The 106,467-nt window shown below is 35.4% G+C and overlaps 8 protein-coding genes across 18 annotated transcripts; 5 read left to right on the forward strand and 3 right to left on the reverse strand.

The window, feature by feature from the left end:
• Positions 1–4,619: 4,619 nt before the first annotated feature.
• On the reverse strand, positions 4,620–20,093 carry LOC129236921 (BTB/POZ domain-containing protein KCTD5). Of its 2 annotated transcripts, XM_054871224.1 has the most exons (6): positions 19,584–20,092; positions 19,223–19,505; positions 16,484–16,669; positions 16,348–16,413; positions 16,064–16,254; positions 4,620–5,429 (listed from the first exon to the last, which is right to left on the reverse strand). In XM_054871224.1, exons 2-6 carry the CDS (start codon positions 19,403–19,405, stop codon positions 5,417–5,419), a joined length of 639 nt encoding a protein of 212 aa, XP_054727199.1. In that variant the 5' UTR covers positions 19,406–19,505; positions 19,584–20,092; the 3' UTR covers positions 4,620–5,416. The 2 variants fall into 2 exon arrangements, with proteins under 2 accessions (XP_054727199.1, XP_054727200.1); XM_054871225.1 differs by lacking the exon at positions 4,620–5,429 and having other exon boundaries at positions 16,060–16,254; positions 19,584–20,093.
• Positions 20,094–20,665: 572 nt separating this feature from the next.
• On the forward strand, positions 20,666–21,748 carry LOC129236923 (acyl-CoA-binding protein). The gene is made up of 3 exons (XM_054871227.1): positions 20,666–20,798; positions 20,903–21,017; positions 21,332–21,748. The coding sequence occupies exons 1-3, from the start codon at positions 20,784–20,786 to the stop codon at positions 21,472–21,474; spliced, it is 273 nt and encodes a 90-aa protein (XP_054727202.1). The 5' UTR covers positions 20,666–20,783; the 3' UTR covers positions 21,475–21,748.
• Positions 21,749–21,812: 64 nt separating this feature from the next.
• On the reverse strand, positions 21,813–25,423 carry LOC129236922 (rabenosyn-5). Its single transcript, XM_054871226.1, has 4 exons — positions 24,704–25,423; positions 24,491–24,638; positions 23,792–24,429; positions 21,813–23,728 (listed from the first exon to the last, which is right to left on the reverse strand). The coding sequence occupies exons 1-4, from the start codon at positions 25,238–25,240 to the stop codon at positions 23,480–23,482; spliced, it is 1,572 nt and encodes a 523-aa protein (XP_054727201.1). The 5' UTR covers positions 25,241–25,423; the 3' UTR covers positions 21,813–23,479.
• A 2,986-nt stretch (positions 25,424–28,409) lies between these two features.
• On the forward strand, positions 28,410–38,876 carry LOC129239442 (FHIP family protein GJ17503). 3 transcript variants are annotated; one of them, XM_054874927.1, is made up of 7 exons: positions 28,410–28,810; positions 28,974–29,922; positions 29,981–30,377; positions 31,081–32,182; positions 32,241–32,756; positions 33,428–33,466; positions 37,808–38,876. In XM_054874927.1, the coding sequence occupies exons 2-7, from the start codon at positions 29,162–29,164 to the stop codon at positions 38,293–38,295; spliced, it is 3,303 nt and encodes a 1,100-aa protein (XP_054730902.1). In that variant the 5' UTR covers positions 28,410–28,810; positions 28,974–29,161; the 3' UTR covers positions 38,296–38,876. The 3 variants fall into 3 exon arrangements, with proteins under 3 accessions (XP_054730902.1, XP_054730903.1, XP_054730905.1); XM_054874928.1 differs by having other exon boundaries at positions 31,105–32,182; XM_054874930.1 differs by lacking the exon at positions 33,428–33,466.
• Positions 38,877–38,980: 104 nt separating this feature from the next.
• On the reverse strand, positions 38,981–44,022 carry LOC129239443 (tether containing UBX domain for GLUT4). 2 transcript variants are annotated; one of them, XR_008581845.1, is made up of 7 exons: positions 43,721–43,879; positions 43,245–43,663; positions 42,819–43,185; positions 42,390–42,744; positions 41,057–41,267; positions 39,291–39,509; positions 38,981–39,202 (listed from the first exon to the last, which is right to left on the reverse strand). XR_008581845.1 is itself a non-coding variant. In XM_054874931.1 (7 exons), exons 2-7 carry the CDS (start codon positions 43,799–43,801, stop codon positions 39,362–39,364), a joined length of 1,581 nt encoding a protein of 526 aa, XP_054730906.1. In that variant the 5' UTR covers positions 43,802–43,879; positions 43,939–44,022; the 3' UTR covers positions 39,232–39,361. The 2 variants fall into 2 exon arrangements, 1 of the variants encoding a protein (XP_054730906.1); XM_054874931.1 differs by lacking the exon at positions 38,981–39,202 and adding an exon at positions 43,939–44,022 and having other exon boundaries at positions 39,232–39,509.
• Positions 44,023–46,196: 2,174 nt separating this feature from the next.
• LOC129239444 (protein-L-isoaspartate(D-aspartate) O-methyltransferase) lies at positions 46,197–47,652 on the forward strand. 2 transcript variants are annotated; one of them, XM_054874932.1, is made up of 4 exons: positions 46,197–46,386; positions 46,467–46,603; positions 46,668–46,908; positions 46,977–47,652. In XM_054874932.1, the coding sequence occupies exons 1-4, from the start codon at positions 46,332–46,334 to the stop codon at positions 47,225–47,227; spliced, it is 684 nt and encodes a 227-aa protein (XP_054730907.1). In that variant the 5' UTR covers positions 46,197–46,331; the 3' UTR covers positions 47,228–47,652. The 2 variants fall into 2 exon arrangements, with proteins under 2 accessions (XP_054730907.1, XP_054730908.1); XM_054874933.1 differs by having other exon boundaries at positions 46,320–46,386; positions 46,439–46,603.
• Positions 47,653–49,399: 1,747 nt separating this feature from the next.
• LOC129239445 (uncharacterized) lies at positions 49,400–50,510 on the forward strand. Of its 3 annotated transcripts, XM_054874935.1 has the most exons (5): positions 49,400–49,521; positions 49,581–49,607; positions 49,675–49,839; positions 49,899–50,111; positions 50,180–50,510. In XM_054874935.1, exons 3-5 carry the CDS (start codon positions 49,701–49,703, stop codon positions 50,275–50,277), a joined length of 450 nt encoding a protein of 149 aa, XP_054730910.1. In that variant the 5' UTR covers positions 49,400–49,521; positions 49,581–49,607; positions 49,675–49,700; the 3' UTR covers positions 50,278–50,510. The 3 variants fall into 3 exon arrangements, with proteins under 3 accessions (XP_054730910.1, XP_054730909.1, XP_054730911.1); XM_054874934.1 differs by having other exon boundaries at positions 49,401–49,607; XM_054874936.1 differs by lacking the exons at positions 49,400–49,521; positions 49,581–49,607 and having other exon boundaries at positions 49,615–49,839.
• A 2,217-nt stretch (positions 50,511–52,727) lies between these two features.
• On the forward strand, positions 52,728–102,690 carry LOC129237045 (armadillo segment polarity protein). Of its 4 annotated transcripts, none has more exons than XM_054871432.1 (7): positions 52,728–52,854; positions 67,968–68,027; positions 85,421–87,060; positions 87,130–87,330; positions 87,398–87,670; positions 91,163–91,256; positions 101,390–102,690. In XM_054871432.1, the coding sequence occupies exons 2-7, from the start codon at positions 67,997–67,999 to the stop codon at positions 101,623–101,625; spliced, it is 2,475 nt and encodes an 824-aa protein (XP_054727407.1). In that variant the 5' UTR covers positions 52,728–52,854; positions 67,968–67,996; the 3' UTR covers positions 101,626–102,690. The 4 variants fall into 4 exon arrangements, with proteins under 4 accessions (XP_054727407.1, XP_054727408.1, XP_054727410.1 ...); XM_054871433.1 differs by lacking the exon at positions 101,390–102,690 and adding an exon at positions 98,146–98,311; XM_054871435.1 differs by lacking the exon at positions 91,163–91,256 and having other exon boundaries at positions 101,390–101,536.
• Positions 102,691–106,467: the final 3,777 nt, after the last annotated feature.

Genomic DNA, 106,467 nt, shown 5'->3' on the forward strand with positions numbered 1-106,467 from the left:
AATAAAATAAAATCACGCGTCTGTAAAGCCCAACTTAATGGGAAAAACCAAATCCACGCTATTAATTCATTTGTGGTCGTTCGAATGATGCTACCTGGAAAAGCGGGCGGCAAGAGACAGATTGATGTTGGAGCACTGCATGACAAACTTATTTTAAACATAAGAGCATACTTCTAACATAAGTGCTCCCAATCCGATCTGCACAAGGCTGCACTTGCTGCGGATGATAATTACACCCCCCTTCGGATGAATCAATCTTACGAAATCAGGAACGCAACAACAATAGATGAAAATATCCAAAGATGGTCTGAAATGGCTGTCCACGGCGTATATCGAAAAGACTTGCTGAGCCCACATGTCGACCAAAAATTGTCGCACTTATGGTCTACCCACAGGTCGATATTTGCCGAAACGGAGGGTACCATTTTCGCCATACAAGATGGTGTGATTCCAACTAGAAATTATATTAAATATGTAATGCGAGATCCAAATGCCGCTACAGACAGATGTCGAGTATGCCAAAGTCGGAGTGAGACATTAGACCACGTGCTAGCGGGATGCACCACACTGGCAAACTCTATGTACCTGAAGAGACACAATGGCATCGCGAAAATAATCCATCTAAAACTGACGCAGATGTACAACTTCAATCCAAGCAAAATACCGTACTTCAGATACACCCCAGAACCTGTTCAAGAAGACTCCAACTACCTTCTATATTACCGAACAATTTTAACAAAAATACCACAAGAGACCACAATAGGCCAGATATTTTCCTGATTGATAAGTCTCAAACGACTGGTTATATAGTTGATATTGCTGTTGCTCTAAATAAAAACATGCAAAAACCATATGCGGAAAAAATATCCAAATATTCTGATTTCATCAAATTTAGCGAATTCTCTGTCCACGGATAATAAACAACGCGGAGTTGTTGGCGCAAACTAACCAGGTTGATGTTGCATCAGGAGTCAAAAAAAAGGAAATGGCAATGGATTGATCTCTTGGATTATCGTAGAACGAACTAAGATCCCTAGCACAAAACCGTATCCGTTGGCGAATAGGAGTAGTTGACGCCATATGATGCCCAAATAGGAGTTAAAGGATCATATATATATATATATATATTACAACAACAGCAACACTTATTTTACTCATAGCCTCCTTAACTTACTTTCCCATTGGCATTTCTAATCATAGTACTACTGATGGATTTCGCCTTAAGGAATATTCCCTAACCCACATTTCTGTCTTTTGCTAATTTAACCGTTAACAATGTTGGACTCGCTTGAGCAGCAATTCTAAATTTACCTCAAAATCTACTAATATTTACTTCACTAATCAATCAAGGATGATAGATATCAAGGTTTGCTATTTAGCCGCGGTGAAAAGGAAAATTGTGAGAGGATCTTCGGCTGCCACGTCACTTGTGGATTCGGCAGCCGAATTCTACACGATCATTTCACATGCATTCACACACTCGTCCAATCAAACGTTGCTCAGACAGTAACGAAGTGTCATTGGTTGATTTTTTTCGTATGTCACCAACACAATCTCAAATTGCTTCTAAGCACACCTCAAATGGCGTCAGCCCATCAGCTGACTCTGTCACATTCGCTCAGAGCCGAATAACGGTCTATTAAAGAGCTCCCCTTTTGAAATCTTTTCACCATGGTAGTCAGTCAATACTGCTACAACAATAACAAAGTACCTATGTTCTTTGCTTTACCAATAACTCTAAAGGAATTCAAAGCTCATTTGCTTGACAAGCTTGCCAATTTAATATATTATTATTTAATTTTTTTTTAGGATTAAAAAAATTTAAAAGCGCATGAAATAGGAAATAGGGGACCTTCTGATGTAGTACCTTAGTTTTTCTAAAACATAATAAAATGAAATAAAAATTTCAATCTATGGCAGTCGTTCGCTCCTATAACCAACTCTTTTTATGACTGTCTACGTTTTGCCTCTCCGGCAACAATCACTAACGGCTTGAAAATGCTATTAAATAAAAAATAATAATTAAAATGAACAAAGTGAAAAATAGTGGAAATAAGTTCATAATATGGTTTTTCGCTTAAAAATCTTAAATGACAAGTTTATAGTTTTTAAACACTGAGCAGCAATGGTTGTGTACTAACGTTTTTTTACCAAGTAAATATCGCTCATTTACTTCAATAGTGCCGTAGTTAGAAAAAAAAACTAAAAAAATAGATGAGTATGCAGAAATGAGCACAAGTTCTTTTTTTAAGGGGGCAACTCCTCCAGCACTTTCAAATTTTCTATTTTTTTCGCTTTAAAAATTCAATTACATTCTAAAGCATATATTTTCCATGTTTTAAGCTTAATAGAAAGTCTAAAAAGTCCCTATAAAGTCGGTGAAGTGATGAGCGTCGAACGAAAGATGAGTAAGAACGAAAACTTTAATCCTTTTTCTCCGCGCTGCCACATATAACTCAAAAAGTAATCAAGATTTCAAGCAAAGATTTCACAGGGATATTCTTTAACATATTAGCCTTTGCATGCACCTCAAATCATGTAATAATTATCACTAAAAATATTGTTATTATTTCAATAAAAGTGTATATATCCATTTAAGCATGAATAATAATATATTTTAAGATAATAAATACTCTCAGTTTTTCGCAAAAAATTACTGAAAAACTCGTTGTCTGGAGGAGCTGCGCCCCTTCAGGGGTTATATACAGTTAGAAGGCCGAAAAAAGCGGGGTTTCCAAGTTTTTTCTAAGAAAACTTTAAACTTTACTTTGCTGTGTAAAAAAAAATCATGGCGATATTATTAACAGCATCCCATTTGCTGAAAATATCTCTTTACTTTCACTTAAAGAGGCATAGTAAATTGCAAATTTTGAGGCTCTTTTTCTCAACATTTTGGTTTTTTCGATTATGACGCTATTGAAGTAAATGAACACTATGTCCATATATATGTATATGCTGTTATACAAGGTGGCGCAAAATTATTCACTCTATCGGTAGATTTATAATTTTTGCAAATGGCGTTGTACGTCAATCAAATTGACGGTTGCGAACTAGGCAGCTGTCGGTAAACAAACAGACAAGCAATGGAAGCAGGCATAAAGGTCAAAATAAAGATTTTCAACACTAAAAATAAAGATTTTCAACACTAAAAATAAAGAATTTCAACACGGAAAATTAAGATTTTCAACACTCAAATTATTATTTTTTATTTAGTAAACTCAGAATAAAGATTTTCAGCACTCAAAATTACTATTTTTTATTTAGTAAACTCAAAATAAAGATTTTCAACACTCAAAATTATTATTTTTTATTTAGTAAACTCAGAATAAAGATTTTCAACACTCAAAATTATTATTTTTTATTTAGTAAGCTCAAAATAAAGAATTTCAACACTCAAAATTATAATTTTTTATTTAGTTAACTCAAAATAAAGATTTTCAACACTCAAAATTATTATTTTTTATTTAGTAAACTCAAAATAGAGATTCCCATTGCTCAAATTATTATTTTTTATTTAGTAAACTCAAAGAATTTCAAACCTCAAAATTATAATTTTTTATTTAGTAAACTCAAAATAAAGATTTTCAACACTCAAAATTATTATTTTTTATTTAGTAAACTCAAAATAAAGATTTTCAACACTTAAATAATTATTTTTTATTTAGTAAACTCAAAATAAAAACTTTCAACACTCAAAATAAAGTTTTTCAACACTTTAATAATTATTTTTTATTTAGTAAACTCAAAATAAAGAATTTCAAAACTCAAAATTATTATTTTTTATTTAGTAAACGCAAAATAAAGAATTTCAACACTCAAAATTCTTATTTTTTATTTAGTAAACTCAAAATAAAAAATTTCAACACTCAAAATAAAGAATTTCAACACTCAAAATAAAGATTTGCAACACTCAAATAGAGATTTCCATTAAATAAATAAAATAAAGAATTTCAACACTCAAAATTATTATTTTTTATTTAGTAAACGCAAAATAAAGAATTTCAACACTCAAAATAAAGATTTGCAACACTCAAATAGAGATTTCCATTAAATAAATAAAATAAAGAATTTCAACACTCGAAATAAAGATTTTCAATACTCAAAGTACAAATTTCCATCACTCAAAATTATTTTTTATTTAGTAAAAAGTTATTAAAAAAATGGATGATTAATTTTGCGCCATCTGGTATCAGTTTATATGTGGCGCGTGAATGTGGGTTTATAACTTAAATATCTTTTCGCATGCATTTTTTTATTGTTGTATATATTATTAATATTGATGTCATCACAATTAAACTCCATTTGCATTGCTTGCAAACCAAAAGAACTCATAGACTTGGTTATTAAACTTAAAATACCTATATACCAAAAACTTCAAAAACTTTTAATATCGTTTCGTTAGCAAATTTATATGAATAAAACAGTTTGTTGTTGCTTTTAGTTTCAGTTTTCTCTTCTTTGTTACGCCTAAATACAGATGTATGAATATCCTAATTGTGATTTGCATCTGCAACCAAGCCGTTGACCGTTTTTTAAAACCAACGTGAAGCTTTCTGCGACTTTTCTATTTCTAGTATCTGTAAGTATTTTCAGTATTCTTTCATTATTTTATTTCATGCTTTATGTTTTTTTTTTGTTTCACATTAATGAAACAAATCAAATTGCAATCTTAAACGCGTGACAACAACATTACATTTAATGCTTTTGAACTTTGCAGACAAACTGTTAATTTTAATTTTTATTGTTTTGCTTCCTTTTTTTTTTGCTTTTGTTTTTGTTTTTTTTTTCATTCTACATTTCCTAAGCTTTTTCTATTTATATTGTTGCAGATTCGCCTTCGACGCATTTTTTCTTTTCTTCGTTTTGTGAATTGATGTCAATTACAAATAAATGTTATTATATACGGCTATGTATAGTATCTATGTATGTATGTATTTACGCAAGTAGAAATATGAAGCAGAGTATATATTGTTATATAAAATTAATATTTTTGCAATTATTTATATGTATTCATATGTATGTAAATGTCATTGTGAGCGATTACTGAGCACGTGGTTGAGAGCGCATTGCTTTTTTTTTTTGCTTTGTTGTGGTTGTATTCGTCTGATCAAAAAAAGGACAATCGATAATGACGTTTCGTGGCGATGGTAGCAGTGATTGCTGTGATTGCTGTTGTTATGTCGAAAGTATTTGATAAGCATAAGGTTATAGTGGTGAATTGTGAATTGGTAAATTGAGCTGGGGACTTGGTGGTAGAAATTGTGTTTGGTGATGGTTAAGGTAGTGGTGGTGCTGTTGATGGTTGTAAGCGTTGTGGTAGGAGCACTAGTACGCAAATTCGTTCATTATAGATTCAGGGGTGTAGGGAGATGGTGGTGGTGGTGGTGGTGGTGTGACATTTCGCTTTCTTTCTACTTTAAATTCCGAGACTGCAATTAAAGAAAAAACAAGTAAAAAACAAGAAAATGCATTAAATTTCAATTATACAATTTAGTGTTGCTAAAAAAATTTTGTTTATTTTTTAATTTGTACTAAAAACTACATACACTAATATATGTTTGCATATACATAAAGGGTCTTTCAAAGTGGGCACTCGAAATTTTGTTCAGTTATATGTTCGATCATATGATTAAAGCAACATTCAAGAAATTTGTTGTGATTGAGCTACGAAAAAACACTAGTTTTTTCATGCGATCTAAACCAGGTTTTTTATGCACGACAGAGCAAGAAAGTTAGATTTTACACACGCAATTTCAGGCATCGAAAAATACGGTTTGACTTGGGGCATAGGCGCTTACAATAAAAATCTCCTTACGTTTTGTTACTACTAACACGACTAAGTACAGTTTATATATACGTGTGCCGAGCCCGTTTCAGACATCCTGAAAATACTAGCATCTTTTCGCGCTAACGGCCTTTTCTTTGGACCGCTTGAAATAAAAATGTATGTTTTTCCAGCAGGTGCTACTTTCGACTAAGTAGGCAATTGAGTAGTAAAGTCCTCTCTCAGCTAACAAAACTAACACTTTATAAGGCTCTCCTCCTTCCCGTCCTATCAAATGGCGCAAAAGCTTGGACGATGACAATATCCGATGAAGCGTCCCTTGGAATGTTTGAGAAAAAGATTATGCGGAAGATTTTTAGACGTTGGCCATGACACAATGAGTTGTATGAGCTATATGAGCTTAGCGGCGACATAGACATAGTGCAGCGAATAAAGATCCAGCGGCTACGTTGGTTAGCTCATGTTGTCCGAATCGATACAAATGCTCGGCTCTGAAAGCATTCGATGCGGTAACAGCTGGTGCTAGCAGAGGAAGGGGAAGGCGTCCTCTGCGTTGGAAAGATCAGCTAGAGGACTTGGCTTCACTTGATGTGTCCAAATGGCACCGGTTAGCACGAAAAAGTAACGACTTGCGCGCTTTGTTAAACTCGGCTAAAATCGCGTAAGCGCTTATCGCGCTAATCAAGAAGAAGAAGAAGTATAGCATATATGAAATGTTAGAGCATTGAGCAAAGAGTACAAATAAACAAAAATTATTTTCAAATTCACTGTTTCATTCGCGCAAGTTCATTTAACACTTTTACGCTTTTATAGCATCTTTAGCTGCGAGACCCATTTTTCAATGAACGGCTAAGTGTATAAAGAATATTGTAAAAACTGTTTGCGGTGAGACTTTGTCAAGCGAATTCAACAGTCTAAACGGAATTCATTCAGTTCTTTTTAAACGGAGGTGGCGTAGCCTGAAACATTAACGGTAAAACGCTACAGACCGATAATACGCAATTTTTGGTGGCCTAAATGGGATGATATGAGTGCCGACGTTTAGTTTCAAAATAACGATGCTATGTACCACACAACATATGCCACTTGGTCGTCTCGTATGCGTCACCGAAGAGATGCCACCAAGCAAAACAAAGCCACATTGCAACCAAGGGCTATTTGACCGATGCTATATTCCATTCCTGATGCCACAAATTGTTCAATTCAATGAATATCTCAAACACTCTCTTATTTTACTTACATTTACAACACGAGTGCCCATATTGAAAGACCCTGTACGTATAAGCTGAGTTTAGAAAAAGCACAAGCACACTGAAAAAGTTAAAAACTCAAAGGAAGGTCCAGTTGATTATGCGGCATAAATGCATTTTTTATGTTTTTGTGAAAAATTTTCATAACTAACATTCGATCTATGGTAAAATCTAAAGCGATATTCCTTTTTTAAAATTGAAAAAATGCAGATTTTTATGTCTTTTGAACTTTCGGTAATCGTAGCGAATGTTAAAAATAATTGATTATATTTGAATACTATGTATATTATTTAAAGAAATTTTTTATAATAAAATTTTTTTTAGATATTTCAGTGAGATCCTTCGTGAAAGCTTTAAATGCATTTGAAGAAATAAAGTTGAGATTTCTTTATTGAACACTAATAATTTTTGGTGAAATGTAAAACTTGAATTAAAATGAATAACCGCTAAATTTTCATCGCCAAAAGCTGCTAAGTAAATAAATAATAAAAAAATGGAAAGTTTCAGAGCGTTTGTCGACATCCAAGCTTTTCATGGCAGAAATACAATCGGAGGTTTGTCATTGTATGTCGATGGGCGGCCGGTTTAAGCCACGACAGTCGGTTCTACGTTACCGGAACTACCCAGATTTATATCCGGTCAAGAACTGTTACTCCAGCAGCATTCCCCGCACATGTATGGGGATTGTTTATGCTGCTAGAACAACAAAAAGAACAATCCTTTTCTATAAAGGATGGTAGATGGCAGGTTTGCTCGTTAGGTATGGTGAAAAAAAAAAAATTTAAGGGGAACTCTGGATTCTACGTCATTCGTTTTGTGTTTCACAAAATTTAGCTTTAATTTAGTGAAACACAAAACGAATGACGACGGCATATCTGTCAAATTCACTCAGAGCCGAATAACGGTCTACTAGGTAGTACACCTCTAAAAATCTTTTCACCATACTTTTCTATCACTTGAGGAGCATTTAAAATCGAATGCCGTAACGTATGGTAGTCACGCACAATTTCATTCGGCTACCCTCAATAATTGTATTTAAACGTGCAAACCGGGACGCGTTACCCCGACATCACTCGTTCTCCAAACAGTCCAAACTTTACAGGAACGACTCGGATTTATGTTTGGTTTAGAACTTCAGCAACTTTCCCCATGCATGTGGGGAATGTTTATGCTGTTACTTTGTAATGTAAGGTTAGAAAGTTGATTGCGATAATAGATTCGATTTACGATTCAATTCCGATGACAATAACAAGCAAACTAAGCAAAGCCTGAGAAAAGTGGCAAAAAAAATGAACGATACCGGTTTTTTTATAAGGGCGTAATGCATGTCACACAACTGCTGCTGTTGAAAAGGTTATGAATCCCAAGAACTATACCGATAGTTTGTTGGAATATTCGTCAAGAAATAGTTTTAAATGTCATACGAGTAAATTTGAATACTTTATCCTATATAGCCTCAATTTCGATATGAACATTTGAGGAAAGAGATTGAAAATCTCACAGTTGAATATATGTTGAATGTTCTTTACCTGTTGTTGTAACATAAAATATTTCCCATACATTTTTGCGGAATGCTTAAAGTAGTAGTTCTTGGCCAGCTCGTCATCCCGATAACGTAGACACAGCATGCTTCCTGGGCATACCGTTAGATGAGATAGACGATGGCAATCGGTGACTACACCGTACTGGCAGGTCTTGATGAACTGCTACAACAACAACAACGACTTGGAATGAAATTTAGCTTCGACTTTTCTTAGCAATTAATGACTCGAAAATATTTAAAGATAAATGAACTGGATCTGTTTAAACATTTTTAAATCAGCGTTCAAAGGTTAGGTTAGGTTAGGTTAGCCAGATTGCTTGTCTAAGACAAGACACTCGGCGGCCCTAAGGCCCATTGTGTTAACTGCTTTTGATTTCCATCCCCTAACTAAGATGCTTAGCCACTTAGATCTTTTTAAGAAGGTAACTAGTCCCTCCAGTGAAACCATTTGCAATTTCCCAGGTTTTCAAAGAAATAATCGCCAAGATATTTGGCACGGCTTCTTTGAAGTGCAGGATATTCACAGAGGAGGTGTTTTATCGTCTTTATTACTTCTTCACCTTCGAAACTCCTGCAGAAGTCATTCTGAGGTACCCCCCATTCTACTGACTAGGGTGCCAATAGTGCAGTGACCCGTTATAACACCTAATGAGGACGCTGGTAGTTAATCTGTTGAATGCAAGCAGACATTTTGATCTTTTAAGATTCAATTTTGACCAAAGCACTTGGGAGACCCTGCAGTTAGTAGTTATAGACCATCTTCTATTGGTTTTCGCGATTACGCTGAAGTCAATCGCAGTGTACAGTTGGTTTAGAGGAAAGCTTATGTCCTCTTTAGTTTCCTTGTTCACTCCTCTCGGGAGCATAGGACCTCGACAAAAAAACTCAGTCTTGCGTTGGTTTCGTTAATCTGTTTTGATTTCTGACAGGGCAGGTGATTATCCTGCCGCTACCAATTATAAGTAGTGGGAATGCCCACCTGTCGTTGCTTAAGTATGCCCACTGTCCCTCCTTAAAAATCAAGCTCAGAGCCTTTCCTTGCACACTCATCTGCTCTTTCATTTCCCTCCCCTCTCCAGAGTAATCAGGGACCCAACAAAGTGTGGTGTTGTGTTGTTGGATAAGCGAGAACGACCTCCTGCATTCCTGCAATCATCGTTAGAAAATGTTGCTCAATTTCGCATATCGTCATCACTGATATGTTGTGCAATGACAAAAAAAATGGAAGAAAATGTATTTTTATCTTTAAGTAACACAAAAGTGTAAAGAAATAACTCTTTATACTCGCAAAATGGTTGACCAGAGAAATATGAAATTAATCAATAAATTATAGATCAATAATGATATATTGACCGAAAAAAAATATGTTCTAGATGTCTAGCATTGTTAAGCACACAATAATGAATTTGGGCGTTTTTCTATTTCGTGCTCAACTCTTCATATACATTTGCCTACTGGACATATCCTTTCAGTGCTGAAAGCTAACGGCTGAGGCTAAAAAGCTGCAAGTGCTACAAACGCATATATATGCACGCACACACACACACAAAAGCGATTAGGCGAACTCACACTATCATACTAAAATGCTTCACAACAAATATTACACAATACAAATTCAAATACATTATACAATAAATCTATGCCTACGTACATATGTATGTGTGTAGTTAGTCTAAAAGCTTATTGCTTTTTTTTAATTGAAATTTTAATACATTAAGGGGGTAGTATGGTATTTTTTTTTTTTTCATTTTTTTTTTTTTAAATTAAGATCTTAAGATTATTGTGTGAAAGTTTGAAGTGCATTAGAGTAAAATTGACAAAGACACAAAGGATTAAGTATCTACCTCTCCAACCGGATTTCACGCTGCCGAAAATCTTTAAACGCGTTTTTCTCACACTTGCCTTTTTTACGGTCGGTGTCCACTGTAGATTCATATCTACTGCACCGATTCTTTTCAAATTTGGTTTTTTTGTTTCTTTACTTTATTCACGAGGTAATGACGTCGAGTTTTTTTTTTTTAATTTTGTCATATTTTAAAACAACAAAGTTTTCAAGTTTTTTTTATGAAAAATCGGTGTTTTGACTTCAAAGCGCTTTAAAAAATTAAAAAAAAAAAAAAATTCGACGTTGTTACCTGCGAAACTTTATTAGCTGATGAAATCAATTTGGTTTTTTGATTTTAGTTGATCCAGTAATGAGTTCTGAGGGACACCGCAATAAAACTTTTTTATGAGACGTCCGCGAAGATTCGCTGCCACCAACTCATTTCTTCATAAAAATCAATGAAAATTTCACACAATATTCTTTAAATATGACTTTATAATGAAGTAATTTTAAAATTTTGAATAAATCAACTGTGTCGACAAAAAAAATTTCGAAAAATATGCTTGTTTTACACCGAATTAACCATACTACCCCCTTAAGAGGTTAGGGGTAGGCAGAATTTAAAAAAAAATAAAATAAATAAAATAAAATAAAAATAAAATGGATTTTTTTTGTTTTGCATTTTCTTAAAGTATAGTATTTTAAAAACATTGTGTGAAAATTTGAGGTGAATCCGACAAATTCTTCTCGAGTTATTCAACAATTAACAAAGGGCGCTCGGATGCTCCGGAGCGTTCAAGAGTAAGTAGCAAAACTTTAAATGCGTTTTTCTCAAAACTATATTTTTTGAACTGGTGATCACTGTAACTTAAAAACCGCTTGGTAGATTTCAATAAAATTTATACTGCTGTTGAAAAACATAAAAAATTCGTGCCTGATCGAAGGTTTTTTTTTTCAAAAATATCGATTTTTTTTAACAATTAACTGTCGGCTTTTTCTCGAAAATCTGAAAAGTATTTCCTGTTGTTGTACTGTAAACTTTGAAAAAACAAAATGAAAAACTTCGATCAGGCACAAGATTATCTATTAATAAAACTAACTTGTCCGTTTGATTTTAGATGATTCTCTAACGAGTTGTGATGATCACCGCAAGGGACTTCTGGAGAAACGAGCTCCACACAAACAGTGATAACTTTTACAATTAATTTCTTTTTTATTTGGCTAAAGTCAAGTCGAAACATGATGTATTTATGTCATGTTTTGATTTTTGTAAAATAAAGCAATTGACTAGCAAAAAAAAAAAGATTGAAATTTATCGGGCCTCTGACCACCCCTAACCCCTTAATTCATTACACAATTTGATAGCAAAAAACTTTCAACGCAGCCTATATGAGAAAAAAAAATTTAGTCGTTTTGAAAACTAAAGTTAATTTACATTTCAACACAGAATTCACGATTGCGAAAATGAAGTTGATATCAAATTTCGGATTTTAAATCGTAAATGCATGTATGTATGTAGTAATATATAAAAAGTTCCATATGAATGCAAACTATTTACAACTGCTATTACACCAACACAACACACTCGCGTTGCACGATTGCATGATTGCTCAAAGTACTCGCGTATTAGCCCAGAGGACTCGTTTATCCTAAATCTGTATATTGCTATTTTTGCGCAGTAATTGTTGTTGTTAAGAAGCATACATACCTAGGCACGTATTTATACAACTCTATATTATATATACTTAGGTGTTAGAACTTGTTATTATAAAATACTTTGATGCCTCCATACATTTGTATGTGCATGCTTAGACACATAATATTACATATATGTATGTATGTATGTATGTACAAACCTATTTTTTTAGTACTTAGTAATTCGTTTTAGCAAAAAAAAAATATTCATATTGTGACGTATATTTTGTATAATTACAGAAATACAAATTTGCATGCCACAAATTGGGCATCCGTCTGTGTTTAATTGTGCGTACTACGTTCACTATTTCGCGACCTGCGATAATATCTTTATTATTTACGGTTATTCATTCTATTACTAGTGCAACAACATGTGATTGAAGAGTAAAAGTGGCGAAGAGATTTGTATATTTTAATTAAACTTTAGCAACCAGTTCACACAAAGCTCATAGAGGCTGACTTTTTCGACGTTTCTTAAGTATTTGATGCAACATCATCGAATACTCTCCTGTAACATACACTTTTTTTAAGAAATGCATCTAATATTCTACCAATCTAGTAGCTCGTCTTCACACTCGAATAGCCAGAGTAAGACATTTCGTAAGCGAACGTTCGTTTAAGGGGAGCAGCTCCTCCAGCACTTTCATATTTCTCATTTTTCTTTGTTGCTTTAAAAAATCATTTACAATGTAAAGAATATCTTTTCAATGTTTTAAGCTTAAGGGGGAAAGTACATGTAAAATTTTCAAAAAATTCGATATTTTAAGATTATACTATGAAATTTTCATGCGGAAATTCCTAATATTATAGCTTCTATAGCCCATTAACTATATAGAGAGCGGTCCGCGTGCTCCTGTATCGCAAACTTCAAGCTCATTTATCTCGAAACTGTATTTTTAAAAACTGCTCGTGTTGTAACTCAAAAAGTTATCGACCGATTTATTTGAAGTTTGGTGCGGCCTTTCTGTACATTACTATCGGAAGGATAAACCTAAAATTTCAGATATTTCGCGTTGATAAATTACTTTCTGGGGGTTAAAAATGTCAATAAAATAGCCCTAAATTCTGACTTTTTTTCAAAGGCTTATTTTATAATTAATTTTATACTTGTTTTTTAATTTTATAGGTTCATCCTTTCCGTTAATATGTTAGAAAAAAAAAAACAATTTCATTTTTTTGTTTCAGATCGATAGATTAAGAGTAATAAATAGAGCAGGTTAGGGACCTCAAACAAAAATTAATGATCCTGAGCCGCCATTTTGTACTCTCGAAAGGTTAAATAAAGTTGTTTTAAAGCTTCAAAATAATATTATTATTTTATCCCCTTTAAAAATATGTTTAAAAAATGACCAATTTTGAGGCTTCTACATGGAATTCCCCCCTTAATAGAAAGCCAAAAAAGTACCTATAAAGTCAGTGAAGTAATGAGCGTCGAATGAAAGATAAGTAAGAACGAAAGCCCTTAATAGAAAGCCAAAAAAGTACCTATAAAGTCAGTGAAGTAATGAGCGTCGAATGAAAGATAAGTAAGAACAAAAACTTTAATCGCGTTTTTCTCGAAATACATTTTTTTCCGCGTTGTCGAATATAACTCAAAAAGTAATCAAAATTTCAAGTGAAAATTTTACAGGAATATTCTTTAACGTATTGGCCTTTGCATGCACCTCAAATTGTATTTTAATTATCACTAAAAATACTGTTTTGATTAATTTGTTTATAAAAAAGTTCAATTTTTTTCTTTTTCATTTCAAATTTTCATTTTTTTTCGTTAAAAATAGGTAAGTGCAAAGCGGAATAACTTATTTTAGAGGGTTAGGGGTAGTCAAAATAAAAAAAAAAATGGATTTTTTTTGTTTTGCATTTTCTTAAAGTATAATATCTTAAAAATATTGCGTGAAAATTTGAAGTGAATCCGACAAATACTTTTCGAATTATTTAACAATTAACAAAGGGCGGTCGGGCGGTCCGAAATCGATAGTAAAACTTTAAATGCGTTTTTCTCAAAACTATGTTTTTGAACTGGTGATCACTGTAACTTAAAAACCGCTTGGTAGATTTCAATAAAATTTATACTGCTTTTGAAAAACATAAAAAACTCGTGCGTGATCGATTCGATTTTTTAAAACAATTAATTGTCGGTTTTTTTGTCGAAAATCTGAAAAATATTTCCTGAGGCCGCCATATTGTTAATTTGGAAAGAAAAGGCACAAGATTATCTATCAATAAAACTAATTTCTCCCGTCCGATTGATTTTAGATGAATCTCCAAGGACTTGTGATGATCACGGATGATGTGATGTCGTTCCCACGACAGTCGGTTCTACGTAACCGGAACGACTCGGATTTATATCCGGCCAAGGATTGTCACTTTAGCAGCATTCCTCCTATATGCACGAGGAATGTTTATGCTCCTACAACAATCACCGCAAGGGACTTCTGGAGAAACGGGCTCCACACAAACAGCGATAGCTTTTGCAATTATTATTATTTTTTTTTTTGAAATTTTGCTAAAATCAAGTCGAAACATGATGCATTAATGCTATATTTTTATTTTTGTAAAATAAATCAATTGAGTAGCAAAAAAAATTATTGAAAATCATCATTTTTTCGGGGCTCTGACACCCCTAACCGCTTAATGAAAAATTTTTGTCTAGTTGATTTCAGTTGATTACAAGAGCCTGTACATTCCACGGCGCAAATTGAAGGAGCCACGTTATAACAGCTGTAGCGCCGCAATTGGCTTTTATTTTATTTTATTTTATTTTTTTTTGTTTTAATTATTGATTTCTTTTTTAATTTTTGTTTTTTTGTTTTAATTTTTGTCTTGTTTTAAGTTTTTTTTTTAAGTTTTTTTTTTAAGTTTTTTTTAATTTTTTTTTAATTTTTTTTTTAATTTTTGTATATCCATTTAAGCATAGAATTTATTTTAACATAAAAAATACTCTCAGTTTTTCGCAAAAAGTTATTGAAAAACTCGTTGTCTGGAGGAGCTGCCCGCCTTAAGCATTTTCCCTCTGAAGTGCGACTCCATTCGTCGTCATCAGCCAGCCACTTTTACTCATTTTATTATATTCAAATATTCAAATGTAATTTACTGTTAAGGATAGTGACACTATGTTGCAATTTCTATGTATTTTATAATTTGATTGATTCAAATTGTGACAAAATTTCACGTCTCATTTTCCTACTTATTAAATATGAAAATCCCACCGTCGCGTCAAATGAGAAAAAACGCTGTAGAATGATCTTCTTTTCTAGTTGCATTCTCACCTACAGTCGGTGGGGAACTAATTTTGGTGGCATTACTCGTATTCTCACGTTATTTAATTTATTTATGTATTTAATTTTATTCACTTTTATATATTTTTTTATATTGGGCTAAATGGTTTCAGTCCACTTATTTAGAACATCAAAAGCAATGATTGCAACGGACTGCTAAGGCTACATTTTGTGTGGTATCTGCACGAATATAATTAATTTTTTTTTGTTTTTGTTTTTTGTTAAGGTTAAGCGTTTTTCTTGTTGGTTTGTATATGTTTGACTATTTCAATACAATTACAAAACGGGAAATTTTAAAATCTCGTATGTTTGTATTTAATTGCGCAAACTTTAATTATCGATTACTGTCACAACAAAAGTTTCAATCGAGTGATGATGGGTGAAATGCATTTTCATGAAATGCACGATTTATGTACGCTTAAACGCAGTAATAATTAGAAAGTTTATGTACTATAAATACAAATTCGCACTTTTTTTAGTTTACGACTGTATATGCTTTTATCTACGTAGATCAGATTACTACATACACTTCGTATTTGAAAATTCAAAAAAAAAAAAAAACAAAAAAAAAAGTTCCTCAACTATCAAATATCACGCAAATAATATGCATATAAAATTTTTAATTTATACATATAAATATATACGTCTGCAGTGTTGAGTTATTAGTTAGAACGCACGAATTCTTACATTCTAGAGCCTTTCTGCTGAAGCACCTTGGCGCGATCGTTCAGCTCCAGTTCGCGACCCGTTGACGATCCGCACTCCTTTGAGACTACACACAAAAACTCATTATTTTCGAATGGGCCATAGTTTGTGTACTGCATGCCAACGCTAATTAGTTGTTCAAATCGCCAACCATCCGATAAAGTTGAGATCATCTATAGATGTTGAAGTAAATACATGAAATAAAAAATACATAATTATTTTTACATAGTCGCGCACTTCATTTATATTTCCAACATTGAAACTACCTGAGTTAATTCTTGTTCGCGACATTGCAGCACACGATAAACACGTTTCTTATCGGCATGTGGTCGCTGGAAAGAGGAAAAAATATATACCTTTACATGTCTGCTTTGTTACAACAGTTAAATATGCAAAGCTCACCTGATCCCTATGGTTTATACACTCCTTCAACAGCGTTATCAGCTGTGTCACATTGTAGAATTCAGCTTCCTCTAGAACTCCTTCCTCGGAGACGCCATCTAAAACTAATTTGCCGTGTCGCAAATAGTTCAGTACTGGCGCAAAATACTTTGGGTCTCTATCAATAAGATAAGCGCCTGTCTCATCCTGCAAGCAATTGCAATATAAATTACATGGTAAAGATATGAACAAAAATAAATGAAGACTGCAAAAACTTCTACAATTATCGTAAAATGTACGTTGAATCATAGTGGGTTGTCTAGAAAGTGCGGAAAACACATTTTTTATTGCTCTTTATGTAAATTTTGTTTTCTAACAGAGTTCGGGCAATGGCAAATCTGATATTGTATTTTTGCCAATGAAACAGCTCCACATAAAAAAATATCTGCCATTCGGAGTCTTCTCAAAACTGTAGTTACCTGCATTTGTGAAACAACATCAACACGCACACCACAAATAGGAGAAGGTGCTCGGCCAAATACCTAACAGAAGTGTACGCGCCAATTATTTATTTTATTTTATGTACACTTTTGATCGATGACTGTTCGCTATATTTCGGATAGAGCCAATATTTCATAGGGTGCAAAACTCAATACCATTCGATCAATATATCAATGATTCCCAGTTGTTGTTGTAGCAGTTTAATATACCCTTCACCCTTCTCATGCTGCACATAGATTGGGTATGTCGAGCTCTGTTCTGAATAAGTAGGAGTTTAACCTGCTACAGTATTCAGAACGTAATTGAGCCAAAGTTACGCGGGTCTCGCGAGGCAGCCGAAGCCCTTCGTCTGCAATAGGTGGTGGTTGGACTCCGGTAACGGCATTCGGGGGTCGGGGGTCGAGAGTTAAGGAAGGTGGTAAGGGTCTTCTAATGAATATCCTTTAATGTCTGTCTGTATACTGTCCGGTCCAGTAGTTCTAATTGTGTTTTGTCCTAGATCTCGTCAGTGTAGTTGAAGAGTTATCTCCTGACGTGCCTTGTGCCTTGTAGAATATCATCTAATACCGTGAAGTGGCTGTATGTGTCGAAAGCCTTCTTCAGGTCCAGTGCTACTAGGACCATCCTCTCGGAGCGTCGGTTTTGATAGAGCCCACGGTTTACCCGGGTTTTTATAGCAGTAGGTGCATGGTGATACTGTGCACTTTGCGGAATCCATGCTGATGTGTGGCTGGGGTCAGGTGTTTCGTGTAGAGAGCAAGTAGCTGTTCTTGAAGAGTCTAATAGTCATTCCCATGGCAGCCGATCCTACATTACCGGAATGGCTAGGGGTTCTTCCGACTAAGGGCTGCTGTCCGAGTAAACTAACCCTGTTTAGTGCACCGTACCTCAAAATTTTCCAATCAAACTCTCTGCTTATGCCGGATCAGCACAGGTGGATATTGTCAAGGTTGTTGTTGTTGTTGTAGCAGTTTACAAAACCCTACATAACGCTAGACCAGGAAGCAGGCTGTTTCGGCAGTGTCACGCCAACAGGGGAGCGGAGTCCTCGAAGCGTACTCAGTTAATTTTGTCGAAGTTAATGTAGGTACGGGGGTTCGCGGAAATCAAAAGTTGGCAGGTTTATCGATCGAAATGATAATGAGTAAATGGGCTGAAGAACGCCATCTCTGCGTTTGTCCAGCATTATTAAATACGCGTTTAAAATGCCTGGGAGCCCCACTGTTTGAAGGTGTGGAAATCGTCTCAAAAGCGGATCTCCCAGCTCTGCTTAGATTCGCCAAATTCGTTGACATCCTACATGATGTCTACTTTCAGTATTCATAGAGGTTGGACTCCATCTGGTATCACTAGAGACCAAAAGGTCTATGCGTGGCTTAATGCCAAACAGGGTAACCTAACCTAAATGGGCTAAAGCTTGAGATGTTATGTTACTTATCAGACCAGCGCTAGCAACCGTTAGGTTGTTGTTGTCGTTGTTCATGTAGCAACTTTTTCCAGGACATATATAGAGATTATGCAAATTTTAGCTAAATATTTAAATGATGATTGATAGGCACAGATATTTACAAATATCAGCAAAATGTTCACACCGAAAAGGAGCGAACTCGTGCACTACTCTTTTTCTAGTCGCCTTTATTTTTGTAAATATCTATGTTTTTACATGTGAGTTAATCCTTTTTTACAAAAAAAAAAAATTAAAATGCTAGGTCAGGTTAGGTTGACCTGGCTGGCAGAAAGCCATCACAAAATGCTATGAAAATATAAATTTTTTAAATCATACTTCAATGCAAATAAATTTTCACTAATTACACCGAAAACATTTTTTTTTAATTTCGATCTATAAAATACTACTATTAAACTCAATATCTAAGTTAACAGCCATTCATCGACAATTTGTTACTGAACTTTTTATGCAACCCAATACTACGGCAAAGAACCAATACAAAGTGCAATCAAATATTTATTTGAGCTCAGTTGGACTGACTTTGAACTAAATAGCAAATTGGGGCGTACTATTGTTTATGTATGCAACTAATTTGTCTCCCTCATTTTTGTTGTACCTCAAAACAATAACCTACATTTTCTGCATTTTCAAACGCAAGTTCACCAGCGACTTTGCTACACTTCAACGAGGTTTTGTCTATATCTATTTTGTTTTTTTTTTTTTTTTTTCTTTTTGACTATTACTAACCATTTACTACGAATTTTATTGTTACTGCCTCTTTTGTATACGCATGTAGATAGTTTAATTCTTACCCGATCTGATATTAAGTCACAATCCTCTTGTATTAGACGAGATAGAAACGAATTTGGGTCACGGGAGAGTGTCGTCTTTGTTGTTAGGAAATATGTGCCACCCACATTCAGCTTCACCCACTGGTCGGTGCCCTGCTTTTTCAGCATTGGACTTTTGCGTGAATTTATATTTATTGTTGTCATAATTGTATCACTTCGTAGATACTAAAGCAGAACTTAATTCTAGTTTTAAGCCTATAGCTTTGCTCTAATTTTCAAGGATACTTTCTTAAACGAATTCAAGCTGAAAAAAATTAACAGTTGTTTAGCAAATAAATAAGCTTCAGAAAATAAAAACAATTGCACGTGGATGTTTATGCACCTGGAGTATGTCTATTTTTGCTGTGTGAGACTACGCTCTTCCTTTGCAGGATTTGTTAATTCCCGCACAATTAGTTGTTGTAGAGCAGGATAAACTCAGCTACGGCAATCACAATAGACAACTTTTCACCTTCAGCATATATGGAATGTTTCCTAACTTCTTGCAATCGCGCTCTTTACCCGGACAATGGTGCAATTTATGATGATGCACTTAGCTGCAATTTTATTTTCCTTTTAATTGATCAATCACGGGCCACCAAATCTGCCTGGTAATTTCATTTATTGCTAGTCTTTTTGCTTAAATTTTTTATAAAATAAGTATATCTTTTATCTTAGAAAATGAGAGTATGCAGTTTTGAGAATCAATTCCGCCTCCAATTATTTAATTCCGCTTTTTTAATTTATTAATAACACAGTTTACATTCCTTTTCACCAGCTCTGCCAGTTTCATTCAATACTCGCTCGATTACCTCTTTTACCTCTTTTTTCCTTAAATTGTTTTCAGAGAAGGTAGATATTCGGTCGCCTTGATGTCATATATTTCGCCTGCTCTGACAGAGTTGTATAGCAGGGTTGTACACCACGCACTGATTGCTGTCAACCCTACTTCGATAAGTTGCCAATAATGTATTTTATCGATTGTTTGCCTTGAATAATGCCTATACGCAATGGAAAATCAGACTTTTTTCAATTACATGAGTATGAAATACACAAATTGTAATTTATTTAAAAAATTTGAAACGCTTTTTAAGTGTTTAAAATTATTTTCGCACTGTTGTCCCAGTATCATTAATAAAACTTCAGCCTTTATTTGATTATGTGTCATTTATTTAATTTATTAATAATCTTTTGATAATTTTTTTAATTTTTATTTCTGTTGTTAATATTAGAAGTTGATTAAATTGCATTTTTAATTTGATTTTATTGATATGTTAAGAATAAATATATTTTGTTATAATTTTCTTGTAATCTGGCAGCGCTTTGTAACAACGACTGGTGAGAAGACACTCACCCGGCGAATTTCACTTATCAATTATTAATCGAACGGTAAGCACTAAGCACGTAGAAGGTTAAAAGCTTTTGTATTTTATTTGAATCATTCAAGAAATAAGATATAGAGTGCATTAAATAATCTGAAATAAAAATATATTTAAACCTTTTTCCAGTTTCGTATATACCCAGCGATAAAAGATCAATAAAAATGGTCAGCCAAGAGGTAATTATGAAAATTTTCACTTGCTAACAGGGTGCGGCCGCAAGTGACCCTTTAGTATCCAGCCTCTAGACTTACTTAGGAAACATTTTTCTCTTGTTCCACAGGATTTTGATAAAGCCGCCGAGAATGTTAAAAATTTAACTTCCACCCCATCCGATAATGATTTATTGGAATTGTACAGTTTATTTAAACAGGCGACAGTGGGGGATTGCAACACCGGTAAGACTACCCATAAATATTTCCTCTACTTATCACACGATTTTTATGACTATAATGCGATTATGATTAATACAACTATATATAAGGAGCTATCATTTTAGCAGATAAGAATTTTATGGTGTTACCATCAATAAGGTGGCGAAAATATTATATATAAATATTACATTTGAAAACTTAGTTAAAACTAATTACGTGTCCCTAGTTGTTACTTTGACCTGCGTAACCTCGAACTATGCCCTTATCTATATACATACATACGTACATACTATACTACTGTAACTTAAAATATTATATGCTTATATGATGCATTACAGATAAGCCCGGTTTCTTGGACTTCAAAGGCAAAGCAAAATGGGAAGCCTGGAACAATCGCAAGGGGACGTCGAAAGATGATGCTATGAATTCTTATGTCGAGAAAGTAAAAGCCTTGGTTCAAGCTCATGGGCTGAAAGCTTAAAAACAAAAATATAATTAAAAAATTATAAATATGAATTTGTGATTCAAAAAATGCTATTGAATGGCAGATTAATCAACTACCATTTAAATATTCCCTTTGCTATGACTTGGTAATGAATTTTGCAAGAATTATAAAAAATAAGAATACACCTTATATTTCAAAACGCACGTTTTAATGCACAATTTTCTACAGTTTATTAACACGAAAGTCGTAATCTTTACAAATTTTTGTATTTATGAGTGTTATAAAAATATAGAAATAACTTAAAAACGCACTTGTGTCGATAATACTATATCAGAGTATTCTGAGGAATTTGTTATAAAGGGAAATGTAAATTTTAGCACATTATTTGCGTGCTAAAGAGAAATATCATCTATCGCGTCGTTTAAAAATATATGCGATTTAAGCATCTCATAAATCCCTCTAAGGGCAAACTGAGTATACTGACTGGCATTCTCACAGGTCACAGCAGATTGCGCAGCCTGTCCAGGCTCGGTACTTGGTCCACCGACTCTTGTCGTTTTTGCGAGCAATCCCCGAAAACTGCAATACAACTTCTTCTCGAATGCCATGCCATAGGGAGAAGATGTAGACATCTCGACATACTCGGCTCAATTTTAGGTTTACTGAGGGAACAGCGTTTGAATGAGGTAATGTGATGAGTAAAGAGCACAAAAGGCCTTTAGGTCGAAGTGCAAACGTTCCGTTAATCGAATTTTAATATTCTATGCCTTTATGCAAAAAAAGTATTCAATGTTGTTGTTGTTGTAGCAGTGTTTTATGTTATTAGTAGTTGCTTATTAAAAGGAAGTGTTCTCGCGACGTTCGTGTGCACGCTATCAGAACTACCCGGACTTATACACAGGCAACGGCTGTCACTACAACCGGATAATGCGAAAATTGCTACGAAGTATTTTACATCCTTCCAACAGCAGTTAAGGGGGAAAACCGGTGAACGTGTGAAAATTAAGTGATTTTCATGAATTTTTTTATAAGTAGGGATGATCATTTGAGGATCGGACAAATTATAATTTATTTAATATATATTCAACTATACTGGCAGAAATTTTTATAAAAAAATATTAAAAATTACAATTGTTATTAATATTAATGCAATGACGTCATAAAAAACTGATGCACCCCGGTGGCCACGATACAGCGGTGAAAAATCATCTGATAGCAAAAAACCGAAAAAATTCTTAATCTGTACATCAATGGCTATCGTCGTACGTGGCGTTTTTTTTTTTTTTGGAGAAAATGGTGCAGGTTTGAAAACTGAGTTTGTGTTTTTACCCTTTTTTTTTGTTTTCGAAAGGTTTGAAAAAATATTAATTTTGGAATTTTTAAAAACGGCTATGTACGACTGTAGCCAATGCATGCCTAAAGATTAAAAAAAAAAATTAAAATCGGTTCATAAGTCTTCAAGAAATCGAGGCCACCGTGTTCAGAAAAGTCGTTTTGAGAAAAACGCGTTTAAATTTTTCATTGGACGTTGTAACTCACTACCTGCACTTATTGTATTGGGTATAACTTCGTAAATTTTCAAAATTTTAAGTTAAAATTCTTTTTACATATTTTCGAATATATCTACTTTAAGAAAATGCAAAAACAAAATCGATTTTTTTTAAATCACATTGATGTTCCCCCTTAAATAACAAGTAGTAGCAAAATATTGTACCCACTGTTTTTGGAATAATAAATTAACTACTTTATTACTTAAATTAGTAAATTTATTATAGATGTGCGAAAACATCTATTCTCAGGTAAATACTCTTTTCCTGGGTGATCCTTTTATTTAATCACCCTCTGATTTTATTTATAGGAGTTCTTCGTCTGCAAGCAGTAACGAAATATAAATACGCAACTTATCAGCACAAGCTCACTGATAATGCGGTTTTTGGAATTCTATTTTATTACAAATTTTATAATTACTTACACTACTGAAGAATTTAGATGTACGCAAACTAAAATTCTTCAATAATTATAAGTTGTCTGAATGATGCTTTTATTGAGTCAGCTGTTGGTTTCTTTCCGCCTCCGGGTGAAAATCTCTAGATGCTCTCTGTCTCTCGTAGAACTCTCGCTGTAGCTCGCGTAAATTCAGTTCTAAAGTTTCCACCACTTCGAAATTCATTTCTTGACGCGCTTGCTTTATATACGCTTTTATAATATTTATTTGTTCTATAAGTGGATCTTCACTTTGCGATATATTGACAGGCTGCGCCGACCAATTATCCAATGAGCGCAAATCGGACTATAAAATAAAAACAAAAAATTATTATAGTGCTCAATATTTGTGTTATAAATACAAGTATACCCCATATGCATAATTGGTGCCATTGTTCGTCCTATTTTGAATGCCACTGACGTTACTTGCCAAAGCCTGTCGTTCGTATGCTTCCATTGCTTGTCTACGTTCAGTTTCGATCCGTTGTTCTGCTTCCATGCGTTTACGATCTTGAATTTTTCGTATGTCTTCCTCGGCAGGCAGTGGCGGTATCGAAAGCATTTTATCTTTGATTAGTTGAATGCACGATAGACGTATTGATTTTTTCAAAGCTTCCTCACGACTACCCTGTTGACAAGGCAGCGCTAATATACGTTTACTTCGCAAATCGATTGCTTCAGCCACTTGGCCAATTTTTCCACGCAATGCGCTTGCATCTGCCAGAGTGAAAATTGACTCTCCCTCGTAGAGACTGCCAACAATTTTCAAGTACATTTCAATGTCCGGTAGCACATCTTTGCGTAATTGTTGTATGTCAGCATAAATTTGTGATACAAGCGGACGGTATGTTCGACTTTCGTGCATCTCTTGTCGAGCCTCTAAAAGCCAGAGACAATGATCACAGGAACGTATGCTATTGCGATGTGGATTTGATGCATTTGCTTCGGCGGCACCTTGCGTTTGTTTTATCGTTTCGCTTTGTGACATAGCCAAACTGGCGAGTTGCACTTCGTTTTAAAGAGTTAAATATTTTAGGTATTTGAAGTGCAAAAAATCTAGAAAACTTACGTGCCGTATCTATTGATAGAAACTTGGAGCAGTCATTACACATAATACTCCCGCAGAGACGACAGTGATGCTGACGGCGAGCAATGTGGAAATTTTTTGCGCAACTAGGACATAATTTTACAGAACTGCCATCCAACCATGTAACAATCTGTGAATAAATAAAACCAATTTTAATATTCAATATGGAATCGTTGCCTAAATTTAGTAGCTTACATTCCGTTCGTGTTGCTTGCGCAACACTGGATCCGTTGGCAAATTTGTTAGTAATTTATGTAAGCGTATGATCAATTTATTTGTTTCACTGGCATATCGCTCCAGCCGTGGATTTCTTACTGACTGAAAATACTCTAGATGATTACGTTCTGCACCAACCTCTTGGTGATCCATAAAATTGAAGACATTCGTTCTTGTACGTGCATTACTCAAGTTTAATGCTTTATTATTGGTACCATATGTGGCGCCTGCCACAACATTACCACCGCCTCCGGCAGCGCCGCTAATGGATGCATTCCTTTCCAAGCTTCTTGAGAGGTCAAAAGTCTCGTCAATATTGAGAATCTTATTTTTAGCTTTTGAAATAATATCTTTAAAAACAGACTTAAGCGCATCTTGTTGCTCTGCGTGCGACCTTTCGAAGTGCACAGTTAGAAATTCGGCCGACTTGAGGTCTTCTCGGCATATTGGACAAAGGAAGCCTTCCAAGATTTCGTCTGATTCATCATCGTCAGGTTCTCCGAATGGGTTGGACATGCTTGCAAATACTGTTATTCTCTCTTTAACAAACACTGAATTTATTCTATGAAATTCCAATTGCTTTTAAGTTGTTATTTTAATGAATTCAAGTTCATGCCCTAAAAAATAAATTCGAAATAAAAGCGATATGTGGGCGTTTGATTTGCAAATCCCTAAACACTCAGCTGTTTTGTTTATTAATTAAAGAGTTATCGATATATACCCATCGGGTGTATTTTTAGCTGTATCAGAAAAATCGATATCTACGATTTGACAACTGAGAAAGGCTGCTGTGCTCACATTTATGTTCAGTAATAGCCTGGAGAGATGGCGGCGTTCAGCGGGATTACCAGCGCAGTTAATTCTGATTAAAATTGACAGCCAGTTGTTACGCGGATTAGTGAACAGTTGATTTGCTTATTGCATAGTTTTGTCAGTAAAAGATGGACTGCAGAAAACAAATATGGATGTTAGATGCCCTGGTACTGAAAAATAATAATTTATTTAAAATAATCTTAAATTGCAATTTCCCAAACTTCAAATCAATTATTTTATTTCGAATGTGTTATTTGCAAACTAGCAATGCACCCAGTTGTTTTTAAAAGTTGTAAAAGTTTCATTATTTTTCATTCACAATAGATATTAACTGCCATTTTGCGGATATGTTACTATCGAAAAGTCCCCTAATCCGCCTAAATTATGAGAATTAAGTCGAGTTGTCAATCTGCACGGGCTGCACTTAATTCCTGAGATAATTCCGAAAATTTATCACCTAACATCGCTGACATAAGACTCCGACAAGACGGCGCAATTTGGAATACAATTTGGAATGTACCATGTAACAGCTAATTTAAACAATGACTTTTCTCTCTGGGTGAATGGTCATACTTGTCGAGCTGGGTGGCAAAATGTGTAGAGGAGCCAAGGGGATAGGCGAAATCGAGTTATATTATGTCAATTCGCAAAAAACCCAGGGTGGAAAGTCACCGTATAAATTGGCTCCAACTCATAGCCACGACGGACATATGTCAGATATCATATTCCAAAAATAAATTTTATGAAATTATCTACCAGGTTATCATAAAAAAAGTGCGTGTAGCGTAGTATACATAACAGAAGTGAAACTTTCAAGGCAGACAATGAAAGAGGGAGAGACCCGAGAGACAATGAGAGAGAAAGAGAGAAAGAATATATAACTAAATAAATTCACAACATTTGCAGAGAATACAAATAGACGAAATTTACAAAAACCGGAGAAGGGTCGACCGGTGTAGGTAAACGCCGGACACAAACCGTGGCAACAACGCGCCCTACTCCGAGCGTTTATCACCCGCACAAGCGTAGCAATTCCAGACCCGCAACAACGCCACAAATTACTGCAAGGCAATACCAATAAATCCGACAACGAAATAGATAGCACTTTATAGTACGCACAAGAACTAGCCGGGAAACGGAAATAGGCGCCAAAAAGTAGGCATAAAAAAATGCAAAAAAAATTCGGCCAAAAAAACGCCCCAAACAGTAGGCACCAAAGAAATATAACGCCAAAAAGTAGGAACGAAAAATATATTTCCTACAAGTTTGCACCAACAACCAAGCGCCGAAAAGTAGGCAGTGTTATATCTCACTATTAGCAACCACAAGGAAAAACTCAGGAAAAATAGCCTAAAGTGTATCTAAGATATACATAAGGTATAGGCTCTCTCTCTCTCCTCTTTCTCTACGTCATATCTTTTTCTCTCTCGCGGAATGAAAATGCCCAAAACGTTGCATGGCCTTGAAATTTTACTCTCCGTTCTCGCTCGTCCATGGACGCCTAAGAAATTTCACTTTAAAAAGCACCAGATATATTAGATATATATTATAGAGCCGTTGAGTCTCACTTTCAGCATTTTTGACGCTTGCAAATAATTCTCTTTTTTAGAAGTATGAAATTTAGAAATTAAAGATTTTTACTGTAAGGAACTTAAGCAGTTTCAGACAGCGTTCCTTGTGCTTATATTCGATTTTCGTCAAATTCTTTGGTCACATCCAAGGCGAATTCATTACAAGTGACAGCAAACACATATAAGTAAAACCCTACATGTATTTGTTGTTGCGTTTGGTCCAACCATCACGTCAAAATCAGCAAGCAAATGTAAACATACGAATGTAAACATACCAATACATACAAATAAAGCATATCATTTTGACGTAAGCCATACCTACGGTGAAAAATTCAGCTGGGTGAATGCTGTCACCTTAATAAATCCACCTTGGTCACATCTTAACTCCTGTCCACTTGTTTTAAAATTTATTTTTTATGTACATACGAAATTTGCATGTCCTTCGGGAAAATGACTTGAACATTTTAAAACCCATTAACCTCATTAAAAACTTTGAAATTGTTTTTTATATCTGTTTAAACTTTTTATGACATTTGTACGCTCTCTGGTGAAAGACCTTGTAATGCTGGCAAACTTGCCAAAAACAAAATCATTGCTGACCAATTGAGAGAACCGTTCGACCTTACTGTAATTTCATCATGCAAACGCGAACACAAAATTTGTAAAAATTTATAAATCCGATAAAAGCTCAATGTTGTACTAACGTACTCCCTGAATTTCTTGTTTTTTAATTAGTACATATTTTAAAACCAGTTTGTCGCTGTGTTTGATTGCTTAAATTGCAACTGTCTTTAATCAGCTGTTTTCTTGCTAGTACATTGTAAAATTTTCAACAGGAATGGGTAACTTTAAGTCAACTGGTATGTTGTACTCTCAATCTTTGCTTATAGGAACGGCAAAATCTGATAATATGTGATAATTTTCAATAAATATCAGGTTGCCGAACAGACAAATAAGTGTATATATATATGTATAATTGTCGGTGTACAGCTTTATAAATTTGTACAATGATCTACATATAAATGTACGCTGTCGATTTAATCAACGGACAAGTACTCATTACAAAGTAAAGATATTTTTTTAAGAAAAATTACATTTTTTCTTACTTATTCGTTCCTTATTCTGTATTGCCTATTAAGCACAAATTTTTATTTGCTTTTTCTGTAGTTTTTTTTTTAATTTAAAAATTTATTTAATTTTTTACACTAAGTATTTGAATAAGTAAATTTTGTTCATCACTAACGAGAATTTGTCAATATCGCCTACTGTGAACGATTCATTTTAGTCACGGACTTTCTTTTTCTTCTATTCGGATGGTTGATTAAAATCTTGTCCGTAATAAAAGTGGTTTTAAAAAGTATTTTTATAAAGTTTATCTCATTTTTTATAGTTTGCTAAAAAAGGGAGTCCCTTATCAAAAATGCATGATCGGTGATTTGTTTAGTTAGAAACTAAAACTGAAATTTATTATGCTGTTTGGAAAGACAAACATACATAATATTGTACGAATACGAGAGGTGGGGTATTTGAAACACGAAAAGGGGTTGGAGAGGCAAAGTGTAATAATTATGTTCAGTGCTTTGTGGAGCAGTTCTTGAATATATTTGCGATTTTGAAGCACAAATGTCTGTAATGTCATTGTAAATAGATACCAAAATTAGGTTCAATATCCATTTTGGGTCTTGGCCACATCGACATCGAGGTAAATTACTAATTTGATAGCTAATAGTACAAATTTATGTATACCCATATATGTATATATGCATTTGTGAATGTTTAGCTAGTTTTACGTAGTACATACATAGCTGTAGTGTATTTGCACTTTAAAATATATATTTATTGTTTGTTATTAAATTTTCTTCTAGAAAAACAAAACTTATTCGCAAATGTTCAGAACGACGTCTACGCAAAAACAAAAAACAGCAACTAATCACACTCATTGGTGACCACTATAAAATTGATAAGAATTACATTTCAGAAGCTAAGTTGATATCTTAAGCCAAACAAGGCAGGCAGAACCACTGCCTATCAATAAACATTTTTTATATACTAAATGAGTTGGCTTCGCTCTAGTCCGCTGCGGCAGAGCCTAACACGCAGCAGCGGAAATAGCGCACCATTTTTCGCCTCTTTAAATAGAGACAATAATACAGGCAGTTCTAGCACAGCAAATGCCTTAAGACAAAGGCCGATCGATGCCGCCATGGACTGTGATCCTCGAGCCTGTTATGATAGCTTTTGCAAGCATTGGCAACAGGCCTACGATATCATACAACGGTCTGAGCCACCGCAACGACCACCATCACACGATGATGTCTTAGGCGTGGTGTCCCATCTAGATTTTATGGTGACACTACTGTTAGTAGAACTACATCACTGCAACAAAGTGTCAATACCTACCGCAGATGCCGCACCACCACCTGCGCCATGCTTAGAATATATGCTCAGTGAAAACCTGCTTGATAAGCTATACGAATGGGGATGTACAACGGGACGGTACGCCAATGCCGTGCGACTTGAACAATTGAAGTTATATGAACTACTTGTTAGCCACTCTCGACACCAACTACTCTGTCACGAGCCATTCCTGCGGCCGCTTTTGAAGATACTCGCATCTAGCCAGGGGGAAATCTTTCCGCCAGATTTGGAGAAGCGCTTAGTTATATTATTGAATCAACTGTGCGTGGTTTTAATGCAAAATGTGCATCTGCTCGATTTGTTTTTCTTTTCGGCGGCACAGGAACAACACAAACAAACGTCCAGTGGTTACGGCGAAGAGCTGCAACGTAGTAGCAGTAGCAGTTCCAGCACTAAGTAATTAAATATTTTATCCTTTTTTTTTGAACATATTTCAATTACTTATTTCTTTCAGTTTCATTATTTTTTCGCTACTTATACCGTATGTGCATCGAGAAGGTAGCGTCGGCCACCAAGCCAGAGATGCTCTGCTGCTCTGTATGGCGTTGTCGCAAAAAAATTCAAATGTCGGCACATATATTGCACAATATTCATCAATGTGCCCGCTATTGGTAACCGGCTTAGGCGGTTTATATTCGCGCCTGCCCAACTCCATTGAAATAACATCGGTTGACTGGCATCGCATAACACCGGACGACGTAACAGAAATTCCCGAACTAACTTTGTTCATGAATGCGTTGGAGTTCTGCAATGCCGTGGTGCAGGTGGCTCACGAAATGATCAAAAGTCAGTTGTTAGATTTTCTTTACCAGGGCTTTATTGTGCCGGTGTTGGGGCCGGCAGTATTACAGGTAAGAATATCCGACCACTCCGTTTGGTCTGTACATTTGTGGAATTGTCTTCGATTTGTCTGTGGTGTTGGTTCATCAATAATATAATTATCTTTAATGTATGCTAGGTAAACGATTTTAATTTTTATCTATGGTTTGTGGCTATTTTATTCTGGCAATGAGCTAATATCTGTGAAGCGTTCTGCGCACGTAGGTATAAGCATGAAAGTTGCAGAAATACATATGCAAAGATATGGACACATTTACAATACAGACTACAATTTAACTCGTGAAGGCTCGAAGCTAAAATTTTCAGCACCGTTTCTGGTGAATTTTTTGTATGACTCACAGAGATAAATAAATTTATAGAGTAATAAATAATAATAAAACTGTTAAGTTAGGGTTACATTTTATTATCTGCCCTACGAATAATAATAAAACTGTCTATATGTGTATCACCGCCTGAATCCGTTTGTTACATGTGAAAATGAATAGGCGAACCATGATTTGATATTTTTATTTTTTCGAATATGGCTTCTTTGTAGAGCGAATTTTCAATTTTATTATTTATTTTATACATTCCAATTTCATTGCTTGCATTTAATTTGTATATTGACTTTATTTTGCTAACTCTTCTCCGTGTTTAATTTGTATTTAATTTACCCACCTTATTTCAATCAACACCGAGCGAAAAATCGAAACAATTCATTAATAATTTTTACAGACATTGAAAGGCAAACATTTCCAGACAAACGTTGAATCACAAATATCAGCAATGTCCTATTTGGATTTAATTTTGCGATCCATAACTGAGCCTGGTTTGTTGCGCGCATTTGTCAAATTCCTTTTGGACACCGAAAAGTTCGACGGCGAACGTATATTGGACACATTAATCGACCGTCTGGGCTCCACGGACGCAAATCTATGTATGGTAACAATGGCATTGTTCGACACATTACTTTCGCTACACTGCGAAGATCTGATGCTGGAGCTGTTGCTGAAGTACATACTGCCGGGGAAACATGTGCCTATTTCACATCGACACAAAATCAACCGAATAGACCCGTACATAAACACGGCCGAATTCTTTTTAGATCTTACGCCAGACGCCATGAAACGCGCAAGAGAATTAACCAAGCACAAATCACTCGGTGACACAGTGACGACACAGCCATCCCACCCAGCCCTACCCTCACCAACGTCGACCATGAGTAAAACCATTGGCGCCAATTGGAATTACTATGGTTTGCATACTGGCAATAGCCTCTACGCCAACTTCCATGCGTATCTATTTGAGGCGCATTGCCGCATCACACAATGTAAGAACGCCTGTTCCAAATGGGCCAACACATACAAATACCAAAAGTGGCCGACAAGAAATGCACGCGCACAGCACGCACAACTACTGGAGATGGTAAAACAGTTTTTCAACGAATTTAGTGTAAATGCATTGTCTGATGCAACGCACGCATTTGAAAGTTCTAATGGCGTTACAAACGCCAGAGTTATAATGGAAAAAACACAACCTGACAGTCTGCAGTCCATTGGCGAATCAAGTGGTTATGAGTCGTTCAAGTGGCGGCCAGTCGACGAGGATGGCGGTGAGTGTAATGACTCTGCCGCCAATACCGCAATGCATTTGGCAATATCAAGTGCTGCCGAGGCTAGTGAGCTGGACAATAGTGGAAGCAGCAGCAATAGCAATAGTTTGACTGGAAAGCAATACAGAAAAGAAGTATGGCGCGTCTCAAGCAACACGAATGATATAGTACTCACGGATTTGGATTTTTCGGAAGATCTATTCGCGCAAGGGACAGTAAGTTTGGGTAAGTGCACAAAATGATCGCTAAATGCTCGCATCGTCTAAACATTTGAACTTTTTAGGTCCCTTCTTGAATGCTATATGGGGTAAACTGCAAACGTTCACCAGCAACAGCCTATACGTAAATTTGCATCTTACCGGCTTGATTACGCGCCTCGCCTGCTACCCGCTTCCACTTGTGCACTCGATTCTATTGCGACCGGACATAGTAATCACTTCGGACACACCGTCTTTCCATCAAATGTTACGCATACTTAAGCAACAAATCGATGCGGAATTGCCCATGTGTGAGGATTCGCTTGAAATTGTCGATGTGGCGCGCTCTTATCTCATTGACCGCGAATTCCGTTTGATAAATGCACGCAAGGCGACAGATAACTCGCCAGTGCATATTGCCAAAAACGCGCTGCCGCAGCAACAGAAACATTTCAGCCAACAAACGACATTCGGCAACATATCGTCAGCAACGCCAATACAAGCGACACCCTCCTCGTCGTACGATCCCTTCAAACGGAACGACAATAAGCGCAAAAGCATCAGCAAGTCCATAACTAGTATGTTTAGTCGCAAAGCTAGCGGTAAGTTGTAAACGCCCACATAATCAGAAGCCATTTACACACATAACTAAAACACATCGCAAAGTTGTCCACGTCTCAATTGAATTAATTAGCAGCGCAATTACTTTTCGTTGGTGGGCATTTTAAAGTTTTTTTTTATTATTTACTTTGTTGGGTTGTGGATCATAACTTGTTGGGTTTTTTTTCATCATTTTCATTTAAATATTTATTATTATTGTTTAATCCCGATCCATTTGACACCTAAAAATTAAACGAAAATTTCGAATGCTTCACTGCGGCTTTGTAACTCATTTGATAGTTAATTTTAATGTGCATTTTTTACACATACATACATATCTCACTTTCAAATACTACAAACGGGTCTTGACGAAATTCTCAGTAAAGGCGTTAAGGGGTGTGTGAGTACTAAATATAATTTAAAAATGCTTATTAACGCTCTAATCTAACTGCGGTTGATTTTAGTTGAGAGCTGAATTGTTTTTCAAGTAATTTATTCTTAAATATTTGTTTTGCTTTTTACTCACTACTCATCCACACTTCTACTGCGGATCTGGTAGAGACCCTAACTATGTACTATGTATATGTGTGGCATTTTATATATAAGAAAATACAAAAATAATGGTATACTAGTTACTTACTTTTATTATTTCTTGTATTTTCTGAATTCCTAGCTTCATCTGGCTTATCACAAATTTACGCATTCTTCACCGGTAAATATTTCACAAAAAAGATAGTGATTTATCTATAATGCATACTATGTATTCGTTCGAAATATTGCTCTTTTCATTTTTGCTTACTTTTATGTATATATATGTATATATAATATGTATGTGTGCTGCGTAGAATTTGTACAGTTCTGTTTGTAGTATGTGTGTATGAGTTGTATTGGGCACTTGCTTATTGATTGTTTGTAAAAATGTATATATAAAAAAAATGCATTGATGAGGCCAAAATTAAAAAGAAATTTAGTCGATAGCCCTGGTAGCTAGTGCTGTAAATATGTTACTTATAATTTTAATTATAATTTAATAAATAAATAATAATAATAAAAAGAAATTTAAATAAAAAAATTCTAATGAAATATGTTAGGAGGCTGAGCACCCCAAAAAAGTACAGAGCACATTAAACTTTATTCATTACTGTCTAATAAATATTTAAATATCCGAAGCTATTGAGGTTAATCATAGCTTTTTTTCAACATTTTGGCAAAAATTGTCCAATTAAGGGGTAGTCAGTTGCCTTATTTTACAAAAATAAAAACATAACATTAAGGGGGGAAGCTGGTCTAGAGCGCAAAAAATGGGCATATTTTATGAATTTATTTTGACTCAACAAAGGAATCAATCGAAAATCTGTGAAATAGGTTTAATAATATAGCTTTCATGGTACAAATACAAAATTTTTCGTCTGAATTAATTTCAAAATGGCCGCTGTTCAGCAGTTCTCCTAAGGCGCCTTTTTTTCTAGTGGGTCCATTGCCGAAGACGTAAACTCCTTAATTTTTGTCCTAGATCAAAAAATAAAATTTTTTTAGTTTCTATATAACAACAGAAAGAGACGTACGTGGGATTTTTTCGATATTTTGTTTTTTCGCGAAATGGTGCACGTTTGAACAAAAAGTTACAATTTTCACTATAAAGAACGGCATAAAATTGTTGATTAAAAAAAAAAACTATGTAATATAAATAAAAAATCCTACGTACGTCTCAGGAAAAAGGTATTTCGAATGTATTGTCAAAATTTCGTAAGAATCGGTAAAGATTTGTTCGAGTTATGTCTTCGGCCAGTTTAAAAAAAGTGATTTCGAGAAAAACGCGTTTAAAGTTGTAAATAGCGTTCGGGGCATACCTGCGAGGCACTGCCGTCGAATGAAAAATTTGGGCATTTAGACATTTTTGCTGGCATCCCTCATTTGGTATATTATTTCTAAGACCCTAAAGCACCTTTTAAGACAAAAAAAATTTTTCGATTTTTTCAAAATTCTAGACCAGCTTCCCCCCTTAATACATCGTGTTTCGAGTTAACTTTAGTAACATTTCAAAAAAAAAATTATAATTGTAAAAGTTATCGCTGTTTTGTGGAGCCCGTGTCTCCAGAAGTCCCTTGCGGTGCTCATCACAAGTCCTTGGTGATTCATCTAAAATCAGTCGGACAAGAGAAATTAGTTTTATTAATATATAATATTGTGCCTGATCGAAGCCTTTCCAAATTTGACAATATAGCGGGCACAGGAAATATTTTTCAGATTTTCGAGGTAAAAAACCGACAGTTAATTGTTAAAAAAAATCGAAATTTAAAAAAAAAATCGTTTTTCAAAAGCAGTATAAATTTTATTGAAATCTACCAAGCGGTTTTTAAGTTACAGAGATCGCCAATTCAAAAATCATAAATACATAGTTTTGAGGAAAACGCTTTTAAAGTTTTGCTACTTACTTTCGAGCGCTCCGGAGCGCCGAATTGTTAATTGTTGAATAACTCGAAAATTATTTGTCGGATTCACTTCAAATTTTCATACAATATTTTTAAGATATTATACTTCTTAAGGCAAACAAATTTTTTTTTTTTTGAAAATTTTGACTAGCCCTAACGTCTAAATCAAATTCATGTAAAAAGAAAATTAGGCGTAATAGCCTAGTCATAAGATTATGTGCCAGTTTTTAGTGTATATTTAACTGTGGCGAATTTTCAAACTAATTTCCCATGAAATATTGATCATCTAAATTTAGTTTAGTTGGCGCATGACTACCATTCGGAGAACGTTGGATCGAATGTCCGTGAAACACCTAAATTAATAAAACGTGTTTTTTTTTTAAATAGCGGCAGGCAATGGTAAAAAAATCTGCCCTTCGGAGTCGGCTTAAAACTGTAGGTACCTCCATTTGTGAAACAACATCAAGACGCACACCACAAATAGGAGGAAGAGCTCGGCCAAACACTCAGAAAGGGTGTTCGCGCCAATTATATACATATATATATACCATATACAGTTGTGTTCAAAAATATAGTAGTTGGACATGTTAAACAGTGTTAAATTAGCACGTGCTCATTTGTGTTCTAAGAATAGGATGCAAAGAAGAGAATAGCTATTAAATCCCGTTAGTTTTGCATTGGTGTGTGTAAGCTTTTGATGACTTTTGCGAAATGCACCGCAAAGTGGTTGTATTCTAGTGGGCAGGGGAAAGAATTGCACGGCTGAGAAAAGAGATTTGATAGTTAGCCTAAGAGCAAAAGGCAAAACGTACAAGGAAATTGAAAAAACACCTACAATGATATTTAATACGATTCATTGTAAAAAAGCCAGAAAATCGGGGTAGAAAACGCCAAACAACCGCTGTCGAAGATAGACGTATTGTGCGCTTTAGCAAGATAAGGCCGTCAGCATCATCTAAAGTTATCAAAAATGAATGGAATCTCTCGGTCAGTGACATTACAGCCCGTCGTCGTCTGATTGATCAAAATCTAAATGCCAGAAGTCCTAGAAAAGTACTCCTTTTGACTAGGAAGCATGTGGAAGGACGACTCAGATTTCCAAATGCTTATCTGGTCTGGCCCGCAGAAAAGGGGCGAAACATATTGAGGACAGACGAAAGAAAAATTGTTTTATTTGGTGGAACAGGCTCTAGGCAGTATGTGCGACGTCCACCAAACACCGAATATAATCCTAGGTACACAAAGAAGACAATTAAGTATGGTGGCCTAAGTATAATGATATGGGCTTGCTTTTCTTACAATGACGTTGGCGCTATCCATATGACAAATGGCATTATGGATAGACACATTACAAAATACAATGCTACAATATGCCAGTTGACAAATGCCTATAAAATGTACATTTCAACAGAACAACGCTCCGAAACATACGAATAAGCTTGCAAAAGTTTGGTTTGCATCCGAAAATATCGATCTTATGCTATGGCCACCTCAGTCCCCAGATCTTAATCCGATCGAAAACTTATGGAGAGATGTTAAGCGGGTTGTGGTAACTGCAAATGATTCAAACAAAGCTGAGCTTTGTCCAGTGGTTCAGGAAGCATGGTCTCAAATCCCCTTAAAGCGTTGTCAGAACCTTATCAATTCCATGCCCCGCTGATGCGAAGCCGTTATTAAAAATAAAAGCTGTACAACTAAATATTATACTATAATGGGTATGAAGAACTTAAAAAATCATTTTTGAATGAAGTTATTTTTTTTTCCTTTAATATAACCATTACTATAATTATGAACAGCCACTTTTCGGTGCAGTTCGCAAAAGTCATCAAAAAATTACACAATTGTATGCTATTCTTAGAAATACAGGGTTGGCCATATTAAACTGACCCATTGAGTAACCCTATAACTTTTTACTGTAATTTGAAATCTAAGGTTTACGTCAACAAGCCAAAGACATTAGGCGCACTTAAGGCCAATATCCGACGGGAAATAGCCGCCATATCGGCCGAGACGCTGGCCAAAACTATGGAAAACGCCGAAAAACGGGCACATTACGCTATACGAGCTAAGGGCGACCACTTGCGCGATATCATATTCAAAAAGTGATGTAAACGAATCTCCTTGAACTAAATTAAATGTTTTTCACAATGAAACACAAAAAAATGTTTCTTTTTCCATATTTTTTTAATAATCACATGGGTCAGTTTAATATGGCCAACCCTGTATATGAAAACCAGTTGAATTTGTAATGTTTAACATATAGAAAAATTAATAGGAATGTTGTGAGGTGCTGCACTACTATATTTTTGAACACAACTGTATATAAATTTAGTTTAAAATTAAAATTGCAACTAAATTTCTGTTCTCTACTCTTGTTGGCATGGCACCATTTTTGTTAATGTTTGTATGTATGTGTGCTTACAAACCTTTTCTTTTCTAAAAGCTATACTTTCTACTATTATAAAATATCCTTCTAACCTCTACACGCACTGTACTTTGTAGTCTATTCACCCTAACGCTTATGTATGTAGCACAATTCTTCCGCTTCCCAAATATAATCGCCTACTTTATGCACGTCATGCACAGATTTGACTTTATACAACTTTCACGCCTCCTTTTAGGTGGTTCTCTAGGCTCCTCCTTCTCCAGTAATGGCAATGGATCTATATCACAACAACAAGGCGCTACAAATCCACATAGCACACGTGAAACTAGCTTAACGACAATGGCCCTCCCAACTGCGAACTCGTTTGAGCAACCAACTGCGGCCACGCAGGCAACGCACAGTAGCCAAACTTTAGGTGGCGCAACAACATCAGCTTCCGGTATGGCAAACAACAATATCACGCACAACACGCAGCATACACATACATACACACACCACAACAATGCGATTGGATCGAGTACGATGCTTGTAACGAGCACTGGTGCCGGTTCGGAACCCGTCTCATTGGACTCGCTCTCATCCATGGGCGCTATAGCCAGCACAAGCGGCACAGAACGCACAAGAGATCTGGCACTATGTGCTGTTCTACTTGACGAATGGCTAAAGGAGTTGGCAGCGATTGCACAGGAGCAGAGTGTGGTTTTGATTAACGATAACCTTTGATGGTGGGGTAAACAGGGTCGCAAGCGAAAGCTGTGTTGTTGACCGGAAGTGGTTGTTTTGCTGTGGAGCACACACACACATATAAATAAATATACATATTCGTGTGAGAAAAGCTTTATCCTTAAGGTAAACACATATGGTTGCACAGAACAATGCCAATTGAGAAAATATTATATACAAATTGTACCGTTCATTTCGTCGAAGAGCAATTTCCAGTTACATTGTACCTACATTACATAATTATTAATTGTCTTTCCCTATTTTTACAAAAAAAAAATTTAATTGTAAGTTTTAGCTACACAAGAAATCTGTACACAAAGTGAATGATGCTTTCATGAAGAAATTTTGAGATTCCCTGCTTGCAACGCTGCAAAGTATTTTATATTTGTTTGTCTATATTATAATTTGTCATAATTTAAATTAAACATAAATTTGTATGTATTGCATAACGGATTGCTATCAAGAAGATCAAAAAGAGAAAATTATTAACTGCTTATAATTTTGTATTTTGATATAGAATATTAAATTAAGATTAGGCCGAAAAAATGTAAGACAAAAGCGAACAAAGCAGAAAGTGCCTCATGAATTCATGTGTACTTTTTACTACTCATACAAACAAAATATATACATAAATACGGTTATAAGCTTTGCTACGGGCGAGGTGTTCAATATAAAGAAGTTGTGGTATTTTTTGAAAACATTTGCTTATACAAAGTGAAAACATTTATAACATTAACATTTACATGTACAATATAGTATAAATATATTTGTGTATGTAGTAGAAATGCACTTTATTGTAAATTCAAGTAAAAGCGTATCCTTACAATCCCATATTTAAGCCAGATGAATGTAATCAGCTATCATGATTTTGCATACATTGTATATTATTGTGTGAAAATTAGATATTCTTGATTATTTTGAAAATGCATGTAAAAAAATGAACAAAGTGATTACATCGATTTATTAATAAATTACAAAATAAGCAAATATTATACCTTTATCCAATATACAAAATTCCACTTGTTTTTTTTTTTATTATTATTATTGTTTTTTTTTTTTGTATTTATCAAATCATACTGTTAAGATTACTATTTTTCTGTTTTTTCGGTATGGCACCCATCGATGTGTCGGCACTTCTTTGCTCGTTTTGCTCACGCAGTAAGGAATCACTACCGTCATTTGCACTTGATTTTGAGACTCTAGCATTCGAGATACTAAAAATAAAGCATAAAAACAATTCAATCAAGTTAAGGGGTTAGGGGTAGTCAGAATTTTCAAAAAAAAAAAAATTTTCTTTTTGCAATTTCTTAAAGTATAATAAAGGGTGTTACAATAACAGATGTTACGCATGAATGGATTGCGCTATCGAGAGATTATTAACGATTTTTTATGGCCGATATTGGATGGTATTGATCTGGACAACGTTTATTTTCAACAAGACGGCGCTACGTGCCACACAAGCAACGAAAGTTTATTTGACTCCCTAAATACTTTTTAAATTTTTATTTTGCAGAGAAAATTTTTTCCATAACCTTTAGTACCAGTGTTGCCAGACTTTTTCGAAACCATTGATCTTTTACGGGAAAAGTTTCCGGACCGTGGTATCTCTCGAAGCGGTGATCACAATTGGCCGCCGACGTTTTGTGATTTATGGTAACACCTTGTGACTTTTTTCTTTGGGGCCACATGAAAGAGAAGGTGGTCGATTCCAGGGTCCATGGTCGATTCAAGACCTCAAAGATGGAATTCGTGAGGCTATCGAGGGCATAGGGCAGCCACTTTGCAATTCGGTTATGGAAAATTTCATTAAAGGAATATTATCCTGTAAGCGTGGTCGTCGTGGTCATTTGCCTGATGTTATTTTCCACTATTAACGGCATACCTTCCTCTTTATAATGAAATAAACATCCGATCATTTATATTAAAAAATAGCATTTTTTTGAATATCAAAATAACACCTCTTATTAGACAACCCTATATCTTAAAAATATTGTGCGAAAATTTGAAGTGCATCCGACAAATACTTTTCGAGTTATTCAACAATTAACAAAGGGCGTTTGGGCGCTCCGGAGCGTTCGAGAATAAGTAGCAAAACTTTAAATGCGTTTTTCTCAAAACTATGTTTTTTGAACTGGTGATCATTGTAACTTAAAAACCGCTTGGTACATTTCAATAAAATTTATACTGCTTTTGAAAAATATAAAAAAACTCGTACCTGATCGAAGACATCTCGTTTTTCAAAAATTTCTATTTTTTTAAACAATTAATTGTCGGTTTTTTGCTCGCAAATCTGAAATATATTTCCTGAGGCTGCCATATGGTTAATATTGATCAGGCACAAGATTATCTATTAATAAAACTAATTTCTCTCGCCCGATTGACTTTAGTTGAATCTCCAAGGACTTTTGATGATCACCGCAAGGGACTTTGGAGAAACGAGCTGCACACAAACAGCGATAACTCTTACAATTATTTTTTTTTTTTTGAAATTTTGCTAAAGTCAAGTCGAAACACGATTTATTAATGTTATGTTTTTATTTTTTTTAAATAAAGCAATTGACTAGCAAAGAAAAAATATTGAAAATCATAATTTTTTCGGGCCTCTGACTACCCCTAACCCCTAAAAACGTGAAACTTTCAACATTTTGTGAAACATCAGCTATGAGTATTTCCCATCAACTAAGAGTGGTTGCACTACTAGCCCCGTCTAGTGTACCGTACCTCAGTATTTCCCAAATTTATTTAGCTTAATAACACTCACCGCATTTTATTTGCTGCATAAAATGCGCCTTCTACAGTTGTGAGCTTATCCTTCAGCTCTGACTTCAAATAGATCGGTTCAACTGATTTATTCGCCATATTAGCATTTTCCTCCTTATCTTGGAAGACGAAGTGCAGCACTGCAGTAGGCACGAAATTTAATTCCAACAGCGATTGATCCAAAGGCAAAATGTATTTCGGAGGTATGGTAACTGAGAAAAAAAAAATATTTATTATGCGTTCTATAACTGAAAAAAATACGCACTTTGGCGGACCTTTATGAACTACATAAGAAAATATTTTACAAAAGAAAAGAAACTAGTAGAGAAATTAGGTACTTTTTGCTATAGAAGTATTTAAAATAAAGCGATTATTGTAGATATATAAGGGTAAGTCCAAAATAAACAAGACTGAGCTGAACTAGAAACGACAGAAGCATTGTGCTGATAATTCGAATTTAATTATTCAAAATAGTTCCCTCTGGCCTCGATGCACTGCTTTGCGCGATCTAAAAGCTTTTCGAGTGTTTCAGATCATTGACCGAAATGTCCCTCAGAATGTCGGTACAAGCCTTTTAGTTGGCCTCTACGGACGCAAAACGTTTTCATTTGATGGTCAAATGAAATTTTCCGAATAGGTAGAAGTCACAAGGAGTCATATCAGGCGAATACGGTGAGTGATTGACGGTTAAAATGCGATTTCTAGTCATAAATCAGTCACAAGAGTGGATCGATGAGATGGTGCATTATCATGCAATAAGCGCCAGCTTCCTCCTTCGGTGAAACGTGCACAGACCTTCCGTGAGCCCAAATGATCGACGCTTTGGAGATATTCAACTCCGATTCCATGAATTTCAACGATGATCTCGGTTCATTTTTGATAAATTTACGATGGAGTTTTCGGTGATTACTGATTTTGGGCGCCCCGTATGTTCTTTGTCATTTATGTCCTCACAACCATCTCTGAAACGTATAAACCACTCATGAACTCTGGCCCGATATAGACAATCATCGCCATAAACTTTTTTCATTAATTTAAATGTTTCGGTAAACATTTTACCGATTTTAAAACAAAATTTGATATTAGCTCTTTGTTCGAAACTCATTTTTGTACTGATGGCACAAAAATACTGACGCTTTAGACGCAATAACTTCGCTTCCACTACACCGAATGTCACCAAGCTTTCACTGGATAATCAGCTGGGGATTTAACTTCCAACACACTAACTCATTAAAAAGATGGCACCATCAAAAACATTTTTATGACGCCAGTCTTGTTTATTCTGGACTTCATCTTGCATAAATCATATGAATATAAAAAGTTGCAACACTTACACAAATAGAAATTTGCTTTTTCATCGTGCAAGAACTTCCGCACAAAATCCACAACATCGGATATTTTATCGATGGGCTTGAAAATACCTTGAAGTACAAATCGATCTGGAAATTGGATTCGTAACACGCAATTCTTATATTGCCCAATTTTGTTCAACATAGTTTTTTGCTCTTCCAGTTTACGCAATCGTTCAGTGAGTAGCGGTGAGTTTTCATCACCTTTTGACACCTTTTTTAAATCGCGTAATACCAATCTAAGGTCTTCAACTGTTAAATCGAAGAATGAATCAGGTAACTCTTCAGCCTGAGTTTGTGTATCATCCAGAGAATAAAGCACAGCGTTTCGTTCGCCAATCTAAAATTATTATTCGAATAAATCATTTTTCTTATTCATCCAATGAGAACACACTTTGAAGTGGTCTCACTTACAATATGCACTTCCGGCTCTATATCCATTTCGTCTTGTTCTTGGTCTGCTACATCACTGAGATTTTTGGCAGTATTCTGTGCATGGAACGAATCTTGTATAGAATAACCGGTGCCCGAACCCCAATCGTACTTGGGTTTTTGAGTTTCATTGTCCATGGAAGACGCATCGACGGGTGTGATCTCCTCCTTAATATCACTTTTCTCATTAATCTCGCTATTCGATTTTTTAAGTGACTGTACTAAATCTTTCGTTATTGCAAATCCCCCACCTCCGCTTTGTTTGACTGTACTATTTTGTGGAGCCACCGTTGTTGCTGCTATATTTTCATCAACTTTGACTGTTGGTGGTATGTAAACATTGGCTTGCCTTAAAATTTGATAATGTCCATAATTAAACATAAAAATTAAATGGATTTTTACACTTACGACTTCAAATCTTCCGCCGTTTTATTTATGACTCGAATCATCGCCCGGCCTTCGATAATACCTAATGACTTAAGCGTCGTCTCCTGCATACGCTCTTTACCGATAATATCTTGCCGCATATAAATCGCTACGGGGCTTGTATAACTCTTTATTGCTTCAGCACCGAGCTGTTCTATCACTTGCCAAAGGCTATTGTTGGGCTTAAACTGGCCTTGAGCACGCGATCCATCTTCCAGTTGCACACAAATGTTTACGTTTGACTCGGTCCGTCTGCGTTCGGTGTGTGACATTTCCAATAAGCAATTGTTAGGAAGCCCGCTAAAGCGAAACATTTGAGTGAGGCCGACTTCTTTGTTGTGATGCTTTAGACAGTATTCATTACTGTCTAAATCGTGTTTCTGGCAAACCTCTTCTAAAATCTAGCAACATTGCAGGTTGAAGGACAAAGTCTATTATTGGTAGAGCAAGCAAATTACCTGTAGTATAGTCGTATTAGGTGTAACCTTAACATTTTGCCTTCTATTATTCGGTGTAAGGACGGTAACTTTTCCTTCCATATTTTTCTCTTGAAATATGTATGTATGTCTCTGAAAATTTTCAACCACGTCAAATTTCGCCTGCCGGCTTTATAGAAACTGAAACAAGACAAAAATTAGAAAAATAAAAAACTTAGATGTTAAAAGAAAAGACACACTCGTAAAAATAAAATTCGTATAGAAATGCTGCTATTCTTTTGATAAGAATACCTCGAAAGAGATCAAAAAAAAAAATATTGTGCAGAACGAAAAGAACAAAAAGAAAAGGCTGAACTACAGTTGATTATAGTGATTGGCAATTGATTTTGGGTAGTTGTTAAATACCTTATTACGTGTACCGAAAATATATATCACGGTATCGATACCGATTTTAGTTAAAATTTATGAATGTCAATTAACCATGGTAAATTTATGAACCAGTATTATCCCGTTATATTAGAAGTTAATTTCAAGGAGGAATCTACGCTGAAAACCTGGTTGAACCTATAAACAAAAATTATATTCTATTCAGAAAAATGTGCAATCAAGCTTCTGATGATAGAGTTGCAGGTGTACTCAAGAAAAATTTCTCCAGAAACTATATTGGACAGTAGTTCGCACTAGCACATAGGAGTTGTTATCCATACTTCACCTTATATGCTTCTATAGCACAACAACCGGGTACGATTTATGCACTCGGGAACCAATGAAGATTGCATAAACTTTAAAGCGATGTATATGTTGTACAGCGATTCAAAATAAAACTAATCCACTGGGCAGTTCATGTCGTTTGAGTAAATTTAAACGCTACTATTCTGAAAGCAGTTTTTCAAAGAAAAGGTGGATCACATTAGATTTTGTTAAGAAAAACTCACTGGACACCCTTGAGGGTGAAATGGGCCTCAAAACGAAAATAGGACTCTTCTCTCAATCAAAATCCAGCTTCTCCGCTGACTATTTCGTGTCGTGTGAATGGATTCAAATTTTTAGGTTCTGAAAGTATAAATGAAGATGAGATCGGGAAATTTATGTATTATTCGCACAGCGAACAATTGTTTCTTCTTGCAATTTGGTGGTTTGAATGGTTTTATGGTCTGTTTTTTGTTGTTTTCTGTATTTGTTTACAATGTGATTGAAATTTTCACATCCAAAACAAAAAAATGGCAAAAAAAATTGCCTATAAATTTTGCTTTTGTTCTACTGCCAACATCTTGTATGTATTCTCCTTGAATATACGTTTATGTACGTTTCCATGGTGGGTATTCTTTGGGAGGAGAGAGTTGGCTAATCGAAAGCTGTTAATAAGACTTATATACATATATTAAATTATAGTCTTATTTAAGTGGTGAAATTTCTCTATTAACTCAATTAATTTTACCGTATCATGTGCGCACTCGAAGTTTGGGCTTGTTTAAACCACGTAATAACACCGGCAGTAATACAGCACTTATAAAATTTGTAACCCTTTAGCCTACGCTAAGCTGATACTTTTCTCACGGTGGAGCGAATTCAGGTGATGAGGCCATCATCAGACCCACAGCGATTTTAAAGGAATCAGCTGATTTCCTGATGTAGCAGAGGATATGACAGCGGTTTGTTTACGACGAAACTGAAATTGTGTTAGTGATATAAGAAAAATTCAATGCAGCCATCTGAACAACGATTGATTGGAAGCGTACGAAGAAGAAGGGCTGGAATTTAGAACAATGTATATTTTGGAATTTCTGGCAAACTATAATGTTTTTTTTAATGAAACTTGGTGGAGATGTTAGTGAGGTGTTAAGGAACACTCTTTATAACTTTAAATTATTCGGGAAATAATAATTTTTTAATTATTTACATTCAAAATGCCCTCGGGAACTTCACTATAATTTGCCACATTACACTCTATATTTTTTAACATTTCCTTCTACCTTCTACTTTTCTGATGTTCGGCACTAATTTTTTTTAAATGGGTCAAGGTGAATATGTAAATAAAAATAATGGAGTTTTGTACAAATATTTTTATTGATAATTTCTATGCTGATAAAAATTTGCCATTAAAATGATAAGGAAAAGAATGAGGCAATCGTGCCAACAAAATTTGTATGATGCCAACTTAAAAGATCCAAAAAAACGACCGAGTTTTGACGCTATAATTTTCTCAAAGTTGCCAGAATTTTACATCAAACGTTATACTTTAAAAAACGTGCAACACAGAGGTTGTGATTGCAACTCGAACGATTTATAGAGAATTTCATTATTTTTATTTATATCACCTCCATACGCAAAATAAGTGCAGCACAATAGAAACATTTATTCATATGAATTTACGTTCTCTGAAACATTAGTAACAGGGTTACTAACATTTATATGTGCTGCAAAATTGCCGCTTTATTACGCGCCTCGAACAAGCCCAAAAGTATCGAGTATTTACTCGCAAGTATTGGTATCGAGAAATCGCTATTTCCATCTTAAGGTTTCTTGTAAATAAGCAGGAAAATTTTCGTACTTTTTCTTTTTCTTTTGAAACTTACAAAATTTTAAAGTGTTTAAAAAACTTATTGAAAAACACCGCCATACAATTCGCAGAATGGCGTGGCGCTCAGTTGGTGCTGACAATGCGGACCTAATTAGGAAGATGAGAGGTAGTTGATCGAATTTATTTTCTGATTCGAAGGAATGTGATTGTGAAAACAGTTACAGAATATATTTGTGCTTGTTGCAGATTACGGAATTATAGCTTCTGATAGTGTGGCTCAAGCAATGACCAAAACGGATCGAAGGCATTATTCTCCTCGAAATCCTTATATGGACGCACCACAGACAATCGGTTATGGCGTCACAATATCCGCTCCACATATGGTGAGTGTTACTATTCCATTTCATGATTTATGAGTTTTTTAATTGTGCATATGCATCTTGGCAGCATGCTTTCGCACTGGAATATCTGCGCGATCAATTACGTCCTGGTGCTCATGTCCTTGATGTTGGTAGTGGCTCTGGTTATTTAACAGCTTGCTTTTTGCGATATATTGAAGAAAAAGGAGACGACGTTAATACACGAGTTATTGGTATTGAGCATCAGCCAGAACTTGTCGCGCAAAGTTTTCAAAATCTTAATGCAGATGACCCAAAGATGCTAGATTCGGGGAAGCTAATTATTGTTGGTGCGATTAAGAAACATGGTACTAATTTCTTCTATTCATTAACTTCCTTTTTTCATTTTAACACGCAGAGGGCGATGGGCGAAAGGGTGTCCCAGAGCATGCTCCGTATGATGCTATTCATGTGGGCGCTGCTGCAGCTATAACACCCAAAGCTCTTTTAGAGCAGTTGGCAAATGGAGGACGGTTAATTGTTCCTGTTGGTCCGGAAGGGGGCGAGCAATACATGACACAGTATGACAAAGATAGTGAAGGGAAAGTAAAGGAAACTAGACTGATGGGTGTCATGTACGTGCCGCTTACTGACTTGCATCGGTCTTGACTTGCTTTGGCGTTGAAAGTAGCCATCGTGATGCTCCTATTAGGATATATATTTTACCGTATTTGGGTTGGGCTACGATCTACAAACAAAATATAAAAATTTAGAATGTGTATGGGAAGTAGTCGATTTTAATGACAGTATATGTAAATGGCTTTATTTATTGCATGCATCCATATTTGAAGGAAATATTTACTTTATAAATAATTGTTAATTCAGCTTGAAAACTTGAAGTGTTTTTATTATGGCAGGTGAATACGCTTAAATACTAAGGCGCATTCATTAAAGGTGGTAGCACTATACCAACAACAATATTTTGTACATTTGATTGTCGCAGCAAAGTATTGGAAAAGTAGAAAACAAAAAATGATTTCACCTCGATTTATTCTGGGTTGACAGCCACATGGACACGGCGAAAGAAAAAAACAGCAGATTTGCCGATACCACCTTTAATAAATACGCTTTGCTTAAATTCTTACACTTTATAATTAAGAATTTAAGGTTAGCTTCTCATTTTGGGCACAAAAGTTTTCTAGGTGCGTAGACGTAATATTTAAAATTATTACTCAAAAAGTAGTCATTACATCAGCCTTTTAATCTATGGTATTGTTTATAAATTATTATGAATTATATGAAAATTTTTCTTAAAAACTGTTTATTTTTGCATAGGTTTCAAAAAATGCCCTTTTACAAAGGCTTTGTAGTTTATTGAAATTCGATTATTAAAAATGTCTTCTAAACGTTTGTAATACCTTACAAAATCTGTAATGATAGGCTACAAGAATATATATGATTGGAGCGTACACCCTTTTTTGGATGTTTGGCCGAGCTCTTATTCGTGGCGTGCGTCTTGACCACAGTTTCAAGCCGACTCCGAACGGGAAAAATACACTTGAGGTTTGCCATTTCCTGTCGAGGGACGACCGCTATTAGAAAAATGTTTTCCTTTATTTTGGTGTTTTACCGAGATTCGAACCTACGTTTTCTCTGAATTCCGAGTGGCAATCACGCACCAACTGATTCGGCTACGGCGGCCAAAGAATACAAGATTGCGCCCTCCGAATTCGCCGTGCCGTCAGAGCCCATCAATAAACAAACCAACGGAAGTGGAATTACTTGTTTGTGAAGAAGAAGAGTAGACGAAAGCAATGGAAACAACCAAAGACAAGACATTCTCACGGGAGCCGGTTCTACGTTACCGGGATGACTCGGGGTTTTCCCGGCCAAGGGCTGCCGCACCAGTAAACTAGTCCTGTCTAGTGTACCATGCCCCCCCAATAAACACAAGAAACTATACGCCAACACAAACGTATAGTTGCCACGGCGTCTTCCCCATGAAAACGCAAACAAACTGCTTTTGGAGGCTTAATATTACTTCGGTTTCATTAGATTCATTACTTTAAATCTCATAAATCAAAATACTACCAAGTTATTCACTGAATTTTTACAAATTTTTTTCTCCTACTTTCGTTTGTTTTGTATTGCGAAGGGATCTGACGTCAGACTTGTCAAAGTCGCGAAAAATAAAGTAACTGCTTTTTAATGGCGTCACCTTTGATACTCAATTCACCTTGCGGTTAATGTACATAAGCGGTTTCCATTTCGCCCGTACATTTATTTTGTCCGGAATTCGGAACTCTTGAAAAACTATATTAAGTCGACTTTCAGATGAAATACGTTGTTCTTGAAAATGTTATTTATTTAATATTACTTGCCGCCTTAGCCGAATAAGACGGTGCGTGACTACCAAGCGGTTGTGGGTAGGTTTGAATCTTCGTTGCAGGAAACAGCAAAATGATAGTAAAAGTTTTTTCTAATAGCGGTCGCCCCTCGGCAAGCGATGGTAATCCTCAGAGTGTATTTCTGCCATGAAAAAGCTCCTCAAAAAAGAAATGTATTCCGTTCGGGGTCGGCTTAAAACTGTAGATTCCTCCATTTGTGGAACAACATCAAGACGCTCGCCGCAAATAGGAGGAGGAGCTCGACCAAACACCTAACAGAAGTGTGCGCGCCAATTATTTATTTTACTTGTAACACAACAAAGTTTTCTTGTAAAACCTCCAAAAAATTTGTTTTCTTCGGATGACAGCTGCACGATAATAAACGATTGCCTATGTGTTCGTGGGGTAAGGGACATTTTTAACAACCTGCTTCTGCATTTGAGCAGCCCTGTTGAATTTGTTTTGTTATTGATTTGCGCAAAGTAGCTCTTGCATTTGTTTTTTAACTATGCTAAATATTTTAAACGATATCGTCCATAAAATTGTTCAAAAGCAAACAAACAAAATTTATAAACGGTAAATATTGGAAATAAATTATGCTCTTCTGTTTGTTTAATATTTCCTAACCTTTGAAGAACATCCATGCACATATGTATACACTCGTAAGTTGAAACAATAACTTTAAATAAACGGATGCCTTTACTTCATTGATTTGATATTTTTCCCAAGTTACATAAAATAAAATAAAAATCAACATGAAATTTCATCAGAATGAAGCTAAGAGTGAAGTGCAAATGCTGACGCCTCCTCCTCAAGGCGCTGGTGAAGGGGAGAATGTGGAAGATACTCCTGAATTATTGCTCAAAATGCTTGTGGATGCTGTTTGGAAACTATGTATGTTCGGCTTTTGAATTTTTTTATTCATATTTTGTACATAATACATAAAATTTCAGGGATACAATTTAAGATTGCAGCTTCATTTGTAATGGTTGATCTGGGAGGCTACCAGCTGTTGGATAAGATGGTACAATGGTGTGTCAGAAATCCGCATAAAGCTATTTGTATTACAGCTGCACTTTTAGTTTTCCTACTTCCATTCTTGATTATGTTAGGTATTGGGCTTTCAACTCTACTCATGACCCTTACCGGGTTTCTTGTTTTGGAAGGTAAATATGTGGACTTAGTTATATGTCTATATTATGGTGTTTTTTAATATGTGAATAATCATTTTCAGGCATACTTTTGAGTATAGTTGCAGCGCTATTGATGGGTTGTGTGGGCTTCTTAGTTTTAGCAGTACTATTTGTGAAACAACTAAATCGAACAGCGTAAACTCGAGAGACTACACCAGGAATCATAATCGGGCAGGTTCCATCATTCACTTCCGAGTGAATTTTATTGAAATTTTCTGCCAATTGCGTTGGATTTCACTCGGAGGTGAATTACAGAACCTACCCGTATATGATTTTCTGCGAGAATCGCGTAGTAGAGCATAATTATGACAGAATTGTTTTAATAGAATTAATAAAATTATTTCTCGAATAAGTATTTAATGAGAGATGAAATTATAGTATTACTCCTGAAAGGTTTTAACGGCTGCAATTTACTTTTCAAAGCTAGTATAAACCTATGGAAGTCTTAGTTGATCCTGATACTATTTGAACTCTGTAAAAATAGGAGTAACCACTTTGATAAAAATGAGCGCCTTATTATCAAAGTTGAGTAACATTTCGACAGTTTAATACTAATGTATAGTAGATACAATAATTGTTGTAATCTCACTCAGTAGAAAATCAACATTTTATTTTGCAAAGTATCAAACTTTTTGTTGCGTATTCACGTGTGTTTTTTATTTGGCGCCCTTACTTCGGTACGAAATTACTTGGCTCCTATATGCTTGTGCAACAATATCAAGACCAAGGCGAACCCTACATGTATTTGTTGTTGCGTTTGGTCCAAGCATCACGTCAAAATCAGTAATCAAATGTAAACATACGAATGTAAACATGCCAATACATACAAACAAGGCATATCATTTTGACGTAGGGTGAATGCTATCACCTTAATAAATCCACCTTGATCAAGACGCACACAACAAATTTTAGGAAGAGCTTGGTCAATTATCTAACCAAGCTTATTTCGCTGAAGCAACAGTTTTTGCATGTAATTTGTCTTAGCAAAAATATAAAACAACAACAAATAAGCAAGTCCCTTTGACATTCCAATCGGGAAACCGTAACAAAAAAAGCAAATCAGCTGCTATACCGAATTTCCCTTATGCGGATTCGCCGTGTACCTAATGCTATGTTTGCATGCCACGTAATTCGCTATGCCATTCGCAACTCCCTTCCCAATAATTCTTCGAATTACAAAATTCGTCATTCAAAAAAACATACGATCACACAAGCAGTGATTAGTAATAAATTCACAAAAATAATCTACCAGTTCATATATGACAGATTATCTACTAAATTGGTAATCAGCTGCCAATACAAGAAAGTGGCTTAGTAGAATATTTTAGTGTGTTTGTTTAATTATTAACAAAGTGAATAAAAGTCAAAGAGAAGCAATAGTTAATTTAATTGCGCGAAATGCTGCTAGTAATCGACAGTTAGGGGGCCCCGTTGGAAAATTGTATGACAACAATAAGCATGTGAAATTTGATACTACATTTTTTTAACAAGCAATATCATGCTAAAGCGTCTATGGCCACACGATTTTTGCAAATTTGTTGTAATAATGTCTACAAACCTCTTTTATTTGCCGGCGCTCATTTTATTTAGTCCTTACTTTGATGTTGCTTTTTACACTCGTAATAATAATTACCGTTATCAGAGAAAACACAGGGTATAGAAAAAAGAATCCTTATAATCTAAGTTTTTTTTTTTTTAATCCCGAATTTCTCAGTAATTACCTTGCGAACTATGAAGAAATCGTTGTCTTCAATAATTTTCATCGGCAATTTATTGAAATAAGTCGTTGCATGAGAATTATCAGAGAAATTTCTAAGTTAATATTAAGTCAATTCTGAAAAGTTTTTAGCGGTTCATAAAATCGAAAACGGCTGTGGCTAATATCCCCACGTACGGCATTTATAATGAATAAAAAGCTAATTCAATTTTAATGGGAAACATTTTTTTTGCTAAATTCCTTTCATCAAATTTCGCGATAGAAGATAAAAGACTTTTTTATAAGAGCAATGAAATGAATTTTGATTTTGGTCCCTAGAATGTCAAAATCTGGAAACAAAGATTGATAGTTCGGCGCCACTTAAAATTTGACAATTTGGAAACCAGATAAAAAAAAACCTTAAATTGCAACCCCACTGATGCTACCTGTTTAATGTGCCTTGAGATTGTGTTTGATTGGCGCCAGCTTACGCCATTTTTTATTTATGCATTTTCTTTTTCTTGTGAAATGGAAGAAATAAATTAAACCAATCTTTGCTATTAAAATCTTAGTTTTAACTTACTTTTTTTCTTCATCACCGATGTTCAGACCAAATAAATCGTAATAATAAAAACAAAGAACGAGAAGGAGTAATTCACGAAATTCTTAGAGAGCGAAGTACGTGCCGTGTGAACATACCATAACAAAGGATGTACGCATCAATAATAACAAAAATTATATTCTTTGCTCGGTATTTAATTGAAAAATTATATTTCTCGATAAGTTGTCGATAAGTCGATTAACCTCTTTTTTTATTAATTTACGCAAATACAACTCTGCATATTCAGCGCATTTACGAAAGATGTCGAACATTTCAGCAAAGCGTTCGTGTCGTTTGATTGTGAACTCATCTTGTGCTCAAAAATTTTCTCCTCTTAAAAAATTTATTTTTTTGTGAGAAAAAAGTGCGTTAAAGTAATTAAAAAGAGTGAAAAGGAGTGTTTAAATATTGACTGAGTGGTAAGTTAATAAGATTGATACGAAATGAAGTAGAATTCATTTGAATTTTGTTGACGAAAAGTGATGCGATTTGGGTGTTTCTGAATAAGAAATGTGAGGGAGGTGTGGTGCATAAAAGAGATGTAATGAAATATCGCACTTGTTGTTGTTACTGTGTGGTGCAGTGCATTGTGTGTATATACATGTGTACCCAAATGTTTGTTTTCCCTTGTAGAGCGTTTCAATCTATGCATATTTCTTTAAATTTTCAACGCACGCTTGTCTGGAAGAATGTGCAACAGCATAGTCATTTTTTTTTATTATTTACTCGGGGTGATTGTGTTTGCCATACTTTCATTTAATTTTTTTAATTCAGTCTAGAATTAACAATATTAAATACTCGATTACATAGTAAACAGTAAATTTAAATTAAACTATGAGTATAACGATTTAATATTAAATTTCAATTTAAGTCTGTTTACAATTGATTTGTCAGTGTTGGCTTAATTTTTCGCCTTTAAATATGCCAGTATCATTAAAAAAAGTATAATTTCACTGGGTAAAAATATCCAATAGCAAGCGGTCTAATTCAGAATGCAATCGGTGTAACACAAGAAATTATACCTGTGCTACCTAAACCGAGTTGCCACCCAGCTCGTTTACTAAAACAAAAAAGATGGGAAAATACCCATGTGTTCTCCCGACTTTTTTAAAAAAAGGGGTATAAGGGGGGGTAGAGGGGGTATTCTACTATCCAAAAGTGAAAACTTCACTTGCCGGAGCCTTATAGTTTTTAAGTTATTTGAGTTTAAAAATTGTAAAATTGACCAAGAATCCTCCTATTTTAGTTACTACAACCAGCCGAAGTGCTGCCAGACATCGTATAAATAAACAATTTTAGAAGATAATAAATGACTAGAAATACAAAATTTTACAAATTATTTCTATATTATATACGTCTATTCATATATATATATATATATCTATATATATAGGTATATTTATGGATATATGTATATATTTATATACATATATATATTAATGCTTGATTTTCAGTAAAGTATGTTTGATTGTATGCATTTTGAATATATGATATATATATATGATATATATATTTTTAATTCCAAATTTTCACTATATTATGAATATATGATATATATATATACATATATATATTTAAAAAAAAAAGAAAAAAAAAGCGCCGCAGGCGAAAATTTGGAATAAAAAATCGCGCGATTTTTAATTCCAAATTTTCACTATATTATACATATATATATTTAAAAAAAAAAGAAAGAAAAGCGCCGCAGCCGAAAATTTGGAATAAAAAATCGCGTGATTTTTAATTCCAAATTTTCCCTATATTATGAATATATGATATATATATATATGTACATATATATATTAAAAAAAAAAGAAAAAAAAGCGCCGCAGGCGAAAATTTGGAATAAAAAATCGCGCGATTTTTAATTCCAAATTTTCACTATATTATACATATATATATTTAAAAAAAAAGAAAAAAAAGCGCCGCAGGCGAAAATTTGGAATAAAAAATCGCGCGATTTTTAATTCCAAATTTTCCCTATATTATGAATATATGATATATATATATATGTACATATATATATTAAAAAAAAAAGAAAAAAAAGCGCCGCAGGCGAAAATTTGGAATAAAAAATCGCGCGATTTTTAATTCCAAATTTTCCCTATATTATGAATATATGATATATATATATATGTACATATATATATTTAAAAAAAAAGAAAAAAAAAGCGCCGCAGGCGAAAATTTGGAATAAAAAATCGCGCGATTTTTAATTCCAAATTTTTACTATATTATACATATATATATTTAAAAAAAAAGAAAAAAAGCGCCGCAGGCGAAAATTTGGAATAAAAAATCGCGCGATTTTTAATTCCAAATTTTCACTATATTATACATATATATATTTAAAAAAAAAGAAAAAAAAGCGCCGCAGGCGAAAATTTGGAATAAAAAATCGCGCGATTTTTAATTCCAAATTTTCCCTATATTATGAATATATGATATATATATATATGTACATATATATATTAAAAAAAAAAGAAAAAAAAGCGCCGCAGGCGAAAATTTGGAATAAAAAATCGCGCGATTTTTAATTCCAAATTTTCACTATATTATACATATATATATTTAAAAAAAAAGAAAAAAAAGCGCCGCAGGCGAAAATTTGGAATAAAAAATCGCGCGATTTTTAATTCCAAATTTTCCCTATATTATGAATATATGATATATATATATATGTACATATATATATTAAAAAAAAAAAGAAAAAAAAGCGCCGCAGGCGAAAATTTGGAATAAAAAATCGCGCGATTTTTAATTCCAAATTTTCCCTATATTATGAATATATGATATATATATATATGTACATATATATATTTAAAAAAAAAGAAAAAAAAAGCGCCGCAGGCGAAAATTTGGAATAAAAAATCGCGCGATTTTTAATTCCAAATTTTTACTATATTATACATATATATATTTAAAAAAAAAGAAAAAAAGCGCCGCAGGCGAAAATTTGGAATAAAAAATCGCGCGATTTTTTATTCCAAATTTTCGCCTGCGGCGCTTTTTTTTTCTTTTTTTTTAAATATATATATGTACATATATATATATATCATATATTCATAATATAGGGAAAATTTGGAATTAAAAATCGCGCGATTTTTTATTCCAAATTTTCGCCTGCGGCGCTTTTTTTTCTTTTTTTTTTAATATATATATGTACATATATATATATATCATATATTCATAATATAGGGAAAATTTGGAATTAAAAATCGCGCGATTTTTTATTCCAAATTTTCACTATATTATGAATATATTATATATATTCTTTTTTATATATTAAATATCTATATATAAAAAAGAATAGTTAAAAAATTTTAAAAAGAATATATACACCTTAGAGGTTGTAAACCCCCATTCCCTCATATTCTAACAGAAAAGAGTGTGTGGAAATTATGTTCCTATGTTGCTTCGTTTTCAATCGCATTCTATTATTTTTTTTATTTTTTGCTTCTGGCAGCACTCCATTCAGCCATGCTTTTTAGTTATTGTAAATTTAGCTGGCATATTTGGAGTTAGCAACTTAAAAATGCAATATAAATGGTTAATTTGTGGTATAAATAAATAAAAAGAGTTAAAAACGTGTGTGTATGTTAATATAGTTTCAATATTTATTAAAATAAATGTGATAAATGCACTTATTCTATCAAAATTTGGTGAAGGTAAAAGACAAACTTTATCAACAAATAACTTAAAAACTATTATTAACAGAATAGTGTTGGTGCTAGTTTTAGCAAAATAAGCACGAAATGAACACCTCCTGTGAATTTCATTGAAAAATTCGTAATATTTCTCTCAAAACAAGTGAGGGGAGAACACATGGAGTCGGAGCCAAAAAGATTCTTATCCTAACGTTTTTATTATATGCATTTTTTTATTTAATAATATTTTTCTATTTGTCGTGATCATGGTACGATTCAATGTTCGTTTACATTAAAATTCCGATCTTAAGGGCTTATTCGTAAACGAATTATACTTGCACTGCATGATTGACTTTTACATTTTGGCTACGGTTTCTCGCGAAATGTTTAGTCGATTGTTCAATAATTTCGGTGATTCTTGATGTTTTCTCTCGTTGAGAGAATTTGCGACGAATTCTCAGTCATGAATATTCCTGCTTAAGTGAAAGTAAGAATCGAACCAACCCCTTCCACGACAGTCGGTTCTACATTATCGGAACGACCCAGAATGCTTAAATATCTACGACCATCTTCTAGCCCATGGCGACTTGGTTTGTAATGCAATCAGTTTTTATAAAGAGCAAAATGCGACCATTGCACTTAATACATATAATAATTGAGAAGAAACCAAAGAGTATAACCTTGTTTGGTAAAAAAATAAACGAAATCAATTATAATAATTATTGGATATGCGGGCTTCTGCGTAATTTTTTTTAACTTTCGTCGTAACCGGAACGACCCGGATTTATATCCGGCCAAGGAATATCACTTCAGCAGCTTTCCTCGTATATACACGGGGAATGTTTAAGCTGCTACAACAACAACAACGTTTTAATGTTACGAAGAGTAATCAAACACGAAAATGATATTTTCAGAAAAATTTCTGGCTAGGAATCCTTGCACTGTCCCCCTCGCTTGTTTTGAGAGAAATATTACGAATTTTCCAATGAAATTCACAGGAGATGTTGATTTCGTGCTTATTTTGCTAAAACTAGCACCAACACTATTCAGTTAATAGTTTTTAAGTTATTTGTTGATACAATTTGTCTTTTACCTTTACCAAATTTTGATACAATAAGTGCATTTATTTTAATAATTATTCAAACTACATTAACATACACACACGTTTAACAATTTAAATTGCATTTATAACTTGCAAACTCTTGACGCGCCAGCTAAATTAACAATAATTGAAAAGCATGGCTGAATGGAGTGCTGCCAGAAGCAAACTAAAAGAAAATGGAATGCGATTGAAAACGGAGCAACATAGGAACATAATTTCCACACACTCTTTTTTGTTAGAATAATGAGGGAATGGGGGTTTACAACCTCTAAGGTGTATATATTGAGTTTATATTTAAATATAGTATCGATATGATTTTCGAAATACAGTTCAGCTTCACGTAAAACTCCTGTGTGCAGTGGAGACGGTGTTGGACTATTAAGGGTTATTTTTTTGAGGTACGGCCGAAGGCCGCCTACGCAGAAGAAAGTTTTACGCAAAATTTTTTAATTATTCTTTTTTATATATAGACATTTAATATATAAAAAAGAAGATATAGCATATATTCATAATATAGTTAAAATTTGGAATTAAAAATCGCGCGATATTTTATTCCAAATTTTCACCTGCGGCGCTATTTTTGTTTTTAATAAAATATATATACATATACTAAATATTTATGACGATTAAATAAAATATATGTATAAATATATATATATATCATATATTAATATATGATATTTTTTCAAATATGTACAACATATATATGTATGAAATATCAACTCAAAATGCATACAATGAAACATAATAGGTCTATCGATAAGTTCGTGCGGTTTTACAACAGATGGCGTAACTTGATTATTATTCCATCGATCCACATTTCCAAACATTCATTGGAGAGCTACTGTCGTAAGGCACAAGCGTCAGTATAAGTTTTTTATTTGAAGCGTAAACAACAATATTTTTACCACACTTGAAAATGTCGAATTTCGTGCCAAATAATGTGTTTTTGCGGGGAATTTTTTAATATGAAGAAAAAAGCAGCCGAAAGTCATCGTATCTTGGTGGAAGTTTATGGTGAGCATGCTCTAGCTGAGCGAACGTGCCAGAAGTGGTTTGCACGCTTTAAAAGTGGTGATTTTGGCTTGGAAGACGAAGAACGCGAGGGTGCGCCGCCAAAGTTCATGGATACCGAATTGGAGGAATTGCTCGATCAAGATCCGGCTCAAACGCAAGAAGAGGTTGCAAAAACTTTGGGAGTTGATCAATCAACCATTTCCAAACGTTTAAAAGCCATGGGAATGATCCGAAAGGTAGGCCATTGGGTGCCGTATGAATTGAAGCCAAGAGACGTTGAACGCCGTTTTATGGCATGCGAACAACTGCTTCAACGGCACAAAAGAAAGGGTTTTTTGCATCGAATTGTGACTGGCGATGAAAAGTGGGTCCATTACGACAATCCAAAACGTCGGGCAACGTATGGATACCCTGGCCATGCTTCAACATCGACGTCGGCGCAGAATATTCATGGCCTGAAGGTTATGCTGTGTATCTGGTGGGACCAGCTGGGTGTTGTGTATTATGAGCTACTGAAACCGAATGAAACGATTACGGGGGATGTCTACCGACGACAATTGATGCGTTTGAGCCGAGCACTGCGAGAAAAACGGCCGCAATACGCCGATAGACACGACAAAGTTATTTTGCAACATGACAATGCTCGGCCACATGTTGCACAAGTGGTCAAAACATACTTAGAAACGCTCAAATGGGATGTCCTACCCCACCCGCCGTATAGTCCAGACCTTGCGCCATCCGATTACTATCTCTTCCGATCGATGCAACATGGCCTGGCTGACCAGCACTTCCGTAATTACGATGAAGTCAAAAAATGGAGCGATTCGTGGATTGCTGCAAAACCGACCGAATTTTTCACAAAGGGAATCCGTGAATTGCCAGAAAGATGGGAAAAAGTAGTAGTAAGCGATGGACAATACTTTGAATATTAAATTTGTAACCATTTTACGTCAATAAAGTTTCAAATTTCGAAAAAAAACCGCACGAACTTAAACATAGTCCTATTACTTTACTGAAAACCAAGCATTAATATAATATATTATATATATATATATATATATATCCATAAATATATCTATATATACGAGTATATATATATATATATGAATAGACGTATATAATATAGAAATAATTTGTAAAATTTTGTATTTTTATTCATTTATTAGGTATCTTCTAAAATTGTTTATTTATACGATGTCTGGTAGCACTTCGGCTTGTTGAAATAACCAAAATAGGAGGGTTCTTGGTCAATTTTACAAATTTTGAAATCAAATAACTTAAAAACTATAAGCCGCCGACCAGCGAGGTTTTCACTTTTAGAAAGTAGAATACCCCCTCTACCCCCCTTATAACCCTTTTTTTAAAACTCATGGGACAGGTCATGGGTATTTTCCCCTGTCTTTATTTGGAGGCTTAATTTATCCTTTGCCATATTAACAGTCTGGAACGAGTTCAAACGAATTTTCTTCTTTTTAATCTCAGATCGCTTAATTTTGTGCATCCGTTACAAAATAGAAGGAAAATTCTTTCACTCTACTTTATCTTTTATATCAACAGTGGTGTAATTGACTGCCTTTGACTTTAAGAGTGCTTTTATTTTTACATTCCTCAGAAACCCTGCGTAGTAATGATTTACTCTTTTTGGCGCGGGTTGAAATTTCAAATATACCATATATCTATATATATAATTGGCGCGTACACCCTTTCTGAGTGTTTGATCGAGCTCTTCCTCCTATTTGTGGTGGGCGTCTTGATTTTGTTCCACAAATGGAGGGAACTATAGCTTTAAGCCGACTCCAAACGGCAGACATTTTATGTGGGGAGCTTTTTCATGGCAGAAATACATTCCGGGGTTTGCCATTGTCTGCCGAGGGGCTATTACAAAAAAGTTTTTTTTATTTTTGGTGGTAGTCACGCACCAACCCATTCGGCTACGGCGGCGGCCGTCAAATACTTTGGCTTTTTATTTTTGATCTTAAATTTAAAATTGTCATTGAGTGAATTATAAGTAGATAAATATGAACTATTTTCGTTAAGTTTATTTGTTATAGTCTGTATGAAATCGTGTATTTCTAGATTTAATATGAATAAATATTGACATTCAACAGACCTAATTAAAAAGGTAAAACCTATCAGCTGGTGTTTGCGTACCCAAAATTCTAACAAATTCAGAGAGTAAGCTGAGCTGAGGAATATTAGGAACATTTCTTATCTTTTTACGGCTGTTGAAAGCAGTTTGGCTAAGAGAGAAATTTCTTGCGCAAAGAGAGAAAAAGAGCAAGAAAGTAGAGAAACGAAATATAGCCGAAGTTTACAAGTAAACAAATTTAGGGATTTAAAAATAATTCGCGCCATGCTTCATGACCAGCAAACTATAAAAGTTTTGCAATGTGCAACTTTTCTGAACCCAGGTTGATATACCATACAAGCGATTTTTTTGCAAATAATAATAATAAATAATAATTGGTGCGTACACTTCTGTTAGGTGTTTGGCCAAGCTCTTCCTCCTATTTGTGGTGTTCGTCTTGGTATTGTTCCACAAATATTGAAATGCGGACGAAATTCCTGCCCCGTGTAAGTTGGCTCAACACAATTTCGTGTTTTTTTTCATTGAGACTATTTCTTATAAGAGAAGTACCTGTTGATTTAATATTTTAAGTACACCGAGTAGGCGGAGCGTATCGCTCTGATCAGAATATCTGTCATTCGACTCATTAGAACAAAAAGCCGCCGTGAGTAAATAAAGCGTTTTTCAGTAAGAGCGCTTCAACTTTTTTTTTGAATAAAACACAAACGGTTTGACTTTTTTAACTAATTTTTTTTTTATTATCGAGTTTGAACATATACATTTAAGTATGAAATTCGATTTCTTTTGCATGACCACCGCGTGCACATTTTACGAAGTCCAATCGTTGAACCCAATTTTCGACCACTCTTTTGCATAAATCGGCCGAAATTCGAGCAATTTCGCGTTCAATATTGGCTCTGAGCTCACAAATCGTCGCCGGCTTGTTACTGTAGACCAATGACTTCACATAACCCCAAAGAAAATAGTCTAGAGGCGTCAAATCACACGAGCGCGGCATTTCGACCGGCCCATTTCTAGAAATAATGCGCTCATCGAACTTACTCTTCAACAAATCAATTGTAGCGTGTGCTGTGTGGCTTGTGGCCCCGTCCTGTTGAAACCACATGTCGTCTAAGTCCATACTATTCAATTGCGGCCAAAAATAATCTTTCATGTCGCGGTATCGATTTCCATTCACAGTAACGTGTCGATCGTTCTCGTCAACGAAAAAATATGGGCCAATTACGCCGGTGGCAAGTAAACCGCACCAAACAGTGATTTTTTCGGGATGCAACGGTGCCTCATGAATCACGTGTGGATTGCTTTCTGCCCAGTAACGCATATTTTGCTTGTTGACAAAGCCATTGAGCCAAAAGTGAGCTTCATCACTGAAGATGATTTTTCGACTTTAAACTTTCTTAACAGAACACGCATTTTTATAATAAAGTTCAATGATTTGCAAGCGTTGCTCAAGTGTGTAGCGTTCCATGATGAAATGTATACTAATGAAGTTTACAAATGTCAAGCGAAAAATAAAAAATATTGCGTCGTTCGCCCTCCCTATCGGAAAAAAGTTGAAGCGCACCTATTGAAAAACGCTATATTTAGTTAATAAAACACTGTTTATAAATTATTAAAAGGAAGCTCAATACACCCATATTCGCCAATTCAATTTCATTTTATCCTTCAGAAGTCCCCAGTGGTTCTTGCTTCAAATAGAAACATGAGTGAAGTCAAATATAATATATTTCAAATGCGCGCCTAAATAACACATTCTGCAATATTTCAATTTTTTTTCTTTGCAAATGAGCTTTGAAAAGTTTTCCTTTTTTCGCTTTGGATAGCTGTTTATTAAATATACAGGGTGCTATCCCATCCGTTTTTTTAAACTATCTTTTTTGTTCTTTTCAGAAATTTTTTTGTTCTTTTCAACAATTTGCTTAGAGTGTTAGCAAAGTATGTAAATAAAACGAATTTAGATATGGAAGAAGTAATGAACTCTACGGAATGTACCTACAGAACACACTATGCCCAGTTCTTTGAAATTTCCTTACTTTAATTTAGTTTTCAATGTAACAAACTGTCACCTGCCAGTGAAACTTGCCAGTTTTTACTGGTTTTTACGTATTTTTCTCTTTGCGATACATCAGGTGGCACTTCGCCAGAATTTCACTGCTGAGCCGAACAAACGTCTTGTATGGATTCGTGTTGGTTTACTTATTGCCAACAACGTATAATTACAATTGGTTTGGTAACTCCGTCGCACTGATCTGCGCTTGTGCACAATTCTTTGCTTGTTTCCTTTTCTTGCAGAGGTGGTTTGTTTTTGAGCTTCATGGGTATTATTTCTGTTTTACTCGGCTATTCGTTTTCGGCTTGTAAAGAGTAATAAACATATCGCTCAAATTACTATTGGTGTTGAACGTAAGTAGCTTGAAAATTGAAATTCCGGCATAAATGAAGATGATGAAAGAAAGGAAAAATAAATAGTGTGTTCTCCCGTGAAGTGTTGTGGTACCTCTCTGTATGTTTTATAAATTTATACACATGTTTGTGTGGCTTATAGAAAACGGAAATTGTTTTCGAATGACTAATGTTTGATTTCTTGTCCGTTAAAAGCAGCAGATTGCATCTACCCGAAAATAAGTAGTGGCAGTAAAAGGTTTATTCTATATTTTATGTGGTAGCATCAAAGAAAGAGTGGATGTGTAAAAATGTAGATTTTTCAATTAATTTATTTAACAAAACATGAATTAATTACTGTGAGTAATTCACAAAAAAAAAGTACAAAAAAATTAACGACTGCCAAGAATAATTTTCGTTTTCGTAAACGCCTCAGATGAAAATTAACTAAACATGTTGGAAATTAATAAACTGAAGTTGTCTCACAGAAAGAATAAAATAGGTTTACTAAAAATATGGCCCATTACCTCGTAGATGTGAAAACCGAAGTAAAAAATATGTAATGCATATGCATGTTGTTTTATAATAAAAAATTATCTTCGATTTGTTTGTATAAAATAAATATATAATTGGCGCGTACATTTTTGTTAGGCCGATCTCCTCCTCGTATTTGTGGCGTGTGTCGTGATATTGTCCCACAAATGGAGGTAACTACAGTTTTAAGCCGACTCCGAACGGCAAATGGTTTCATATGAGGAGTTTTTTAATGGCGAAAATGCACCGGCGGTTTTCCATTGCCTGCCGAGGCGCGACCACTATTAGAAAAACTTTTTCTATCAGTTGGTGTTTTATGCACGGATTTTCGAACCTACGCGCCTTCGAATGGTAGTCACACACCTACTAATTCGGTTATGGCGGCCGCTTTAAACCAGAAACCAAAAAAATAATACACAAACCAAACCATAATCGAGAAAATCGGCTTCAGGCTTGTAAATTTTCTACGCCTTTCTAAATCAAAGTAAAGGCATATTTACAACTTATGAGATACTGTTCATTAATATTGCCATATATTTTTACACATTATAAAAAGAGCCTGTGGTCATTTCATCGTTTTCAAAAACAAAAAAAAAAAATAATTATGTAAATTGTTTACTATATAAACGGTCCTATCACTGAATCCATCGTACGATTTTCATAGATTACACGAAAAGTGCATCACTGAGTTGGAATGGCTAAGTACATTCGTAGCGCCATTTCGTAAATTTCCAAATAATTTGTTTATTTTAGTTGTCAAAGAAAAGTTTCGTAATAAAATTCGGAGGGAATAACAATTACAAATAAACCACAATTAAAAAATATATATTACTAGCAAACCTGGCCCCCTTCGCTGGGCACACTAAAATAGAATAGATATGGTTTAGAACAGAAAATATATGGTTTTCGTATTATTTATTTCTTTATTCTTTATTCAAGCGCTTTGGCATAAACAATATTTTTTGTTTTTCTATTTTATTTTTGAGTAAATATAAAATATAAATTGAAAATCAGGAAAAAGGAAGATTGTTTTTAAATTTCAAATCAACGCATATGAATAAACAATCGTCTTTTTTCCTGATCATCCATGAATTTTTCGTTTCAATTTATATGTTTTATTAAGCATTGGAGCTTTTTTAACCATTATCCATTTATATTTTTCAAAAAAAAAAAAAAACGAAAAAAATTGTTTTTTCCACGAACACATAATTTCATTCGGATTTCACATTAAATTCTCAAATTTCGTAAGAAATTATTCACTGTTCCAAAATCCACTCCAAAAAAATTCAAAAACAATTTTTACATGTTGCACTTACGTTTTTTCCTTATGGCATCCAAATCAGAAAGAAATATTGACACACTGTCAATTTGACAGTTCAGTTCCGCCCCAAGCGTTAAAAAAATAAGCGACATTATGGCTGGCTCAAAAGAACGCTGTACCCGTTGCCACTGCTCCGAATTACAACCAAACTTTACGAAACCCATTTTCAATACTTACTTAACAATGTGCATAACTCTGGTTTAATTCGGTGCAAAGACACGGCGGGTCCACGTTTTGGCATATATTTCGAGACCCTAGTCATCAATAGGTATGAAAATTACCCCGTATTAAAGCACTTATCAACAGCTTTCATTTGATACCCATATTGTACATACACAACCAAAGGTTACCCGGGTCCACGTTTTGACCTATATCTCGAGACCCCAGTCAACAATAGGTATGAAAATTACCCCGTATTAAAGCACTTATCAACAGCTTTCATTTGATATCCATATTGTACATACACAACCAAAGGTTACCCGGGTCCATGTTTTGACCTATATCTCGAGACCCCAGTCACGGAGCGGCATGAAAAATACTCTGTACTAAAGCATTCACCAACAGCTTCCATTTGATACCCATATTGTACATACACATCCGAAGGTTACCCGGGTCCACGTTTTGACCTATATCTCGAGCCCTATCCACCAATAGGTATCCAAACTATACAGAAACCATCTTCAATACCTTCTTAACAATGTGTGTAAGTTTGGTTTAATTCGGTGCAGACACGGCCGGTTAGCGAACACACACAAAAAGTTGACTTTATTTTATATATAAGATTTTTTTCAGTTTGTGTCCGAAAAAGGCAAATATCTTACGGAACCCTATTTTTTCCAAAATAAAATGTAATCCATGTTACTCGTGGATAATGTAGTTTTCGAATGGTGAAAGAATTTTTAAAATCGGTCCAGTAGTTTTTGAGCCTATTCGTTACAAACAAACAAACAAACAAAGTTTTCCTCTTTATAATATTAGTATAGATATATAATATATTATATATATATAATTGGCGCGTACACTTCTGTTATGTGTTTTGGCCGAGCTCCTCCTCCTATTTGTGGTGTGCGTCTTGATGTTGTTCCACAAATGGAGGGACCTACAGTTTCAAGCCGACTCCGAACGGCAGATATTTTTATGAGGAGCTTTTTCATGGCAGATATACACTCGGAGCTTTGCCATTGCCTGCCGAAGGGCGACCGCTATTAGAAAAATGTTTTTATTAATTTTGCTTTCACCGAGATTCGAACCAACGACCTCTCTGTGAATTCCGAATGGTAATCACGCACCAACCCATTCGGCTACGGCGGCCGCCGTATATATAATAAAATTAGGTAAATGTAATACTAAATTTTGGCCGCCGTAGTCGAATGTGTTGGTGCGTGGTGGACCGATTTACAGTGTTAAAATTTTCAATTTACAACGCTTGTAAGTAAAGGTAAAGGCATATTTACATACATCTAATGAGGCATTGTTAATTAACATCGCCGTGCTTGTGGTAATTTCAACGTCCTTATCTAAACATAATTAATATTTTTTGATTATGACAATCTTGTAGCCAATGAGCGAAAGGATTTTTATGATTTAAGTTTTTTAATTTTCGAAATTTGATATGCTATTTGTTTTAGAAATGGGTTTTAATACCCTCTATACTTCTAAAAAACGACAAGAAAGTACTAACATTAATCAAAAATTACAAATCAATAGAACATAAACAAATGAAGGGTCAAAAAAACGTGTGTGTGAGAGGCTACTCATATATTTTGCCAAATCCATATACATTTTATGGATAATGCATATTCGTACATCAACACATTTTTGGCTCAAAACCTGACCTTTCTTATCTAAAGAATGCATATATTCATATGCGTACTCCATTCGGCCAACTTATATTTGTTTATTAATAAAAAAGAAAAAGGTACATGTTTCAATCACATTAATTCCAGCTCATTACATATGTATACTTATGTTTGTAAATATAACAAAAAAATAAAAAAACAAAGTACATGTGTACATGTAGTAATTGTTTAATGCTCATGGTTGATAATTGTATATTGTAATCATGGTGATTTTAATGTTGATGACCGTCCGCGTGAAGGAAGGCCAAAAACCTTCGAAGACGCTGAATTGGAGGCATTGCTCAATGAGGATCTGTGTCAAATGTTGTTTTAGCAGCATAAACATTCCCCATACTTACATATGGGGAATGCTGCTGGAGTGACAGTCCTTGGCCGGATATAAATCCGGGCCGTTGCGGTAACGTAGGACCGACTGCGGTGGAAACGTGGATCGGTGTCAAACGCAAGAAGAGCTTGCTTCAGTATTAAGTGTTACCCGCCAATCCATTTCCAAGCGATTGCATGCTTTGGGAATGATTCAGAAACAGGGGACTTGGGTTCCTTATGAGTTAAAACCAAGAGATTTTGAACGTCGTTTTTTTGCCTGTGAACAACTGCTCCAGCGGCAAAAAAGGAAGGGTTTTCTTCATCGAATCGTTCCGGGTGATGAAAAATGGATTCATAACAGCAATGCAAAGAAAAGAAAGTCATGGGAACTGCCCGGTCACCCGGTCATGCTTCTACGTGGTCGCTTCGGCCGAATATTCACGCTGCGAAGGTTATGCTATGTATTTGGCGGGACCAAGTTTTATGTTATTTATTATGAACTGTTAAAACTGAGCGAAACCATCACTGGGGATCGGTATCGACTTCAATTGATGCGATCGGCCTCACGTTGCCAAACTCGTTAAAACCTACCTGCAAACACTGAAATGGGAAATCCTATCTCACCATCCATATTCTCCAGATATTGCGCCGTCCGATTGTCACCTGTTCCGATCGATGGCACATGGTCTAGCTAACCAGCAGTTCCATTCATATCAAGACATCAAAAAATGGCTTGATCCGTGGAGAGCCTCAAAAGATGAACAGTTTTACCGCGACGGTATACGAGATCTACCAGAAAGATGGGAAAAAGTAGTAGCCAGCGATGGGCAATACTTTCGATGATTCATTTGTAACACTTTTTCAGAATAAAGTTGTATTTTCATAAAAATACAGCGATAACTTAGTTTCGCACCTAATAAATTTTATTTAAAACACTTAACTTTTCACACTTGGCTAACCACGCCCGTCTATGCGAAAAAAAGTTCTAAACAAAAAATCTAAGGAATTAACAAACACCCCTCTATACAACGTCTCTATAAAATTCTAATGGTAGCATTAACTTTTCGCTAAAATACACAACTTCAACAGATATTATTGTACTTAAAAAAAAACAAGTCTCCGGATGGGGCTACACATCTCTATCCTTCTTTTACATTCTTTTTTTTTTCAAATTTAAAATTGAGGGCTTCAGTAATATTTGTACCTATAAAATTAAATATATATATATAATATATACGGCTCTAAATATAATATTTATTTATTATCTACTTTTTTCAGTTGTGGTGTGGCACGCCTAAATCACCAAGATGAGTTACATGCCAGCGCAAAATCGTACAAGTAAGTTCAAATTATTTCGAATGGATTTTTTTTATCTATAGAAATACAAATTCTTTCATAATAACTATAACGAAACTAAACTGTATAATATTTATTTATTTATATATATGGATTAATTATATAATTTACAAATAATTTAAAACTTTTATTCTCGAAAAAATTGTGATTATGAAGCCTGAAGGCGAACTAATGAAATTTTATGAATCTTGACAGGATATGCTTTTAAGAGTTATTTCATCACGATAAGTTTTGTTCGTATTGTTTTTCTTCTTCCAACTAAAGGGTTTTCCTATAAGAGGTGTTATTTTGATATTCAAAGAAAAATGTTATTTTTTATTGTAATATAAATGATCGGATGTTTATTTCATTATAAAGAGGAAGGTATGTCGTTAATAGTGGAAAATAACATCAGACAAATGACCACCACGACCACGCTTACAGGACAATATCCTTTTTAAGTCCTCGATATCCTCACGTATCCCATCTTTGAGGTCTTGAATCGGCCCTGGACTGTTGGCGTAAACCTTCTCTTTCACGTGGCCCCAAAGAAAAAAGTCGGAAGGTGTTATATCACAATATCTTGGTGGCCAATTGTGATCACTTCTTCGAGAGATGACACGGTCCGAAAATTTTTGCCGTAAAAGATCAATGGTTTCGTTGGTTGTGTGGCACGTAGCTCCGTCTTGTTGAAAATAAACGTTGTCCAGATCAATACCATCCAATTCCGGCTATAAAAATTCGTTAATCATCTCTCCTGTTTAACACCTAACACCTGTTATTGGAAAACCATTTAAATGGTAGTATGACACTTTGGAATAACAGGTCATATAACAGGCCACAGTGCGACCAATTTACATGGGTTAATTCTGAATGTTGCATATCATTTTGTCATTATTGTTATGCTCAATATTCTTCCCCGAGACAATCACTGACGCGACGGGTTGCTTTATTCTGGATACTGTAGGTTAATCTCTTACCTTTGGCTAGATTTGGCTCTGGCATACTCAACATACATATATACAGCATGCGAAGGTACACCCCATGACACTCACCGTGTCTTCACATCTCCACTTAATCCTATTCATCTAAAACCTCTACCTTTTGTTCAACCCTGTTGAAACAAATTGTTTACTGGGCTTTGCCGTAAGCCAGTCAATGGCTGATGGCCTCAACGCAATAAGCATAGATTTGTAAGCTACCACACAATAGCAAACATTTTGTTTTTGTTTGTCATCAATATGATCTATTCTAAAACTCATGGACACCTAAGTACACTAAATTAGAGTGAAAGTGGTACTATGGTTCCAAGATCTCACTGATAGTGTTTGGGCGGAAAACAACCCTCGTAATCGTACTTTTTAAATTGTATTAATTAATTTTAATTGCATATAAATAAGTTGTATATTTGTTGTATTTTAAGAAAAATGCCTAGCAAAATTACCTATCAAACTTATATTAATTATATGTCAATTAAAAAAAATTATTTTTGATTTCATGCCGGACGTGCAAGTGACCAAAAGTGTAAATTTGCGGATATTTACAACCTATCGTCATGAATTATAAAATCAGTCATCTGATTGATTGCACATCTCATTTGTGTTTTTGCATTCAACCACCAGCAGAGTGTCGATGAAGGGTTGCGACAAGATGAAAATATGAGAAAGCTTACTTGAACAAGCAAACACAATACACTTAAACATGCACATATGTATATGCATATGCATGTATATTACAAAGTTTTTATTATAGACTACAGAAATGCGTACATATGTATGTATGTATGTAAGTGCAGACATTAAAAAGTGCAATATGGCTATTCCAAGTCCTTCTAACTTATGTTTGCTTGTTAAAACTGCCAACGCAGATTTTGATGGCGTTTGGTGACACACTGTTTATTCACCCTCTTTGAGTTCGATGGTAATTTGTGCATATACTTTTTTTCAAAGGCGCAATTGATGTGGACTTCGCCGGGAGGCATTTTAAATTAACCACTGTCAATGAGCGAACTACATGCGCACGCACACGTTCGATTCTTAAATCTTCGTAAAATCATGCATATAAATCTATATACAGTTCCGTGCAAAACTTAGTCATTTTTCTTTCATATGCTAAATAAGCGATACTCTTAGTTAAAGCTCTTCTTAACAATCGATTATTCGAACAGTCGAATAGTAACTTTCGCATTAATTGAAAATCGAGTATTCGATCGTTTGATTATTTCGGAGTATTAGTGCAATCGACTACTTGTCATTAGCCGTGTTCCAATTGTCAATGATCGCACACAAATGCAGCAACAACGATGTGATTTCGATATATCTGGATCAATTTAAAGTCCATTCTGTTCGTTTTGTTTTTCGTCGTTAGTTTGGACGAACGCAGTCTTTTGAAGTTATATTAAGTAAATTAGAAAAGCTTTTATTTCAGAGATAAATTTCATGTTGAATGAGGTTTCTTGTAAACAATTTTAACAGGCATATTTTAGGTAAATAGGCATAAACTATTACGGCAAATTGATAACATTTGAATTGATTATCTTTGGAAAAATTGTATTAAATGGATTTTTAGATGAAATATCGTTTTTTTTTTTAATTTTTTTTTTATTTTGAATTTTTGTTTTTTATTTTGAAATATTTTTTTATTTTGAAAATTTTGTTTTATTTTGAAATTTTTTTATATCAAAAATTAGTATTATTCATCTAATATTAATAGCATCTTTAATGCTGTGATATTGAAAACAGCAAATGTTGTGATTGGCGTAATTACTGCTTACGTGAGTTTGGCCGAGTTTAATAAAGCTGACCAGTTGTTGTTATGGTAATATCACAAACATACCCCATACATATACGGGGAATGCTGCTGAAGTGACAGTCCTTGGCCGGATCGTTTCGGTAACATAGAACCGACTGCGAGTCGTTTCTTTTTCGTGCTAACCGGCGCCAGTTGGACAGGAATGGCACTTAGGTCAATATATTCCAAAAATCCCACTTTTCAAATTTATCAAGGCGGGTGTTTGTGTGCATGTTCCCCATAGAAATTGGACACGATTTCAAAAGAGAAAGGTTAATGATATATCTAAGAGTGGCTTAATAAGGGACGTGAATCTTAATAAGGGACGGAAAGATTGAAAGAAGCAAGTATTTTTTTATTTTCAACAGTCTTAAGAATTTCTCCTTTTAATAGAAATCCATTTTAGATGGAGATTGGGATAAGACACACGATGGTTAAACTAAAAATTTTATACCGGTGAATTGTTAAAAATAGATTTTGACATTAAATTCGATTGTATTAAAAAGCATTTTTTAGTGATTGTTATTAAAGTATTTTTTAAACTAATTTTTTGGCTTAAAAATTAAATTAACAAAATTTTCTAGTTCCAATATACCGGGAGTTATACATTTTGGAAAATGAGTCTCGAATAGAAAAATCATGAAAACCTCCAAATTTTGATACCCTCTTCTTTCCAAGATATAAAAACAAAGCCCGAAGAAGTATTTTTTTTTGTTTTCGATATAAAACTCGTGAAAAAAGTTGGGACAAATCAATGTTCGGATGAGTAAAAAGATATTCGGTTTGCCAATAGTATACCCCATATAGTACCAAAACCCGATATCTTATTTGTTTATTACTCAATAGAAAACAAATTTCAAAAAATTACCATATAAATTATCACCTTTTGCTAACGCAAAGGAAGCCTAACTTTTCCTCTGCCTTCTTTTTCCTCTGCTACCACCAGCTAATACCTCATCGAATACTTTCAGAGCCGGAGCGTGTGTATCCATTCGGATGACATATGGATTTAGGTTAAGCATAAAACCTATTCCTATTTAGGGCAAAACAATTTCAATTCGTCTATATATCACTTATATAGGGTGCCTCAAGGGTGACGCTGATCTTTGACAGCAATTATTTGGGATCTGTAATTTTTTTTCAGTCTATTGGTTTACAGGCTTTGACAAACTTAATCATGGAGCGATACTCAGTTGAAAAAAGATCTAAATGGATTTTTAAATGGAAGAAAATTGCAAGTCTCAGTGAAAAAAATTGCACAAATCAACGCGAATTTTAAGCCACTTCAAACTTGAACAATATTATACTGAAAATTAAACGGGCTACAAAACTTTACACCAAGAATTTTTCTAAAAAGTGCGAAATTTTGATGAATTTTTACAAAAAAAAATTTCAAGGATTTATTTGGGGTGGGGTGACAAAAAAATCGTATCGCTGTGATTAAATTGGAAAAGTGCGGAAATAGCACGAGCTAAATATTCTCTTTGCTAAAAAAATTGGTACATTCAGAATCATCTCAAAACCAGATATCCACGCGTTGCTAGTTTGATTATCTGTGCGGGGCGATTCGCCGAAAGACCTTGAAGAAGCAGAAAATCATGGTTAGAATGCTAGACATGTCTTCCAGATTAATGTTACGATTATTTTCTTATGACCATCTTTTAACTCCGACCCAAATAAAATGTTTAGGAGCTCTACAATATGAGAAGTTAGAATGTCTCTCGGGATTAGAGCTTCAGAGCTTACTTAGATTCGTAAAAGACGCAGGCTTATTACAAGAAGCCTACTACAAGGAAACGTAAATGGTCAAGCTCTTCTCTGGTCTGGTACCACTAAGGACCAATAGGTCTATGTGATGGCTTTCAGCCAGCCAGGTCAACCTAACCTAACCTAATCTTTTAACTCCGCTGTTAAAGTAAATAAGATTGGAAAGATGCAAGAAGATTTTAGAATTGGGGTGGCAGAAACGGCCGTGAAAATTTTCTCATTTCAATGAGAGCCCGTTTTATGTTACCGGATCGACTCGGATTTATATCCGTTACTCCAGCAGTATTTCCCAAACGTTTATGTCACAAAAACTGCAACGAAATATTATTTTTGCGGATGAAAAAACTGCAGGAAGTTTTTACTAAACAAAATGACAAAGTCTGCACAAGAACATTACAAGAGGCGGAATATACTATACTAAGAGTTCAAGAATTGGTTGGGAGTATCTCATAAAGGCGTCACTTATTTGCGTATTTGCGAAAGGGCATACCAACTGTACAAAGAAAATGTCTTGGACGGCGTGGTGGAGATTGAAGATGGTGTCTGCTTCAATGGAGAACACTTGGTCTTTTAACCTTACCCTGCACCGGTGTATATTGATAAACCAATTCAAGTATGGTTACTACTTTTATTCCTGCTGAAGTCTGGTCCTCGAGCAGCCCAGACTTAAATCCTCTTTACTACAAATTACGGTTTAAGTTAGAGATTATGAGTATTTCGGTTCATCACCGAAATTTGGAGAATCTCAAGCTGGCATCTAATGCCGCATGCAGGGTCATACATATCTATGGAAATTATGGGTGTCGTTTTAGTTTTTAGTTTTCCAGAAGCGTCATTAATTAATGCAAAAATAGAAATTTAAAATTACATTGAAATCTGAAAAACTCGTTCTTAAAATTTTTACTTTAATTTGAAATTGTGGCATAACTAATGGCACGAACAAGTAGTTTAAGTTTGTAAATTATGTAAGAGAGAAGAAAAAACGTATAATTTGCCCAATACTGTACTTAAACTCAATTGTAATTATATAAATTTGCTTATGAACCTAGAAGTGCTTTGGGTGGCATATGTTGGTTGGAAGTTTTTCTTTAGCGAGCTACCATTAAAAATACTGAAGAGCTCTTGAATGCTGTAATTTGATGAAGGCGTATTGGCTTCAACTGGAGTATACAAAAGGAACTTATGCCAACGCACAACACTGCTCTTTACTTTTATTTTAGCCATTCACACTGGGATGTCTATGCTTTTGACATGCATCAGTGTTTGCTTTTTTACTGCCAGTTTTTTGGTTGACCTATGTACTACATACATATGTATGTATGTGGTATGTGCATAAGTCTCATTGTATAAGTACGATTGTACGCTTTTGTTTGGATGTGTGTGCACATACATACATACATTGCATTGGTAGTCGCTGACGCTAACCTGCGCTTCCTACCCTGATTAACAGCAAATTGCTTAGTATACACACTGAATAGTAGAAATCTTTTAAATAAATATAAATCGAATCAGAAGCTTGCCGTGTAAATAAAATTTACGAATCTACAAAATTGGCGTGCAAATATTTATTTATTTTATGTTTTCGTTACGAGGGTTTGATGTAGAGTGTATTTATTATTTTTGTGACATTAACATTAAAACTTTCAGTAGCTTTAAGGCACATTTCATGCTATAAACCACTTTCCTCTCCCAATTCATCACTAACGAATTTTTCTCATGCGAATTAATTACCTCTATCAACATATATGTACTAGGTTGTTCAATAAGTTTTGCGGTTCGATAATGAAAACACAATTTTATGGTTTGAAATGCGCTTTATTATTCAGTATAGTCTCCCTGAGCATTAATACACTTGTTCCAACGCGATTCCAATTTATGAATTCCATCACTGAACTGAGAATCTGGAAAGACTGCAAAATACGCTTCCACAGCTGTTAGATCCTCCTCATTTGATGGAAAACGCTTTCCTCACATGCATTTGATTTCAGTCTGGAAACAGATGAAAGTCGCTAGGGGACAAATCTGGTGAATACGGGGGATGCTCCAACAATTCGATCTTTAATTCATGATTTTAGCCATTGCCAAAATTCTCTTGTGACATGGTGCATTATTCTGATAAAAAATATTTTTTTTTTTTTGCAAACTGGGTCTTTATTCACGAATTTTTCCTTCAGTTCAGTCTAAAGGGTTACAATAATATTCAGAATTTGTTGTTTTACCAGTTTGCAAGTAATCCACAAATGAAACTCCTTTCGCATCCCAAAAAACTGATGATAACACCTTCTTGACAGATTCTTGGACACGAACTCGTTTCGGAGCCGAAAAACCCTGTTCACCTCCACTTTAGTTGTAGTTGTTGTTTAGCAGCATAAACATTCCATACGGGGAATGCTACTGGGGTGACTGTCCTTGGCTGGATATAAATCCGTGTCGTTTCGGTAACGTAGAACCGACTGTCGTGGAAACGACCACTTTTTAACGACCATACCATGCTGAGAACATCGGTTTTCGTCCGACCACTCTTTAGTCTCTTGTTTTGATTTAGGATCACAAATATAGACCCAAGTCTTATCCATAGTGATGAATCGACGCACAAAATCCATTTTAGCCTTTCGAAAATGCTCTACATTTTGCTGAGAAAGTCACATTCGAAAGTGTTTTTGTTCCAATGATAGCGAATGCGGAATGCGGCACCCATTGAGCACACGGCTTTCTGAAACCCAATACTTCAGTCAAAAAAATTTGCTTACATTGCCCAATGAGATGCCTAGGGCTTCTACTAAATCTCTTTCAGTCACTCGACGATTTTCCAATACGATTTCCTGTAATTTTTCTACGATTTCCGGCGCTGTTGCTGTTTTTGGACGTCCTTGCCGTGGATCATCTTCAAGGCTTGTACGAGCACGTTTAAACTCAGCAACCCTTCTTTCTACTGCACTAATAGATGGCGAAAAGCCCTTATACACTTTCAATATTCGTTCATAAATTGCCTTTGGTTTTAAAGCTTCCAAAAAAGAAATTCAATCACTGCTCGATACTTGATTTTTCTATTGTAGAAAATACTTTGACACGTCGGTACTAACATAAATGGCTTGTAAACAAAGAATGAATTGAAAGATTGAAATGAAACTTGACATACGTTCAAGTGAAGGGTGTACCAACATAACAAAAACAGTTTTGGCAAGAGCGGGCTCTTATCGAACCGCAAAACTAATTGAACAACCTGGTATATGCAGCTATGCCCAGAGAAATAGCACATGGGTTGAGTCATGGATAGCCAAGCAGCGGCCAGAATTTTGGAGAAACGGCATCCGAAAATTGCCCGAAAGATGGGCGAAAGTTGTAGCTAGCGATGGCCAATACTTCAAATAAAATATTTTGTACCGTTTTTTCACAATAAAGCCCCAAATCTTCGAAAAAAACCTTTAAAACTAATTCAACCTCCCATATTTTATTTCAGTATAATCAAAAACAAAAAAACACTCTAAATAAATAACAATTCAAAATCTACAATTTTAACGAGTTCAAAAAATCGGATTTTAACGCATTTTGAGCTGGACTCTGAAATATCGCACTTTTGTCGCACTTTCAAGAAACACAGAAATTAGTCATTTCAAATTGGTTAACTTTGATTATTTGTTTCTTACGTGATTAACTGTTTTTGAGCATCCATTCTCTTTTACCATAAAACTGCTTTTCACCTGCAAGGTAAACGTTCCATTAACTTTTGGCATCTCTCCAAAAGAATAGAGTTCCTCGTTTCCTGTACTCCTTGCCATAGTTCATTTTCATTTTGAATTATTTTTTTGCCCAACCTTAACCTTAATAATGTATTGTTCCACAGATTTCAATGGGGCTAAAGGTCGGTGCTTTGAGCTGGCCAATCCAGAACTGCAATTTTTTCTTTGGAAAGCCAACTTTTCACCACTTTTGCTGTTTGCTTGGGGTTGTTATCATGCATGAATAACCCGTTTAGTGGCATGGACTCGAAAGAATATGGCTCCATCGTATTTTTGAGAATACTAAGATAAGTAATCTTATCCATATTGCCATTTATTCTCGTTATTGGTGCGATTCCACTCCAAAAAAATGATCCCCAAACTTTCAGGTTACTCCCACCGTACATTACGGCCTTTGTTGTGTACCGAGGATTGAACTGTTGGTTTTTTTTTCACGATGAACAAAAGTCTTCCCATCAGGACCAATCACATTAATTTTAGTTTTGTCCGTCTTTGCTTCTATGTGTATTTGCTAAAGACAAATGTGCCTTGATATTTTTTTTTCGACCGTGGTGTTTTTTTTTCTGCTGACACGCCCATACAATTTATTTTCGTTAAGGCGTCTTTGTGTAAGTCCGCTTGATATATTTAGGCTATATTCCTCAATTGTTTCCGGTTTTATTTCTTGGGAGGACTTGTACGGGTCACGCTTACTTTTCTTAAATAAAAATGAGATATTTTATGCACAGGTTTTCATTGTTAAATCGTACCGGAAGGGTTTAACAATGAACGATATTCGATTTGTCTGTCGAACTTTTCCCATCCTTTGGGTTGCGCTTGGCTTACATCCTTCATTTTTCGAGTCCAAGAAGATCGGACCAGTTCTTAATAGTTTTATTAACCTGAAGTGATCCCAGATATAAGTGGTAGTCTGGTGAATAATGCAGTTAGTGTAGAACATCTTATTGCGATAGCGCAAAATAGCATAACATAGCATTAGATTGGAATGAAATAGAATAAAAGAGGCGTTTTCTTTTTGGCCTTAGTATCTTTTGTGCCCTATACTCGTCACAATACCTCATACAGACCCAGTTTCCTCAAAAAACCTGAGCGTATGTGCCTTTCTTCTGCCCATAGCAAGCAAAGATGTTTACTACTTCTCGCTATGGCATCACATTTAAGAAGCGAGTGTAGTGGCATTTCTGGAGATAGGTCGCACCATAGCACAGTGGCAGATTTGAAGAAAATAGCGGCATAAACTCAAAAAAAAAATTTTAGCATTGCTATTAAATTAATATTATTTTCACTAAATAAGTGTTTTATCTATTTGAAAATAAAAAATTTTTAATTATTCATGCAGCCCCGGCCTTCTGGCAGCCCTGCAAAAGCAGCTGTTTGTGGCACGTGGCTTTTGTTTTGATTTTGCTCAAAAGCTTGTTTAACTTTTAATGCTCCATAATTCGCTTAATAAAATAGCTAGAGGTATTGCTAAATATGGAAAACATAGTTCAAGGTATGTTGATCATTAGGTTAATGTCAAAGAATTTGTACTTGTGTGTTTTGTCTTTCGTTTCGTTTGTTATTGTTGGTATTGTTTGTAGAAGAAACCTAACCTCAACGTTCTGTGATTTGTGGACTAAATGTTACCTGCTTCTCGTTGCTACATGCAAGTAAGAATGCAATTATTTTCCGTTAAATGTTCTTAAGATGATGCCAATAATTTTGCTTGCGCTTTTTTGCGCTTTTTTAAAATATTTGCTGATATTGCAGACAAGGTAGAGTTCAGTCACAAGGAGTTGCTTCAAATTTGGATTGATAATGGGCGCACAAGTAAAGCGCTTTCTGAGTGGGTGTTTGAAAAGATTAATGAAAATCTTAAGGCAGCTAATAAACTTGAAATAAATAAAAAAATTTCGAACTTTGTCGCTTATATATGCAAGTACATGCCAAAATGCCAAAGAAAAATAGAAAAATTCAAAGAGAAACACCAATAGTTCCTTGATTCAAAAATGACAATACATATTGAAAGAGCTGCTGTGAAAGAGTGTTCCATTGGTCGTCCACGGCTGACTTACGATGAAAGCAGTAGTCGTTTAAAACGAAAGATAGCTTCAGATATCGCGACTAGTCAAGGGCACAATACAGCAATGCTTTTTCATGCAGCTACCATATGCGCCAAAAAATCAAAATGTAATGAATGTACTGACTGTATTGATTGTTCTTTAAAAGAAAATATTATCAATGTCAAGAGGAAAAGCGATTGCAATCAAAAACCAGTTCAGATGACTGCAGATGAAGCATTAGCATTTTTACTTGAAAATTCTTTCTCCAAAAAGCAGTATAACGCCATTCGAGCCATAAACCAGAAGCATGGTTGCGACATATTCCCATGCTACGACAACGTTTTTAAAGCTAAATCTGAATGTAGACCCGTCGGAATACAAGCAACAGAATATGAAATATGTCCACAAAAGTTCCAGAATTTCTGTACGAAAGCTTCAGACTTATACATGGCAAATATTCTTGGTATCCAATGTCGCCGACGGTTCACAAAATATTGGTTCATGGATCCCAAATTATTGCTGCTTCTTCAGTTCCAGTTGGATGCTTAGGAGAAAATGCTTCGGAGAGCCGAAACAGGTTTTACAAACGGGATAGACTGTCGCATTCTCGAAAAAACAGTCGTATTAATAATTTAGTAGATGTGTTTCACCGAGCAATTGATTCATCAGATCCCCTACTTTCAAGTTAATATTTTTTGGATAAATACAACAACCACAATTATAAAAAATTGCCGTCAAAAGTACTCGAACTTCTCGCTAAACCCAATGTGAAAACTGACGACGAAAATCTCGCCTTAGTAGATATCGAATATGAATCAGATTCAGATTCGGATTATAAACCCTTAGATGCATATTCATATGAGCTCGAAGCAGAAGAATATTAAATAAAAGCGATATTTTAAGTAAAAAATTAAATTTTTTTTATATGAGTTATATGGGCGGTATGAGTGGGCGTGGCCTGATACGTTTGAAACTTTTTCCAATTTTTCTATATACAAATACAATCACGTGTACCAAATTTCAAGTCCTTACGGACAGTATTTTAATTTATGCCGCTATTTTCTTCAAATCTGCCACTGTGCATAGACAGGAGTCCTTAAACCCATGGCCATGAAGAGGGTCAGATGCTATGAGCTTTAAAGCCACAGACTCTCTAGTCAATGCGTCCGCCACCCCGTTCTCTGTTATGCCCTAATACCCGTTTGGGCGCCTCTAACAAATTTAATCTCTTTATGCACTTTAGGACTATTGAGGGCTTGGCCTCAAGGGATGACAAGGCTTTGAGTGCAGAGCTGACTGTTGTTCAAAATGGCAATCGCCTCATTTATCTTTACGCACAGACAGATCGCAGGCGCTTGTACGCAGATACTTGGAAAATTACCCATCAGTGTAGGCAACTTTTGTTTGGGGACCGACATCTCAGCGCCCCTGATTTCGGGTGTTTTCGAACCATCTGTGTGCCAATGCAGGGTACACTCTTGGTGTTTCCTTTAGAGAGAAGGGATACTGCAGTTTGATTTATTTTCCAGTTGAATCCTGAACTTTTTTGAAATTTTATGATTTTAGTGTTACCATCTTTGTGGATTTGGGCAAGCACACATAGTATTACTGTCAATTGAAAATTTTGACCCTGGTGTTGCAAGTGGATACGCATGAATACTTATGTTTGGTTGAGCTCCAATAGCAACAACCCTTATATTGTTCAACAGTGTAATTGAGACACTTTTCCAAAATCGCGGAAGTTGTAACTAACAAAAAAAAAATATATAATAGGTCTATGAATAAGTTCGTGCGGTTTTTTCGAAATTTGAATTTCGGATCATTCCCATGGCTTTTAAACGTTTGGAAATGGTTGAGTGATCAACTCCCAAAGTTTTTGCAACCTCTTCTTGCGTTTGAGCCGGATCTTGATCGAGCAATTCCTCCAATTCGGTATCCATGAACTTTGGCGGCGCGGCCAAAATCACCACTTTTAAAGCGTGCAAACCACTTCTGGCACGTTCGCTCAGCTAGAGCATGCTCACCATAAACTTCCACCAAGATACGATGACTTTCGGCTGCTTTTTTCTTCATATTAAAGAATTCCCCGCAAAAACACATTATTTGGCACGAAATTCGACATTTTCAAGTGTGGTAAAAATATTGTTGTTTACGCTTCAAATAAAAAACTTATACTGACGTTTGTGCCTTACGACAGTAGCTCTCCAATGAATGTTTGGAAATGTGGATCGATGGAATAATAATCAAGTTACGCCATCTGTTGTAAAACCGCACGAACTTATCCATAGACCATATTAATAATATAAAAAAACTTCAAAATCAATAAAATTTGTAAGAAGGTTTTGCCACCCTTTAAAACCGAAATGTAAAATGGTTATTGCTCCGCCCACTTTGAAGAATTGTTAGTTTAGTACACACATTGCATCACATCACAGAAAAGAAGAGACCTATTCCTTATAATGTTGAGGAATGGTTTGTGGAAAGCTCGTAATCTTGCTCTTGACAATTTTGCTCCGGACAATTGCATAGAGATTCTCCGCCACTTATCCACAATTACGGCATATATTTATGTGAGATAGGTTTATTCTGTCCTCTGTCGCCCCTTCTCTTCGCCATCGTCCTTGATGACGTCATGAAATGCACAAAAAATGCATGATGGTCAAACTAGTCGCGCTGGCATGCACTGTCGGACTGGAGGTTAACATCGCCAAGACCAAAGTTATGAGAGTTAACCACAATAACGCAAGACAGGTATTGGTTGACGGTTGCCCAGTGGAATTCGTCGAAAGCTTCTGCTACCTCGGTTGCATGATCACGGCACGGTGGAGCAGATGAAGATGTCAACTGCAGGCTAAACAAAACAAGGGCGGCATTCGGGCGAATGCATACAGTATGGGGAAGTTCGCAAATCTCCAAGTGCACTAAACTACGAATACTCGGTTCATGCGTGAAGTCCGTATTGTTCTACGGAAACGAAACATGGTTGGTCTGTAACACCATCACACAGAGGCTACAATCCTTCATCAGCAAATAACTCCGCATCATTTGTAGAATATTCTGACCAAACACCATCAGTAACGACGCACTGTGGAGATTAACGAACGAGGAACCCATCCTATGGCAAATCAAACGCAGAAAGTGGCGATGGATAGGTCACACATTGAGAAAACCACCTGATAGCATCACGAGAATGGCACTGAACTTGAACCTGCAAGGGAGCACGGGGGAAAGCTGCAAGGGGAAAAATGTTTATTCTACGGCGGCCGCCGTAGCCGAATGCGTTGGTGCGGGACTACCATTCGAAAGTGCTTCGATTCCAATCTCCGTGCATGAAACACCAAATAATAGAAGAAGTTTTTCCAATAGTGGTCGTCCCTCGGCAAGCAATGCCAAACCTCCGGGTGTATTTCTGCCATGAAAAAGCTCCTCATAAAAAAAAACAATATCTGCCGTTCGGAGTCGGCTTAAAACTGTAGGCCCTCCATTTGTGGAATAACATCAACACGCACACAACAAATAATAGGAAGAGCGTGACCAATTTATCCTCATATACTATGTATATGTATTTATCCTCAATGCGTGCGCTCCAACTTTCCAGTGTCCTGTAAGAACCATGTCTTCCTGCATATTGCATAGGTTGGTGGCCCTTCCATCGTCTACGAGCAATGCTGTAATAGTGAGACTCTATTTTCGTCTTAATTCGGCTGCAGAGAACTTCTACTGGTTCCGCGTCGGTCGGCTGAGCGAACAGAGTTTCTTTATTAATTGCATTACAAGTTTGGAAGATATGTTGATTGAATTTACCGTTTTTGTAGCAGCTGGACTATCTTGGCTCCAGCTTGTAAGATGTCGGAGAAGGTTTTGCACGTTAGTAATTCTGCCTGGAAGTCCCATTGACTTGGAAAGTGGTAGGGATTCATAATAGACTCCTGCTTCTGTGCGTGTTGATGCTACTCGTTTTTTCTTTTTTTGTTTGGCAGAGATAGGAGGTTTTGCGCTTTTATGTTCCACAGCTGGCTTCGAACCCGAAACTTACCGAGTGATACTCAGGACTTGAGTGGGTTTGGTGGTTTAGGCTACAGCTAAAAGTCAATATTTCAAATGATGCGAACTGATTTTGTTGTAATTAATTTTTTTTATATTCTTACGCTACTCCCACTCCATACACCCAGCGGGGTGTCCTTTTTAATGCTTTGGCTTCTCTTATTTGTATGAAACTTTGAATTTGAAGAATGTCTGGCTTTGCATTTCCGTCCCTTCAAGTGTCTGGAACAGCAGACCAATATGTCTGACAGCATCAATATCATCAAACACTTCATGCACACAAATGGGTTTGCATCAGCAAAATTGTTCTTTTGATGGAAATCAAACGTGATTATGTGAATAATATTTATGAACAAGTGTTTGAACACCACTAGGCCTTGGATATTAAAACATCATCATCTCCCTCATCATTGTTATGGGCTGTTCATTTTTAACCGATATACATTAAATATTGCGCAGCGCATTGCCAAATGTTTTACTTCAATAAATATTTTTTTTTTGTTTAATTTTTTTTCTTGTTGCAACCCTCTGATTTTACATACAGCCTTCTACTTTTGCACTCACTTTCCGCTTGCAAGCAGGGAGTGCGGTTGCCAGACCTTTTGTCAACGTAATGCAACTGTTGTCATTCTAACAAAGTGTGACGGCTTGACTGTCACAACACTTACACAAACCTGACCAATCTACTAACAAGTACGCCGTTTTCTTATTTTTCTTGCCGTATTTTTTATTTACAAAAATAATTTCCTGCCAACATATCGGTTACCGTTGCTGCCATTGGTTGTTTTTGTTGTTTTTTTTCTTTTTTCTTTGTAATCTGAGTTCTTACCACTGCTTTGTAATGTTTTGATGTCAATGCTGGTTTTGTCCATTTCGTCGTTATTTTCTGACAACGCGTCGTAATATCCAGCCAGCAAGGCCTTCTGGCGATTTGTATGTGACTTTAAAATAATGTTCTCATTTACACTACATGAGAACTACAGGCTTGGCTTAAAAAGTGTCAGTGACTTCGTATTTCCCCATATGTTTATATTTTGCTTCTTAGAAAATTCAGTGAGCAGACTAAAGATGGGCACAGGACACCAGAGTCTCGGGGATAAAGAGTGACAAATTAAAATATCAGCATTTTTCCGTGTCGCATAAGCAGAGTTAGAAAGTGCATGTGTCTGTGCAAGTGTATACACCTGTGCTCACAATAAAAGCAGCGCGACATATTGCAAAGTTCTGGCTTTTTATTTAATTTTTTATTTATTTATATAATTTTTATATTTAATTTATTTATACTTATATACAGTCCGGTTCACTTGATTAGAGGCAATAGTTTGTATGAAAAAAGGCTATTAAAGCAACCGTCTTTGATCTAGTAACACAAGGGTTTCTGATAATTCAAGGGAATACTGTACTTTGCTCGAAAACAAGCATTCACTGAACTAATCTCCCACCTAACGTTATATTGCAGCAATACAACTTCAGCAGTTGTACAGGGTCCGGCACTCGAAGTGTAACCAATTATGAGGGCCATAAATTTAGTTTGGAAAATTACTTTTATTCAATTCAAAGTAAAAAAATGTGTGAAAATAATACAAAATTAAGAATCAATTTTCTTTTTCTCGATATAACCACCTTTTCGCTTTGACTAAGGCTTTGAGACGGTCCAGAAACGACTCGCAAGCTGCCCGAATTTGAAACATTTTCTCGTCAGAAAACACAAAGTTCGGAGATTGACCGCTTTCGGCCAAGCGAAGCAACTCCTTCGCTCTCACAAGTCTGACTTGTTGCTGCTTTGGTGCGAGATCATGCCCCTGTTGGATCTTGTAAGGCTTGACTTTGCGGCGGTCAAATATTTTCAGTTCTTTCGCCATTAGTCGGGGATTGCGTTCAAGTCGCTTCTTCACTTTTTGGACCATTTCACGTGGCGTTGCAGTCTTTTGACCACCTCGAGGACGTTTCGCGATGCTACCAGTATCATTGTAATGAGTAATGTTCTCTAGAATAGAGGCACTCAGTTTGCCTACAATATTTGTGCATTAAAGCTGCAAAAAGGTATCGTTTTTTTAATGGGAAAGCAGAAAGTTTAACAGATCGCGAAAAAAGACAAATCGATATATTGACCTCAGAGGGATTGCCAAAAAGATTGCACGAAATCAAAACGTTGTAGATCTTTACGTGAAACAAGGTGTCTCCTATGGTAAAAACAGCAAAGATAGAACTGCGATGGCTTTGGTAGCGAAGAAAACCCGCAAAATCCTTAGGATTGTATCAAATTCCGCCCTTCCAACAAATTAAAAGAAATGGCAAAATGTCAGCACAAACACCTCAGCACAATTGGAACCAATCTTGTTGTTGTTGTAGTAGTAGCATAAACATTTTCCATACATGTACGGGGAATGTTGTTGGAATGACGGCCCTTGGCCGGATATAAATCCCGGACGTTTCGGTAATGTAGAACCGACGCCGTGGGATAGCCGACATTGTCATTCACTAAATTTAAGTTTTAAGAATAACAAAGGCAGGATTAGGTATAAGAGAAAGCAGTAACAAGAGTTGAGATCAAGCTCAGAATATGTCGGGATTGCTATTTAACTTAGGGAACGATGAGTGATGATTTATCAAATTTCCGAAAACAATGCCAATAAAAATGTCATTCGGAATAATAAAAACCATCAGTATAACAGTTTAAAGGCAGTGCAACCCTTTTACACCATCATAAATTTCTAGGGTTGCAGTGTGGAACATAGGGCCAACCCTATACCCTTTAAATTCTACTTGAAAGCGTGACACCTCAGAAAAATAAATTGTCAAAAATTCAACAGTATGCTGTTATACTAAAACTGCATACCTGACTGACTGCATTCTGATGTTAGAGTTGTTAGAGTAAAATCGGTTTATGAAAATAATTTGTATACTACAATAAAATCATAGAATTTTACGTTTAATATTTTAAGGCTAAGACGTGACAAACATGTTTTCAAGGTATATACTAAAATTTCCACTTTTGCTTGAATAATTTCAGTGTCGCATAACAACCAATATAATCCCCCTGACCTTCCGCCGATGGTCTCATCCAAGGAGCAGACGTTAATGTGGCAGCAGAATTCGTACCTCGGCGATTCTGGTATTCATTCCGGTGCAGTTACACAAGTGCCGTCATTGTCGGGCAAAGAGGATGAGGAAATGGAGGGCGATCCACTTATGTTCGATTTGGATACAGGATTTCCACAGAATTTTACACAGGATCAAGTGGATGATATGAATCAACAATTGAGCCAGACGCGTTCACAACGCGTACGTGCCGCAATGTTCCCTGAGACTTTGGAAGAGGGCATAGAAATACCTTCGACTCAGTTCGATCCACAACAACCAACTGCTGTGCAGCGTTTATCAGAACCATCACAAATGCTAAAACATGCCGTAGTAAATCTGATCAACTACCAAGATGATGCTGAGTTGGCCACACGTGCCATACCCGAATTGATAAAGTTGTTGAACGATGAAGATCAGGTGGTTGTTTCGCAGGCCGCCATGATGGTCCATCAACTGTCAAAGAAGGAGGCTTCTCGCCATGCAATAATGAACAGTCCCCAAATGGTGGCTGCTCTTGTGCGCGCCATTTCCAATAGTAACGACTTGGAGAGCACTAAGGCTGCAGTAGGCACTCTACATAATTTGTCACATCATCGCCAGGGCCTGTTGGCAATTTTCAAAAGCGGTGGCATTCCAGCTTTGGTGAAGTTGCTCTCTTCACCCGTTGAAAGTGTGTTATTTTATGCCATAACCACATTGCATAATTTGCTGTTGCATCAAGATGGTTCGAAAATGGCTGTACGCCTGGCAGGTGGCCTCCAGAAAATGGTCACCTTGTTGCAACGCAATAATGTCAAATTTTTGGCCATCGTTACTGACTGCCTACAGATTTTGGCCTATGGAAATCAAGAGAGTAAATTGATAATACTGGCTTCGGGTGGTCCCAATGAATTGGTACGAATAATGCGCTCATATGACTATGAGAAGTTGCTTTGGACTACTTCGCGTGTGCTGAAGGTGCTCTCGGTATGCTCCAGCAATAAGCCAGCCATTGTTGATGCTGGCGGCATGCAAGCTTTGGCTATGCATTTGGCCAATCCCTCTCCACGTCTGGTGCAGAATTGTTTGTGGACATTACGCAATCTTTCGGACGCTGCTACCAAGGTTGATGGTCTCGAACCATTACTGCAATCCTTAGTCCAAGTATTAGCTTCAACAGACGTTAACGTCGTAACCTGTGCTGCTGGCATTCTCTCGAATTTAACTTGCAACAATCAACGCAACAAAGCCACTGTTTGCCAAGTTGGTGGCGTCGATGCACTTGTACGCACTATCATAAACGCCGGTGATCGCGAAGAGATTACCGAACCCGCAGTGTGCGCACTGCGCCACTTGACTTCACGTCACGTTGACTCGGAATCTGCACAAAATGCTGTGCGTCTCAACTATGGGTTGTCGGTGATTGTAAAGCTTTTACATCCTCCATCACGTTGGCCGCTAATCAAGGCCGTCATTGGTTTGATACGCAACTTGGCCTTGTGTTCGGCCAATCATGCACCACTGCGTGAACATGGTGCCATACATAATTTGGTGCGTCTGCTGATGCGTGCATTCCAGGACACCGAACGTGTAAGTGTTGATGCACATTAAGTAAAATTTACTTGTTTAATAACACTTTTCCATATTTTATGACAACAGCAACGTTCTTCTGTTGCCACAACCGGATCTCAACAGCCATCTGCTTACGCCGACGGCGTACGTATGGAAGAGATTGTCGAAGGCACTGTTGGTGCTCTACATATATTAGCACGTGAATCACACAATCGCGCTTTGATTCGCCAACAATCAGTTATACCAATATTTGTACGCCTACTTTTCAACGAAATCGAAAATATACAGGTTGGTGCCTGCTTAACTTAACCAAAAACTTTGTAGGAATTTATATCAAATACTATTTGTTTTGCAGCGCGTTGCCGCTGGAGTACTTTGTGAGTTGGCCGCCGATAAAGAGGGCGCCGAAATGATCGAGCAAGAGGGTGCCACTGGTCCGCTGACCGATCTATTGCACTCGCGCAACGAAGGTGTTGCAACGTATGCAGCAGCTGTACTCTTTCGTATGAGTGAAGACAAGCCGCAAGATTATAAGAAACGTCTTTCTATTGAATTAACTAATTCATTGTTGCGAGAAGACAACAACATGTGGGGCAATGCCGATCTAGGCATGGGTCCGGATTTACAGGTGAGTTTTCAATGTACACACAATGCTGCATTGCATATTGTGAGTTAAACGTGTAAATATGCTAGAAACAAACCCTGAGTTACTATAGCGTAAACTAGACGCTTATCTCTCTGTAAACTTATCGAGTAAACAAACAACGAATTGGGTTGCTCAAAACTTGCTGTATGCCTATTTATAAGATTGGGTATATTTATTTATTTATGTACATACATAATAATACCTAAACCTACAAATTTAATTTTATTTCAACAAATATTAGTATTGTTTCTTATTAGTTAGAAAATCAAAAATTGTAGTTGTAAATACATATAAAAGAATAGGCGCTAGTGCTTGAAAACTATATAATTTAATTACAATACTTTAAATTTTTATTTGGGATTTTAAATCCTGCGTTTCGTTAAAGAGTAGAGCAAAATAATGTGCAGCTTTCTAAACAGGCTCACCGGCTCAGGCTTCGGAGTGAAATCACTCACACATACATATAAGACACCCACATATGCGGCATAGGCAGGCAATACTAATACTTTGAACCAAAATGTAGCTGTTTATCAACGAAACTGCACTTAGAAATTTGTTTGCTATGAACAAAAGAAATAAAATAATTAATTTTCTATCGCTTGTAACTACTTCCAAAACAACTATTTCGTAAATAAACAAAAAATTAATAATTGGCGCTTACACCCTTTTTGGCTGTTTGGCTGAGCTCCTATTCCTGTTGATGTCTTGATGTTGTTCCACAAATGGAGGAACCTACAGTTTTATGCCGCCGCCGAACGGCAGATGGGTTTTTATGAGGAGCTTTTTCATGGCAGAAATACACTCGGAGGCTTGCCATTGGGGCGACCGCTTTTCGAAAGAAAAAAAATGTTTCTATCATTTTGCTGTTTCGTGCAGGGAGATTCGAGTCTACACACTTCTGGGCGGTAGTCACGCAGCAGCCCACTCGGCTACGGCTATTCCCAAACAATACTTAATATTTAGTAGCATATACAAGGTGGCGCAAAATTAATCAGCCTAACAGAAGATTTATAATTTTTGCAAAAGTAGAGTGAAGTAGACAGCTGCACAGTATGCAGTATGTCCCTTCCACGACAGTCGGTTCTACGTTACCGAAACGACCCGGATTTATATCCGGCCAAGGACTGTCACTCCAGCAGCATTCCCCGTATGTAAGTATGGGGAATGTTCATGCTGCTACAACAACAATACCAGTATGCAATTAGATGAGCAGTGGCGCGCGTAAAGTTCAAAATAAAGATTTCCATCACTCAAAATCATTGTTTTTCCATTTAAAAAATAAGGTTATTCAAAAACACAATTGGATGATTAATTTTGCGCCAGTTTGTATAGCTGTGGAAGTGTATTTCTAAATATAAAATGTATCAAATGTAAACAAAGAAGTAGAATTTCAAGCAATCATCTGAAATCGCTTCTAGTATTATCAACAACAAAGGTTAACCCTTAACGGCCGAAAGGTCCCTCTACGGGGACATAGCGATAGAAAGACCCCAATGCGGAGACATGAAAAGAATTCAGTTTTCATTTCATTTTTCATCGCTGTAGTTTTCTTTAACAAATATTGCAACTTTGTATATCCCTGGTTTATTGATCATATAAAACTAGAAATCAAGTAAATATCGTATATTGAATTCATATCTAAATAAATCAGTTTAAATGTTACTTTAAGTTTTCATCCTTATAAACGTTTCCTTATTAATTTTCCGTCGTCTTATTACAAAAAAAGCTCTCGGCCGTTAAAGGTTAAAATAAACATTGGTGAAATTATTCGAAATTTAAAAATAAAATGTCGACGTTTATTTATGTTTGTTGGGTGATAAGTGCTCAAAACTTCAATAAAAAAATTGTTAGTATAAAGTAGCTAGTAGCAATTTTGCAATTTCCTAAGTAAACGTCAAAATTATATAAACAGTTACTCTGCTAGTGATGGCAATCCTGCCATGAAAATATTAGTTTGGGAAAAAAGAAATCCATTATTTTTGCTTAACATTTTTGTGCCAATGGTTTGTTATAGCAATTAACTGGTTTAAAATTGTTCGATGGCCGATCTTTAGCTCCTGGGCGTCGCTACGACTATTACCATGCCGATCAACTTCGATTACTTCTGTGTTTTTTTCGATATTATCGACATTTTCTTTAACATCAAAAACGCGTGATTGGAATCGACGAAACCAAAATTGCACGCAATTATTTGTTCAAGTATCGACATCACACACAATTTCAGCGGCCTGGCTTACATTTTCGCCTTTTCCAAAGAAGAACTGTAAAATGTAGCGGATTTTCACTTTGTTGGCTTCCATTGTGAATACCCTGTAACGCGCAACTGATTGGAACAAACAAAAAATAGCAACGAATTTTTTTAATGTGAAATGTCAACTTGAAAACGAAGATAAATTTTAAATTGTTTGATCGATACTTTACGAGCCATCGATCACTACAACCATCTACCGAGAAAATAATGCATTTCTCTTTCCCCAAACTAGTACTGGCCGCCGTAGCCGAATGGATTGGTGCGTGACTACCATTCGGAAGTGCTTAGGTTCGAATCTCCGTGCATAAAACACCAAATAATACAAGAAGTTTTTTCCAATAGCGGTCGTCCCTCGCAAGTAATGCCAAACCTACGGGTGTATTTCTGCCATGAAAAAGCTCCACATAAAAAAACCATTTGCCGTTCGGAGTCGCCTTAAAACTGTAGGTACCTCCATTTGTGGGACAACAACATAGGAGGAGGAGCTCGCCCAAAACCCAAAAAGGTTGTATCGGCTCATAAAAACCATCTGCCTCTCATGTGTGGCAAAAAATCTTTTGTTGGACCACGTCAAGTCCCACTGTACAAATGGTAGTTGAGAATCGGACTACGAATAGGTCCAAATATGTGTGCGCCATACAATTATTGGTGGAAAAACACGAACTTATTTGAAATTAGTGCTGTTTCCTGAGGTCTGACAGTGAGCCTGTTAAAAAAAAAAGAACTAAATTAAAAATATAGTTTTCCCAGTCGCAAACAAATTATCTTAGCGTAGAGTAGTTTGTTGGCTTTACAATTATTATTTACTTATATTTTTGTCTACATGTTTTGTTTTAACATTTTTTTAAATTAAATTAATTTATATATTTTGTTTTTGTTCTGTTCTTTTTTTGCATTTATGTACTTCGTTTGTAACACAATCACAAAAACAACCGTTCACTTTACTCTATCACAACACCGTTGAATTTATAAATTGACCAAACACCGAAATTTGTGCTAAACGTTGAACATTGCATTATCATCACGAAATCACAACGACTATTGCTACAAATCCACAATGATATCACAATAAAAAAAAACCAAAAAAAAAACAAACGTTCCTATACCACAAAATATAACCAATGAAACCTTGCCCACATTGCCCTAACCACTCGTCCAATTGCACTTCCTTGGAAATCATTTGTATCCTAACAACTTTCTGCAATTTTCGCAATGTTACACAGGATATGCTTGGACCCGAACAAGCATATGAGGGTTTATATGGGCAAGGCCCGCCGAGTGTACACAGCTCACATGGAGGTCGAGCATTCCAACAAGGTATGTATGATGAGTTTCCAGTCCCTTGCGTCTGTGTTAAGATTACAAACTGAAACATTTTATGTTCCAATGCGGTTTTCATAAATATGCGAAATCGTCACGATAGCATGAGGCGTTCATTCGTGAAACTAAAAAGCAGAATGCATAAACAAAAAGCCAAATTTTGCAAAATTCCGAAACGGCGTAATTGAACATCACCACACTTAGAGAGTTGCAATTAAAAATGTTAAACATTTCAAATGTTTTTATATTTTTGCCATTCATAATTAATTACCCACTACCGCCAGTTAAAAAAAAAAATATTAAATCCCCGTTGGTTATCCCCGGTTTTTTTAAATGTTATATAATAATATGAAATAACAATTTACATATGTATTTGCTTAAAGCATTTTTTTATTATACATACTTAAAATTAAAAAAAAAGTTGTTTATTCACCATCAGTACCTCTACGGGCAAAGCACAATAACATACAAGTATTGCACAACAGAAACAAACCTCAATATGCAGCATTGAATAACACCAATAATCCATTTAGTTCCTCTACAAAAGTGAAGTGAAATATTTCAGCTTCAAAACGATTTTGATTTTTGTTAAATTTGAAGTCTTGCATTTGGGTTTGACGACTTGGTGACGCAGACGTTTTAAAACGACGCAATATATAATAATTTGTCGTTAAGTGTATATTTGTTGTTGTTATGAACTATTATAATATTTTAAAAATGAATACATTTTACGAGCTCATAGTCAATCGATTTCTTCTTGAAAATTTAAAAGACAACTTTAGTCGGGTGGTAGAAGTTATAACTGAACGGATGGCACTGGCACATTGCACTCTGTGCAATGCAGTGGCTTAGCTAGCAGAAGACTGATTTATAGAAAGAAGTCTGAACAGTGATTTAGTCGGAAATAGAAGTTATAACTTTTAATACTTTGACTATTATTGCTTTAACAATTTTCAGTAAAAAAAAAAAAAATTAATTAGACTTGAGCTCGTGGAAATATTGAAATGAGAGGAACCTACATAGTATACAGGGTGCATATGGTATTTTAGAAAAATTTTCGAGTAAAATTATTAGTTTTTATTTTTAACAAAATTTAATGAAAACAGTCGCGAAGCAGCAGTCGGGTGTTGCGGCGCGCGTTTTCCCGGTGTTTTGAAGATTCATAAATAAGAGTGAGCTGCCGTAATAACGGACGGACAAGTTCGCTTCGATATTAAACTAAAATAAAAATAAAGTAGAATATCCTGGCAATTTGTGGATTTTTAACCTCCATTCAAATAATAATAAAAATATATATATACAATTGGCGCGTACACCCTTTCTGGGTATTTGGCCGAGCTCCTTCTATTTCCATTCAAATAATATTGTAGCATAACAAAAAAAAAAATTTATAAAACTTCACGAGTTTTTTACACAACATTAACTTATTATATATCTATAAAATCATTCAATAAAATTTCCATTAGCCGCAATCTCCTTCTCGATCCGAATCCGGAAACGACAAACGATTGCTTGCCCACATCAAATGCTCTTTATTCATATTGACCACAGCGGTATTAAGTGCAGTCTTCAGAGAGGAAATGATGGCATGAGGATGCTTATTGGCTTCACGCTCAACTACGCTCCATACGTAGTAATTCAGGCGATGAGGTGTAGGGAGTTGGGCGGCCATAAGTTTGGAGTTATATGGTCTTGGAAATTTTCAGGCACCCAATCTCGTGTAGCCAGCGCTTTGTGTGAACGAGCAAGACATCTTGCTAAAAGATGTATGGACTGTCACCGCGTACTCTATCAATCCAATCTTTCACTATTGCCTCGATATATACAGCAAAATTCACACGCAATCTTTGAGTAAAGAAATGTGGTGCGGCATGACCTGCTCCCTTTTTTGCTCACAACACCTAAAATCATGACAGTCCCTGCAAATTTCGGAACCTCTGTAGGACTGAAGCATAGCCATCTGTCATTTCTGCAAGAACAAAAAACCGTCTTGGTCAAGATTTCCTTTTTGATCGGATAACTCGCTTTTTGCCTGTTTGCTCCGCCATAAACTGTCTTCTGCTCATAACGTGGGATTTATAGTGGAGATCTTCATGGAAAACTCGAGGGATAAGATCTTCAAAAACATGAAGCTGGCTCGCAAGGGCCCTCATTGATTTTGAAGAGTCCTTGTCAATGATCGCTTGCACTTGTTGCATAAATTTTGCAGATCGGGCGGGGCAGAATGTTCCTTGTGTTTTTTGAGTTTTGTATGTATAGCGACGATAACTGCATGTCTCCATGTCTTATTTGAAAAATGTAAAAAAAATGAAAAATAATGGTTTCGAGAAGTTATAGCCACATACATGTATGTCCTCTAATGCCGTATGCTCCCTGTATATAAGATTAAACAAACAATAATAACAACACAACTAATAAAAAAAAGCAACGACAAAGGATAAGAATGCGCTAATTACGAAAGAGGAAGAGTTGTAGAATATTAGAGCAGCTGCCCTAAACGTTACAATTTTTTACATTGTAATGAAGTTTTTGGTCCCAAGTTGTTCTATAGAGTTTTCCAAAAAGAGGTGTTATTTTGGTATTCAAAGAAAAATGCTATTTTTTAATATACCATAAATGATCGGATGTTTATTTCATTATAAAGAGGAAGGTATGCCGTTTTTAGTGGAAAATAACATCAGGCAAATGACCACTACGACCAGGCTTACCGGACAATATCGAATTGCAAAATGGCTGCCCTTTGCCCTCGGTAGCCTCACGATTTCCATCTTTGAGGTCTTGAATCGACCCTGGGCTGTTGGCGTAGAACTTCTCTTTCACGTGGCCCCAAAGCGAAAAGTCACAAGGTGCTAAATCACAAGATCTCGGTGGCCAATTGTGGTCACCTCTTCGAGAGATAACATGGTCCGGAAACTTTTCCCGTAAAACATCAATGGTTTCGTTGGTTGTGTGGCACGTAGCGCCGTCTTGTTGAAAATAAACGTTGTCCAGATCAATGCCATCCAAATCCGGCCACAAAATCGTTAATCATCTCTCGATAGCGGAATCCATTCACCAGTAACACCTGTTATTGGAAAACTCTTTATATAATTTGAAAAAAAAAAACACGTATTAAACCTAATATTGCTTACCCGTGTGGTTCATATTACCCCTTACTATTAAAAATCTGAAGATTATTCAGTTTTCGAGTCAGTGGAGGGTTAAAATGTTCCACAAAAATATTTACCACAAAATTTCAGTAGGCGTCTTCTCAGCAGCCGAAAGCAGTGTACAATAACACAGTCCTGCGAGGGTGAGTTTCTAGAATGGCTGTACTTGTTTCTTGTAGTTTTTTATGCGCTGAAAACGAATCTGCTCCATCACGTCAGGATTTTTGGTAAATGAAGCCTAAAAGGTCAAAAAATGGCCATTTTAGCCATTTTTGATAATTTTTTTTGGGATAGAAAATTTTTTTTTTCAATTTTCGACGAAAAGGTTGCATAGTACAACTCTTTAGCTTTAAAACCCATTTTTTTAAATTATTGTACGATTTTTAAAAAAAAAGTTATGACATTTTGAAATTAACAGTTTCAGTTACGTATACGTTGGGTATAACGTCTATTGGCGTAACTGAAACTGTTAATTTCAAAATGTCATAACTTTTTTTTTAAAAATCGTACAATAATTAAAAAAAATGGGTTTTAAAGCTAAATAGTTGTACTATGGGACCTTTTCGTCGAAAATTGAAAAAAAAAATTTTCTATCCCAAAAAAATTATCAAAAATAACTAAAATGGCCATTTTTTGACCTTTTAGGCTTCATTTACCAAAAATCCTGACGTGATGGAGCATTTTGAAGGTCAGATTCGTTTTCAGCGCATAAAAAACTACAAGATACAAGTACAGCCATTCTAGAAACTGAAAAAAGTTAAATTTCGCAGGCCTGTGTAATGGACTAAAATACACACAAAACGGCAGCTGATCCAATATTATACAGCTCTTCCTCTTTCATAATTGTTATACCGCATTTCAAAACGTGGCCAGTCCCATTTTAAAAATTATATAACCTGTTAACATATCGATGGCCCTGAGCTGCTTTTACAGTGCTGGATCAAATATGAATAAGAGTCACCTCGGTAACATAGGAGGTGTGACAATTTCTCGGAATTTATCAATAGAGCAAAAGTCAATGAAGTTACGCGCAATATTTTATTATCGATCTTTACCATAGTCTAAGTCTTCGACTCTATACAACGAGTCCAACGTTGCTCCCACCATTAGAAATACCCTCCTTGGGGGAATAAGAAAAATGTTTTTTTTTTTAACAAAAACTATCAAGTTACTAATAATCAAGAGTTAATAATAATCAAATCAAAAATTATAAGTGAATTCTTTTATTTTACATCAATAAAAAATTAAAAGCAAGTGATTTCATTATTTTAACTTTCAAAACAAAAATAATTGAAAATTCCGATTAATCGCTAAATTTAATATATAGTAATTAAATTTCTGGCCTTGCAATTATCGACTAATTCCCTTTTTGCCATCTCTAATTGAAGGTGCCACCACAACGCATTATAAAATAAAGCAGCTAAGGGTCACCGATATACACAATATATAATATGTAGATATAAAGTCGACCACGATTATCCGTGAAGTAAGTTTAGGTGAAGTAAAAAGTTCTGAATATTTTGTGTTAAACGCCTTTAGTGATCCATATCTCACGTTGTTTACATTGTAAAATGTACCGAATTGCCTCTTTGTTGACTTCCATTATTGACACCCCGTAACTTACAGCCGAATGGAACAAACAAAAAACAGCAAAATAAATTTTTTAGCGTAAAATGTCGCCTTCACAACGAGCATTCACTTTAAATTGACATTTATAGAGAAAATAAACGATTTCCTTCCCAAACTAATATAAACAAATAAAAAAGAAAATTTCAAAAACTCTTCAGCATCGCTACGACGAAGGCGAGAAGTTGGAGTAGGCGGTCAAAAAATTTGTGCTTTTTACGGACCCAATACAACGCCCAATGGAAAATTAAAACGGCGATTAAACGATTATGTTCGTGGAAATTGTTGATAAAATCATGGAGATCGTCGAGTTCAATAGACATGCGGACACTTATTCCACTGCCCAAAAATAAAAATTCTATATAAGCCCATCAGAAAGGTCAAAGAATTTGACTGACAGCAAAATATGTAATATAGTTTATGTGTATTTGAGTCGAAGACGTCACGTACGTGCCGTACGCCATGTCGGAATGCACAAAAACTGGAAGCTTTCTTATATTGCCGTACCGCAAGTGCGGCGAAAATGAAGAACAATTTTGTATCGCGAACATTTTTATAGATGGGGTTTTTCATTATATCAAATTAAATGCAGAAAAGAAAATTGATTTTTAAATGGATTGAGTCAATTCAAATGAACCCTTTTATTTTCGATAAAAGCTTGAAGGAGTAGAGAAAAGGCTAGGCTTGATCAAGTTGTCCTAAAAAATGCATGTACGTCCAGATCTCGATGTTATGGTCGCCGTCTATGAGTACCATAAATTCCATTAAGGGGTTATGTGTAGTAAGAGTTTCATAATTTTTTCGGGCATTTGACTACCCCTAACCCCTTAAAAACTTAAAAACCTCTTTCGCTTCAGTAAGCATTAATTTCACAACCAACAAAAACCTGTTTATACACAACGAAATATAATGTTTACTTTCACGACAAGAACATCTGTTTTTTTTTTTGTATATGCGACAATACTTTCATTTTGGCACACGTTTTACGCGTCACGTCAGTCAAATGCGTTGCCGGAGCGGACGCAGCGGATCAATTGTGATAGCCTATTAGTCCGATAACTCTTTGGAACCATTTGCTATAATTATGTTATGTTTCATTGTCGAAATAAAGCAAAAAAACGTTGAGAACTTTTTACTTCATCTAATATACACGGTGGCGCAAAATTAGTCACTCTCTTGGTAGATTTGTAAAATTTGCAAATGGCGTCGTACGTCAATCATATTTGACATTTGTGAACTAGACAGCTGCAGTGTTTGCATACAGACAAGCAATGGAGCGCGTAAATGTCAAAATAAATAATTCCATCTCTCATAAACATTTTTTATTTATGCAAAAACAAAATTAGATTATTAATTTTGTGCCACCTCGTACAACTGTTGAAAATATATCCAAATGCTTTAATTAATTATTTAATATGCATTATTAATTTTTTTTGTTAAGTATCTGAAAAAATTGAACGAATATTTCACTTCAATTTGCTAAATGAAACCAATAAATTGTCTAATTATATTTTTTAAGTTATAAAAACAAAATTACAAGCTTGTTGCCACCCACTCATGCAACCTTAACCAAGCCCACAGCAAGTTGTAGCATAGAATACCCCTGCAAAACCCACGCATACCAGAGTAACGCCGCGAGTTAAACACTCCAAATGTATGGCGTTACTCTTGTTATTTGTTTAGTTATTTACCACGATTTTTGAGTTTGTTACAATACAAATATGTATCTTAAGCAATTAGTGCATTTCATAAATTAGTAGGGCTTGACAAGTTGTAACACCTATTTGCCATTTGCTCATGCCAAGCTTTACCATGCCATGTACGTTACGTAGAAGTCGTTCACAAAGCTAGTGTAACCAACATCCATCCATTCACCAAAACTCACTCATCCAAAAGCAAAGTGTACCAATCGATAAATTATTTGTAGTCGTACAAAATGTGATATTAATATTGTAACGATGAATTAACAAAACGTTCTCTCTTTCTTTCTCTCTCTCTCTCTCTCTTCTCACCTCACTGTTTTTCATCTGCTCGCTCGCTTGCTCGGTAAATTTTTTTTTTGTGTTTCGAAAAATGTAAAATAACATACGAAAAAATATGTGTCGCAACAGTTAAGCCAGCCTAACATATATCATCACTAAAAATTAATACAATTTCAGAACGATAAGTTTGACGATTGAAAAAGAACAAACAAAAAATGAATTTGAAAACGAAAAAACGGAAAAATTTTGGTTAAAGTTTCGAATAAAATAGAAGGCTAAGCAAAAATACACATTACTCGTACCATGTAAACATTATTCAAAGTAATCGTAGACGTTTTAGGCAGTAAGATTTACAAGTTTTGCATTGCGAGCAAGCATACGTACTAAAAAAAAAAAAGAAAAACGAAAAAAAAAAACAATAAAAAGTCAATACTAAGTCAACCGTAGCGTTCCCGTTGTAAGCTAACATTACTCCTTCAAATCAGACTTAACCAAAATCACCAGCCAGTCAATCAGCCAGCTTAGGAATGACATGACACCCGCTTTGCGCGTACAAGCAATGAAAATTTATTCTTCATGGGTGACTAAAAACAAATTGTTGTGAATTTTTAACAGTAAATTACGAGATCTTACTTTAACTTTTGTTTTATAATTTGTAAATTGCCTAGATCTTAGATATGTAATTTAAATTAGTGCATAGAGTTCGGCAGTAGATTGATTTCAGAACTGTTTTTTTTATTGTTTTTTTTGTAATTTTCATTTCAGATTTCAAAACATTTAATAAAGTTTTATTTCGCCTTAAGTGTTTTCCACATTATTATTACTAAGTAGTTTTGATTTCAGTTCTGCACATTTTATTATTACATTCTTCAGATAAAGATTTCGTACGTATCTCCTTAATGCTGAAAATGTAGAAATTTGTGCTTTGATGTATTGCATGCCTGGTCTTGCTGCACATTTTCGTTTGATTAATTGCGAAATATTTTTGTTTTCTGGTAATGAGTATACGCAAAAAGTTGCTTAATACATTCTTAACCTTCCGTTGGACACCTTTTTTAAAACCTTCGGTTGGTCACCCGGGTCTGGCCTTTTTTCGTGGTGTTCGAGAATCCTTTTTAAAAGGTTATATCTATAAATCGATAGCAAATTAAATTTTAGTAAGTTACCTGGGAGCTTTTGAACTAGAAGAGAGGCAGAAACTCTTGAACACCTTCTATGTTCTTGCCTTGCATTAGCTAGAACCCGAATGAAATGTTTAGGAGCTCTACAATATGAGAGGTTGGAATGTCTCTCGGGGTTAGGGCTTCAGAGCTTACTTAGATTCGCAAAAGACGCAGGCTTATTACAAGAAGCTTACTACAATGAAACGTAAGGAATATGATGAATGATAGTTATAGGGAGGCGAAGTAATGCCGATCTTAGATTACGGCGGAAAGCTTTAAGCCTTCAATTCGTTTGATGATCATTTATAGAATATTTTATTTTCACAGATGGTTTTCTGCTATGAAGATGACAAGATTTAGAAGGGTCAAATCGTCGAACACCATCTCTCTGTCACTCTGCCCCGCTTTGACGATAGCGTGCATTTGCGTACTACCTCACCCTTGCCTGGATTGCTGGGCATAATTGCACTGAGGGGATTCTCTCTGAACGAAATCTTCGCATACTTTAATATAACCTTAGCCAATTTAGATGTGGATACAGACACAAAATACAAATACAACAAATACCTCTTCAAATCTCACCAAGCGGAGATAGCAATCTAACCTCAAAAGAAGTTATGAAATATGCGAAATTGAAAATTTGAAGTTTTTGATCAGGTTCGCAATGTCTTACGTACTATAAAAATGTTTCATTAATACTTTGAGCCCCTGGGGACCGGCGCTGATCTTTCCCCGTAGCCGGCTCCTGTTCCTGGGACTGTCGTTACACTTTTTATGGGTCCAAACATAAATGTAACCTGAATGCATGTAGTTAAATATACTTTTAATGAGCTTTATTGAATCATTCTAAGCAAAAGTGTGGCTCGGATTTACACATGTAACAAAATGTAACAACTTTTTTTGTTAAATTTTTGGCTTTCTTAGACCCAAATAATCTTTAATTTTCATCATAAGAACCAGAGAAGTATTTTCGAACTTTATGACCGTCTGCTTCCTTTTTCTGTAATTTATGAACAATTTTTCCTTCCCGATGTGGAACTTGTTCATCTACTCGCTGTGTCAGTCCATTTACCAATTGTCTCCGAAATTACGTGACTGATATTTTCTGTCCGGTTACTTTTTGAAAGAGGAACAGGGAATTTATCGCTGATAATATTACATTATCGCATACTTAGAGAGCGATCGCTTTCTGCCGGCCGAGGATAAAGGTCAGAAATATGAGCGTCGCACTCAACGTGTTAAAGAGTGTTGATGAGTGCACAAAATCGAGATAAAGCTAAGCATATACTTAGTTCTACTATTTGCCAATTTTCCAATGTGACAGTAGACAAGCAAACTTTAAATAAAGCGTACGAGGGTTGCTATTTATACTTCTAGATTAACAATGGAAAAATGAACATTGATTGGTGGTTCTTTTAAATATTCTCGACGTTGATCAATGCGTTTTATATTCGTTTGAATTAATTCCCGAAGCAGTTTGTCCAGTCGTGTTTTGAAAGCTGTGTGTGTGGACATGCAGAATTTGATTGCTGCTCAATCATTAAGGGCACAACATCGATATTTTCTGATTTTGAACGACCTTGCCGGAACTCGTCGGAAATTCACTGTAACAGTTTTTTACGGCGCTAAAGGATGGTGCCGCATAATGATTTTAGTTCATCAAATATTTATCCAAACTTGTGCTAGAATTGAAGCCACGATTTTGCCATCATTTGTGTCACATTTTTTGCTGATTGAGGTTTTTTAGATTTAATTACTTAGATTTAGTGGAAAAAGTAGTCAAAAATTGGACTGATCGAATGGACCATGGAACTCGTAGCCGCGGCGTACATATGCCGGATATCGTAGTAAAAAAAAAATGCCATGAAATTATCTACCAGATTATAATAAAAAAAAATTCATTCCAAAAATATTTCTGTTTTGTATTATCATTTTAAATTCTCAAGGTCTTAAAAAAGCACCCGATAAATTATAAAAGTGTTATATTTTTGCATGTTTTTTTTCTTGTTTTCTTAAAGAAGGAAAAAAAATTTCTTGGTTTTTAGTTTTTTTTTTGCTGAAGGCAAATTACATTTTTCGCAAATGAACCTTGATTTTTGCATGCATTCGTCACTTAATCAAAATTTGTCCGCATTCGTATAGAAGTGAAACTCTAAATTGCGCATTTATTTGAAATTTCGATACTCATGGCCAAACATCTCTTTTCACAGGATATGATACTTTACCAATAGATTCGATGCAAGGCTTGGAGATTAGCAGCCCAGTTGGAGGCGGTGGCGGCGGTGGCAACAGTGTACCACCAAGTGGCGCACCAACGTCGCCATATTCAATGGATATGGATGTAGGTGAGATCGACGCTGGGGCCTTGAACTTTGACTTGGATGCAATGCCGACACCACCAAATGACAACAACAACTTGGCCGCTTGGTATGACACTGACTGTTAGACTGAGTAGGTGGTGAAAGGAAATACTTACAAAAAACAAAAACAAAAAAACACAACAACAAAAAAAAATCATTCATTATCAACAACAACACATGTATGAGAACATTTATTTATGTAAGATATGCTACATATACAACAACAATTTGTGGCATAAGCAATTGTGCCGGATTATCAAATATATCTACATATATTAATAATTCGTGTCTAACTGTGTCAAAAGTAAACAAAAACAAAAAAAAAGCAATTATACAAAACTTGTTACGAATTAAAAATAAATCTTAAGAGAGAGCTTGGCGTTCGATTAGCGTAGGCGGCCGCAAAATGATAAGAAACAAAATATCAAACAAAAAATATTTTTAAAAACAAAATTCTTTAACACAGCGCATTTTTAGCAACAACAAAAAAATCAAATATTTTGTGTTCTCGTTCGATCATGAGTTTTATCCTTTATTTACGATAGTATTAAGTTTTTTCCTTTTACATATTTACCTATTTACATTTTATAAATTTAACTTTTTATTAAATCACACATTTCTCCGCATAGAAAAGAGCCTGCCTGCATTTCTTATTTTTACGTAAACTAAATATGGTGATTTTGAACAGGGTAAACTTCATTTTTATGATAGATCGGTAAGATTTAAAATTGAAAAATATACGAAAAATTACGAAAAATACAAATATTAAAAGAACTCATTCACAAGTCCTGCAAAAAATGCAGTAAGACAATTACAAAAGAGCATCCAAACTTAAGTCTAAAATTTAAAGTACTATACAAAAACAAAAAGTCAAATCAAGGCACACAAATTTGAAAAAAATAAACTACATATTCAAAAGTAAACACTATAAAGCTAAAGCTGGTTAAAAAGAAATCTATGCATTTCATCTCAGCCACAAACTGTGCGAAATAATGGCAAGCATACTTGTCATACAAATCATAAATCTGCGTATGGATGCCTTCATCATACGCGGTGTTTTTTCATGCAAACATACACATCATAATTAAGTAATAAGTGCAACATAATGCGCGATTTGAATAAAAATGTGAAAGCTTTCACATTTTATTGAATTGGTGCTCATATCTTTTTCTTACTAAAATGGGCCATGAAACACGTAAGTAGGAACTGATAACTGTGGAAAACGAAGGGGAATCTCACCACAGCAGCGATTCAGTGAGGCTCGATTCAAAATATCATTGCGGTACTTGAAAACGGGCATGTTAAACAATTCGATAATTAATTTTTACTAATTTTTTACGAAGAGCTTACTTATTTAATTGGCGGTAACAACCCGTTGCTAAGTTACGAACACTTGTATGGTGGCCATCTGCTCAAAAGACAAGTTACGCATTCAAGGTCAGCCTTATTTGAGTTCCGGGGCACAGAGATATTGAGGGAAAATTTAAAGCTGATGAGCTAGCTAGAAAAGTACTCAGTGATAAAAGTGCCATTGGAATACCACAAGTAAACTAATAATAAAAAACAACATTATCCAAGAGGCCAATAGGTCATGGAGAGATGACGATACATGTGTAACAGCTAAGCTACTATGGCCGTAAATAAGAAAAGGGCAAAGGAATTGCTTAGTCTCTCAAGAGATAATATCTCGAAGGTCGGGACGTGTTTAACCGGTCATTGGCTATTTGGCTGGCATTCTTCGAGACTAGGAGTTTTCTCCCATGAATATTGCAGAAGTTGCAGAGATGAGGAAGAGGAAGAATCAGTTGAACACTTCCTTTGCAATTGTCCAGCCCTAACTAAAATCAGAGCAGGTTGTCTAGGTAAATACTTTTTTAATTCTCTTACAGAGCTATCTGGCGTGGGGTTGGGATCAATTGTACGTTTCATAAGAGCCACAAAATGGTTCCACGAAGGAAGATAAATGAGGTTCCCGTGCAGCACAGTGGTATCACAACGGACCTGTAGGTCTAAGCGAGTTGGTCGTGCAGACCGACTACCACCATAACCCAACTTAACCTACGGCCTGCCGAATTCTGTTTCGCCAGGTATCTCTGTTTTCCGCACACCTTTTGCAGTTTCTACATGGTTTAGAGGTAGTCAGAATTTTCAAAAAAACTGAAATTTTTTTGCATTTTCTTATTAAGATATTGTGTGATAATTTAAAGTGAATCCGACAAATACTTCTCGAGTTATTCAACAATTAACAAACGGCGCTCAGGCGCTCCTCACTTAATTGTGGGCCCAATTCTCATCGGTATGCTGAAAAAAGGGGTGCGCACGTATGAAATTGATATTTTGGAAGCTGGTATGACGGCTGAAGAAGTATTATATGGCCCAGGAATAGATGACACCGTGTAAGTAATTAAATAATTCGTTAGCATAAATCTATATAAATCGATAGAAAAACTTTAAATGCGTTTTTCTCAAAACTATCTTTTTTGAACTGTAACTTAAAAACCGCTTAGTAGATTTCAATACAATTTATACTGATTTTGAAAAACATAAAAATCAGGCACGAATTTTTTCGAATGATTTGTTTTTTTTTTCTTTTCAAAAATTTCGATTTTTTTTTCAACAATTAACTGTCGTTTTTTTCTCGAAATTTTTTAAATATTTCCTGAGGTCACCATATTGTTAGTTTTGAAAAAAAAAATGCTTTGATCAGGTACGAGATTATCTTTTAATAAAATCAATTTCTCCAAGGACTTGTGATGATCACCGCAGGGACTTCTGGAGAAACGGGCTCCACACAAACAGTGATAACTTTTACAATTATTAATTTTTTTTTTTTGAAATTTTGCTAAAATCAAGTCGAAACATGATGCATTAATGCTAAGTTTTTATTTTTGTAAAATAAAGCAATTGACTAGCAAAAAAAAAAAAAAAGATTGAAAGCATACTATTTTCGGGCCTCTTAAGCCAAGAGAAGTCAGGTCACTTTTAATTTAGTCCTTCCACCAATTACCGTCTCAAACACCTTCCTCGCCGGAGCAGTTCCTTCCATATGGATGACATGACCTAGCCATCTTAGTCGCTGCAGGGTGACTCGTTTGACTAGGTATATATCTCGGTAAAGCTAGTGGTTCATTCGAATGCGGTAACCGTCATCTACTTGAGCAGGGCCAAAGATCTTGCGATGTAGTATCCTCTCGAAAACCTCAAGAGCGGTTGCATGTGATTGTTTGACTGTTCAGGCTTCAGCAGAGATGCATAGAGAAGCACCGGAATGATGAGCGTCTAATAGAGTGCTGCTTTCGTTCCTCGAAAGGAGGCTTTTTTTACTAAATTGCGCACTTAGCCCAAAGTAGCAACTGTTGGCAAGTGTTATCCTTCGCTTGACGAAGAGCATTTCTTAAGTATTCTTTGTTATTTATGGGATGTTTTCCAATTTTCCATTGAGGGCGAGTTTGAATGACCTGTGGGCGGTTAAACAGCAGTCACTTTCACACAACATGAGAATAAAATGGTTTTGATCAGAAGTCCTCAACAAAAATAGTGAATCGATTTCGCAACGCTAACGAGTTTTTACAAAAATAGCTTTACAAAAGTGTATCGTTTCGTTGCAAAGGAGAATTGACGAAACAAAATGTTGTTATCGTTAACCTAAAACGAAATAAATTAATTTAAATAAACATTTGCCCGTACAAAGGAATGGAAAGTAGAACAAACAATAATTCATATCATAATGTGTGAGAAATAAATATAAAAATAGTTAAGTTTTCAAAATAATCAGCCTATGAGATGAGTTTTTTTTTAATTCTTATAGTAGTTTTATCAACTCGTTATTATATTATAAAGGGTTTTTCAATTGGCGCGGGGCGATTTTGGCGCCCTGTGGCAGCCATTGTTTTTTTTTTTTTGGTGACATCTGTCAAACCTTTTGTTTATTATTCAGTTGTTTATGCCAAATTATAAAACTTTATTATCAAAATGAGTGTTCATTAACGCAAACGTTGCGCGCATTGCGCCCATTTTTCGGTAGACGTGGTGGCCCTTCCAATTTCTTATGGCCCATATTGAACTATATGTACCTAGACGACATGTGGTTCCAGCAGGACGGCGCTACGTGCCACACAGCAAACGCCATTTTATTCCATTTCAACATCTTCCCGCCCTTATTGAAAAGCCCTATATTTGATATAAGATATTTAATTATTCTTGACCAATAACAATATCGGAATATCATATTTTTAAATTACATACTTTGATTAGAAAATTCTTAATTTGATTCGCCCTGTGCAATTGCGCTACAGTCCGTAATGCAGTTTCCAATTTGGTTATAAAAAGAGCTGCCACTTGGTATTTATGGTTACTATAGATAGCCTGTTAAAGTTATTGTCCAATGTACACTTGTTTTATTGAGTTGAGTACTTTGGAAACTTCTATGGCCAAATGGTAGTTGTAGCATTGAAAGCTGTCAAAATAATAACGTGGTGCCAGATTCTCAGATACGAGATTACACAGATTGAGATGGTAAAATGCGTAAATATATAAATTATAAAAGACAATAGAGATAAACTAAGTGAGAGTAAATATTTGAGTGGGTCCCATTGGAGGAATGTGTTCGATATATGCATATGTACACAAATTCTCAAATCTGTTTTAATCTTTATTGAGTTTTAACCGTCATGAGTGCACAAAGTAGGCATGTGAAGGCACCCCGCACGACACTAACCACCTTTTCACATGCCTTTCAAAACCTACTTATCTAACCCCTCTTCCTCTGGACCCAACCTGTCGAAACAGCATGTTTCCTGGGCCTACCTTTAGATGAGCTAGACGAAGACGATCGGTGATATACCCTACACTGAAATGATCACTGTCGTTCTATCATAAAGCTTTTTAGAGCATGATAGTAAATACTGAAGTAAATTTCTTTAGTACCG

Source organism: Anastrepha obliqua, chromosome 2, assembly GCF_027943255.1.
Source record: "Anastrepha obliqua isolate idAnaObli1 chromosome 2, idAnaObli1_1.0, whole genome shotgun sequence".
NCBI classification, from domain to species: Eukaryota; Metazoa; Arthropoda; class Insecta; order Diptera; family Tephritidae; genus Anastrepha; species Anastrepha obliqua.

Excerpts from the sequence above, each read along its gene's own strand:
- LOC129236921 (XM_054871224.1), bottom strand. The coding sequence starts at position 19,405 with ATGACAACAATAAATATAAATTCACGCAAAAGTCCAATGCTGAAAAAG. Across the intron at positions 16,670-19,222 it reads GTGACTTAATATCAGATCGG|GATGAGACAGGCGCTTATCT; the intron begins GTAAGAATTAAA and ends AATTGCTTGCAG. Across the intron at positions 16,255-16,347 it reads GCGAACAAGAATTAACTCAG|ATGATCTCAACTTTATCGGA; the intron begins GTAGTTTCAATG and ends CAACATCTATAG.
- LOC129236923 (XM_054871227.1), top strand. Across the intron at positions 21,018-21,331 it reads AGTGGGGGATTGCAACACCG|ATAAGCCCGGTTTCTTGGAC; the intron begins GTAAGACTACCC and ends GATGCATTACAG.
- LOC129236922 (XM_054871226.1), bottom strand. The coding sequence starts at position 25,240 with ATGTCCAACCCATTCGGAGAACCTGACGATGATGAATCAGACGAAATC. Across the intron at positions 24,639-24,703 it reads GCAAGCAACACGAACGGAAT|ATTGTTACATGGTTGGATGG; the intron begins GTAAGCTACTAA and ends ATTTATTCACAG. Across the intron at positions 24,430-24,490 it reads TCTATCAATAGATACGGCAC|TGCAACTCGCCAGTTTGGCT; the intron begins GTAAGTTTTCTA and ends TTTAAAACGAAG.
- LOC129239442 (XM_054874927.1), top strand. The coding sequence starts at position 29,162 with ATGAGTTGGCTTCGCTCTAGTCCGCTGCGGCAGAGCCTAACACGCAGC. Across the intron at positions 29,923-29,980 it reads AGTAGCAGTTCCAGCACTAA|TTTCATTATTTTTTCGCTAC; the intron begins GTAATTAAATAT and ends TATTTCTTTCAG. Across the intron at positions 32,757-33,427 it reads GTTTAGTCGCAAAGCTAGCG|CTTCATCTGGCTTATCACAA; the intron begins GTAAGTTGTAAA and ends CTGAATTCCTAG.
- LOC129239443 (XM_054874931.1), bottom strand. The coding sequence starts at position 43,801 with ATGGAAGGAAAAGTTACCGTCCTTACACCGAATAATAGAAGGCAAAAT. Across the intron at positions 41,268-42,389 it reads AAAAGCAAATTTCTATTTGT|TTACCATACCTCCGAAATAC; the intron begins GTAAGTGTTGCA and ends TTTTTTTCTCAG. Across the intron at positions 39,510-41,056 it reads TATGCAGCAAATAAAATGCG|TATCTCGAATGCTAGAGTCT; the intron begins GTGAGTGTTATT and ends CTTTATTTTTAG.
- LOC129239444 (XM_054874932.1), top strand. The coding sequence starts at position 46,332 with ATGGCGTGGCGCTCAGTTGGTGCTGACAATGCGGACCTAATTAGGAAG. Across the intron at positions 46,387-46,466 it reads CCTAATTAGGAAGATGAGAG|ATTACGGAATTATAGCTTCT; the intron begins GTAGTTGATCGA and ends TGCTTGTTGCAG. Across the intron at positions 46,909-46,976 it reads GGGGAAGCTAATTATTGTTG|AGGGCGATGGGCGAAAGGGT; the intron begins GTGCGATTAAGA and ends TTTAACACGCAG.
- LOC129239445 (XM_054874935.1), top strand. The coding sequence starts at position 49,701 with ATGAAATTTCATCAGAATGAAGCTAAGAGTGAAGTGCAAATGCTGACG. Across the intron at positions 49,840-49,898 it reads GGATGCTGTTTGGAAACTAT|GGATACAATTTAAGATTGCA; the intron begins GTATGTTCGGCT and ends ATAAAATTTCAG. Across the intron at positions 50,112-50,179 it reads CGGGTTTCTTGTTTTGGAAG|GCATACTTTTGAGTATAGTT; the intron begins GTAAATATGTGG and ends AATCATTTTCAG.
- LOC129237045 (XM_054871432.1), top strand. The coding sequence starts at position 67,997 with ATGAGTTACATGCCAGCGCAAAATCGTACAA. Across the intron at positions 87,061-87,129 it reads CATTCCAGGACACCGAACGT|CAACGTTCTTCTGTTGCCAC; the intron begins GTAAGTGTTGAT and ends TTATGACAACAG. Across the intron at positions 87,331-87,397 it reads ACGAAATCGAAAATATACAG|CGCGTTGCCGCTGGAGTACT; the intron begins GTTGGTGCCTGC and ends TTTGTTTTGCAG.